Source organism: Oncorhynchus mykiss, chromosome 10 (assembly GCF_013265735.2).
Source record: "Oncorhynchus mykiss isolate Arlee chromosome 10, USDA_OmykA_1.1, whole genome shotgun sequence".
In the NCBI taxonomy this organism is placed as follows: domain Eukaryota; kingdom Metazoa; phylum Chordata; class Actinopteri; order Salmoniformes; family Salmonidae; genus Oncorhynchus; species Oncorhynchus mykiss.
The window spans coordinates 50380721-50524899 of record NC_048574.1 but is presented as its reverse complement, the minus strand read 5'-3'; the positions used below and the strand labels follow the sequence as shown (position 1 = coordinate 50524899).

Sequence of the window (144179 nt, the reverse complement as noted above, 5' to 3'; positions counted from 1 at the left end):
ACCCCAGTCTGAGCTCCCGGGCGCTCTGGAGCAGGTTTTTATCAAGGATCTCTCTGTACTTTGCGTCATTGATCTTTGCCTCGATCTTGACTAGTCTCCTAGTCCCTGCCACTGACAAAACATCCCCACAGCATGATGCTGCCACCACCATGCTTCACCTTAGGGATGGTACCAGGTTTCCTCCAGATGTGATGTTTGGAGTTCAGGCCAAAGAGTTCAATTTTGGTTACATCAGACTAGAAAATCTTGTTTCTGGTGGTCTGAGAGTCTTTAGTTGCCTTTTGGCAAATTCCAAGCGGGCTGACATGTGCCTTATACTGAGGAGTAGCTTCCGTCTGGCCACTACCATAAATGCCTGATTGGTGGAGTGCTGCAGAGATGGTTGTCCTTCTGGAAGGTTCTCCCATCTCTATAAATCAAATCAAATGTTTTTGTCACATGGCCAAATACAACAGGTTTAGACCTTATCCCGAAATACTTACTTTACAAGCCCTTAACCAACAGTGCAGTTAAGAAAATAGAGATAAGAAAATATTTGCTAAATAAACTCAATATATATTTTTTTAAGCAGCACAATAAAATAACAATAATGAGGCTATATACAGGGGATACCGGTTCTGAGTCAATGTGCGGGTGTACAGGTTAGTCGCGAAAATATGTACATGTACAGTGGGGCAAAAGAGTATTTAGTCAGCCACCAATTGTGCAAGTTCTCCCACTTAAAAAGATGAGAGAGGCCTGTAATTTTCATCATAGGTACACTTCAACTATAACAGACAAAATGAGAAAACAAATCCAGAAAATCACATTGTAGGATTTTTAATGAATTTATTTGCAAATTATGGTGGAAAATAAGTATTTGGTCACCTACAAACAAGCAAGATTTCTGGCTCTCACAGACCTGTAACTTCTTTTTTAAGAGGCTCCTCTGTCCTCCACTCATTACCTGTATTAATGGCACCTGTTTGAACTTGTTATCAGTATAAAAGACACCTGTCCACAACCTCAAACAGTCACACTCCAAACTCCACTATGGCCAAGACCAAAAAGCTGTCAAAGGACACCAGAAACAAAATGATATACCTGCACCAGGCTGGGAAGACTGAATCTGCAATAGGTAAGCAGCTTGGTTTGAAGAAATCAACTGTGGGAGCAATTATTAGGAAATGGAAGACATACAAGACCACTGATAATCTCCCTTGATCTGGGGCTCCATGCAAGATCTCACCCCGTGGGGTCAAATTGATCACAAGAACGGTGAGCAAAAATCAGGGACTCCAGGGACTCAAATCCTGCGGTGCCAGACGTGTCCCCCTGCTTAAGCCAGTACATGTCCAGGCCCGTCTGAAGTTTGCTAGAGAGCATTTGGATGATCCAGAAGAAGATTGGGAGAATGTCATATGGTCAGATGAAACCAAAATATAACTTTTTGGTAAAAACTGCAACTCATCGTTGCATCCAAAGAACACCATACCTACTGTGAAGCATGGGGGTGGAAACATCATGCTTTGGGGCTGTTTTTCTGCAAAGGGACCAGGACGACTGATCCGTGTAATGGAAAGAATGAATGGGGCCATGTATCGTGAGATTTTGAGTTAAAACCTCCTTCCATCAGCAAGGGCATTGAAGATGAAACGTGGCTGGGTCTTTCAGCATGACAATGATCCCAAACACACCGCCCGGGCAACGAAGGAGTGGCTTCGTAAGAAGCATTTCAAGGTCCTGGAGTGGCCTAAGCCAGTCTCCAGATCTCAACCCCATAGAAAATCTTTGGAGGGATGTTAAGGGAATTTTTTTATCAATGATGACTAATTATGTATACATTTCAATCAGGACTGACTAATCAGAATACTATTATGTTACTGTATATGTACTAATCAGAATACTATTGTTACTGTATATGTATGAATTTTCTTTTTAATCCTAGTACTGAATATAATGTGTGTAAATATAATCAAGAATTAGAACAATGACTGTCTGTACCATGGTAGAAATGAATGAACTTATAGCCAGTCTGTCTAGAAGGCTTATCTACACAAGCATGACCTTGGCTCTGTCATATATTATCTTAATAGTGAGAGACATGTGAGAACCATACAGCCATTGTACTAGAGCGGAGATGACACAGGCTGGTACTGAAACTAATGACGTCATTTTAAGTTTATAACCTGTGGTAAAATGTGTAAGGAGCAGTACTCTCGTGAATAAAAGCTGCTGGTTGACTTTAAGACTGGGCTCTATCAATTTTATACAAATAAGGGTCATACAAATCCTTATGAATTGACAGAGTGTTTGATTTTAATTGGGTATTAAAACAGAGAAATGTAATTCCTGCAACAAGGGAGTTGAAAGTCCGTGTTGCCCAGCAACAGCCCCAAAACATCACTGCTCTAGAGGAGATCTGCATGGAGGAATGGGCCAAAATACCAGCAACAGTGTGTGAAAGCCTTGTGAAGACTTACAGAAAATGTTTGACCTCTGTCATTGCCAACAAAGGGTATATAACAAAGTATTGAGATAAACTTTTGTTATTGACCAAATACTTATTTTCCACCATAATTTGCAAATAAATTCATTAAAAATCCTACAATGTGATTTTCTGGATTTTTTCTCTCTCATTTTGTCTGTCATAGTTGAAGTGTACCTATGAGGAAAATTACAGGCCTCTCTCATCTTTTTAAGTGGGAGAACTTGCACAATTGGTGGCTGACTAAATACTTTTGCCCCACTGTAGGTATGGGTAAAGTGACTATGCATAGGTAATAAGTAGTAACTAGTAGCAGCAGTGAAGAATAGTCCGGGTGGCCATTTGATACATTTTTCAGCAGTCTTATGGTTTGGGGCAGAAGGAGGATCAGACCCTTTTTTTCAATTTTCGCCTAAAATGACATACCCATATCTAACTGCCTGTAGCTCAGGACCTGAAACACAGATATGCATATGAAAGTAAACACTTTGACGTTTGTGGAAATGTGAAATGAATGTATTAGAATACAACACATTAGATCTGGTAAAAGATAATACAACAAAAAAAAGGAGTTTTTTTTTTCAACATTGAAATGCAAGAGAAAGGCCAATATATGATTTAGGAATCTAGACGTAATTTAGATTATCGTGTCTGAGCAAAGTTTTAGACTTATCGAATTGCATTTCTGTTCAAAATGTTGTATCAAAGACTGCCCAAATGTGCCTAATTGGTTTATTCATACATTTTCAAGTTCATAACTATGCACTCTTTAAACAATAGCATGGTATTATTTCACTGTAATAGCTACTGTAAATTGGACAGTGCAGTTAGATTAACAAGAATTTAAACTTTCTGCCCATATCAGATATGTCCTTGTTACTTAAAACGTTATGCTAATCACATTAGCGCACATTAGTTCAACCATCCTGTGGGGGGACACCGATCCCGTAGAGGTTAATGATGGTGTTGGAGATGTGCTTGGCCATACAGTCGTGGGTGAACAGGGAGTACAGGATAGGACTAAGCACGCACCCCTGAGGTGCACCCTTGTTGAGGAGCAGCCTCGCAGATGTGTTGTTGCCTACCCTTGCCACCTGGGGGTGACCCGTCAGGAAGTCGAGGATCCAGTTGCAGAGGGAGGTGTTTAGTCCCAGGGTCCTTAGCTTAGTGATGAGCTTTGTGGCCACTATAGTGTTGAACGCTGAGCTGTAGTCAACGAACAGCATTCTCACATAGGTGTTCCTTTTGTCCAGGTGGGAAAGGGCAGTGTGGAGTGCAATTGAGATTGCATCATCTGTGGAGCTGTTGGGACGGTGTGCGAATGGGACTGGGTTTAGGGTTTCCGGGATGATGGTGTTGATGTGAGCCAGACTAGGGTGGTCTGATTGAAACATATAGGTATTACAGACTCGGTCAGGGAGAGGTTGAAAATGTCAGAAGACACTTGCCAGTTGGTCCGCTGTCAGTGTGACCATCGGGTTCTTGGTCACCTCCCTGACCAAGGCCCTTCTTCCCCGATTGCTCAGTTTGGCCGGGCGGGCCAGCTCTAGGAAGAGCCTTGGTAGTTCCAAACTTCTTCCATTTTAGAATGATGGAGGCCACTGTGTTTTTGGGACCTTCAATGCTGCAGACATTTTTTGGTACCCTTCCCCAGATCTGTGCCTCAACACAATCCTGTCTCGGAGCTCTACGGACAATTCCTTCGACCTCATGATTTTTGCTCTGACATGCACTGTCAACTGTGGGACCTTATATAGACAGGTGTGTGCCTTTCCAAATAATGTCCAATCAATTGAATTTACCTCAAGTGGACTCCAATCAAGTTGTAGAAACCTGAACCAGGTTTTCCACTAGGATTTTTCCTGTGCTTAGCTCCATTCTGTTTATTTTTTATCCTGGAAAACTCCCCAGTCCTTAATGATTACAAGCATACCCATAACATGATGCAGCCACCACTATGCTTGAACATATGGAGAGGGGTACTCAGTAATATGTTGTATTGGATTTTCCCCAAACCTAACACGTTGTATTCATGGAAATAAGTTAATTGCTTTGCCACATTTTTTGCAGTATTACTTTCGTGCCTTGTTGCAAACAGGAGGCATGTTTTGTAATATTTTTATTCTGTACAGGCTTACTTATTTTCACGCTGTCAATTAGGTTAGTGTTATGGAATAACTATAACTATACATGTTGATCCATCATCCTCAGTTTTTTCCTTTCACAGCCAGTCAACTTTGTAACTGTTTTAAAGCCACCATTGGACTCATTGTGAAATCCCTGAGCAGTTTCCTTCCTCTCCGACAACTGAGTTAGGAAGGACGCCTGTGTCTTTGTAGTGAATGGGTGTAATTCATAATTTCACCATGCTCAAAGGGATATTCTATGTCTGTTTTGTTTTACCCATCTACCAATAGGTTCTCTTCTTTGCGAGGCATTGGAAAACTTCTCTTTGTGGTTGAATCTGTTCAACGGAGGCATTTTACAGATACTTGTTTGTGTGGGGTACAGAGATGAGGTAGTCATTGAAAAATCACGTTAAACACTGTTATTGCACACAGAGTGAGTCCATGCACATTATTATGGGACTTGTTAAGCAAATGTTTACTCCTAAACTTATTTAGGCTTGCCATAACAAAAGCGGTGAATACTTATTGACTCAAGGCATTTTTTATTAATTTGTAAAAATGTACAAAAACATAATTCCACTTGACATTATGGGGTAGTGTGTTGGCCAGCGACACATCTCAATTTAATCTATTTTAAATTCAGGCTGTAACGCAACAAAATGTGGGAAAAGTCAAGGGGTGTGAATACTTTCTCAAGGCATTGTAAGTTAACTAGATCTTTTGGCTGGCTGATGGTGCTTATTGACTGAGTAATATTGAACTGCAGTTACTGTAAATTCTTAACTATCTGGCTATTGCTTACACATACAACAATATCCAATGAAGCTATAGTCAGTGCTGATGTGTGTGTGTGTGTGTGTGTGTGTGTGTGTGTGTGTGTGTGTGTGTGTTTATTTTCAAACAGTTTGACATGAGGTGTTTTCCACCTCCTCATGAATTCACATAGAAGTAGCACATTTCACTGTGGCGAACAATTTACATTTGAGGCATGCTATGCTAATGTAAGGCGAGGACTAGATAGATGAGCCAGACGAGTTTGCAGACATTTGCGCATCTCCAGTCAGAACAGAACCTGCACTAACTTTTTCCCCTGGCTCATTTTCCGTCTGGCGCCCGAATTGCCTTCATTGTTGTTTTCCTTACTTATAATACATTTACACATGTGTGGGTTCCTATCAAAGTATGTGCCTTATTACATTATAATAATAGTTTCTGTATAACTTATGTTGTTTCTACTGTAGCACACCGCATAAACAGTTGAAGTCGAAGTTTACATACACCTTAGCCAAATACATTTAAACTCAGTTTTTCACAATTCCTGATATTTAATCCTATAAAGAATTCCCTGTCTTAGGTCAGTTAGGATTGCCATTTTATTTTAAGAATGTGAAATGTCAGAATAATAGTAGAGAGAATGACTTATTTCAGCTTTTATTTCTTTCACCACAAACCCAGTGGGTCAGAAGTTTACATACACTCAATTAGTATTTGGTAGCATTGCCTTTAAATTGTTTAACTTGGGTCAAATGTTTCACGTAGCTTTCCACAAGCTTTCCACAATAAGTTGGGTGAATTTTGGCCCATTCCTTCTGACAGAGCTGGTGTAACTGAGGCAGGTTTGTAGGTCTCCTTGTTCACAAGCTTTTTCAATTCTGCCCACATATTTTCTATAGGATTGAGGTCAGGGCTTTGTGATGGCCACTCCAATACATTGACTTTGTTGTCCTTAAGCCATTTTGCCACAACTTTGGAAGTATGCTCGGGCTAATGTCAATTTGGAAGACCCATTTGCGACCAACCAACTGATGTCTTGAGATGTTGCTTCAATATATCCACATAATTTTCCTACCTCATGATGCCATCTATTTTGTGAAGTGCACCAGTCCCTCCTGCAGCAAAGCACACACACAACATGATGCTGCCACCCCTGTGTTTCACGGTTGGGATGGTGTTCTTCGGCTTGCAAGCCTCCCCCTTTTTCCTACGAACATAATGATGGTTATTCTGGCCAAACAGTTCTATTTTTGTTTCATCAGACCAGAGGATATTTCTCCAAAAAGTACCATCTTTGTCCCCATGTGCAGTTGCAAACCGTAGTCTGGCTTTTTTATGGAGGTTTTGGAGCAGTGGCTTCTTCCTTGCTGAGCGGCCTTTCAAGTTATGTCGATATAGGACTCGTTTTACTGTGGATATAGATGCTTTTGTACCTGTTTCCTCCATCTTCACAAGGTCCTTTGCTGTTGTTCTGGGATTGATTTGCACTTTTCGCACCAAAGTACGTTCATCTTTAGGAAACAGAATGCGTCTCCTTCCTGAGCGGTATGACGGCTGCATGGTCCCAAGGTACCTTCAGTCATTTGGAAATTGCTCCCAAGGATGAACCAGACTTGTGGAGGTAACCAATTTTTTTCTGAGGTCTTGGCTGATTTCTTTAGATTTCCCATGATGTCAAGCAAATAGGAACTGAGTTTGAAGGGAGGCTTTGAAATACATCCACAGGTACACCTCCAATTGACTCAAATGATGTCTATAAGCCTATTAGAAGCTTCTAAAGCCATGACATCATTTTCTGGAATTTTCCAAGCTGTTTAAAGGCACAGTCAATTTAGTGTATGTAAACTTCTGATCCACTGGAATTGTGATACAGTGAATTATAAATGAAATAATCTGCCTGTAAACAATTGTTGGAAAAATTACTTGTGTCATGCACAAAGTAGATGTCCTAACCAACTTGCCAAAACTATAGTTTGTTAACAAGAAATGTGTGGCGTGGTTGAAAAGCGAGTTTTAATGACTCCAACCTAAGTGTATGTAAACTTCCGACTTCAACTGTACACTTGACATTATGGTGTATTGTGTTGGCCAGCGACACAACATCTCAATTTAATCTATTTTAAATTCAGGCTGTAACACAAGTTGCGTCGTACTGCAGCACAGCTTGCGGGCTGCTGCAAAATTATAAAGTGTCAGCCATTGTTGCCATTAATGCTAGTAAGTGCTAGTTTGCCCACCAGAGGGCATCTTTGAGAAGCTAAATTATAAAAATGACATGGAGCTGTAGGCCTAAAATGCTGACCAAACCCGCTTTCGCGTTAGCGCCAACGCGCGCATGTTGATTTTGTACCCCCACACCAGACACGATCAGGACACGCAGATGGAAATATCAAAAGAAACTCTGAACCAATTATATTAATTTGGGAACAGGTCGAAAGCATTAAACATTTATGGCAATTTAGCTAGCTAGCTTTCTGTTGCTAGCTAATTTGTCCTGGGATATAAACATTGGGTTGTTATTTTACCTGAAATGCTTTTTTATTTTATTTTTGCAAACCACGTTTCCGGTCTGGTCAGCATGTAAGAGTCAAAGGGAGCCTTGAATAGAACAGACTATATGGGATTGTTTTTTTTTTTTTTAGAAATGTAGCTTAATGAATTAAATTGATGAATGTTATTCTATCCCAAGAAAAACGAAAATGCTTTCCTTATTGCAGGTGTTTTAGCGTAACTTACTTATTGGCATAAAGGCCTACTTCAATATACAGTAAATCAATCAATGACTCATTAATTTGTGCATGTCAAACAGCATACAAGTCATCCATGTCTTTAAATACAGTCAAGTATTTTAGTTCTAAAAATAAATAACAAAGGGAGCCTTGATTCATTTTACAATCACGGCTAAAGCGATTTAATTAAGGGTTTCAGTTAGGAAAATAAGGCACTGTACAAGGTGACCGGTAGGGAGTAGGCCTAGGCTACTAAGTGACTGCGAGTGAAGAGCAAAATAATCCTTACATTTCCACATAAAAATCTGATTGATTTATAAAGACCAGTCCCCATGCTCTGTCATTCAGTTCTGTTTATTCCCATGGTAAATCGTTATGGATCCATCCAGATGTGATTAGAAAACAGTGCATTTGGTGGGCTATGTAAAAGAGATCGGAGAAGTGAACAGCCTCTCAAACACCCATTAATACTCTCCATTTAAAATCCCTAAACTTGGCAAGAGTCTATTGTCCTGCTGATAGCCCATCAAGGGTGATTGGCTTCTAGCCCATCAAGGACACGTTGTTTGCAGAGTTCACAAACAGGAGGTGGCGTTCCAGAGCTCACAGGTGTGCCTGGCATGGGTTGCGACTCGATCTCGTTCCTCGCCCTCTTCAACATGTCATTCCCCGCCTGACTCTCCGACAGTGCCGCCTGACTCTCCGCCAATAACGCCTGGCTCTGGACCAATGCATCAGCTGTCGCTTGTATCTCTGCCCTCAGAGAATGTTTCTCTTTCTGCTGGTCTGCCTTCAATGACTCGATCTCAGTCTTCAAAGTTTGAATCTGATACAAGACTTCCGGCGCCGACAGAGATGGCCGCCTCCCTTCGCGTTCCTAGGAAACTATGCAGTTTTTTGTTTTTTTACGTGTTATTTCTTACATTAGTACCCCAGGTCATCTTAGGTTTCATTACATACAGTCGAGAAGAACTACTGAATATAAGATCAGCGTCAACTCACCATCAGTACGACCAAGAATATGTTTTTCGCGACGCGGATCCTGTGTTCTGCCTTACAAACAGGACAACGGAGTGGATCCTATGCAGCGACCCAAAAAAACGACTCCGAAAGAGAGGGAAACGAGGCGGTCTTCTGGTCAGACTCCGGAGACGGGCACACCGTGCACCACTCCCTAGCATTCTTCTTGCCAATGTCCAGTCTCTTGACAACAAGGTTGATGAAATCCGAGCAAGGGTAGCATTCCAGAGGGACATCAGAGACTGTAACGTCCTTTGCTTCACTGAAACATGGCTCACTGGAGAGACTCTATCCGAAGCGGTGCAGCCAACGGGTTTCTCCACGCATCGCGCTGACAGAAACAAACATCTTTCTGGTAAGAAGAGGGGCGGGGGCGTATGCCTCATGGCCAACGTGACATGGTGTGATGAAAGAAACATACAGGAACTCAAATCCTTCTGTTCACCTGATTTAGAATTCCTCACAATCAAATGTAGACCGCATTATCTACCAAGAGAATTCTCTTCGATTATAATCACAGCCGTATATATCCCCCCCCAAGCAGACACATCGATGGCTCTGAACGAACTTTATTTAACTCTCTGCAAACTGGAAACGATTTATCCGGAGGCTGCATTCATTGTAGCTGGGGATTTTAACAAGGCTAATCTGAAAACAAGACTCCCTAAATTTTATCAGCATATCGATTGCGCAACCAGGGGTGGAAAGACCTTGGATCATTGTTACTCTAACTTCCGCGACGCATATAAGGCCCTGCCCCGCCCCCCTTTCGGAAAAGCTGACCACGACTCCATTTTGTTGATCCCTGCCTACAGACAGAAACTAAAACAAGAGGCTCCCACGCTGAGGTCTGTCCAACGCTGGTCCGACCAAGCTGACTCCACACTCCAAGACTGCTTCCATCACGTGGACTGGGAGATGTTTCGTATTGCGTCAGATAACAACATTGACGAATACGCTGATTCGGTGTGCGAGTTCATTAGAACGTGCGTTGAAGATGTCGTTCCCATAGCAACGATTAAAACATTCCCTAACCAGAAACCGTGGATTGATGGCAGCATTCGTGTGAAACTGAAAGCGCAAACCACTGCTTTTAATCAGGGCAAGGTGTCTGGTAACATGACCGAATACAAACAGTGCAGCTATTCCCTCCGCAAGGCTATCAAACAAGCTAAGCGCCAGTACAGAGACAAAGTAGAATCTCAATTCAATGGCTCAGACACAAGAGGCATGTGGCAGGGTCTACAGTCAATCACGGACTACAGGAAGAAATCCAGCCCAGTCACAGACCAGGATGTCTTGCTCCCAGGCAGACTAAATAACTTTTTTGCCCGCTTTGAGGACAATACAGTGCCACTGACACGGCCTGCAACGAAAACATGCGGTCTCTCCTTCACTGCAGCCGAGGTGAGTAAGACATTTAAACGTGTTAACCCTCGCAAGGCTGCAGGCCCAGACGGCATCCCCAGCCGCGCCCTCAGAGCATGCGCAGACCAGCTGGCCGGTGTGTTTACGGACATATTCAATCAATCCCTATACCAGTCTGCTGTTCCCACATGCTTCAAGAGGGCCACCATTGTTCCTGTTCCCAAGAAAGCTAAGGTAACTGAGCTAAACGACTACCGCCCCGTAGCACTCACATCTGTCATCATGAAGTGCTTTGAGAGACTAGTCAAGGACCATATCACCTCCACCCTACCTGACACCCTAGACCCACTCCAATTTGCTTACCGCCCAAATAGGTCCACAGACGATGCAATCTCAACCACACTGCACACTGCCCTAACCCATCTGGACAAGAGGAATACCTATGTGAGAATGCTGTTCATCGACTACAGCTCGGCATTCAACACCATAGTACCCTCCAAGCTCGTCATCAAGCTCGAGACCCTGGGTCTCGACCCCGCCCTGTGCAACTGGGTACTGGACTTCCTGACGGGCCGCCCCCAGGTGGTGAGGGTAGGCAACAACATCTCCTCCCCGCTGATCCTCAACACTGGGGCCCCACAAGGGTGCGTTCTGAGCCCTCTCCTGTACTCCCTGTTCACCCACGACTGCGTGGCCACGCACGCCTCCAACTCAATCATCAAGTTTGCGGACGACACAACAGTGGTAGGCTTGATTACCAACAACGACGAGACGGCCTACAGGGAGGAGGTGAGGGCCCTCGGAGTGTGGTGTCAGGAAAATAACCTCACACTCAACGTCAACAAAACTAAGGAGATGATTGTGGACTTCAGGAAACAGCAGAGGGAACACCCCCCTATCCACATCGATGGAACAGTAGTGGAGAGGGTAGCAAGTTTTAAGTTCCTCGGCATACACATCACAGACAAACTGAATTGGTCCACTCACACAGACAGCATCGTGAAGAAGGCGCAGCAGCGCCTCTTCAACCTCAGGAGGCTGAAGAAATTCGGCTTGTCACCAAAAGCACTCACAAACTTCTACAGATGCACAATCGAGAGCATCCTGGCGGGCTGGTATGGCAACTGCACCGCCCTCAACCGTAAGGCTCTCCAGAGGGTAGTGAGGTCTGCACAACGCATCACCGGGGGCAAACTACCTGCCCTCCAGGACACCTACACCACCCGATGTCACAGGAAGGCCATAAAGATCATCAAGGACATCAACCACCCGAGCCACTGCCTGTTCACCCCGCTATCATCCAGAAGGCGAGGTCAGTACAGGTGCATCAAAGCTGGGACCGAGAGACTGAAAAACAGCTTCTATCTCAAGGCCATCAGACTGTTAAACAGCCACCACTAACACTGAGTGGCTGCTGCCAACACACTGACACTGACTCAACTCCAGCCACTTTAATAATGGGAATTGATGGGAAATGATGTAAATATATCACTAGCCACTTTAAACAATGCTACCTTATATAATGTTACTTACCCTACATTATTCATCTCATATGCATACGTATATACTGTACTCTATATCATCGACTGTATCCTTATGTAATACATGTATCACTAGCCACTTTAAACTATGCCACTTTGTTTACATACTCATCTTATTTGTACATACTGTACTCGATACCATCTACTGTATCTTGCCTATGCTGCTCTGTACCATCACTCATTCATATATCCTTATGTACATATTCTTTATCCCCTTACACTGTGTACAAGACAGTAGTTTTGGAATTGTTAGTTAGATTACTTGTTATTACTGCATTGTCGGAACTAGAAGCACAAGCATTTCGCTACACTCGCATTAACATCTGCTAACCATGTGTATGTGACAAATAAAATTTGATTTGATTTGATGTGCACCTTCATCAGATGAGCCACAACTTGTCGGCTAAAGCAATTTAATTCATCAATAATGCATTTTAACGTTTTTAATATTGAAGAGCAAAATAATTCTAACATTTCTAAATAAAAATCTGATTGATTTATCGAGACCGGTCCACATGCTCTGTCATTCAGGGATATTTATTCCCATGGTAATTCGTTATGGAGCCATCCAGATGTGGTTAGAAAACAGCGCATTTGGTGGGCTATGCAAAAGAGATGGGAGAAGTGACATGCCTCACAAACATCCATGAATACATTTAAAGTCCCTAAACAAGTCCCTTTACACTTGTGTGTGTATACGGTATTTGTTGTGATACGTGTTAGATATTACTGCATGGTCGGAACTAGAAGCACAAGCATTTCGCTACACTCGCATTAACATCTGCTAACCACATGTATGTGACAAATAAAATTTGATTTGACTCGGCAAGAGTCTATTATCCTGCTGATAGTTGAAATAAACATCTGCATTTTGAGAATATTTGTGTCATTATTTGATTAATGAAAGCATGAAGATGTTGATGAACAAATACTGTACAGTACTATATATGCTTCATCCGACATTTTGTGGTTGCATGAGATGGTGTGGATGGTGTGTTCAGCTGTGTTGCTTTTACGCCAAACATAACGTTTTGCATTGTTGCCAAAAAGTTCAATTTTAGTTTCATCTGACCAGAGCACCTTCTTCCACATGTTTGGTGTGTCTCCCAGGTGGCTTGTGGCAAACTTTAAACAACACTTTTTATGGATATCTTTAAGAAATGGCTTTCTTGCCACTCTTCCATAAAGGCCAGATTTGTGCAATATACGACTGATTGTTGTCCTATGGACAGAGTCTCCCACCTCAGCTGTAGATCTCTGCAGTTCATCCAGAGTGATCATGGGCCTCTTGGCTGCATCTCTGATCAGTCTTCTCCTTGTATGAGCTGAAAGTTTAGAGGGACGGCCAGGTCTTGGTAGATTGGCAGTGGTCTGGTACTCCTTCCATTTCAATATTATCGCTTGCACAGTGCTCCTTGGGATGTTTAAAGCTTGGGAAATCTTTTTGTATCCAAATCCGGCTTTAAACTTCTTCACAACAGTATCTCGGACCTGCCTGGTGTGTTCCTTGTTCTTCATGATGCTCTCTGCGCTTTTAACGGACCTCTGAGACTATCACAGTGCAGGTGCATTTATACAGAGACTTGATTACACACAGGTGGATTGTATTTATCATCATTAGTCATTTAGGTCAACATTGGATCATTCAGAGATCCTCACTGAACTTCTGGAGAGAGTCTGCTGCACTGAAAGTAAAGGGGCTGAATAATTTTGCACGCCCAATTTTTCAGTTTTTGATTTGTTAAAAAAGTTTGAAATATCCAATAAATGTCGTTCCACTTCATGATTGTGTCCCACTTGTTGTTGATTCTTCACAAAAAAATACAGTTTTATATCTTTATGTTTGAAGCCTGAAATGTGGCAAAAGGTCGCAAAGTTCAAGGGGGCCGAATACTTTCGCAAGGCACTGTATATCCTACCAATGGGACTTTAAAAACTGTAATATCTTATGTTTCATAGAGTCGTGGCTGAACGATGACATGAATAACATACAGCTGACAGGTTTTAAGCTTTTTTGGCAGGATAGAACAGGGGCCTCTGGTAAGACAGTGGCGGTCTATGTATATTTGTAAACAATAGCTGGTGGACGAAATCTAAAGAAGTCTCAAGGTTTTGCTCGCCTGAGGTAGTGTATCTCATGGTAAGCTGAAGACCACATTATTTACCTAGAGTTTTCATCTGTATTTTTCGCAGCTGTCCACCTACCACCACAAACCGATGCTGGCACTAAGACCACACTCAATGAGCTTTATACATCCATAAGCATAAGATTTGATTTGATTTGAAGCAAACAGGCTCCGAAACACCGGCTCCGACGCTCGTTGGATGTGGCAGGGCTTGCAAACTATTACAGACAACAAAGGGAAGCACAGCACAGCCTACCAGACAAGTTAAATGACTTCTATGCTCGCTTTTGAGGCAAGTAACACTGAAGCATGTATGAGAGCATCAGCTGTTCTGGATGACTGTGTGATCACGCTCTCCGTAGCGCGTCTGATTAAGACCTTCAAACAGGTCAACATTCACAAGGCCGCAGGGCCAGACGGATTACCAGGACGTGTATGCCGAGCATGCGCTGACCAACTGGCAAGTGTCTTCACTGACATTTTCAACCTGTCCCTGCCTGAGTCTGTAAACCAACATGTTTCAAACAGACCACCATCGGCCCTGTGCCCTGTGCCCGTACCACTCACATCTGTTGTCATGAAGTGCTTTGAAAGGCTGGTTATGGCTCACATCAACACCATTATTCCAGAAACCCTAGACCCACTGTCTGCAGCAGGATGGCCCTACGTGGATGGACTTCGAGGGGTGTGGTGCTCCTCCAGCAGCTCTCTCATGAGGTTCTCTCTGTACTTTTGGTAGGTAATCACCTCACTTGTGGGGGAGAGGGGGTGGAAAGGATAAGTGAGTGGGCAGGTGGGTGAGATATTGTCAATATAATTGTATAATAGAACTGTATGGTATTTGTATATCCAATTACAAAAAATACCTTGTTCAGTAATCATCTCACCTGTTAGCTGACTGTAAATTATGTGGCCACTGAAGACAGCAGTGTCGATCAGATGGAAAAATATATTCTTACACCACCTGGCATTTTCCCAATGGCATTCCACAAAGCTGTTTATCATGTCTGACATGGTTGCTGTATGGACAGTGGAAAGGACATGGGCTCGTTTGTCATGCCACTTTACTGCCAGCTGTCAACCTTCGTCCTTGAACTGGAAGATGCTGGAAGAGTGTGGGTCTGCTGTACCAATTGTCGTACGAGGCTTAGCTACAATGCTACAGTTGTCAACAACTGTTGTCCCTGACGCATCCACTAGATAGAGCCATTTTAGGCCTAGCTACTCCATCTAGCCACAATGGTAGAAAAGTAAACCAACCATCTGTTGCGTCAAATCATCAGTAGAATAATAGCAATACGCACCACTTGTATCAATAAATTACTATCAAAATAGTTTGTGTGGTAATCATTACTTTATTACTGTTTTTTATTCACATTTTCAAGTAGTGGTGATAAATGATGCATTCCGATTCTTGCATAGATTGTAATGGACACGTGTAAAATACTTAAAAGGTTGTATTGACTACGCTAAGATATTTGCCAGATATGTGTGGAGCCATGTTGGTTGACATAAAGCATTCTGGGTATCACCAGAGAGGAAGAGGCAAAGCAGAAGGTTTTACTATCCATCTCCAAAACTGTCCAAAATAAGCCCAATGTGTTTCTATTGGCTTATTTTGTACCTAAGGCTATTGCCTGCCTTCCCGCCTTTGGGACAACGTTAGGGCAGAGACATGAGCACCTCGTCGTTATAGAGTGTATTCGGAAAGTATTCAGACCTTGACTTTTTCCACATTTTCTTATGTTACAGCCTTATTCTAAAATTAGTTCAATTGTTTTTTCCTCATCAATCTATACACATTACCACATAATCACAAAACAAAAACAGGTTTTTAGATATTTTTGCAAATGTATAAACAAATTCTAAACTGAAATATTACATTTACATAAGTATTCAGACCCTTTACTCAGTACTTTGTTGAAGCAATGATTACAGCCTTGAGTCTTCTTCGGTATGACGCTACAAGCTTGGCACACCTGTATTTGGGGATATTCTCCCATTCTTCTTTGCAGATCCTCTCAAGCTCTGTCGGGTTGGATGGGGAGCGTCGTTAGAAATCTATTTTCAGGGCTCTCCAGAGATGGTCGATTGGGTTCAAGTCCGGGCTCTGGCTGGGCCACACAAGGAAATTCAGAAACTTGTCCTGAAGCCACTCCTGCACTGTCTAGGCTGTGTGCTTAGGGTTGATGTCCTGTTGGAAGGTTAACATTTGCCCCAATCTGAGGTCCTGAGCGCTCTGGAGCAGATTTTCATCAAGGATCTCTCCGTACTTTGCTCGAAAAACCTGTTTTCACATTGTCATTATGGGGTATTATGTGTGTAGATTGATAAGGGGGGGGAAATTATGTTATCAATTTTAGAATAAGGTTGTAAGTTAACAAAATGAGGAGAAAGTCAAGGTGTCAGGATACTTTCAAAATTCATTGTATATAAACTCAGCAAAAAAAGAAACGTCCCTTCTTCAGGAACCTGTCTTTCAAAGATAATTCGTAAAAATCCAAACAACTTCACAGATCTTCATTCTAAAAGGGTTTAAACACTGTTTCCCATGCTTGTTTAATGAACCATAAACAATTAATGAACATGCACCTGTGGAACGGTCGTTAAGACACTAACAGCTTACAGATGGCAGGCAATTAGTCTTCGTTATGAAATCCTAGGACACTAAAGAGGCCTTTCTACTGACTGAAAAACAGCAAAAGAAAGAGCCCAGGGTCCCTGCTCATCTGCGTGAACGTGCCTTAGGCATGCTGCAAGGAAGCATGAGGACTGCAGATGTGGCCAGGGCAATAAATTGCAATGTCCCAAGACAGGGAGACATGACGGACAACCTGATCGTCCTCGCAGTGGAAGACCACGTGTGACAACACGTGCACAGGATCGGTACATCAGAACATCAGACCTGCGGGGATAGGTACAGGATGGCAACAACAACTGCCTGAGTTACACCAGGAACACACCATCCCTCCATCAGTGTTCAGACTGTCCACAATAGGCTGAGAGAGGCTGGACTGAGGGCTTGTAGGCCTGTTGTAAAGGCAGGTCCTCACCAGACATCACTGGCAACAACGTCGCCTATGGGCACAAACCCACCGACACTGGACCAGACTGGACTGGCAAAAAGTGCTCTTCACTGACGAGTCGCGGTTTTGTCTCACCAGGGGTGATGGTCGGATTCGCGTTTATCGTTGAAGGAATGAACATTACACCAAGATCTGTACTCTGGAGCGGGATCGAATTGGAGGTGGAGGGTCCGTCATGGTCTGGGGCGGTGTGTCACAGCATCATCTGAACTTGTCAATGCAAGCAAATCTCAACATCTCAATGTGCATTACAGGGAAGACATCCTCCTCCCTCATGTGGTACACTTCCTGCAGGCTAATCCTGACATGACCCTCCAGCATGACAATGCCACCAGCCATACTGCTCGTTCTGTGCGTGATTTCCTGCAAGACAGGAATGTCAGTGTTCTGCTATAGCCAGCGAAGAGCCCGGATCTCAATCCCGTTGAGCATGTCTGAGACCTGTTGGATTGGAGGGTGAGGGCTAGGGCCATTCCCCCCAGAATTGTCCGGGAACTTGCAGGTGCCTTGTTGGAAGAGTGGGGTAACATCTCACAGGAAGAACTGGCATATCTGGTGCATTCCATGAGGAGGAGATGCACTGCAGTACTTAATGCAGCTGGTGGCCACACCAGATACTGACTGTTACTTTTGATTTTGACTCCCCTTTTGTTCAGGGACACATTATTCAATTTCTGTTAATCACATGCCTGTGGAACTTGTTCAGTTTATGTCTCATTTGTGGAATCTTGTTATGTTCATACAAATATTTACACATGTTAAGTTTGCTGTAAATAAAACGCAGGTGACAGTGAGAGGACATTTCTTTTTTTTGCTGAGTTTAAATCTCTGGTGTCACGTAAACGACTGTCAGACCAAAGATGTCGAGTAAACTTCCAGAAGTGAATGATGTAGACTTCACACCCCTTCGCCTCAACATGCATACTGCAAACAGACCCATCTCATCTTGTCACCTATTCTTTTCTTTGGTTGACGCAGAAACACAAACATGGCGGCATGCACAAGCTCTACCCACCGTCTGATTAATTTCGACCTGTTTTACTCAATTATTTTGATCACTGGTGAGCTCACCCATCATATAACTTGATAATTTGTAAATAGTCATTGCTATTAGCTAATACATACTATGACTTCTGTCAGCCAAGAGTTACCTAAATATTACAGCAGCTTTCCTCAGAATAATGTAGCCTACATTTTCCGATTTGGATGAGAACTGCTACTTCTGAGCATCTGCATCCAAAAATAAACAACTCACATTAAGGACATAAAGTTGTAAAGACTGTGTTACTGCAAAATGTTTGTGAAAAAACTGTGTGGTCAGCTCAAATGCTGACTGATGTGTCAACTGTAACGAGAAGTTTCTAATGTTCTAATCACACCGGTTGAGCGTACGCTGCATGGATCACGGTAGAATCATCACACCCGTGTGTTTGTACATGTCATTAAGCTACTGTAGCAGTCAGTGTTTGTGTTAGTGTGTGTGTGTGTGTGTGTGTGTAATCATTATTTTTGGACCAATATAATGTATGAATTAATTTAATGAAACGCACTAGAAAATGAATACAGTTGCTTGAAACAACATTTCATTAACAGCCTCAGGAGGCTGAAAAAATTTGGCTTGTCAACTAAAACCCTCAAGCTTTTACAGATGCACAATTGAGAGCTTACTGTCGGGCTGTATCACCGCCTGGTACGGCAAACGGTAGCAAAGAGGTAATAACAAATCGTTAGCGAATATATTAATGCAGCAACCATACATACTGTGGCCACGTAATGCATTTTATAAAGGACAGCTACTGTGAGTTGCCATGTATAACACCGCACTGCGTGCATAACCATTCTAGCACTGCTGAGATGAGAAGGTCTCTACTTGGATCCAGGAAATGGGCTATCAGGAAGAACTTCAATTCCTGGTAGCTGAACCGGTTTACTCTCAAGCATCGCATTATAGATTGTGACATAAAACTAACACAGTAATGCTAACGTCGTGGTTTAGCGGTAATGTGCCAGACATCAAGGCATATGCTATTAGTGCCACCCAAAGACCTGGGTTCGCCACCCTGTCTCCCTGTCACTCGTTTTCCTCCTGTCTTGGTAATTGTAAAATACCCCAATAAAAAATAATCTTAAAAATGTAAGAAAACATGCACAGCCACATATCATACTGTAGTTTGTTATAGTGGTTGCATGTAAAATTTACATAAACCATCAACACATTTCACTGCCTTCAGAAAGTATTCACACCCCTTGACTTGTTCCACATTTTGTTGTTACAGCCTGAATTTAAAATGGATTAAATTGATATTGTGTGTCACTGATCTACACACAATACCCCATAATGTCAAAGTGGAATATTTTTAGAAATTAATTGATAAAAAAAATGAAAAGTTGTCTTGAGTCAACACATATTCAACCCTTTTGTTATGGCAAGCCTTAATATATTCAGGATTTCACCATGAGGCCAATGGTGATTTTAAAACGGTGACAGAGTTGAATGGCTGTGATAGGAGATAACTGAGGATGGATCAACATTTTAGTTACTCCACAATACTAACATAAATTAAGGTGAAAAGAAGGAAGCCTGTACAGAATAAAAAATATTCCAAAACATGCATTCTGTTTGCAATAAGGCACTAAAGTAAAAACGTGGCAAAGAAATTAACTTTTTGTCCAGAATACAAACTGTTATGTTTGGGGCAAATCCACCACAACGTCACTGAGTACTACTCTTACATTTAAATGGCAAGCATTGTGGTGGCTGCTAGGGCTGTTGCAGTGGGGTAAAGTACTTAAGTAAAACTACTTTAAAGATCTACTTAAGTAGTTTTTTTGGGTATCTGTACTTTACTATTTATATTTAACCATTTTTACCTCACTACATTGCTAAAGAAATGTATGCACTTTTTACTCCTTACATTTTCCCTGACACCCAAAAGTACTCATTACATTTTGAATGATTAGCGGGACAGAAATGGTCCAATTCACACTTATCAATAGAACATCCCTGGCCTCTGCCTTTTAAATGATGTCTGAGTGTTGGAGTGTGACCCTGGCTATCCGTAAATAAATAAAAAACAAGAAAATTGTGCTGTCTGGTTTGCTTAATAAGTAATAAGGAATTTTTAATTATTTTACTTTTGATACTGAAGTATATTTTAGCAACTACATTTACTTTTGATACATGAGTATATTTAAAACCAAATATTTATACTAATTCAAGTAGTATTTTACTGGGTGACTTTCACTTTAGCAATGTTTTTATTAAGGTATTTTTACTTTTACTCAAGTAGATATATATTGTAAACCATATCCTAATAGCATTGACAACTTGGTTGTCGAACTGTGAGGCACTTTTCCCCAGAACTATCACTGAAGGTGACGCGGTCCAGGAGACCCGGCGGGTGTGGTAGGAGGGCCATGTGGATGGTGTGACGAAAATTGCGTCCATATTGCATCCATATCACCGTAAATGCTGCACGGCCAATGCAGATGTTGGATTGACCATGCAGCGCCTTAAAGTTAAATAAAAGGTTTAAAAAAAGATGTACATTTTTAAAAAGCAAATTTATGCTTACAATATGGACGGGGTGACGCAATTGCAGAGCCTCTGGAGGCATACAGATACCAAATTGAGCTCCGTACCGCATCGCTGTGCGCCTCTCAATTTTTGTAACAATGCGGAGGGCTCCGTGTATCTCCGCATTGACATGGTTGGTTGATGATAGGTGAGAGCAGGAGGTCCTGTATAAACACAAACTCACTTCCTTGACAACTTCCTTCACAAAAGCTCTGCTATGCTCCGCGAAGTGCAAGAAGTATGATTGCCCTGACTTCTGCAGAGACCATATCACCTTAAATGCTGCACAGCCAGTGCAGACATCAGATTGACAATGCAGCGCCTTTTAAAAACGCTTGGTGGCGCATCGGAGTTTCAAAAGACACGTCATAGGCTCATTGGTCCGTGGACAGAGCTCAGTTTTTATATCATACCTAATTATTGATGTATACTGAATGAAAATATAAACGCAACATGTAAAGTGTTAGTCCCATGTTTCATGAGCTGAAATACAAGATACCAGAAAGTTCCATATGCACAAAAAGCTTACTTAACTAAAATTGTGCACAAATGTGTTACCATCCATGTTAGTGAGCATTTCTCCTTTGCCAAAATAATACGTCAACCTGACAGGTGTGGCATATCAAGAAGCTAATTAAACAGCATGATCATTACACAGGTGCACCTTGTGCTGGGGACAATAAAAGGCCACTCTAAAATGTGCAGTTTTGTCACACAACACAATGGCATAGATGTCTCAGGTTGAGGGAGCGTGAAATTAGCATGCTGACTGCAGGAATGTCCACCAGAGCTGTTGCCAGAGAATGTAATGTTCATTTCTCAACCATACGCCGCCTCCAACATAATTTGTGAGAATTTGGCAGTACGTCCAACTGGCCTCACAACCACAGACCATGCTTAACCACGCCAGCCCAGGACCTCCATATTTCTGTCTGTTATAAAGCACTTTTGTGGGGGAAAACTCATTCTGAGTGGGTGGGCAGGGGCCCACCAATGGCTGTGCCCCTGCCCAGTCATGTGAAATCCATAGATTAGGCCCTAATGCATTTATTTTAATTGACTGATTTCCTTAAATGAACTGTATATAACTCAGTAAAATTGTTGAAATTGTTTGATGTTGCGTTTATATTTTTGTTCAGTAAAGTTTATAGGCTCATGAGAAATGTCCAGATCCTGAAATGGGCAAAACTAGAAACTGTTCCCCATGGGTCATGACCATAGTGTAGATCATGAACTCACAAATTTCACCAGACCGCGGCTGCCTTCCCACAATTAAATGTCTCTGTAACGGAATATTGAATGACATTTGTGCTTTCCTGTAAAATCGAGCGGTTATGTTTTCTAAGCTCATAGGCACTGAAGCTTGTGGTGATCAGCTGCATGTTATTGAGCCTATCCACAATTATATTGACTACAAGTTGAAGTGCTTAGGGTTGTAAAAGTGGCTTTCTCACTGACCTAGGCCAATTTGGACTGGGCACATGACCCACTATAGTGACTGTCAATCATCAAATCAATGGAATGAAAATAATATATTTACAAAATAAATAACGTTTATCCATTTATTCGATTACATATGTCAAATCAAAAACATGAAGAACGACCCATTTATAATTTGTGTTGTCAGCAAGCCACGACTATTCTATTGGCCAAAACGTACTGGTGCACAGGCTGAACCAGAACCGATAAGTAAAAACACAACATTTGAATAATCAAATCATTAATTCTCGTTAATTAATATTTCCTTTAGACAAAACAAAACCGTTTGTGTTGAATGATTTCAGATTCAAATAAAAATAAATCAATTATCTTGTCATCTAATAGGAAATATTAATTCGCCAAAAACTAAATGGACCACAAACCATGTTCCCTAAAAATGAATACAAATCAACTGAAAATAAGGTTGTGATCCATCAACACTTCATCAAGACTTAACTTTCATTTATTTTATTTTCAACACTATACCCCTGGCTATCCCCCAACAACATCAAGGACCAAAAAATAATCTTGCGTGGCCTCCCAAGTGGCGCAGCGGTCTAAGGCACTGCATCGCAGTGCTTGAGGCGTCACTACAGAGCAGTGTTCTATCCCACGCTGTGTCACAACCGGCCGTGACTGGGAGTCCCATTGGGATAGCACAATTGGCCCAGGGTCGTTCATATTAGTGGAGAGTTTCACCAGGGGGCTTTATTGGCTCATCGCACTTTAGCGACACCTTGTGGTGGGCCGGTCGCCTGCAGGCTGACTTTAATCATCAGTTGAATGGTGTTTCCTCTGACACATTGGTGAGGCTGACTTCCGGGTTAAGCGGGCGGGTGTTAAGAAGAGCAGTTTGGCGGGTCATGTTTCGGTGGACGCATGACCCGACCTTCACCTCCCCGAGCCCGTTAGGGAGTTGCAGTGATGAGACAAGAGCGCAATTGGATATCACGAAATCAGAAAAAGTAAAATATGGTAAAATATATTTTTAAAAATATTATAATAATCTCCCACATCACACCCTAAGTGCAACAACCGTTCTTTTGTTTAGTGTCCTCATAGGAGTACAGTTTACTTGTATCAAAAAGGAAAATAAACAGATATAAAGAGTGAGTGGGTGTGAGCAAGAAAATAAAAATGCAACAATGTCCATCTTGTAAAAAACATATCTGCCAAGAGAGCTGGGGGAAGGGAAGGGTGAATAGTCTACGTCTTTTCGTTCTACGATAGTTCTTTCATTCAAACTCACAGTGAGAGCTTGCAATGACACAACTCTTTGTACATGAGTCTCCTTAGCTTTGGCATATCCAGCTGGCCAAAACGGAAAGGCTGCTCTAAGGCTAGGCACTTACAGTACTGTAGAGAAAAAACAGACAAATTAAGCAAAGTTAATGTCAATATCAATGGCAAATGTAATGATATTATCTCAGCAAAAAAAGAAACGTCCCTTCTTAAGGACCCTGTCTTTCAAAGATAATTAGTAAAAATCCAAATAACTTCACAGATCTTCATTGTAAAGGGTTTAAATACTGTTTCCCATGCTTGTTTAATGAACATGCACTTGTGGAACGGTCGTTAAGACACTAACAGCTTACATACGGTAGACAATTAAGGTCACAGTTATGGTCACATAGGACACTAAAGTGGCCTTTCTACTGATTCTAAAAAACACCAAAAGAAAGAGCCCAGGGACCCTGCTCATCTGCGTGAACGTGCCTTAGGCATGCTGCAAGGAGGCATGAGGACTGCAGATGTGGCCAGGGCAATAAATTGCAATGTCCGTACTGTGAGACGCCTAAAACAGCGCTACATGGAGACAGGACGGACAGCTGATCATCGTCGCAGTGGCAGAACAGGTGTAACAACACCTGCACAGGATCGGTACATCCAAACATCACAACTGCGGGATAGGTACAGGATGGCAACAACAACTGCCTGAGTTACACCAGGAAAGCACCATCCCTCCATCAGTGCGCAGACTGTCCGCAATAGGCTGAGAGAGGCTGGACTGAGGGATTGTAGGCCTCACTAGACATCACTGGCAACAACGTCACCTATGGGCACAAACCCACGGTCATTGGACCAGACAGGACTGGCAAAAAGTGCTCTTCACTGACGAGTCGCGGTTTTGTCTCACCAGGGATGATGGTCGGATTCGCGTTTATCTTCAAAGGAATGAGCGTTACACCGAGGCCTGTACTTTGAAGCAGGATCGATTTTGAGGTGGAGGGTCCGTTATGGTCGGAGGCGGTGTGTCACAGCATCATCGAACTGAGCTCGTTGTCATTGCAGGCAATCTCAACGCTGTGCGTTACAGAGAAGACATCCTGCTCATGTGGTACCCTTCCTACAGGCTAATCCTGACATGACCCTCCAGCATGACAATGCCACCAGCCATACTGCTCGTTCTGTGCATGATTTCCTGCAAGACAGGAATGTCAGTGTTCTGCCATGGCCAGAGAAGAGCCCGGGTCTCAATCCCATTGAGCACGCCTGGGACCTGTTGGATCGGAGGGTGAGGGCTAGGGCCACTCCCCCCAGAATTGTCCGGGAACTTGCAGGTGCCTTGGTGGAAGAGTGGGGTAACATCTCACAGCAAGAACTGGCAAATCTAGTGCAGTCCATGAGGAGGAGATGCACTGCAGTACTTAATGCAGCTGGTGGCCACACCAGATACTGGCTGTTACATGGAAGGACGTTTCTTTTTTTTTTGCTGAGTTCAGTAGAGTACTGCATTTATGATAGATATCAAAGCAAATTACTTTTCTACCAGTTTGTGTGTAGCATACAATGAAGTATGAAAACTGTTACCAACACACAACATGATTAGATAGACAGATTGCACTTTAGGTTCTGTTATTGAAATATGAATAATGATATTTAAGTTAACCCACCTGGAGGACAAATGCTCCACAGTCGCTGTCATTGTTCTGCCTGCCCACATTCTGGGAAACACATGAGACCAGAACAATCACATAAACATGGTATCAACTGACAAGTAAACATTACCCACCAAAAATCCAAAAGCCCTCTTACCATTTTGAAGAAACCCTTCCACCCTGTGATAAAATCCTTCTGCTCTTTCTTGATTGCCTCAGCTTGTAAGTATTTTGCAATGTGCTAAAAAACCAAGAGAAATACATGGGTGAATATGAATCCACTGAGGGATAACAAAAATTCAAGTATATCCACAGAGGAGCAGATGTGTAATCCTATAGATCAGTGGTATTCAAAGTCGGGGTCGCGGGGGAACAAAACATTTTATGAACAAAAAAAATCAAGAGTACAGATTATTGTATGGGACAGTATACACAAGTTTGAGACCGATCATGTGAAACATTTACTCAAAAGTGTATTTACCGGCTTCTTTTAATTTTGATAAGAGATAAAAATGCAATGAATTGAAGGCTATTTGTAAAAAAAATCTGCTAAAATCTTAATGTACAGATTTTAAGGTTGTATCATTAGATTTGGGTTGGGGTCGTTATTTTTGGGAAAAAAAATAGGGTCCCCCGAAATTCTGGCGGGAAAAAAAAATGGAGTTCCCCCAGAAAAAGTTTGAATACCACTTCTATAGATCGAAATTACAGACTGACCAAATGTATTGTTTGGACTGGCATAAAAGGCAGATTTATACTTTCCACATTCGTATAACTGCACGGGTCTGACTGCACAGATAGGCTTTAAGCCCAGGGAATTACACTACACAGACCTTTGGGCAGCGGCGGTTGAGGGTGCGCTGGGAGTCAAAGTATGTGATGGCGCGCTGTGGGACGTCCACACACACCAGAGACCAGTGCACTTCCAGATGGATAGGGATCAACAGTAGCCTCTTCTGGAAAATGTTCACCTGGAAAAAAAAGATATGGACGGAATTGTAATTTTATTTTTTTACATATTTTTTCCCTCTACTTTTCTTTACTCTCCAGGGACTACAGTGATACATGTACAGAAATGCTGATCAGTGTGCATTGTTCACGTAAAATAAATTAGAATAACACTTCTGGCATGTTGATTCAAAAACAAAAAAACGTATACAAACAAACCAACAAACACACTTGACAACATAAGTCAACCATGGAACTCCTGCTAAATAAAATTCCGCCAGGGATAACTCACATTTTTTGTCCACCGTTTGACCCCGTCATAGCCCTTTGTCCTCAACTTGTCGTAAAAAAAGCTGTTGAAAAAATGAACCTGAAAGAAAGAGGAGAGTAGCCACGGTGTGAATGGGAACACATAATACACAAGTTGAGTTTGTGCGCACACACACAATAGTGGGGCTTTCCTGTGTTGGCGGGAAAAATGCAGGCAAATGTCAAATGAGGAATGGGGCATAACATGACCGATGAGGTAAGAGGATGCCAGCACCTAAATGTCATCAGAATTTCTCTCTCCTAAACATATATTTTACATTCATATTACTAGGCATGATAATTTTCTCACCTCTTCTGGGACTGTGTCCATAACCATATCCCCATACATGTTCATGATCTGTGGTTCAAGACAAGATATTATTAAAGACAAAACTTTAATATAATTTCTTAAAAACACAAATATTTATATTATTTAGTCACAATGTTTACATAAATCACACACTGAAAAATAAATGAAAATCTCACACTCTGTTCTCTATATATAGAATTGGAAAATCATTAGTACATTTGAAATATTTCATAAACTGCTAATGTAAAAAAGAAAAACTCACAAAATGTTAAAAAAAAGTGAGTTGATTTGGCCTGACCAAGACAGACCAACTGAGATGTGCTATCGTGGCTCAGAGAATACAGTGTTCTTTTCAAAATGTTAAAGAGTAGAAGTACCTGGTCGTTAAGCCAGTTCTGTCCATACAATGTGCTGAGGTCATCCATTGTGAGGGTGTGGCGCTTGTAGTTGACACGGAACCCCCTCACCATGGCAGTCCCAGACAAACGCTGGTAAGACTGGATGAGGTGCTGCACAACAACTTTCCTTTGGAAGGGACACAACAACACTTAATGAGACACTTTTCAACATGAAAATACAAAAACACATGTTCATTAGACAGAGACCAAATGTTTCGAACAGCAGTGTGACGGGGAGGGACTACTTGGACTTGTACAATAAGAAACGCTTGTTTTAATTTCCCACTGCAAAACACTGAAATGTAATTCCCATCGTGTGCCTAATGAAAATGACCCAGGATGCTGAAATGCGAATGAGCATGATGAGGTTGAAGGCCAATTATCATGACAAACCTGTGGGGCTCGGAGAAGCTCTTGCTGGGGAAGATTTCCTGTAGCTTGTCCACCACCTCATCCACATGGATAGGGATCATGCTCCCATACTGGTGCAGGAATTCATTCAACATACCTGGGAGAGATGGGAGACGGTCACAAAGCCACACAAATTAAATAACACCTTTATTATATAAATCACCAAATTACATGTTTTAATGACTTTGTAATATGGTGTCTATGGCTTCAGTCTGGAGATTGAGCTCAATCAATGCACAATTTGCCCAGTCAACATTGACCCTAACCCATTAACGGACCATTTAGGAATCTTTCTTCATTAGCCTACCACATCTGGAGTGAATTAATTAAGGGCTGTACCTAACTAAAATACATCTTGGTCGACCGAGAGACGTCCAGTTCTTTCGACCAATCAAAATGGTTCAACTTATTTTTTCCATATAGACAGACACCCTATGAGTTTGAATAAAATCAACTACATAAGCAGAGCTTGTCTGATGCTTTAAGCACACTGTTTGATTAAATAATGAAGACATGCAAATGACTCACACGGTGTTAATTTTGTTTTACAGCGAGTGCATGTGTGACTGGCGCTGTTGTCTTACTCTCCTAATTACTGCAGCGAAAAGGCACCACGGCACAACAAGTGTTCATTGCTCTGTCCGTGCTGAAGCTGCAACATCATTACAGCCATTTCTGACAGAAATGCTCTGCTACCGAAATCCCTAATTTAGGAAAAACATTTCCTATTCCCCTCAACCCTTGCTCTCTTTAAGTGAAACATGTAAGCATCGCATGCATGTGACCAATATGACCTATAGCCTATCATAATCACGTCAATAAATTTGGTAATACAAAAAAAAAACTCAGAACACAGTAACAACAAGGAGGACGTCAAAAATAAACTTGAAATGGGCAAATGTTAGTTTACTGGTTGCTGAGGTGGGAAATGGGAATTCAGGTCTGTGGAAGACATTTGACTTAGTTGAGGAAACTACTGGAGATCCAGAAAAAAGGAGGGTATAGGAGCAAAAAGCAAAATTTAAAGCCTTTATTAAAGCAGACTAAAAACAGTTGCATGCATTCGTGAATTGCGGTTTATTTATTGTTTAGGCTAATTATTAAAAAGCTCCATTTGTTATTTAATTTTTAAACTAAAATGTTGGATTACATTTCACAGCATTCAATGTCTTGTATGCTGTGTGATAGCATGAACAGAATTCATGACTGATTGATACACTTAGGCCTATATTTCAATATTTAGGCTAAGTAAGTTACAGTATTAAGACTAAACAGGATGTGCTCTTAGGCCTACAGCTTGATGGTGGTTATGCAAGGATACTATACAAAGCCTACTAATGATAACAACATTACTTATTATTATTATTATTATTATTATAATGATCATATAATAATTTAAACAACAACAACAATAACGGAGATCAATAAAAAGGAGGGTAAAGGAGCGAGAGCTGTGTGCATAGTGTGTGACAAACAGGTGCTGTTAGATTACAATATAATTTTAGGCCTGTTTGGAACAGTGTAAATAAGTAATACCAGTCTGTTCTAACAGGAAGACATTGTAAAGCTTTTATTACAGCATAGCAAAGATTAAAAATAGACAAATCTGTGAAATTGCTTTAGCCGCCATTTTGCCGATGCAAGAGGCTTGGTGCTCACAGAATCAGAAGGCTATTAAACAAACACCTTGACTTTTTCCACATTTTATTATGTTACAGCCTTTTTCTAAAATGAATTAAATAGTTTTATATTCCTCATCAATCTACACACAATACCCCATAATGACAATTTTACGTAATTATGACATAACATTGAAGGTTGTGCAATGTAACAGGAATATTTAGACTGATGGAAGCCACCCGTTAGATAAAATATGGAACGGCTCCGTATTTCACTGAAAGAATAAACGTCTTGATTCTGAGATGATAGTTTCCGGATTACTGCGTTTGCCAGCAGCTCTTAGCAATGCTTGACCACAGGCTTGAAGTCAAACAGAGCTATCAATTCCTGAGATTAGGCTGGCAACACTAAAGTGCCTATTAGAACATCCAATAGTCAAAGATATATGAATAGTATAGAGAAAAATAGTCGACGCATCATAATTCCTATAATAACTGCAACCTAATATTTCTTTACTGGGAATATTGTACCACCAGCTTGCATATGTTCTGAGCCAGGAACTTAAACGTGAGCTTTTTTACATGGCACATATTGCACATTTACTTTCTTCTCCAACATTGTGTTTTTGCATTTTTTAAACCAAATTGAGCATGTTTCATTATTTATTTGAGACTAAATAGATTTTATTTATGTATTATATTAAGTTAAAATAAAAGTGTTCATTGTTCATTCAGTATTGTTGTAATTGTAATAATTTCAAATAAATTATATATAATAGGTTTTATATATATATATATATATATATATATATATATATATATATATATATATATATATATATATATATATATATATATATATATATATATATATAATAGGTTTTATATATATATATATATATATATACACACACAGTGCCTTGCGAAAGTATTCGGCCCCCTTGAACTTTGCGACCTTTTGCCACATTTCAGGCTTCAAACATAAAGATATAAAACTGTATTTTTTTGTGAAGAATCAACAACAAGTGGGACACAATCATGAAGTGGAATGACATTTATTGGATATTTCAAACTAACAAATCAAAAACTGAAAAATTGGGCGTGCTAAATTATTCAGCCCCTTTACTTTCAGTGCAGCAAACTCTCTCCAGAAGTTCAGTGAGGATCTCTGAATGATCCAATGTTGACCTAAATGACTAATGATGATAAATACAATCCACCTGTGTGTAATCAAGTCTCCGTATGAATGCACCTGCACTGTGATAGTCTCAGAGGTCCGTCAAAAGCGCAGAGAGCTTCATGAAGAACAAGGAACACACCAGGCAGGTCCGAGATACTGTTGTGAAGAAGTTTAAAGCCGGATTTGGATACAAAAAGATTTCCCAAGCTTTAAACATCCCAAGGAGCACTGTGCAAGCGATAATATTGAAATGGAAGGAGTATCAGACCACTGCAAATCTACCAAGACCTGGCCGTCCCTCTAAACTTTCAGCTCATACAAGGAGAAGACTGATCAAAGATGCAGCCAAGAGGCCCATGATCACTCTGGATGAACTGCAGAGATCTACAGCTGAGGTGGGAGACTCTGTCCATAGGACAACAATCCGTCGTATATTGCACAAATCTGGCCTTTATGGAAGAGTGGCAAGAAGAAAGCCATTTCTTAAAGATATCCATAAAAAGTGTTGTTTAAAGTTTGCCACAAGCCACCTGGGAGACACACCAAACATGTGGAAGAAGGTGCTCTGGTCAGATGAAACCAAAATTGAACTTTTTGGCAACAATGCAAAACGTTATGTTTGGCGTAAAAGCAACACAGCTGAACACACCATCCCCACTGTCAAACATGGTGGTGGCAGCATCATGGTTTGGGCCTGCTTTTCTTCAGCAGGGACAGGGAAGATGGTTAAAATTGATGGGAAGATGGATGGAGCCAAATACAGGACCATTCTGGAAGAAAACCTAATGGAGTGCAAAAGACCTGAGACTGGGACGGAGATTTGTCTTCCAACAAGACAATGATCCAAAACATAAAGCAAAATCTACAATGGAATGGTTCAAAAATAAACATATCCAGGTGTTAGAATGGCCAAGTCAAAGTCCAGACCTGAATCCAATCGAGAATCTGTGGAAAGAACTGAAAACTGCTGTTCACAAATGCTCTCCATCCAACCTCACTGAGCTCGAGCTGTTTTGCAAGGAGGAATGGGAAAAAATGTCAGTCTCTCGATGAGCAAAACTGATAGAGACATACCCCAAGCGACTTACAGCTGTAATCGCAGCAAAAGGTGGCGCTACAAAGTATTAACTTAAGGGGGCTGAATAATTTTGCACGCCCAATTTTTCAGTTTTTGATTTGTTAAAAAAGTTTGAAATATCCAATAAATGTCGTTCCACTTCATGATTGTGTCCCACTTGTTGTTGATTCTTCACAAAAAAATACAGTTTTATATCTTTATGTTTGAAGCCTGAAATGTGGCAAAAGGTCGCAAAGTTCAAGGGGGCCGAATACTTTCGCAAGGCACTGTATATATATATAAAAAACGGCCGATTAATCGGTATCAGCTTTTTTTGGTCCTCCAATAAATCGGTATCGGCGTTGAAAAAAAATCATAAAATCGGTCGACCTCTAATATTTAACCGTTACTCCTAGACTGAGGCTCCTCCTACACATCTGAAGAGTCAATGCATTTCTGTTGCTAGACAGAACCTTAGTGATATCGGTTCTTCCTCACGTCATCTGACCTCTACCCCAGTGCTCACTCCTCCCCAACTCACGGCTGTCATGGTGCCTGGTACCAGGCCGTGTCTCTTCTCTTCCCAGAAGATCCCTGATGGCTAACAATAACATATCCTGACATAATGTAAACGTTATACATTACCCTCTCTCCCTCAGTAACATGAATAAGTATATTTCATATTCTTGGAACCAAACAAAAGGATTCCTAAATCATTGCTAAGAATAATGACAATAACTGCAGTTTCTACTGGTCATTGTTTTCAGGCTGGTTGTATTGGTGCTAGCTAGGTCCAGAAGTTGCGGTCAAACAAATAATGCTTTATTACCAACGTGGTATTGTAAACACATCGTTCGTGGCCAGTGTTTGCAGACTTTTTTGTACAGCTTTGACAGTGCTACTGATTGTAGTAGTGGCGCTTGGCTTGCACGTGCAAATTCAGAACACACAACATTCTATAATAGAACTGTGTTATTTGACATGGATCTTTTTTGACACGCAAAGACCCAAACAGCGTTCCATAGTATGTCGTGAAGCTAATAGCAGTGACGCTATTACTCCGCTAGGGCAACATCTGAAAAATAGTGCACTTGGTAGTGTGTACCGGTGCTTGACCAGTCGGCGAAAGCCAACATCACCCACGACAGAGAACAGTTGATTGTCAAGGGCAATGAATTCCATTATCCTGGCGTTAATGGAGTCGCCTTTGAGTTGTCTCGCTGAAATTGTTACTCTTTCAAATGACTGCTCGACTTGTTGACTGCTCGATCCACACTGCAGACATTGCGGACTAGGTTAGGAATGCTGTGTTGCAAGTGTAGCGCATAATTTTACGTGGCGTCATTACGTCATTTACCTACCGGTTTTGCACACCGGCGTTAAACTGGACATCCCAAGTTGTAACGTGCATCCCTAGTTGTAATGTAACAAAATGTGGAAAAAGTGAAGGTGTCTGAATACTTTCCGAATATACTGTATATGGATGATTTATAAAGCCAGGCACATTTAACAGTTAAGCTATTGATTATAGACATAATTAAGTTTGGGTTTCCTATCTCCTCAATTTTCTTAGGCAAGGGCTGTTTTCTTGTCTCTGCTGCTGCTGCCTCCGCCGCATTGTTCTCAATCCAAATACGCTGGTTAACTTTGCTTTTATGCACATAGCAACATAGGGAAAGGTGCCAATTCTACGACGCACCTAAGATTATGATTCAGAACCGCAGACAGCGATCGTATACAACGCGGGAGAAAGCAAATGTTATAAAATAATATTCAATTTCTTAGTGTTGCACCATTATTTTTACATAATATAACCACATACAACTTCAGTATTACATGTCTTACGAGTGATGGACTGTGCAATCCCCGTGGGCCCCCACAATGGATTAGTCTACTGAGACAGGAGCGAATCAGACAGGTGTCTTGCGCACCATGAATTTGCTCAACTAAAGAAATCTCAGTCCAAAGAATCGACCAGTCGACTAAATGGGTTCAGCCCTACCTAGTGTGGTTTTCCATTTGTTTTTAACAGAAAAGTAGACTAGTATTCAAAGCTGTTTTACCTTGTACACAGGAGATGTGTTCACTGCTGAGTTGCTGCTGAGGTGGTGGTTTATCCCTGTGGATGGTTGGCAGGCTTACAGGAGATTCCCGGAAGCCCAGCCCATCCCTGTCCCCAACCTTGGCTGCATTACTCGCCACCTCATTCCCTATGTGTCCATTTGTCCCACACACCCAAGGGTCTGAGGAAAAAATAGGAGATGGGTGCAGATCATGTAAAAATATTAACATTTATTAACCATTTCAGCTCTACAGAACAGTCTGTGATCATTCTCTTTCATGAAATGCTACTGCTCATTTTTGAAAACAAAAATTAAGTAAAGGGGGTGGAGGGAAACAAGTCATTCTGATGCAACTTCCAGTTTACATGTTGGCATATATTAATATATATTCATGTTTCATGACACATGCAACATTAAATTTGGTCCAAAAACAACAATATTATACATACCATCTCCAGCCTCTATATCTTCCCTTCCCTTAAAGCAGCCCTGAGTTCCCCCATGCAGATAGGATCTTCCTGGCTTCCGTCTGTTGTGGAGATGTTTGTTCCTGCTCCCGAGGTGCCACCTCCTAGGCCTAGCTCGCCTGTACCCCAGGCCCAAAGACCCAGCCCATTTAGCCAGCTGGCACCATGTCCTCCAATGCAGGGCCAAGCGAGTGTGGCGGTTCACAGTCCTACTGAGTCTATACCAGCGCAGCAGCCTCCGCATCCTGAACCCATTGGGCTGTGTTTTTATTTGTGAGGGGCTACCAGAGTCACTGGCTGTGGATCTACTCTGATGAAGTGATGGCGATAGAAGTGGTGCAGTCCAATCATCCTCTCCTGGTTCTTCCCAACTGAAATCCTCCTCAGGGTCCATATCCATACGTTCTTCCATGCCCCACATGCTAGCTTCCTCCTCAGGCCGCCCTAGCTTGAAATGCATGGAACTTCTATGGACATGGTGAGGCGTTCTGGAGTCCACCAGATATCCTGGTCCAGTGGCCTCCTGTCTGACTGTCTCAGGTTCCCCTGCCAGTGTCAGCTCATTGGTCCAGTGGTTCTGTGCCAAGCTGTCTCCACTGTCTCGCATCACTCTCTCCACGGGCACCCCACCAACAACACCTGCTTATAGCCTCTGCCTGGAATACAAAACAAGTGGTGGAAATTGTAGTTAAGGAACAGGTGATAGTAACTACTGTAACAATAGTATTAGACCAGGTAATACTTAAACCATTCATTCCCACATTTTTCCCAGACAAGTCACTATGCAAATCGTATGCGATTAGTAACCCTAACATGTAATCCATATTGCTTTTTAGAGAGAGAGGAGAGTAGAGAGTGAAACATAGTGCTCTGCCTATAATAAAATTAACTGCCATTTTCCCCTAATCCTTAGCCCCAATACAGTACATTCGTAAAGTATTCAGACCCCTTTGACTTTTTTCACATTGTTACGTAACATCCTTATTCGAAAAAGGATTAAATAAAACATTTTCCTCATCAAAGTGAAAACTGGTTTTAAAAAACTGGTTTGCAAGATCGAATCCCTGAGCTGAAAAGGTAAAAATCTCTGTCAAAATCCTAGGCCGTCATTGAAAATGAGAATTTGTTCTTAACTGACTTGCCTAGCTATAAAAAAAGCTACATTTTTTTTTTTTTTAAACAGGTCTACTGCTACATCAGCCCCAATTGTAAAAATAGGTGTACTCCAGCATTTCAGCCCTAATATTCATACAAAACAGGTCCACACCTGTACTTCAGCTCCAATTTACATTCCTACAAAGTCTGCACCTGTGCATAAACCCAATTAGTCAATTAGTCCCATGTGCATCAGTTGGTAGAGCATGGCGCTAGCAAAGGCAGGATTGTGGGTTCAATTCCCCTTTGGGGACCAGTTAGAAAATATAGGCACTCACGACTTTGAGTAGCTCTGGATAAGAGCATCTGCTAAATGACTAAAATGTAAAACTAAGCCAGGTCTAAATGTCCTCCAAGCCTGAATACTCAAACTGTAAACCACCCCTGCACCTCAGCTCCAGAACTTTTACAAACCAGGTCCCAATGCTAATATAAAGAGCTACACCTGCATATTCCAGATCAAATACCCCTACGAACCAGGTTTACACCTGTAGCTATGTCCCAACACTGATAAACCAGGTCTACCCTTATGATTATTCAGCAAACCTCACATAAACCAGGTCTACCATTGATCGAGAGAAACCTAGACATTAAGTACTTGTTAAGTTATTAAACTAATTCAGTTTATGATGTATCTATTCATGGCCAATTCCCCAAAATATGAAGTTTTTCTAAGAATCACTGATTTAACACATATGTAAAGGCTAATGGAGAATGGAAAAATAATCTGTAAGATCATATTGGTCAAGTATATCCATAAACCAACTCAAATCTACTGAAAAAATAAATACATCTGCTATTATTAAATATGTATAATAAATTGGAGCAAATGTGACCGCTATACACTATATATACAATAATACGTGGATTAGAGGTCGACCGATTAATCGGAATGGCCGATTAATTGGGGCCGATTTCAAGTTTTCATAACAATCGGAAATCGGTATTTTTGGAGGCCGATTTGGCGGATTTTTTATTTTTTTACACCTTTATTTAATCTTTATTTAACTAGGCAAGTCAGTTAAGAACACATTCTTATTTTCAATGACGGTCTAGGAACGGTGGGTTAACTGCCTCATTCAGGGGCAGAAAGACAGATTTTCTCCTTGTCAGCCCGGGGGATCCAATCTTGCAACCTTACAGTTAACTAGTTCAACGCAATAACGACCTGCCTCTCTCTCGTTGCACTCCACAAGGAGACTGCCTGTTACGCAAATGCAGTAAGCCAAGGTAAGTTGCTAGCTAGCATTAAACTTATCTTATAAAAAACAGTCAATCATAATCACTAGTTAACTACACATGGTTCATGATATTACTAGATATTATCTAGCGTGTCCTGTGTTGCCTATAATCTGACTGAGTATACAAGTATCTAAGTATCTGACTGAGCGGTGGTAGGCAGAAGCAGGCATGTAGGCAGAAGCAGGCGTGTAAACATTCATTCAAACAGCACTTTCGTGCGTTTTGCTAGCAGCTCTTCGTTGTGCGTCAAGCATTGCGCTGTTTATGACTTCAAACCTATCAACTCCCGAGATGAGGCTGAGATGAGGCTGGTGTGACCGAAGTGAAATGGCTGGCTAGTTAGCGCGCGCTAATAGCGGTTCAAACTTCCTTCGCTTTGGGGTGGTTGTTTCCCTTGCTCTGCTGCTTCAATGTGGTGGCTGTTGTCGTTGTGTTGCTGGTTCGAGCCCAGGGAGGAGCGAGGAGAGGGACGGAAGCTATACTGTTACACTGGAAATACTAAAGTGCCTATAAGAACATCCAATAGTCAAAGGTTAATGAAATACAAATGGTATAGAGGGAAATAGTCCTATAATAACTACAACCTAAAACTTGTTACCTGGGAATATTGAAGACTCATGTTAAAAGGAACCACCAACTTTCATATGTTCTCATGTTCTGAGCATGGAACTGAAACGTAAGCTTTCTTACATAGCACATATTGCACTTTTACGTTCTTCTCCAACACTTTGTTTTTGCATTATTTAAACCAAATTGAACATGTTTCATTATCTACTTGAGGCTAAATTTATTTTATTGATGTATTATATTAAGTTCAAATAAGTGTTAATTCAGTATGGTTGTAATTGTCATTATTACAAATAAATAAAAAAAAATACTTTTTTAAAATCGGCATCAGCTTTTTTGGTCCCCCAATAATCGGTATCGGTGTTGAAAAATCATAATCGGTAGACCTCTAATGTGGATGCCCCTTCAAATGAGTGGATTTGGCTATTTCAGCCACACCCGTTGCTGACAGGTGTATAGAATCGAGCACACAGCCATACAATCTTCATAGACAAACATTGGCAACAGAATGGCCTGTACTGAAAAACTCAGTGACTTTCAACTTGGCACCATCATAGGATGCCACCTTTCCAACAAGTCATTGTCAAATTTCTGCCCTGCTAGAGCTGCCCCGGTCAACTCTAAGGGCTGTAATTGTGAAGTGGAAGCATCTAGGCGCAACAACGGTTCAGCCACGAAGTGGTAGGCCACACAAGCTCACGGAACAGTACCGGCAAGTTCCAAACTGCCTCTGGAAGCAACGTCAGCACAAGAACTGTTCTTCGGGAGTGTCAAGAACTGGGTTTCCATGGCAGAGCAGCCGCACACATGTCTAAGATCACCATGCGCAATGCCAAGCATCGGTTGGAGTGGTGTAAAGCTTGCCGCCATTGAATCTGGAGAAGTGGGAACGCATTCTCTAGAGTGATGAATCACGCTTCACCATCTGGCAGTCCGACGGACAAATATGGGTTTGGCGGATGCCAGGACAACGCTACCTACCCCAATACATAGTGCCAACTGTAAAGGTTAGTGAAGGAGGAGTAATGTGGTCAGGGCTGTTTTTCATGGTTCGGGCTAGGCCCTTTTGTTCCAGTGAAGGGAAATCTGACCGCTACAGCATACAATGACATTCTAGACAATTCTGTGCTTCCAATTTTGTGGCAACCGTTTGAGGAAGACCCTTACCTGTTTCAGCATGACAATGCCCCTGTGAACAAAGCGGGTCCATACAGAAATGGTTTGTCAAGATCGGTGTGGAAGAACTTGACTGGCCTGCACAGAGCCCTGAACTTAATGAATTGGTATGCCGACTGCTAGCCAGGCCTAACATCAGTGCCCGACCTCACGAATGCTCTTGTGGCTGAATGGAAGCAAGTTCCCGCAGCAATATTCCAACATCTAGCGGGAAAGCCTTAACAAAATTAGGTTGTTATAGCAACAAGCAGGCGTCTACATACTCTTGGTCATAGATTCAATGTATTGAAAATGATGGCAGATATGTAAACTAGACACTTTAAAAATTATATTTACAAATTCAACATAAGTCAACAATGTATTTATTTTTAAATCTGTTTGGTACCAAATTCGTCAAAAAATGTACACGTATGAGATTTATACTTAGGGGTCTTTTGACCATTTTGAGAAATCATGAAACTTCCCTGAATCCTACTTGACACCTTAATAATGCATAATATATAACTTATTTGTTAATAAGTACAACTTTAACTTGTCTTGACTCTGTAAAGTACAAATGTAAATGTTTCAACTATTGTGACCGATGAGATTAAATGGGTTAAGTGTTTATTTATCACGGGAGGCCATAGCACGGATTACTGAAATATTAGTGCTTAGTTTTGTTTCGGCAAATGTTTATAGCAAACTGGGATTCGCTAAATGTATGTCGTGAATAAGAACCTTCGTTGTGATAAGTGAAAATAAAATGAAACACACGATACTTCATCCAACCGGATAGGAGGTCAGAGGAGAAGTATCTTGCTGGCCAAATTGTCTTTCATATGAAGCGCGCGCAGAGCACATAAAATTGGATACTCAAGCGAGGTGTCGGTTGGATGAGTGAGGGAGAAAACAACTACTTACCTTTTAGATCTAGTGTTTCTCCGAAAGCGATTACTGTCAATGGTCCATTTTGTGCGTATTTCCGTTATTTGAATTGAATAAACGATAAACGCTTTCCCATTCAATGAAAACTGTCGCTTGCTTATGCCACTGTGAAGCAGACAACAATAACTAAGTACTTCCGGGTCACGGATTTTTGGAATCCTCCAGAATAAGTGTCCCATGAGGTATACTTTGTGAATTAATAATTAGGACAAAAATGTACACAATTGTCGATATTTTATACTAGTTATAACACAAATAATAATTTAAAGTATTTCTAAAAGATATGTATCACACAACACAATTCCAACGTTTTGAGGGAGTGTGCAATTGACATGCTGACTATTTAATGTTCATTTCTCTACCATAAGAATTTGGCAGTATATCAAACCGGAGAACCACGTGTATGGTGTCCTGTGGTCGAGCGGTTTTCTGATGTCAATGTTGTGAGCAGAGGTCCCCATGGTGGGATTATGGTATGGCAGTAGCGGTAGGTGTGTAAAATCACTGAGGAAGACAGGCCAGTAAAAAATACATATTACAACCTATGGTGTGATAATTGCATTGTTTGCTCTATAACCCATTTGTTCATACAACACCTTGATATAAAATAAGGCTGTGCTAACAAAAAGACAACAGTCACACAGTGATGGAATAAATTCAACTACACATTAATTTGTTTAATCACAAAACCGAAAAGCAACATCAGTCCGGTGAAGTCCACAAAGCAAATATTGCATAGAAACAGTTATATCACCTGTAGCATGGTCAAGCAAGTTAATGTTTTCAAAAGTTTACTAAACAACTACTGATTTAGAACCACGTAGTTACCGCAAGTCAGCACAAAGTCAATAGGAGCACCGCCTCCGCTATTCCAGTACTATTTCAACTTAAACATTTAAACATCAAATAAAAAAGTCTATATTTGCTTAGTTTAATATGCCGAAAACCAACTTAAAGATACCAAAAACAATTTAGTCCAATCAACGTTGCTAAATATCATATGGCTGTCCATGGTACTGATTTCTGTGTGTGTGTGTGTGTGTGTGTGTGTGTGTGTGTGTGTGTGTGTGTGTGTGTGTGTGTGTGTGTGTGTTTGTTGGCGTGCGCAAGTAAAACTAAAATGTCGACTCACCTTACTGGTTGACAAGTTGAACAGTAACACCTCTCTTCAATGTTGGCAAAACGGTCTATGACACTGTCAGACAGTAAGTACAATGAACCAGCAAAGTTAGCTAGCTAGCTAGTTAATGTGAGCTTACTATCTACAGTGCATTCTGAAAATATTCAGACCCTTTGACTTTTTCCACATTTTGTTACATTACAGCCTTATATATATAAAAAAAATGTCTCATCAATCTACACTCATTACCCCATAATGACAAAGCAAAAATGGGTTTTTCGAAATTGTTAAACATTTATTCAAAATAAAAAACAGAAATACCTTATTTACATAAGTATTCAGACCGTTTGTTATGAGACTCGAAATTGAGCTCAGGTGCATCCTGTTTCCATTGATCCTCCTTGAGATGTTTGTACAAATTGATTGGACATGATTTGGAAAGGAGAATCTACCTATCTACTAACAGCCTCACAGCCAAATTAAGCAATCGGGGGAGAAGAGCCTTGGTCAGTGACGTGAACCAAAACCCTTCTGGAACCCGATGGTCACTCTGACAGAGCTCCAGAGTTCCACGGTGGAGATGGGAGAACCTTCCAGAAGGACAACCATCTCTGCAGCACTCCACCAATCAGGCCTTTATGGTAGAGTGGCCAGATGGTAGCCAATTCTCGGTAAAAGGCACATGACAGCCCACTTGGAGTTTGCCAAAAGGCACCTAAAGGACTCTCAGACCATGAGAAACAATATTCTCTGGTCTGATGAAACCAAGATTGAACTCTTTGGGCTGAATGATAAGCGTTACAGAGAGATCCTTGATGAAAACCTGCTCCGGATATTGAACTATTTGGCCTGAATGCCAAGCGTCATGTCTGGAGGAAACCTGGCACCATCCCTACGGTGAAGCATGGTGGTGGCAGCATCATGCTGTGGGGATGTTTTTCAGTGGCAGGGGCTAGGAGACTAGTCAGGATCGAGGCAAAGATGAACAGAGCAAAGTATAGAGAGATCATTTTAGGCGAAAATGTAAAAAAAGGTGCGGATCCTTATTAAACAGCATGATCATTACACAGGTGCACCTTGTGATGGGGACATTAAAATTCCACTTTAAAATGTGTTTTGCGTATAGAATTGGCATGCTGACTGCAGGACTGTCCACCAGAGCTGATGCCAGAGAATTGAATGTTAATTTCTCTACCATAAGCCACCTACAACGTCATTTTAGGGAATTTGGCTGTATGTCCAACCGTTCTTACAACCGCAGACCACATCGGACTTCTTCACCTTTTTTGATCCACTCGTACAGCTGATGAAACAGACGTATGTAGGTCTGTAATATAGCATTTTTTTGTGGGTGAAAACTCATTCTGATTGGCTGGGCCTGGCTCACCCAGTGGGAGGGCCTATGCCCTTCCAAGCCCACCCATCGCTGCACCCCCGCCCATTGGGGCCAAGCTTCCTGCCATCCAGAATTTCTATTCCATGCAGTGTCAGAGGAAGGCCTTAAAACTTGTCAAAGACTCCAGCCACCCCAGTCATAGACTGTTCTCTCTGCTACCGCACAGCAAGCGGTAACGGAGCGCCAAGTCTAGGTCCAAAGGCTTCTTAACAGCTTCTACCACCAAGCCATAAGACTCCTGAACAGCTAATCAAATGGCTGCCCAGAGTATTTGCATATATGCAAACAGACCATAAATGTCTCAGATTTTGTTTTCTTGGAAAGCTGTTAGTGCTATTATATAATAACATATGAGTACTTGTTGCATTTACAACTTGTCTAAGTTTTATCATCAGTGAATTCGGTGTAGGAAATGTGGGGACCTGGTGTCCAATGTGGCTATATGTGTGTGGAAAATATTTCATCACGGGTAAGACCAACTCCCTGGCCAACGTGGCTGACATTTCGACAATCTTAGTAAGGTTCATGACCATTCTAGTATTCTAATTCCTAATTTTATGGTCCCAATTTACACTGCAGACGTTTGTCTGGACTGGAGCCGTTTTAGAACAGCACAGCAGCCTAGCGGTTGTCTGGACTGGGTGTAACAAAATAGTTCTGTCTGGCATTATTTTATCCACCACGGTCATTGATTGCGCTTCATAATAGATTACAGTATATTACAATGCAGTAGTGTATTTCTAATGACCTGCCTGTTGGTCAATGCTGGTCTTAACCATACTGAGGTCAATGCCTGAGGCCTGGATGTGACTATTTCGCGGGAGGAAAGTATTTGAAAGGAGCGCATGTTTTTCTCTACGGAAGTGACAGTGAGACAGTTATGGCGGCACTCTGTCCAATTCCTGATTTCTTTGAAAGTTGCGTTGACGGCGTCTAGTTGGGACTTTTGCCATATTTCGTAAAATAACTTATTTATCAACGAAACTAAGCAAGGTTAGAAGGGCATTGTTTGCATTTCATAAAGACGTCTTTTCACACTTTAATGAAAGTCTAGCTTGCTAGGGCTAGGTAGTGACCGAGAACCAGTGAATGTAATTCGTCTGGATTCCTCGCTTTCGTATTTAATGACGGTTTTGCGTTGTAGGCTACTTTTTACGTTTTATTTTTTCATTTTCAGTGGAGTGTGGCGAAAGTGAGATTTGAACTGAGCCCACGATTGCCATTGGCCAGTGTCTACTCGACCTGCAGTTTCGGGAGGGAAGAGGCTGGGGTCCCGACTCAACTGGAGTCGCTCGGGTTGTACCATGCTGAAGACACGTCACCGCTTACTTGGCATTCACACTTTCGTCGGAGTTACATCTAGAATATGGGGGTTTATTCTGTACATACTCAGGAAGCATTTACGGACGGTGAGTTTTCTAGAACTAAAAGTGTAATAATATTGGCCCCTGCTAAGGTATTTCCCCTAATTAATATCACTTGGATAAGTGATATTGGAAGCTGGATTAACTAATATTCACACGGCCCATTTGGATTTGCCAATGATCTTGACAGACGGTTAATATGAAACACACACACACACGCCAATCTATCTATTAAAAGGTCTGAATGGTACTTAACTGTGCTATTTGATTCCAAATGAAATGTTGGTAACATTTCAAAGACCTCGAGGAAAACTGTCAAACAGGTGTAATCAAAACGGGTTGTCTTAACATGTGCTGCTACACGTAACAAAACGCAACATTTAAATTGTTTCAATATCTTAAATACAATGTCTCTGAAATTTTCCATACACACAAAAAGCTTATTTCTCTCAATTTGTGCCCAAATGTGTATACAACCCTGTTAGTGAGCATTTCTCCCATGCCAAGATAATCCACCCACCTAACAAGTGTGGGATATTAAGAAGTTGATTAAACTGCATTATCATTACACAGGTGCACCTTGTGCTGGGGACAAATGGCCACTCCAAAATATGCAGTTTTTCACACCACACAATTCCAGATGTCCCAAGTTGAGGGAATGTGCAGTTGACAAATGTTATGTTACATGCACTCAATACAACAGTGAAATGTTTACTTATAAGCCCTTAACCAACAGTGCTTTAAGAAGTTAAGTAAAAAAAAAAACCAGATGAGTAGAAAATAACACAATTGTTGCAACCCCTATTACTAGCCTGTTCAACCTCTTTCGTATCGTCTGAGACTCTCAAAGATTGGAAATTTGCCACGGTCATCCCCCTCTTCAAAGGGGGAGACACTCTAGACCCAAACTGCTACAGACCTATATCTATCCTACCCTGCCTTTCTAAGGTCTTCAAAAGCCAAGTTAACAAACAGATTACCGACCATTTCGAATCCCACCGTACCTTTTCCGCTATTCAATCTGGTTTCAGCTGGTCATGGGTGCACCTCAGCCACGCTCAAGGTCCTAAACGATATCATAACCGCCATCGATAAAAGACAGTACTGTGCAGCCGTCTTAGTCAACCTGGCCAAGGCTTTCAACTCTTGTAAATCACTGCATTCTTATCGGCAGACTCAATAGCCTTGGTTTCTCAAATGACTGCCTCGCCTGGTCCACCAACTACTTCTCTGATAGAGTTCAGTGTGTCAAATCGGAGGGCCTGTTGTCCGGACCCCTAGGCAGTCTCTGGGGGTGCCACAGGGTTCAATTCTCGGGTTGACTCTCTTCTCTGTATACATCAATGATGTCGCTCTTGCTGCTGGTGATTCTCTAATCCACCTCTACGCAGACGACACCATTCTGTGTACATCTGGCCCTTCTTTGGACACTGTGTTAACAAACCTCCAAATGAGCTTCAATGCCATACAACTCTCCTTCCGTGGCCTCATTGCTCTTAAATGCAAGTAAAACTAAGTGCATGCTCTTCAACCGATCACTGCCCGCCCGTACAGCATCACTACACTGGACGGTTCTGACTTAGAATATGTGGACAACTACAAATACCTAGGTGTCTGGTTACTGTAAACCAGACTCTCCTTCCAGACTCCAATCCAAAATTAAATCTAGAATCGGCTTCCTATTTCACAACAAAGCATCCTTCACTCATGCTGCCAAACACACCCTCGTAAAACTGACCATCCTACCGATCCTCGATTTCGGCAATGTCATTTACAAAATAGCCTCCAACACTCTACTCAAAATCAGATCAAATGTATTTATATAGCCCTTCGTACATCAGCTGATATCTCAAAGTGCTGTACAGAAACCCAGCCTAAAACCCCAAACAGCAAGCAATGCAGGTGTAGAAGCACAGTGGCTAGGAAAAACTCCATAGAAAGGCCAAAACCTAGGAAGAAACCTAGAGAGGAACCAGGCTATGTGGGGTGGCCAGTCCTCTTCTGGCTGTGCCGGGTGGAGATTGTAACAGAACATGGCCAAGATGTTCAAATGTTCATAAATGACCAGCATGGTCCAATAATAATAAGGCAGAACAGTTGAAACTGGAGCAGCAGCACGGCCAGGTGGACTGGGGACAGCAAGGAGTCATCATGTCAGGTAGTCCTGAGGCATGGTCCTAGGGCTCAGGTCCTCCGAGAGAGAGAAAGAAAAAGAGAGAGAGAATTAGAGAGAGCACACTTAAATTCACACAGGACACTGGTCACCATAGCAGCACGCGCTCCAGCAGGTATATCTCATTGGTCACCCCCAAAGCCAATTCTTCCTTTGGCTGCCTTTCCTTCCAGTTCTCTGCTGCCAATGACTGGAACGAACTGCAAAAATCACTGAAGCTGGAGATATCTCCCTCACTAGTTTTAAGCACCAGCTGTCAGAGCAGCTCACAGATCACTGCACCTGTACATAGCTCATCTGTAAATAGCCTGTCCAACTACCTCATCCACATACTGTTATTTATTTATCTTAGCATGTTTTTGGATGCGCTTATGGTAGAGAAATTAACATAAAATTATTGGCAACAGCTCTGGTGGACATTCCTGCAGTCAGTATGCCAATTGCACGCTCCCTCAACTTGAGACATCTGTGGCATTGTGTTGTGACACAACTGCACATTTTAATGGCCGTTTGTCCCCAGCACAAGTTGCACCTATGTAATGATCATGCTGTTTAATCAGCTTCTTGATTTTCCACACCTGCCAGGTGGATGGATTATCTTGGCAAAGGGGAAATACTCAACAGGGATGTAAGACATTTTTGCACATGATTAGAGAAGCCTTTTGTGCTTATGGAACATTTCTGGGATCTTTTATTTGACCTCTTGAAACGTGGGGAACACATTTTACATGTGTTTTTATATTTTTGTTAAGTGTAGTTGAAGTTGGTAGGCATACATTTCTTTAATTTCTGCTTCTCCCATTCAGTAAAGATGTTTATGGACCAAGGAGAAATGCAATAACTCTAAATTAATTAATTTCCCATCCCAAATTTCCGTTTGAATGGTTTTAAGGCAACTGAAAGCGGTTAAAACGACCAAACATGTTTTTCATAAGATTTAAGTTCAGCTTGGATGCATATCTTATGTGGTTGAAATACTATCAGCTTTTATGATGCTGACAAAGATAGCACCTTTACAGATGATCCCTAACCGTATAGTCATTCTCTCAAGATGCTGAAAGAATGAAATAATATTTTATATTGTTTCCCAGTCAACTTACATTTGGTGTATAATTTTACTGTAAGAAATCCTTAATTCTGCCAGAGCTCATATTATGGTAGGCTATATGAGAGGTTATAAACCTACAGTCAGTGTCCAGATTTCAGTTAGGCTACTATTCCATTTTACCCATCTGAACAGTCAACCTGAACTGAGGTAATATAAATCCGGGACACTCAAATTTGTATAATATGTTACATTTCGTATGGTATTTATTCATTTGTGGATGTCCATCATCCATTTTGTATGATACTTTTGGTCACCTAGTGTATGTGGACACCTGCTTGTCGAACAGCCAATTCCCAAAATCAAGGGCATTAATATGGCGTTTGCTGCTATAACAGCCCCAACTCTTCTGGGAAGGCTTTTCACTTGATATTGGAGCTTTGCTGCAGGGACTTGCTTCCATTCAGCCACAAGAGCATTAGTGAGGTCGGGCAGAGATGTTGGGCGATTAGGCCTGGCTCGCAGTCGGCGTTCCAATTCATCCCCAAGGTATTCAACGGGGTTAAGGTCCGGGCTCTGTGCAGGCCAGTCAAGTTCTTCCAAACCCATCTCGACAAACCATTTCTGTATGGACCTCATTTGTGCACGGGGGGCATTGTCATGCTGAAACAGGAACGGGCCTTCCCCAAATTGTTGTCACAAAGTTGGAAGCACAGAATTGTCTAGAATGTCATTGTATTATTTAACATTAAGATTTCCCTTCACTGGAACTAAGGGGCCTAACCCCAACCATGGAAAAACAGCCCCAGACCATTATTCCCTTTCCACCAATCTTTACAGTTGAAACTATGTATTGGGGCAGGTAGCGTTCTCCTGGCATCCGCCAAACCCAGATTAGTCCGTCGGACTGCCAGATGAGGAGCGTGATTCATCACTCCAGAGAACGCGTTTCCACTGCTCCAGAGTCCAATGGCGGTAAGCTGACATTGCTTTCAGAGGCGGTTTGGAACTTGGTAATGAGTGTTGCAACCGAGGACAGACAATTTTTATGCACTACACGATTCAGCAGTTGGAAGTCCTGTTCTGTTAGCTTGTGTGGCCTACCACTTCACGGTTGAGCCGTTGTTGCTCTTAGACGTTTCCACTTCACAACAACAGCACATAAAGTTGACCGGGGCAGCTCTAGCAGGGCAGAAATGTGACGAACTGACTTGGAAAGGTTGAAAGTCACTGAGCTCTTCAGTAAGGCTATTCTACTGCCAATGGTTGTCTTTGGAGATTGCATGGCTGTGTGCTCAATTTTATACACCTGTCAGCAATGTGTGTGGCTGAAATGGCAGAATCTACTAATTTGGAGTGTCCACATACTTTTGTGTATGTTACCAATTGTAATTCGTACAATATGTTACGAATTCCAGTTTGTTTTTGCTAACGTTAGTTAGGTGGCTAATGTTAGTGACATAGCTAATGCTAGCTAGGCTAGGGGTTAAGGTTAGGAGTTAGGTTGAAGGTTTAGCAAACATGCTAAGTAGTTGCAAAGTTCTTAATGAGCTAAAGTTGTCCATGATGAGATTTGAACACAACTTTTGGGTTTCTAGACGTTCAAGTTATACGTCCACCCATCCACCTTGACAATCACCCTACTTTTGTTTTTGCCTTAAGTAACCTGTCTTATGTAACCATACCAAATGTAACAAACACATTGTACTAATTTGAGTCCTGGATTTACATTTACTATGATATGTCTAGTTTATGAGACTAGGCTGGAACAGTTCAGTTCCCTTGATGTGCCATTTTGAAGTCCCCATTTTGTGACAACATTTTTTTTAGCACCTCAAGATCATAACACGATTCATCCTCTTTTACCACTTCACCAAATCTTTCCCAAACTGACTACTTTTCTGGGTCTCACTTCTATTTATTTTTAACTTCTCTTATTGAATGAACGGAGATGTTGTTTTTGCCTAACTTTATCGACGTAAACTTTTTCTGCCCAAGTTCCCCCAAAAGCATTTGGCGATTGGCGTGTATTTGGCGTGCTAGTTAGGCCCTAAAGCTTCGGCTAAGGCTATGCACTAACGCCAGATAAAAAAATGAGAGAAACTTCCATGTCGTCTATAGATACAACTGGTACAAGAATTATACATGTAGGCATTTTGTATGCATTATTTTCTCTTTATTCAATCCGCCTGCCACCCACCCGCCCTTCATCCACACATTATTTCTTGACCCTAAACCTGCCCCCCCCCCCCCCCCCCCCCCCCCCCCCCCCCCCTGTGGGGACTGCGGGTTGAGTCAACCTGCGCATCACTAGTACTGTACCCACAACTATCTGACTGTCAGTATACACTGACACCTACAGAAATAACTTCTTTATAGACATCTGTCTGGAACCGATCAGAGGGTTGTTCAGTTCACACAACTGATCTAGGCTTAGTTCCAAGTGAATATTGAGCAAAACAATGTGTGTAATCGACAAATATATTTTAAAATACTCCAGCACCCTGGTATTTTGCCACAATGTATTTAACAAGGCCTATTGTGTTTATCGCAAAACATTTTGAGATAAGTTTTGGTAATTTGACATTTCAGTTGATCAATTGTGACAGTTGCTCATCTCTACCTCTGCAGATAATCCAGTACCAAACGGTGCGTTATGACACACTACCTCTGTTGCCTGTGTCCAGAAACAGACTCAGTAAGTATCCTGTCACTATAGTGTCTAAAAGGTCAAAGGGTCTTAATCTTGTCCCAGATCTGTTACTGCTGCCTTTGCTTCTTTTTTTTTACAGTACAAAACATACAAAAGACAACATACAGACACACAAACATCACACCTGCCCAGACCAACTTGTTCTCACCCCTATCTCCAGTGCCTGCACTACTCTCTGCCACGTCCTCAAATTGCACCATTTTGTTCCTCTGTCGCCCACATCTGACAATATTTAGATAATGAAGCATATTATTTTTCCCTTGTCCCTTTTCCAGTTATCTAAAAAAAAATGTTTTATACCAAAGTAAATGATGAGTATCGTCCAACCCATCTTCAATATGTAACCATTGTTCCTTTTTAGTGCATTACAATTGTTTTGATAAAAATATATATTTACCCCGTTTTCTCCCCAATTTCGTGATATCCAATTGGTAGTTAGTCTTGTCCCATCGCTGCAACTCCCCTATGGACTCGGGAGAGGCGAATGTCGAGAACCATGCATCCTCCAGAACAGGACCCTGCCAAGCTGCACTGCTCGCTTAACCCGGAAGCCAGCTACACCAATGTGTCAGACGAAACACCTGCCACAAGGATTCCTTAGAGCGCGATGGGACAAGGAAATCCCGGCCAGCCAAAGCCTCCCCTAACCCGGACGACACTGAGACAATTGCACACAGCCTCATGGATCTCTTGGTCACGGCTGGCTGTGACATAACCTGTAATCGAACCCGGGGCTGTAGTGATGCAGTATCTTAGACCGCTCCGCCTCTCGGGAGGCCTGTAGTGCATTCAAACATATGTCTCAAGTAAAAGCCTTGGGTGGCGAGTTGATACAATTCCAAGTCAGAGGTTAAAACCATATAAAGACTTATGGCAGAGTATACTTTTTAAAGGAATGTCTTCGGTGGGGTAATTGGGATTTCCGAGAATAAAAAAATAGATACATTTTGGGAGCCATGCCATTCTGAAGAGGTTTATTTTACCTATAAGATTCTTGGGAAGATTGTCTAACCAGGGGGGCATTGAGTTTTCAATATTGGTCAGGTATATCAGGAGAACGGCAAATAAGTTTAGATTATATTCATGTTTACCAATACTGATAGCTGTTACGTTTTGGGTCCTGTCTAATTCTTTCTGCAATTGCCAGTGCAAACAGGAGGGGAGAGAATACGTCACTTTCTTGTTCCCCTTAAGCAACTTCAGATAATGTATTATTTGTATATTTTTGCTTTAGGATAGCTTTTTCGGCATCAACAGCCATTATTGATAAATGTATCTTGTTTTTGTTTTTTTTGCGTATTGTATCGTACTGAAACATGTTCTTGTAAATGTCTATTAATATGTCCAAACTATTATTGTCGTTGTCATGACATTGAATGTAACGGTTGCCGCGACAGAACAAACAGATCTTGGACCAGGCTATGACGGTAGGAGTTATTGGTATGACTTAACAAACAGATCTGGGACCAGGCTAGAGACCAGAGATTTATGGCTTTGAAATTGAAAAATTAGAGGTTACTTGTTTAGTTTTTCACATGGTATTGACTGTGATTGGACTTGGGCTCCTGCTCATCAGATGCAGTCAAGAGGAAGATTCTGGTGCTGGACCTTGACGAGACCCTAATCCACTCCCACCCTGATAGGTTGGTGAGACCCAAAGGGAGACCCAAAGTGAGACCAGGCACTCCACCTGACTTCATCCTAAAGGTATTGGCCTATATGTTCACTGTGTGATTAATTTGCGTCATGCTGTCACCTTGTCAACACACGCCAGACTGACTCGCACGCTTAACCTTACCTGTTCCCTTTTATTCATATTCTCTCTCTACCATGAAGGTGGTGATCAACAGACATCCTGTCAGGTTTTTAGTCCATAAAAGACCGCATGTGGACTTCTTCTTAGAAGTGGTAAGTGATGGGCCTTTTGTGTCAACATCCAAATAAGTACAATATAGTAGCAAGTATGAACATTATTCAACTAAGCTTTGGATATACGATTTCAAGCAGCTTAATACTTTGTGTTCGCATCTTGTTTATGCTCTCTGCGGTGCTTCTTGGTGTCAAAAAAATGGGTTAGAGTTGTGGTTTGAATAAAGGACTGTATCTTGACGTTTGAGTTGGGGCTATTGTCGTGGTGTCCATTTAAAATACAGAGAGGAGGATGGCAGTTTTATTATTGCAGTTTAGATCATGAAATTATATTGAAGGATGAATGGATATTAGGACAATTACGGGGTGAAAGGATGGTTAACTGGAAGTGGAGTCACTGGAGTGATTTGATATATGGTAAAACAAATGCATATAAATGTACTCATAAACCTCATAACATTTCAAAGGAATATCACTGTAGTGAAAGTTAAGCAATGGGTAAAACATGAGTAAAATAAAGTTATGGTAAACATATCAATTAGTAACAGTAAATGTTCTCAATAAAATTCTAATACAAATCAATAAATAAGAACTTATGTGATCAATAAACGCATCCAAAACGCAAACGAAAGGTTATAAGAGAAGGTGTGTTGTAACAAACACTTGCAAATTGGTAAGGTCTGGCGCTGATGCTTCTTTTTCTTTGGTATCATGGCGGTCGCACATTTTGTTTATGCTGCCACCTACTGTGCGGGAGTGTGGTCGAACACGTTACATTTTGTGATACAAAAATAAAAAGGACTAACTAACTAACCCTACACTGAGTGTACCAAACATTAGGAACACCTTCCTAATATATTGAGTTGCATCCCTTTTGCCCTCAGAACAGCCTTAATTTGTCAGAGCATTGACTCTACAAGGTGTTAAAAGCATTCCACAGGGATGCTGGCCCATGTTGATGTCCAATGCTTCCTTCCCTCAGTTGTCAAGTTGGCTGGGTGTCCTTTGGGCGGTGAACCATTCTTGATACACATGGGAAACTGTTGAGTGTGAAACCCAGCAACGTTGCAGTTCTTGACGCACTCAAACTGGTGTGCTTGGCACCTACTACCATACCCCGCACTTAAATATTTTGTGTTGCCCAGTCGCCCTCTGAATGGCACACGGTAACAATCCATGTCTCAAGGCTTAAAAATCTGTCTACCTGTCTGCTACGCTAATTTGAAGTGGATTTAATAAGTGACATCAATAAGGGATCATAGCTTTCACCTGGTCTGTCTTGGAAAGAGCAGTTGTTTTGTACACTGTCTAACACTATTTCCTAAAAATGGTAACACTACCCCATTCATTACACTACTTTGACTGTAACTGATCTTACACCAGGCCAGTGGCCTGGGAGGACAGTACTCTTTCGTTCCACACACCTTGTAACTCTTCTGCAGTAAAACCTCATACACCCAAGTACTTCTCTGCAGCTCCCACCACAACCATCTGTTTTCTGTGATTTCCGTTCTATTTCTACAGTTAATAACCATGGCAATGAATGTGACGAATCCAACCTTACCGAAGCAGAAATTCATATCACTTTGTGTTGCCCAAGGCCTGGTATTCACCCTTGACCCATCATCCTTTACTCCAGTGTTTCCCAAACTCGGTCCTGGGACCCCAAGGGGTGCATGTTTTGGTATTTGCCCTAACGCCTGCACAGCTGATTTCAAATCATCAAAGCATGATGATTATTTGAATCTGCTGTGTAGTGCTAGAGCAAAAACCAAAACGTGCACACCTTGGGGCCCCGAGGACTGACTTTGGGGAAACCCTGCTCTACTCTCTTTACTGCCTCTGCCCCTTTACTGCTCTACTCTCTTTACTGCCCCCAGCAACATGGGCACCGCCACAATTGTTTTTTCAACGATACTACACATTCCTTTGTCCCATGCCCTCCTGCACACTTCTCACATCTCGGAATCTCCCTTCTACACACTGCTACAACATGACCATAAGCTTGGCATTTGAAACACTAATGGGTTCACCACCAAAGCTCTTACAGGATAACTGAAATATTCAGGTAGAATGCTTCAAAACTCAATGACAGACCATGTCTTCTCAGTTGTACCACGCTCGCCACAATGATTAGGGAAAGGTGTGTGTGTGTATTTAAAGCCTCTGCTGGAGGGTGATTGGACAGGGTAGGGTGCTTGGTGATGGTATGAGGGGGGACTGTCAGTCAGGGTAGGGGCAATTGGACAACAGTGATGATGACAAATGTATTTGAAAAGTATTTTGAGCTAGCAATCAATACATTTTCATTTTGAGGTTGTGTACTATACAGTTAATCTATTTGATTTATAATTTTGTGCATTTTTGGTGGATCTCTTGGCTGTTTGTGAGATGTAACTCGATTTTTTTTTAGGTGAGTCAGTGGTATGAGCTGGTGGTTTTCACGGCCAGTATGGAAATATATGGCTCAGCCGTGTCTGACAAGCTAGACAGAGACATCCTTAAACGAAGATACTACAGACAGGTAAACAAACCCACTGACAGGTTCACTTCAGCTGTGTACAGTTATGCACTCTGCTCAGTCTTACACTCTGAGGGCTGGTTTCCCGGATAAAGATTTATGCCTCGTCTTACCCTAAAAAGCACTTTCAATAAAAATTCTGTGTCCAGGAAACCGGCCCTGATTGTCTCTGTCATTATTTAAAGGTTCTCTCTATGTAAAGTTAGACTTATCACTCTTTTGCAACACATAAAACTCACTTTTCCTCATTTTCATTTCTCTATTTAGCACTGTACATTGGATCTGGGTAGCTATTTTAAAGATCTTTCTGTGGTGCACAATGATCTATCTAGCATAGTCATCCTGGACAACTCGCCTGGAGCCTACCGCATCCACCCTGGTAAGCAGCTGTTACCATGTTATAACGACTACATATTAGGCTTGGGCGATATACTGTATACCATTTAAGAAAGATAAGTCGCTCGGGGGCTGTGTGCGCCGCCCCTGCATATAATGATTTATGTCAAATTATATCCAGCTCAGGGCTCCAGCTTTGCATTTTGTTTGCTAAGTGGGTAGTAGTCAAATCAAGCTTTTTGGTTACAGCAGTCATTCTAGTCTGAGTACTAGTCTCTTTAGCTAACATTCCAGTCCTGCCACACCTTATCATTGCTAAAGAGACTGGCCTTTCGGCCATCTTCAAATATGAACATTCAGGCGGGCCTCCCGGGTGGCGCAGTGGTTAAGGGCGCTGTACTGCAGCGCCAGCTGTGCCATCAGAGTTCCTGGGTTCGCGCCCAGGCTCTGTCGTAACCGGCCGCGACCGGGAGGTCCGTGGGGCGACGCACAATTGGCCTAGCGTCGCCCGGGTTAGGGAGGGCTTGGTCGGTAGGGGTGTCCTTGTCTCATCGCGCACCAGCGACTCCTGTGGCGGGCTGGGCGCAGTGTGCGCTAACCAAGGTGGCCAGGTGCACGGTGTTTCCTCCGGCGCATTGGTGCGGCTGGCTTCCGGGTTGGATGCGTGCTGTGTTAAGAAGCAGTGCGGTTGGGTTGTGTATCGGAGGACGCATGACTTTCAACCTTCGTCTCTCCCGAGCCCGTACGGGAGTTGTAGCGATGAGACAAGATAGTAGCTACTACAACAATTGGATACCACGAAATTGGGGAGAAAAAGATAAAAAAATAAAATAAAATATGAACATTCATCGTAAATGAGCTCAAGAAGAACAGAGGAGTTAATCATGTTTCGATAACCATCACAGCTATAATCCAATTACGATTATCCAAATATTGGAACTATATCCCTTTTTTTCTTCCACAGAACACGTTGGTATCCATTTGTTAAGCAACCATTTTTTGTTTGTCCGGACGAAACCAGTCTAGCTGCATATTGAATGTTGAGATTGCCGAAACGTTTGTCTCTTTGACAATGACATGGAGTGGAATGTTAGCTAAAAAAGACTGGTACCCAGACTAGACGTTCAATCCCTTTCTCGATCAAGATCCCTGTTGCCTAAATTGTTTAATTTATTTTTCTCAAAAAATTAAAAAAAATAAAAATAATGGCGCCTCTTGTGTGCACTTCCGGTAATACCATAAACCCCGGTATGGTACAGAAACGGTATGATAATCTGGATACTGCCCAACCCTACTACATGTACAGGTAACTGCCAAAATAAAGGAAACACTTAAGTAAATGAGGGATATAAAGTATATTGAAAGAAGGCGCGGCCCCTGAGTTAAAGGAACGATTTTCCCATTTTGAATGTTATACTGTTTTTGTGCATCGCTGAGTGATGTTCCATTGATTTCCAGGGCCATTTCATGTGTATCTGAGCTATTGCCATTCAAGCAGGCAGAAATTCAGCCGGTATCACGTAGCATTGCAATAAAGCCACTCACTACACTGGAAGTTAATAGGAATACGACTTTTAGGTCATTGGCCTTTGCGAATGTCAGACTCCACTCTGCGAGACACATCAATCTGCACGTTGAACATGGTAAGATTGTAGACGGCTATATTGATAGTGCATTTTGTTTAGGCGATTTTTACAGCTAATTAGCTACTTCACATGCTGTGGCCTCGCCAGCCCATAGAGAGAGCATTGCATTGTGGGTTTTGTAATTGACTTAAGCTGCAACAAATTTTCACATTGCTATCAACCTTATTATAACAAAATGTGTTCACCTCAAATATTGTTATAACATATTAGTGTTATTTAACAATGTAAATTAGTGGTTTTGGGTGTTTCCCCCCCATTAATTAAGCAATTAACATCCCATCATGCTTAGGGTGTAGAGTCCTGCATCGGATCGGATACTTACTGTTCCCCGCGGACGACCCGCAACACACAAAAAAAATCAGTTGGCATCTGGAATGAGAACATTTTAACCCGAGGGTCGGCACACTGTTCAGAACAATTATATTGTGGGTAGGAAATTTTTTAAATCAAGAAACGTTTTACAAATCCAGTAGCTTGTGTTGCATTGTTCTGAATTCCATTCTGTAATAGTGAGGCAGACATCGTAGCCTACGCCTAGATGGATACACAGCCTGCAAAAAGTGCAAGCAGGTATTTGTTTACGATAATTCAGTTAATTATTACATTCATTCTGGCTTTCGTTCAGACCATTTTCAGGGCATATTATGTTCCAACCTGTGCGGCTGGAAAAAGTTTGAGGATAGCCTACTAAATAAATGTAGGTTGTTTTTGCAACCCATTGCCTATTCGATTCTCAGAATTGTTTAAATTTCAATTAAAATATTGATTTGAACTAAACAATATTGAATGTAAAGGTTTTGTTATGTCGGCTACAGGCTTTCATTAGGTAAGAAAGCTAATTAGAAAGCTTTTTTTTCCCAAAAGTTATTTGAGTTCATGTGCTGCATCGTATTGGGTAAAATAATATATTGTTGTTAATTCATGGCATGGTTTCCTTTTGTCCAAATGTTGGATAGACATGCAGACAAATTCATGTAGTGAAGGGGATTAGCCTGGAGTCATAACAATTTAAATCAATTTGGTGGGTCACGGATTGGCTCTCGGGAACAATTCAATGCGGGTGGGTCAGGTTACAGAGAGATCTTCCCTGATGTCGGGTGGGGCTCGGAATTGATGTGGCCGGGCGGGTGCGGCTCCAAAATACTGACCCATGCAGGACTCTAGCTTAAGGTCATGTATAACAATGCCCAGTTGCTCATCATTTTGAATACCATGGCTAGAAGAGATCTGTGACTTTGAGTGGTCTCAAAGGAGCATAGGGTATTTAAACAGTGTGTATGTACCTCAGTCAACCGATATGAGCAGTATGGGAGATTCTGGAGCAGCCATGGAGCGATTTCAGTGCCAACAGAGATTGTTTTTGAATTTCATCATTTTGAATTTGTATTAGGATTTTGAATTCAATGCACACATGTAATAATTTAATTCATAAATTGAACTTGTATTTCATGATTTGAAACTGAATTGAATGAATATTGCTTTCAGTTGTAAAATTTCATTGAATATTCAAACTGATAAGTTTCAATATGGTATTGCATTCATTGTCTGTCAAGTTTACAAACTATAATTTCAGGTGTATCAAAGTTTCATATGTTCAACCTCGGATTCAGTTTTCAAATTCATTTCTCTAAATTCCTATTTAAAACTAAACCAACATCGTGGTACATTGCCAGCCAGGAAAGGTAGAGGAGAACGGATAGAATCGAACGCTCTCTGTGGGAAACAATAGAAGTTTCTGGCGGTTTCTGAAGCCAATATGGCATGTTAAATGTATTTTCTTAAGATTAACTTGGCTCTAGCGTTTGTACCGTTTTGGCAACAAGCTATTATTTGAGATCACGGCATCATAACTGCCTGTGTTCAAAATCAGGCCTAATGCACAACAACAATTTCAGTGGCAAGGATCTGCGCACTCCATTTAATGAATGCAACAAAGGTGGTTTGGTGATCCATGCATGGTGATGCGCAACCTTGCCTGAGACCTGAAGAGATGTTAGTTTGACTAATGAGGTTCTAACCCAGGTCTCCTGTGCAACAGACAATGCAACTTTTCGGGATCTGACAAGTTACTCATCACGCAAGCGTGGTCACCAAACCACCTGTTACATTTCACCCCCCTTTGACCACCTCCTTGAATAGACCTATCCAAGTCACAGGACCAATGGCTAGGCTTTGTCTCGGCAAGCCAACGGTCACGTTACCGGAGACTTGAAACTAACACATCTAACAGGTCTTCAGGTTGCTCATATTAGCATGTATCACCAAACCACACTGTTTTGATGAGTAACCTTGCTGGACCTTGAAGACTTCTATTAGTGTAGCAGATGGGGATTTGTGGAACTCAATTCTCAGCATGAAGGGTCGCCCCTTGCACATTTGAAGGCCTTTTTTAATAGCACAATTGGTGGGAATGCTTCAGGAGGGCGGTCGTGTGTTTTGAGGCAAAAGTCCTGAGTTTGATCTCGGTACTGTATGAGCTGAGTCCGGGGGAAGCAGTACTCGTTAAGCAAGAAGCAGGTTGTCCTTTACATTAACTTCCTGAACGTGTCCCTATAGACTTTAGCTAAGTGGACTAACATAGTCTTGTGACATGTAGAAGACCTAGTTTGAACCCAGTCAGTCACAAGAGCAAGCTTTTAAATAGGGAGTGAAAAGGCTATCCTTAGAAGGGCTACGACAGGCCCATTCAACTATATTCTTAATGGGGGCCAAATTGCGCATTATTGTGACACTCTTCTAATGTGTTCTGTGCAGCCTGTGATCATCGTAAAGGGGAACGTCCATGTTCCACAGAGTCTTTGCTTTCAGGAATGGGGTCATAATAGTTTATAGCCAAAACGGTTCAAATGCTAGAGCCAAATTCATAGGAAGATTAAACATACCACATTGGCTTCAAAAACTGTCAGAAGCTTCAGTTTACCACAGAGTGCATTTGATTCTGTTCTGTTCACATCTACTTTTCTTGGCTGGCAAAGTACCAGGATGTTATCTGGTTTAATATGAAAACTGAATCTGAGAAGTTGAATATGCTATTTGAAACTTAAACTTGATACATAGACAATGAATGCAATATCTACAATATTGAAACTGTATATGTAAATATTGGATTAGAATATTCAAACTGCATTTTAAAACAATACAATATTCCTTAAATTCAGTTTCAAATCCTACGTCGCATACTTCGTAAACAGGTGTGGACTAAGTGAAATGTTTATTTACGGGCCCTTCCAACAATGCAGAGAGAAAGAAAATAGAGAAATAATAGAAAAGTAAAACATGTAATTAAAGTAATAATTGATTCACAATGAGTAACGATAGCTTTGGTGTATATACAAAGGGTACCAGAACTGAGTTGTGCAGGGATACGAGGTAATTGAGTAAGATACTCAATATCCTAAAGCAAATTCAAAATGGGATTCATAGAATTTCTGAGGGCACTGAAATCGCTCCATAAGCAGCACCTGAGACGGCGTTTTCCACCACCATAAACGAAACACCAAATTATGGAATTTCTCATGGAAGAATGGCATCACATCCATCCAATAGAGTTCCAGACTCTTGTAGAATCTATCCTAAGGCATATTGATGCTGTTCTGGCGGCTCGCGCCCTATTAAGACACTTTATGTTGGTGTTTCCTTTTACTTTGTCAGTTACCTGTACAACTCACACTGTACAACTCACATATGTCAAGTACATTTGGCTATTTATTATTTCAAACTAAGTTTAGGTAGATGCCAAGTGCCATTTTTCATTGGATTGCTATTGGCTATTGGCTTGTAACAGTTCTGTCATGGATCTGGCCTGTCTCCGTACCCTCTTGTCAAACATTTGCCTCACAGACAATGCAATACCCATCAAATCGTGGTTCAGTGACCCAAGCGACACAGCTCTACTTAACCTGCTTCCCATGCTAGATGCACTTAGGTATGTCTCAAAGATGTTACACCTGTGATGTGCTGCCAAGAGTAGTGATACCGCTCATCATAACTTATTAGTATGTTGATTTTCCATAGTAATGTTTCTTTATCTTGCCCTCTTCCTCTCAATCTCAGGTTCACCTCAGATGTCCGATCCGTCCTCAGTCGAAAACTCCATCAGGATCGGCTATGGGGATTCGTCCATCGGGACTAGTATCAGCACCTCCACTTCCTCTCCTTTTTAGAATGCCCTTTCTCCTGGTTTGCACGACCCCTTCCTCTGCTCTGCCCACATCTCTCAATCTCCATGGTGTGACCCTTTTTAAGAAGAGGGAGGACAAAGACTGGGGGCCACAAATAAAGAGGGGGGGGGGCTACGTATTATAAAAACAAAGTGGAGAGGGCAAGGTTTTTTTTTTTTCCTGAATGGAAACTCTTGCCTTTACAGTCCTTGGATTCTGGGAGTTCGAGTGTTTGTATAAATTTGTGAGTCGACTTCTTTTAAAAAAAATTTTTTTTAGATAAATTATGTAATCTTTTTAACTATTGACTGGAGATATTGATGATATGAGACTAAAGAAACCAGTCATTTCTTATTTCCCATCCCATCTTTTAGTTTATGCCCCTAGAACTCAACTCTCTCTCCACTACTATACCCAGTCTATCATTCTCTCTCAACATGTCTGTTAATCTTTTCTGTTTATCATCTACCTTCTCAGGTAAGGGTGCTTTTAATAGTTTTGGTTCTGGAGTTAAAGTTAAGATTAAGGAACAACTAATAGATAACTGATCAACAAGCCTAAATATAACTATATTTACTCAGTGGTTAGGGATGGACTGGGTCGGGCCAGTTTGGCAATATCTTTCAATTATTGGGATATGTGGATTTTTACTGAGGGGTCAACAGGGTGGTTAAGTAATGAGTTATTTTCTCCCTTTGTTGAGAATATTTTTTTACTCTTAAATAATTTGTATTCTATTCAGAGATTTACAGAAATAACTGAATTACTTGAACGTTTAGTTGATAGAGAAGACTTACCGTACTTCTCCATCCACAGAGCAAAGATGGGTTTTCTGATTGATTATTCAACAAGCATTCTATTCATGAGCACGTTTTCTTCCTTATACTTTTTAAAGCCTGATTTACACCCATTCACTTTCCACCATGTACACATTATCACATTTCCTTCAATGTAACCCCAACATCCCAGCCCATTGAACAATGTACGCTAAGGCCTTGGTTGGGTTTCTGTGTCGCTCAAAATCACATCTAGCAGTGTTTCCAATAAAATGCTAGGCATCACACTTTTTTATTATTTTTTTTATTTAAAAAAAAAAACATTTTACTGACTTTTAGATCATGATCGTCTTATGTAGATTATTCTATTACTATTTTATTTTGTGAGCTTAACTTGCTGCATTCCATGGTGAATGTCAAACTAAATTCAGAGCAATCTTTTTAATGGAGAGTTTCGAGTAAGTGACTATAATACAGGTCCCTGGACCAAAGCTTCTCTGGTCTAACAGGGACGGTTGTCACTAGTTAACAGTCAGAATTATGGTTTAACCCTTCAATTTATCTTAACATTTTATTTTAAAACGAACCTTAACCACACTGCAAACCTTATACGTAACCTTTAAATTAACACCAAAAAGCTAATTTGTTAGCCAATTTTTTTACTTTGCTGGTTGAATCTGACTTATCTAGTGGAAACTCTGGAGCATGAAATATGAAATAACTGGATGGAAATCGGAAATATGCTCTTCTGACTATGCTCTTCAAGGGGTGATTGGTATTCTAAACAAACATTTATTGAACAATCCCTTAAACGGCATGTAGGTTTTAACGGAGCTGGGGTTCTTCTTGCCCCTCAGCAGTCAAATTGAATGCTCTTGTGACGTTTTATTGATATCAATAAGCTGATATCAATAAAACATAGCGGTCAAACAGGAAAATGGTATTTTTTGTGCACATTTAAAACTTACACAAGACCGTTCATAGAATGGTACATTTTTTAGACATTTAGACAATTTATTCATTACTAAATTTAGCTAACGTAGTTAATCCAGAGATTCTTACTTTTGCCTCGATTCGACAGTCTCGTTCAGATCATGGCACTTTTTGCAAGATGTCGTCGACAGATAGGGCAGCTCTGCTTCTAGCTCTTTAGCAACTTTTCAGTATTTTTGTTTTTGTGTGTGATTTCTTACATTAGCAGCCCAGGACATTTGTGTTACTACATACAGCCGTGAATAACTTTTTGATATCAGAGTGGCAGTAACTCGCCAGCATTATGACCGGGAATACAACTTTTGAATTGGATCCTTTGTTCGTACCCCCCAGGGCAATTGAACTGATTCCAGAGGCTAATCCAAAACACTGCCGGCAGAGAAGCGCTATTAGGAGTCGACTTCTAGTCCGACTCAGGAGGCGCGCACACCATCCACCGCTTCCGAGTATATTACTCACTAATGTTCAGTCTCTGGATAATAAAGTAGACGAGCTCAGGGCGAGAATCTCCTTCCAGAGAGACATCAGGGATTGTAACATAGCCATGTTTCCGTGAAAGAGTTTCTCGGGATATACTGTCTTTGTCCATTAGGAAGTGTAAGGGATGTTGTACCCATTGTGACTTAAAACCTATCCTGACCAGAAACTGTGGATAGATGTCAGCATTTGTGCAAAACTGAAAGTGCGAACCACTGCATTTAACCATGGCAAGATGACTGGGAATATGGCTGATGACAAACAGTGTAGTTATTCCCTCCGTAAGGCAATCGAACAGGCAAAACGTCAGTACAGACACAGTGGAGTCGCAATTCAACGGCTCAGACACGAGACGTATGTGGCAGACAATCACGGACTACACAGGGAAAACCAGCCAAGTTGCAGACACCGTCTTGCTTCTAAACAAGCTAAACTCCTTCGCCGCTTTGAGGATAACACAGTGCCACCGATGCGGCCCGCTACCTAGGACTGTGGGCTCGCCTTCTCCGTGGCAGACATGAGTTAGACATTTAAGCGTGTTAACCCTTGCAAGGCTGACGGCATCCCTAGCCGCATCCTCAGAGCATACGCAGACCAGTTGGCTGAAGTGTGTACGGACATATTCAATCTCTCCCTATCCCAGTCTGCTGTCCTCACTTGCTTCAGGATGTCCACCATTGTTCCTGTTCCTAAGAAAGCTCAGGTAACTGAAATAAATTACTATCTCCCCGTAGCACTCACTTCTGTCATCATGAAGTGCTTTGACAGGCTACTTCAGGATCATATCACCTCTACCTTACCTGACACCCTAGACCCACTTCAACTTGCTTACCGCCCCAATAGATCCACAGACGGTGCCATCGCACTGCCCTATCCCATCTGGACAAGATGAATACCTACAGTGGGGCAAAAAAGTATTTAGTCAGCCACCAATTGTGCAAGTTCTCCCACTTAAAAATATGAGAGAGGCCTGTAATTTATCACAGGTACACTTCAACTATGACAGACAATGAGGGGAAGAAAATCCAGAAAATCACATTGTAGGATTTGTAATGAATTTATTTGCAAATTATGGTGGAAAATAAGTATTTGGTCAATAACAAAAGTTTCTCAATACTTTGTTATATACCCTTTGTTGGCAATGACAGAGGTCAAACGTTTTCTGTAAGTCTTCACAAGGTTTTCACACACTTGCTGGTATTTTGGCCCATTCCTCTATGCAGATCTCTAGAGCAGTGATGTTATGGGGCTGTTGCTGGGCAACACGGACTTCCAACTCCCTCCAAAAATGTTCTATGGGGTTGAGATCTGGAGACTGGCTAGGCCACTCCAGGACCTTGAAATGCTTCTTACGAAGCCACTCCTTCATTGCCCGGGCAGTGTGTTTGGGTTCATTGTCATGCTGAAAGACCCAGCCATGTTTCATCTTCAATGCCCTTGTTGATAGGAGGTTTTCACTCAATCTCACGATACATGGCCCCATTCATTCTTTCCTTTACACGGATCAGTCGTCCCGGTCCCTTTGCAGAAAAACAGCCCCAAAGCATGATGTTTCCACCCCCATGCTTCACAGTAGGTATGGTGTTCTTTGGATGCAACTCAGTATTCTTTGTCCTCCAAACACGACGAGTTGAGTTTTTACCAAAAAGTTATATTTTGGTTTCATCTGACCATATGACATTCTCCCAATCTTCTTCTGGATCATCCAAATGCTCTCTAGCAAACTTCAGACGGGCCTGGACATGTACTGGCTTAAGCAGGGGGACACGTCTGGCACTGCAGGATTTGAGTCCCTGGCGGCGTAGTGTGTTACTGATGGTAGGCTTTGTTACTTTGGTCCCAGCTCTCTGCAGGTTATTCACTAGATCCCCCCGTGTGGTTCTGGGATTTTTGCTCACCGTTCTTGTGATCATTTTGACCCCACGGGGTGAGATCTTGCGTGGAGCCCCAGATCGAGGAAGATTATCGTGGTTTTGTATGTCTTCCATTTCCTAATAATTGCTCCCACAGTTGATTTCTTCAAACCAAGCTGCTTACCTATTGCAGATTCAGTCTTCCCAGCCTGGTGCAGGTCTACAATTTTGTTTCTGGTGTCCTTTGACAGCTCATTGGTCTTGGCCATAGTGGAGTTTGGAGTGTGACTGTTTGAGGTTGTGGACAGGTGTCTTTTATACTGATAACAAGTTCAAACAGGTGCCATTAATACAGGTAACGAGTGGAGGACAGAGGAGCCTCTTAAAGAAGAAGTTACAGGTCTGTGAGAGCCAGAAATCTTGCTTGTTTGTAGGTGACCAAATACTTATTTTCCACCATAATTTGCAAATAAATTCATTAAAAATCCTACAATGTGATTTTCTGGATTTTTTTTCTCATTTTGTATGTCATAGTTGAAGTGTACCTATGATGAAAATTACAGGCCTCATCTTTTTAAGTGGGTTTACTTTCACAATTGGTGGCCACATTTTGGGGCCCTGGGTCTGAACACCGCCCTGTGCAACTGGGGCCTGGACTTCCTGACGGGCCGCCCCCAGAAAGTGAAGGTAGGAAACAACACCTTCACTTCTCTAATCCTCAACACTGGCCCCACAAGGGTGGGTACTCAGCCCCCTCCTGTACTCCCTGTTCAGCCATGCACGCCTCCAACTCAATCATCAAGTTTACACTACAGTGGTAGTTTTGATGACCAACAATGACGAAAATGCCTACAGGGAGGAGGTGAGGTCCCTCTGAGTGTGGTGTCAGGAAAATAACCTCTCATTCAATGTCTACAAAACAAAGGAGATGATCGTGGACTTTAGGAAACAGCCGAGGGAGCACACACCTATCCACATCGACGGGACAGTAGTGGAGAATGTGGAAAGTTAAGTTCCTCTGCGTACACGTCACTGACAAACTGAAATGGTCCACCCACACAAACAGTGTGGTGAAGGAGCAACAGCGCCTTGGGTGGAAATTTGGCTTGTCACCAAAAACAAGCTTCTACAGATGCACAATCGAGAGCATCCTGTCGGGCTTTATCACCGCCTGGTACGGAAACTGCTCCGCCCACAACCCTAAGGCTCTCCAGAAGGTAGTGAGGTCTGCACAACTAATCACCGGGGGCAAACGAACCTACCCTCCAGGACACCTACACCACCCGATGTCACAGGAAGGCCAAAAAGATCAAGGACAACAACCACCCAAGCCACTGCCTGTTCACCCCGCTATCATCCAGAAGGCGAGGTCAGTACAGGTGCATCAAAGCTGGGACCGAGAGACTGAAAAACAGCTTCTATCTCAAGGCCATCAGACTGTTAAACAGCCATCACTAACATTGAGTAGCTGCTGCCAACATACTGACTCAAATCTCTAGCCACTTTAATAATTAAAAATTGGATGTAATAAATGTATCACTAGTCACTTTAAACAATACCACTTTATAATGTTTACATACCCTACATTACCATATCTTATGTATATTCTGTACTTATCTACTGCATCTTGCCTATGCCGTTCGGCCATCACTCATCCATATATTTATATGTACATATTCTTATTCATTCCTTTACACTTGTGTGTAAAAGGTAGTTGTGAAATTGTTAGATATTACTACATGGTCGGAACTAGAAGCACAAGCATTTGGCTACACTCGCATTAACATCTGCTAACCATGTGTACAGTGCCTTGCGAAAGTATTCGGCCCCCTTGAACTTTGACCTTTTGCCACATTTCAGGCTTCTGTATTTTTCTGTGAAGAATCAACAACAAGTGGGACACAATCATGAAGTGGAACGACATTTATTGGATATTTCAAACTTTTTTTAATAAATCAAAAACTGAAAAATTGGGTGTGCAAAATTATTCAGCCCCCTTAAGTTAATACTTTGTAGCGCCACCTTTTGCTGCGATTACAGCTGTAAGTCGCTTGGGGTATGTCTCTATCAGTTTTGCACATCGAGAGACTGACATTTTTTCCCATTCCTCCTTGCAAAACAGCTCGAGCTCAGTGAGGTTGGATGGAGAGCATTTGTGAACAGCAGTTTTCAGTTCTTTCCACAGATTCTCGATTGGTTTCAGGTCTGGACTTTGACTTGGCCATTCTAACACCTGGATATGTTTATTTTTGAACCATTCCATTGTAGATTTTGCTTTATGTTTTGGATCATTGTCTTGTTGGAAGACAAATCTCCGTCCCAGTCTCAGGTCTTTTGCAGACTCCATCAGGTTTTCTTCCAGAATGGTCCTGTATTTGGCTCCATCCATATCTTCCCATCAATTTTAACCATCTTCCCTGTCCCTGCTGAAGAAAAGCAGGCCCAAACCATGATGCTGCCACCACCATGTTTGACAGTGGGGATGGTGTGTTCAGCTGTGTTGCTTTTACGCCAAACATAACGTTTTGCATTGTTGCCAAAAAGTTCAATTTTGGTTTCATCTGACCAGAGCACCTTCTTCCACATGTTTGGTGTGTCTCCCAGGTGGCTTGTGGCAAACTTTAAACAACACTTTTTATGGATATCTTTAAGAAATGGCTTTCTTCTTGCCACTCTTCCATAAAGGCCAGATTTGTGCAATATACGACTGACTGATTGTTGTCCTATGGACAGAGTCTCCCACCTCAGCTGTAGATCTCTGCAGTTCATCCAGAGTGATCATGGGCCTCTTGGCTGCATCTCTGATCAGTCTTCTCCTTGTATGAGCTGAAAGTTTAGAGGGACGGCCAGGTCTTGGTAGATTTGCAGTGGTCTGATACTCCTTCCATTTCAATATTATCACTTGCACAGTGCTCCTTTGGATGTTTAAAGCTTGGGAAATCTTTTTGTATCCAAATCCGGCTTTAAACTTCTTCACAACAGTATCTCGGACCTGCCTGGTGTGTTCCTTGTTCTTCATGATGCTCTCTGCGCTTTTAACGGACCTCTGAGACTATCACAGTGCAGGTGCATTTATACGGAGACTTGATTACACACAGGTGGATTGTATTTATCATCATTAGTCATTTAGGTCAACATTAGATCATTCAGAGATCCTCACTGAACTTCTGGAGAGAGTTTGCTGCACTGAAAGTAAAGGGGCTGAATAATTTTGCACGCCCAATTTTTCAGTTTTTGATTTGTTAAAAAAGTTTGAAATATCCAATAAATGTCGTTCCACTTCATGATTGTGTCCCACTTGTTGTTGATTCTTCACAAAAAAATACAGTTTTATATCTTTATGTTTGAAGCCTGAAATGTGGCAAAAGTTCGCAAAGTTCAAGGGGGCCGAATACTTTCGTATGTGACCAATAAAATTTTATTTGATTTGAAAGATTCAAGTTCCTTGGCGTACACACTGACTGAAATGGTCCACCCACACAGATGGTGGGGTGAAGAAGGCAGAACAGTGCCTCTTCAACCTCAGGAGGCTGAAGAAATTTGGCTTGTCACCTAAAGCACTCAAACTTTCATAGATGCACAATTGAGAGCATCCTGTCGGGCTGTATCACCGCCCACATCCGCAGGTCTCTCCAGAGGGTTGTGCGGTCTGCCCAACACATCACCGGGGGCAAACTCCCTGCCCTCCAGGATACCTACAGCACCCGATGGGCACCTACAGCACTCGATGTCACAGGAAGGCCAAAAAGATCAAAGACATCATCCACCCGAGCCATGATCTGTTCACCCCGCTATCATCCAGAAGGCGAGGTCAGTACAGGTGCAGCTGTGCCCGAGAGACTGAAAAACAGCTTCTAACTGAAGGCCATCAAACTGTTAAATAGCCATCACTAGGCTGATTCCACCCGGTTACGTAACCCTGCACCTTAGAGGCTGCTGCCCCATATACATAGACTTGAAATCAGTGGCCACTTTAAAAATGGAACACTTGTCACTAATGTTTACATATTTTTGCTTTACTTATCTCGTGTATATACTGTATTCTATTCTACCATATTTTAGTCTATGCCACTCTGACCATGCTCATCCTAATATTTATATGTTCCTTAACTCCATTTTACTCTTAGATTTTGAATTGTTAGATATTACTGCACTGTTGGAGCTAGAGAAACAAGCATTTCTCACCCGCAATAACATTTGTTAAGCATGTGTGACAAATAAAAATGTATTTGTAATTCTTTGATAGCCACATCAGCAGCTAATTAGCGGTTCATTTTGGGGGAGTAAATACAGTCAAATATATTGATAAGTCACATTGTCCTAGAGAGATTGACACATATGTCATGCCAGGGTAAGACTACATTGGAAACAGCCCTTATATTAAGTGTTTCTAAAATCCCCAATGGGAAGAATGTATGGTAAAAAAAACTATTGGAACCATTACGTTGTTTGACTGCCAGGTTTGATGGGTATTATGACTCACACAGTGGTACTCTTGCCGAGTTCAAAACAACTACTGTAGGAACAAAAAAAAGTCAAATCATGACGTCTGATCTTCATGTCAGAAATTTGGTGCTCAAGAAAGATGCCGGATTACCGACTTGGAATTCCAAATTGGATGACCTTTCATAAGATTTTTTCCAGTTGGACTGGGAATGGGTGCACCTCAGCCACGCTCAATGTCATAAATGATATCATAACCGCCATCGATAAGACAGTACTGTGCAGCTGTCTTCGTCAACCTGGCCAAGGCTTTCAACTCTGTCAATCACTGCATTCTTATCGGCAGACTCAATAGCCTTGGTTTCTCAAATGACTGCCTCACCTGGTTCACCAACTACTTCTCTGATAGAGTTCAGTGTGTCAACTCGGAGGGCCTGTTGTCCGGACCTCTGGCAGTCTGAAGGTGCCACAGGGTTCAATTCTCAGGCTGACTCTTTTCTCTGTATACATCAATGATGTCGCTCTTGCTGCTGGTGATTCTCTAATCCACCTCTACGCAGACGACACCATTCTGTGTACATCTGGCCCTTCTTTGGACACTTAACAAACCTCCAAACGAGCTTCAATGCCATACAACATTCCTTCAGTGGCCTCCAACTGCTTTTAAATGCTAGTAAAACTAAATGCCTGCTCTTCAACCGATTGCTGCCTGCCCGCCCGACTAGCATCACTACTCTGGACGGTTCTGACTTATGTAACCGATGTGAAATGGCTAGCTAGTTAGCGGTGGTGCTTGCTAATAGTGTTTCAATCGGTGACGTCACGCGCTCTGAGGCCTTGAAGTAGTTGTTCCCCTTGCTCTGCAAGGCCCGCGGCTTTTGTGGCACGATGGGTAACAATGCTTCAAGGGTGACTGTTGTTGATGTGTGCAGAGGGTCCCTGGTTTGAGCCTGGGGCGAGGGGACAGAAGTTAAACTGTTACACTTAGAATATGTGGAGAACTACAAATACCTAGGGGTGTGGTTAGACTGTAAACTCTCCTTCCAGACTTACATTGGAGATGCTTAATCAAAAATGACATACATTTGTAAAGCCCCGCCTTACCTCAGCTCACTGGTCACCACAGCAGCACATACCCGTAGCACACGCTCCAGTAGGTATATTTCACTGGTCATCCCCAAAGCCAACACTTCCTTGGGCCGCCTTTCCTTCCAGTTCTCTGCTGCCAATGACTGGAACAATTGCAAAAATCACTGAAGCTGGAGACATATCTCCCTCTATCTTGAAGCATCAGCTGTCAGAGCAGCTTACCGATCACTGTACCTGGATTTGTAAATAGCACACCCAACTACCTCATATTGTTATTTGTCTTCTTGCTCTTTTTCACCCCAGTATCTCTACTTGCACATCATCTGCACATCTATCACTCCAGTGTTAATGCTACATTGTAATTATTTCGCCTATTTATTGCCTTACCTCCCTACTCTTCTAGATTTTCACACACTGTACATATTTTTTATATTGTGTTATATTGACTACGTTCGTTTATATGTAACTCTGTGGTTTTGTCGCACTGTTTTGCTTTATCTTGGCCAGGTCGCAGTTGTAAATGAGAACTTGTTCTCAACTGGCCTACCTGGTTAAATAAAGGTTATTTTATTAAACTTCACTCCTCTATATACAGAAATGTTACAAAATAATTGAAAATTGGCTACTACACCAGAAAGCATTATTTGGCCACAGAGGATCATTGGCTGCTTACTCACCTTTTCACTGACAGTCGCAATTTAACAATCATATATTTGGTATTTGCAGCGCGCACTGCCCAAATTGCGAGCCATTCCGAATGTAGGCTATACGATTTGGTGAGTGTGCATGTTCACTGTCTTATCATTGGGTCAGTACCACTTGTTTGTTTTTGGACAATCATTTTCTCCAGGTTAGATGAACGTCATATTGTATTTATAACTCCCCTTTTCGTAGGTCTATTATATGGATCAGACAAAAGTTTGTATTGATCTGTTTGTCAGTGTCAGCAGAGTAGTATACCCTGTACGTTTTGTGGGCACACTTGGGTGTCCCGTACCGGTAAATCATTCAATCTACTTTCGCCCCAGGATAACGTTGAGTTTTAATTGCATGGATCCGTCGTTTTTAAACCACGGGTTTGCAGATTGATTCACTTTTTGGCTTGGCTAGCTAGCTTTTGTTTAAAAAAAATGGATCTCGACACAGTACCATCTTTTTTTGTTTTACCTGGCTGACAATTCCTGATATTTTGAGAATATATTTTGAGGAATCGCCTGAAGCGTGAGATGAATGGGAGACAGAGGAATGCAACAGTGCTGAGGCAGAGCGCTCGTAGGGAGGACGACGCTACTATTCTGAATTTTGTGTGATACGTTTTCTGGCGCCCAGAGCTGCTGATACAGAATGGAAGAGAAGTCCAGTTGCTATAAAACTCGGGCTGGTTCCCAGATTTGCCCTCTACAAGATCACCTGCAGACCCCATCACCATAATCTACCATCCTCGGAAAATACAGTTTTCAAATATTTTGCCTTTTTGCTGCTTTCATGTGCTATTCGGAACACGGAACCTAGGACATTTCCGACTTGCTAACTGGCTTGTAGTTCTACCACGAAGAGGACTTCAACGAATCAGCATGTCGGACATTTCCTAGTTCCGACTAGCATGTGAACTTGGCATCTATTGGTTGACCCTTCGTGATATATTGTTTGTTTTGCGTTTGAAGTGCTTCTAGATTATGAAAAGCGCTATATAAATGTAATACATTATTTTTCCGAGTTCCCAGTTTTTTGGAACGCGGCATCAATCCCATGTTTAACCTAGGTTTAGTAACGTCATTGTTCTATTCCTCCTCGTCATAACGTTCAACGTCACGAAATTAGCATTAGCAACAAGGCGAACAGATTTGATAGAATTGCATAGTTTTGCTGCCATACAAAGGGCAGGCATAGGCTAGCTTGAACTGTCATCCAAATTTAGAGTTTGGAGGAATCTTAAACCGTGACAATGAAATTCCTGTATAAAGAGGAGCACCCATTTGAGAAGAGAAGATCGGAGGGGGAAAAGATCAGGAAGAAGTACCCTGATAGAGTGCCAGTGAGTTGCTGCTAACTAGCTAGCCAATGCTTGCGAAATGCTAACCGCATCGCTTGTCACCCACACACAACACAATAACAAAGAGAGGAACTTCAGGACATCGACAGTGTTGGTACTAGCTACAACCTTAACATATATGGTTACATTTTTGGAAAAAGTTTTACAATTAATTGGTCACAGATTGTTTTGATTTAACGTTTTACACTGTCATTCTAGCCAGCTAGCTAACGTCATCTATTTTGCTAAATTGACACCTTTTTGACACTATATAGATATATATATATATATATATATATATATATATATATATATATATATATATATATATATATATATTTTAACGTGTTGCTTTGAGAATCGGTAAGCATTTCATAAATAGATTTTTAGTCATCTGACTGCCTGGGACATTTATTTAATTTGCAGGTGATAGTGGAGAAAGCCCCCAAAGCCAGAATTGGTGATTTGGACAAGAAGAAATATCTTGTACCCTCTGATCTTACAGGTGAGATACAGGACATGTATCGAATTGTGTTGGGTCAATTTCCACATTTTGATCTGAATTAAAGTATTTTCTTATTTCTTAAGTGGGACAGTTCTACTTCCTAATACGGAAGAGGATTCACCTGCGGGCAGAGGACGCCCTTTTCTTCTTTGTCAACAATGTCATTCCTCCCACCTCAGCCACCATGGGACTACTTTACCAGGTACTGAGCCTATTTATCTAGGCAGGGCTTCATTTTTTAAAAATTCCCTCTTATACATTATGCATGCTGCTGTGGTATTTCCTCCTGATTAATCAGGAATTCCTGCCTTTGACGTCCTACATCTGGTCTATCCTACTTATCCTGAAATGTTCCTTGATTTTCTGTTGTCTCAAACACATTCCTGATTAACCGAATGTTGAATCTCTCTGTAATAGGAACACCACGAAGAGGACTTCTTTCTTTACATTGCCTACAGTGACGAGAGTGTCTACGGAAACAGCCAAACGAAAGTCTAGCTAACCACCTTTCAGCACATCTGCAGTCTGACTCTGCATCGTCACAAAGATAAATAAAAGCAATTTAGTTGCCACCAGATTAATCTTTTAATGCACTTTCAAACCCCCTTTCCCCTTTTAAAGCTAAAATCCTTAATTGAAACGATAAAACGACCATCCCGCCTCTGTTTTGGTAAAAAGCGACGGGATGGACCTGTGGAAATGTAACCACTCTCAAATTCATAGACCGAGCTATTGATGCAAGGACTGACCATGCATGATGTCAAAATTATAGTTAACAATATTTTGAGGCTATACAGTAGTTTTTTTAAACGTTGTTTACCAACATTGGAGTAAAACTAGCTTCTATTTTGGGTTCAACAGTTGAACTAAGCTCATGAGGCATTTATAAGTTATATTTTTCAAGAATCAATGGGTATATATAATTTATTATTCCCAAAACTGATGTGACAACTACGGATTCTAGCTTTAACATTCAGACTACCAAATCTACATCTGTGTTCTCCTGTCATAGTTGTTATCCACAGCACATTTGTTTGTTTCGTTTCTCCTCCCAAATGGCTTAGGGATAGTTTCCTGGACACAATTCAATCCTTGTCCAGAATTAAAAACGATATATATTCTCCATTGAACATGTGTTTTAGTCTAGGAATATGCTTAGTCTATGTCTGAGAAACAGGCCCTTAATCTACCCGATTACTCTGTTGCTAGCAATCATCTTTTTTAGTTTACTTGAAAGATTAGCTTTTAGACCTACAGTATATCACACCCCTCACATTTTTGTAAATATTTGAGTATATCTTTTTGTGACGACACTGCTACAATGTAAAGTAGTGAGTGTACAGCTTGTATAACAGTGTACATTTTCTGGCCCCTCTAACTCAACACACAGCCATTAATGTCTAAACCGCTGGCAACAAAAGTGAGTACACCCCTAAGTGAAAATGGCCAAATTGGGTCCAAAGTGTCAATATTTTGTGGCCACCATCATTTTCCAGCACTGCCTTTGGGCATGGAGTTCACCAGAGCTTCACAAGTTGCTACTGGAGTCCTCTTCCACTCCTCCATGACGACATCACGGAGCTGGTGGATGTTAGAGACCTTGCACTCCTCCACCTTCCGTTTGAGGATGCCCCACAAATGCTCAATAGGGTTAAGGTCTGGAGACATGCTTGGCCAGTCCATCACTTTTACCCCCAGCTTCTTTAGCAAGGCAGTGGTCGTCTGGGAGGTGTGTTTGGGGTCGTTATGTTGGAATACTGCCCTGCGGCTCAGTCTCCGAAGGGAGGGGATCATGCTCTGCTTCAGTATGTCACAGTACATGTTGGCATTCATGGTTCCCTCAATGAACTGTACCTCCCCAGTGCAGCCCCAGACCATGACACTCCCACCACCATGCTTGACTGTAGGCAAGACACACTTGTCTTTGTACTCCTCACCTGGTTGCCGCCACACACACTTGATACCATCTGAACCAAATAAGCTTCTTGGTCTCATCAGACCACAGGATATGGTTTCCGTAATCCATGTCCTTAGTCTGCTTGTCTTCAGCAAACTGTTTGCGGGCTTTCTTGTGCATCATCTTTAGAAGAGGCTTCCTTTTGGGACAACAGCCATGCAGACCAATTTGATGCAGTGTATGGCGTATGGTCTGAGCACTGACAGGCTGACCCCCCCCACCCCTTCAACCTCTGCAGCAATGCTGGCAGCACTCATACATCTATTTCCCAAAGACAAGCTCTGGATATGACGCTGAGCACGTGCACTCAACTTCTTTGGTCGACCATGGCGAGGCCTGTTCTGAGTGGAACCTGTCCAGTTAAACCGCTGTATGGTCTTGGCCACTGTGCTGCAGCTCAGTTTCAGGGTCTTGGCAATCTTCTTATAGCCCAGGCCATCTTTTTGTAGAGCAACAATTATTTTTTTCAGATCCTCAGAGTTCTTTGCCATGAGGTGCCATGTTGAACTTCCAGTGACCAGTCAGTATGAGGGAGTGTGAGAGCGATGACACCAAATTGAACACACCTGCTCCCCATTCACACCTGAGACCTTGTAACACTAACGAGTCACATAACACTGGGGAGGGAAAATGGCTAATTGGGCCCAATTTGGACATTTTCACTTAGGGGTGTTCTCACTTTTGTTGCCAGCGGTTTAGACATTAATGGCTGTGTGAGTTATTTTGAGGGTTATTTTGAGAGTTATTTACACTTATACAAGCTGTACACACTACTTTACATTGTAGCAAAGTGTCATTTCTTCAGTGTTGTCACATGAAAGATATACTCAAATAGTTACTAAAATGTGAGGGGTGTACTCACTTTTGTGATATACTGTTTACGCATTTATGTATACAGTATGCATTGACATTGCATCCAAACATTTCAGTGGACAGTTTTGGTGATTCATCTTACTGTAGCTTCATAGACCAATGAAGGTTATTTCCGTGATATGAAGGATATGTTAGCCTGAAAGCCAGGCCAGATGACCACTCAAGCCATTCACTTTCTAATGATTGTCCATCTTATGATGTTGTGATGATTTTTCTAAATTGCATGCATTTTTGTTTAGCTTTAAAGCCCATTGAGATTCTTTGTAATGAACAGTGCTATAAAAGTTGAATAAATTATTATTATTTATCTGTCCAGGAAACTGGCCGTATATGTGTGTTTGCTCAATCTTTGGTCTAGTTTTAATTTTTAAAAATTAAGCCGTTAACAGTAAACAATGAAGCAAGTTAAATAGTCACGTGCAAATAGTTGATTGCCTACAATATATCTTTAGTTTTTAAAAAAAATGATGAGTTAAGACAGTTGTAGCCTATCAAAGGGTAGCAGGCAATGATGTATATAAACCCTGGATTGCTGATGCTATGTATTGGCACACCCCAGTGGGAGCATGTATGAATTAAGTTAAGAATGTTTTCCCATCAGCCTAATTTGAATAAACATTGTGATTGGCTGATAGCCGTGAGGGTTATCGAATCAGGATCAAATGTTTTGATCTCTTCAAGCTCATTAATGATAGAATGTTCCTATTTCAAGATTGCCAAAAGGCCAGTCTCTTTGGCAAATGGCAGGAATAGAATGGGCTCTGGAGAGCTCTAACCCTGGCAATTAGACTGGTAAAGTCACGAGTACACTCGCAATGGCTGCCTGCCTGTCTTTCAACTAATTCTCTGTGATTATTTAGGTATTTAATAAATAAATAAATAAGCCAATTATTGTATTGCTGATTCAACTTGTTAGCCAGGGTTCGTGAAGATAACCAAGAATTTTACGACGTTCAGATGAGACTGAATAAGGTGACGATTAATAATTGACTGCTATTGATATAAAAGATCTTCAGAGAAAGCCTTGTGAGGTATTGGTCAGTCACATGTGCGAGCCACCGGTAATGATTAATGAAGTATGCTAAATCATGCAAATATAACTTGCCATACATAAGACAACTGCTGGGACTGCCCCAGAGGAGCTTCTGATAGAACTGTGTGGTGTGCAGAGTTTGTTGTAAAATCTCCAGCTTGCTAATAATAAACAGCTGCGGCTCCTGTCCGTACAGCAGGCGATAGGGTGAGTACTCTGGAGGCCTGGATGCTGCTTTTGTGTGCAAAGATAATTACTTTCAGATTATCCTCCCACCATTCCTGGTACCAGTCAAGGGACTTGCCCATGGATATCCCACTGGTCCGTTCATCCAAACCTGGAGTCACCATACATCTACACATTCACATTATATATAACTCACTGTACTATATCAGTGTCTATTTCGAAAAAAGTTGATATTACTGGAGGCCTATGCAAAACAATGCTACAACCATTGCATTATTAACCACTAACATGTAAGCTAACATTGACTGAAACCAACTAGCCTAGAGCTAACCAGCGCTGAGCCAAACTAAATTTGGTTAGCATCAAGCTAGCGAACTGTTAATTAAAAGCTATTTTCGTACAAATATTAACACTAACACATTTTATTGGGAAATCACATATTTACATATATTACCTAAAGTAAACTGAGCATTTGTTCATAGAAAATAAAACAAATTGTATCTAAAACGTTGTTGAAAAAAATTACAGAAAGTTTGGACGCCATCTTAATCCCTTCTCTTACATGTAAACCATTAGCAACCTTGCCAAACTCCATTAGTTACAATGGGGAAAATACCAACCAGTTTTTCACTCATTAAAACTAGAGGCCGACCGATTAATTAGGGCCGATTTCAAGTTTTCATAACAATCGGTAATCAGCATTTTTGGACGCTGATTATGGCCGATTATATTGCAATCCATGAGGAGACTGCGTGGCAGGCTGACCACCTGTTACCCGTGTTCAACAAGGAGCCAAGGTAAGTTGCTAGCTAGCATTAAGCTCATCTTATAAAAAAACAATACATCTTAACATAATCACTAGTTAACTACACATGGTTGATGATATTACTAGTTTAACTAGCTTGTCCTGTGTTGCATATAATCAATGTGGTGCCTGTTAATCTATCATCGAATCACAGCTTACTTCGCCAAACGGGTGATGATTTAACGAAAGTGCATTTGCGAAAAAAGCACCATCGTTGCACCAATGTATCTAACTATAGTCAGGGTATATGCAGCAGTTTGGACCGTCTGGCTCGTTGCGAACTGTGTTAAGACCATTTCTTCCTAACAAAGACCGTAATTAACTTTCCAGAATTTTACATAATTATGACATAACATTGAAGATTGTGCAATGTAACAGCAATATTTAGACTTAAAATACATAACATATTTCACGGAAAGGAGAAACGTTTAGTTTTTGAAATGATTGTTTCTGGATTTGACCATATTAATGATCTAAGGCTCGTATTTCTGTGTGTTTATTATATTAGAATTAAGTCTATGATTTTATATTTGATAGAACAGTCTGACTGAGCGGTGCTAGGCAGCAGCAGGCTCGTAAGCATTTATTCAAACAGCACTTTCTAGCGTTTGCCAGCAGCTCTTCGCAATGCTTGAAGCACAGTGCTGTTTATGACTTCAAGCCTATCAACTCCCGAGATTAGGCTGGCAATACTATAGTGCCTATAAGAACATCCAATAGTCAAAGGTACATGAAATACAAATGGTATAGAGAGAAATAGTCCTATAATAATAATAATAATAACAACCTTTAATAATAACCTATAATAATAACTACAATCTAAAACTTCTTAAAACTTATTCGGTGTAGGAGGCAGTATTCGGAAGTTTGGATGACTGAGGTGTCCAAAGTAAACTACCTGTTACTCAGGCCCAGAAGCTAGGATATGCATATAATTGGTAGCATTGGATAGCCAACACTCTGAAACTGTTAAAATATTGTCTGTGGGTATAACATAACCGATTTGGCAGGCAAAACCCTAGGGCAATCCATCCAGGAATTTTTTTTTGAGGTCATTGGACTTTTCAATGCTTTTCTATGGGAAAGCCAAATAATTAGGACCCAGATTGCAGTTCCTATGCATCCGTCGCTACCGTCCCACCTGCCCCAAAAGAGGAATATTGAAGGCTCATGTTAAAAGGAACCACCAGCTTTCATATGTTCTCATGTTCTGAGCAAAGAACTTTAAACGTTTGCTTTTTTACATGGCACATATTGCACTTTTTACCTTCTTCTCCAAAACTGTGTTTTTGCATTATTTAAAACAAATTGAGCATGTTCATTTATTTGAGACTAAATTGATTTTATTTATGTATTATATTAAGTTAAAATAAGTGTTAATTCAGTATTGTTGTAATTGTCATTATTACAAATATATATTTATATAAGAATCGGCAGATTTATTGGTATCTGCTTTTTTTGGTACTCCAATAATCGGTATCGGCATCTGCTTTGAAAAATCATATTCGGTCAACCGATAATTAAACTCCCTTGAATTGCCTTCAAACATCTCCTAACTTTTGGACTATGCAATTAACCAGGTTACCTCAACATTTTGAGTCATATTTAACTTTTGCACATGATATACCTGAATTAATAGGGTAAAATGATGAGACGGAGAAACGTTTGTTTTCATTAGTCTTCTCCAAGATGGAAGAAGAAATCAACAAGACCCTCACGATCTCAATAACACACTCCTTTGATGCCACAGCTCCCCCTAGCGGCAATAATCATAAGTCGGTTAGGACATCTACTTTGTGCATGACACAAGTCATTTTTCCAACAATTATTTACAGACAGATTATTTCACTGTATCACAATAGCAGTGGGTCAGAAGTTGACTGTGCCTTTAAACGGCTTAGAAAATTCCAGAAAATTAAAAATTATGTTATTATCCGGCTACCCGGATAAAGCACTAAATAAACTTCAGTTAGTGCTAAATACGGCTGCTAGAATCCTGACTAGAACCAAAATATTTGATCATATTACTCCAGTGCTAGCCTCTCTACACTGGCTTCCTGTCAAAGCAAGGGCTGATTTCAAGGTTTTACTGCTAACCTACAAAGCATTACATGGGCTTGCTCCTACCTATCTCTCTGATTTGGTCCTGCCGTACATACCTACACGTACGCTACGGTCACAAGACGCAGGCCTCCTCATTGTCCTTAGAATTTCTAAGCAAACAGCTGGAGGCAGGGCTTTCTCCTATAGAGCTCAATTTTTATGGAACGGTCTGCCTACCCATGTCAGAGACGCAAACTCGGTCTCAACCTTTAAGTCTCTACTGAAGACTCATCTCTTCAGTGGGTCATATGATTTAGTGTAGTCTGGCCCAGGAGTGGGAGGGTGAACGGAAAGGCTCTGGAGCAACGAACCGCCCTTGCTGTCTCTGCCTGGCCGGTTCCCCTCTTTCCACTGGGATTCTCTGCCTCTAACCCTATTACAGGGGCTGAGTCACTGGCTTACTGGGGCTCTCTCATGCCGTCCCTGGAGGGGGTGCGTCACCTGAGTGGGTTGATTCACTGATGTGGTCATCCTGTCTGGGTTGGCGCCCCCCCCCCCCCCCCCCCCCCCCACTGTGGTTGAAGATATCCCTCTAGTGGTGTGGGGGCTGTGCTTTGGCAAAGTGGGTGGGGTTATATCCTTCCTGTTTGGCCCTGTCCGGGGGTGTCCTCGGATGGGGCCACAGTGTCTCCTGACCCCTCCTGTCTCAGCCTCCAGTATTTATGCTGCAGTAGTTTATGTGTCGGGGGGCTAGGGTCAGTTTGTTATATCTGGAGTACTTCTCCTGTCCTATTCGGTGTCCTGTGTGAATCTAAGTGTGCGTTCTCTAATTCTCTCCTCCTCTCTTTCTTTCTCTCTCTCGGAGGACCTGAGCCCTAGGACCATGCCCCAGGAATACCTGACATGATGACTCCTTGCTGTCCCCAGTCCACCTGACCGTGCTGCTGCTCCAGTTTAAACTGTTCTGCCTTATTATTATTCGACCATGCTGGTCATTTATGAACATTTGAACATCTTGGCCATGTTCTGTTATAATCTCCACCCGGCACAGCCAGAAGAGGACTGGCCACCCCACATAGCCTGGTTCCTCTCTAGGTTTCTTCCTAGGTTTTGGCCTTTCTAGGGAGTTTTTCCTAGCCACCGTGCTTCTACACCTGCATTGCTTGCTGTTTGGGGTTTTAGGCTGGGTTTCTGTACAGCACTTTGAGATATCAGCTGATGTACGAAGGGCTATATAAATAAATTTGATTTTGATTTCTGATAGGCTAACTGACATCATTTGAGTCAATTGGATGTGTACCTGTGAATGTATTTCAAGGCCTACCTTCAAACTCAGTGCCTCTGCTTGACATCATGGGAAAAATCAAAAGAATCTGCCAAGACCTACGCATGTCTGGTTCATCCTTGGGAGCAATTTTCAAATGCCTGAAGGTACCACGTTCATCTGTACAAACAATAGTACGCAAGTATAAACACCATGGGACCATGCAGCCGTCATACCGCTCAGGAAGGTGATGCGTTCTGTCTCTTAGAGATGAACGTACTTTGGTGCGAAAAGTGCAGATCATAAATCACCCAGAACAACAGGAAAGGACCTTCTGAAGATGCTGGAGGAAACAGGTACAAAAGTATCTATATCCACAGTAAAACGAGTCCTGTATCGACATAACCTGAAATGCCGCTCAGCAAGGAATAAGCCACTGCTCCAAAACGGCCATAAAAAAGCCAGACTACAGTTTTCAACTGCACATGGGGACAAAGATCATACTTTTTGGAGAAATGTCCTCTGCTCTGATGAAACAGAAATAGAACTGTTTGGCCATATTGACAATTGTTATGTTTGGAGGAAAAAGGGGGAGGCTTGCAAGCCGAAGAACACCATCCCAACCGTGAAGCACGGGGGTGGCAGCATCTTGTTGTGGGGGTGCTTTGCTGCAGGAGGGACTGGTGCACTTCACAAAATAGATGGCATCATGAGGCTGGAAAATTATGTGGATATATTGAAGCAACATCTCAAGACATCAGTCAGGAAGTTAAAGATTGGTCGCAAATGGGTCTTCCAAATTGACAATGACCCCAAGCATACCTCCAAAGTTGTGGCAAAATGGCTTAAGGACAACAAAGTCAAGGTATTGGAGTGGCCATCAAAGTCCTGACCTCAATCCTTTTGAAGATTTGTGGGCAGAACTGAAAAAGCGTGTGCGAGCAAGGATGCCTACAAACCTGACTCAGTTACACCAGCTCTGTCAGGAGGAATGGGCCATAATTCACCCAACTTATTGTGGGAAGCTTGTGGAAGGCTACCCAAAACGTTTGACCCAAGATAAACAATTTAAAGGTATTAAAGGAGCCTCTTGAAGAAGAAGTTACAGGTCTGTGAGAGCCAGAAATCTTGCTTGTTTGAAGGTGACCAAATACTTATTTTCCACCATAATTTGCAAATAAATTCATTAAAAATCCTACAATGTGATTTCCTGATTTTTTTCTCTCATTTTGTCTGTCATAGTTGAAGTGTACCTATGATGAAAATTACAGGCCTCTCATATTTTTAAGTGGGAGAACTTGCACAATTGGTGGCTGACTAAATACTTTTTTGCCCCACTGTATATACTGTATTCTATTCTACTGTGTCTTAATCTATGGCGCTCTGACATTGCTCGTCCAAATATTTATATATTCTTAATTACTTTACTTTAGATTTGTGTGTATTATGTGTATTGTTGTGATATTGTTAGATATTACTGCACTGTTGGAGCTAGAAACACAAGCATTTTGCTACACCCGCAATAACATCTTCTAAACAAGTGTATGTGACCAATACAATTTATTTTAATGTAGGCCTACACTCAGATAAAAAGGTGCTATCTACAAACTAAAAGGATTTTTCCGCTGCCCTAATAGGATAACCCTTTATGGTTCCAGGTAGAACCCCTTCTGTGTCTAGGTAGAACCCTTTTGGGCTCTATTCCACAGAGGGTTCTACATGGAACCAAAAATACTTCTACCTGGAAGAACCAAAAAGTGTTCTCCTTTGATGACAGCCAAAGAACCCTGTTGGAACCCCTTTCTCAAAAGAGTGTACTCAACAAGTTTAGCCTATTAAGTTTACACCATTTCATTCTATACTCACACACCTGCCTGGTATTCAAGATAACCCGCAACATAGCACCACCACCATCGAAGGTTTTTGTCAACCTCTGCTCAGACTTAAATAGCAGTGTTCCAAGAAGCACCACCAAGGGTGACTGTAGTATCACCAAACAGACACAAAGGAGACACAAGAGGGCATCCCACACTCATTTTAGATCCAAAGGGGTCTTTATTTTCATACTGTATGCTCTCACTCTCATCGCTATCTCTTTTGCCATCTCATGTATTTTCTTGGAACTCCATCCACACACACACACACACACACACACACACACACACACACACACACACACACACACACACACACACACACACACACAAACTACAGTCGCATCTTGTTTAAATTTTTCACGTTTTAGGCGTCCAGCTTTGGCCTTGGATGGATCATGCTACAATGAGATGGGCACAGAGGTACTATGTACAGTCCTTTTCAGTGTGGCGGCAAATTAATTGAACAGGAGAATAGGATGTGGTTGCTTGTGGTGGGAGAGCAGTGTGGGTGGTGGGGGAGAACATCCACAGTGATGCTGATTGGTTGCTCTGGCTCATCACTTCTTGACTAAAATAAAAATAGATTTAGAAATGATTTTGACCTTGCCTTAGCTCAACAGCTGAAAAGCTTTCATTAACATACTTCCAGAGATAGCAAGACATTCAGTAGTCACTGAATGAGGTAGCCTACCCATCCCCATTTACAAGTGAATTCATCAATTAAATAAATTATAATATAGCACATTCAATGACATTATTACTGTAGACTATAGGCTACTCCTGTATCTACCTTGTCCAATACCGTAATCATTGAATGAAGTGCGTACCATCCACATTAACTATTTTATTTATCAATTAGATAAATAATACAAGCACATGCCGTTACATTATTGTAGAATATGCTACTCCCGTATTCACACTATATTAGGATACCGTTATGATTTCCTTGGTCTTGTCAGGCATGATTTGAAGGTCTTCGATCGAAGTTGAACGTCGTACCTCGTTCCCTTCTTCAGTGAAAAGTAGTTATGCATCCCCTATTCAATTCAGTTCGAGTGTGAAGGCCTAGTGACAGTGGAAAAATAAACCCATAGCTCCAGCACACAAGGGCATCGTCTTACAATGTAAAATATGTATATATCCTATAGCACCACGTGTGTATATTTTCATTTACAATTTAATTCAAACATGTTTGCCTAGGCTTAATTCTGGCACATATCATCACTCCCCACCCCCCATATGCTTAGGTACCATTGAAGGGAGTGGAGTGTGGAGGTGGGGCAATTTACGATTCCTGGTGTCTGTGACGCTCGCCGTTTGGCGCGACGCAGATCCAGTGTGGTGAAACAGAGGTGACACAGTCTGTTCTTTTGAGCTTTGATTCAGTCTTTACCTGACAATGTAATGTTAGGATATATGAGTTATGCTGTTACAGGAGATTTTAAGGTGTGGGACAGAGGAATGTGTAGTTTCGTCGGGAAAAGTTGTGTCAACTGTAGGGGTGTACATGTTGCTGGGGATCAGAGGTGTCCAGTGCGAGAGAGGCAGGTTGAGGTGGCCAGGGTCAGAGTAGTGCAGAAAATGTTGTATTCTGACGCAGTGAAGAAGGTAGAGGAAGGTGGATCAAGGGTGAGGGATTCTGAGAGGATTCGTGTGAATAGTAGATCTGCGCCAGAATAGATGGATAGGCCAATGAGTTTAGAAAGGCTGGCTTCTTAGCGTTCATAGCAATGGTTGTCAACTGTACTGCTGTGATTTAACGTAAATCACAGAAAATTGATGTTGTGGTGCCATCTGCAGATAAATACTTGAGGATACGAGATTTGACTAAAGAAGTTACACTGACCAAAGAAGAGTTGAGTGGTAGTGTCCCGACCTCTCAGGTCATTGGCCTGGGGTAGGATCAGATGGGGTTAAAGTAGTAAAATAACGTGGTGGGTTTTACTGAGTGTAGGGTTAGTAAGATAATGAAAAAACATTTTGTGTTGAATTTTACCCATTTTGTGTCACAAAGTGTAACGGATTTATACTATAGCTCATTTGGGGGCGGTAACGCAACACATTGGATGCCAACCCCCGTTAAACTCCACCGAAGAAGACGACGACAAAGAAGAAGAAGAATGATTATTTCTGGCTGTAGTTGACGCATGAAGTGTCACATTTCCTCTGCTTTTTTGTTGTTGATTTTGGCAACATTCAGAAACTCGGTAACGTCACACCCAACAGTATCAGCTGAAGTGTTAACGTTGGGCTTTTATATTTTATCTGCAAACCAGACTAACAAAGACATATTTTCTGGCACGGATAAAAGTGCGTTTTGAAAGGATTCCACGCAATATTATTGCAAGACTATTCGCTAGCTAGATATGCGAGGATGTGTCGTTTAACTAGACACAATAAACTGTACATTCTTGATGTTTTTAGATAGCGTTGCTATCTAGCTAACGTTAGCTCGCTATAGAGTCAGACTTCCCGTGTGTGATTTCAAAGTAGTCAGATTGATTTCAAAAAGTCACCAAGTTAACGTTAGCAAGTTAATGCTAAACTGCTAGTGTGAGATTACCATTGTGCAATTCGTCAACAAGCAAGTCGGCGTTAAAAGCTAGCTAGCTAACTTGGCTAGCTATATTAACGATTTATTAGCCAGTTAGTAATACAATTTAGCCTGTAGTTTATTCTTGATTATACTGTTAGTTTGTCGTTATCATTCTTAAATATGGTAGCCTATGTCGAGGATGTGATCATGATTTTGTAATATTACGTACTTATATTGTATAACGTTGCCACAAAACTGTCGAATCACAAAATCATGATCACATTCTCGACATTGGCTACCATATTTAAGTACAGTAGCTAGAATCTGCTGCTGACATTTCAGCTAGTCAGTCATATTGTAGCTGGCCTCAGACATAGCTCGCTTGCTAATTTAATAGATTATTATAGTTTAGATTTACATTTATGGTGTGGTGATTTACTTAGGGAATTTATAACAGCCTGATTGAGTCATGTATTGTGGTTTGATTAATGAAGGACTGTGGTAGGCAATTAGATGTAAACATATGTTAGCAATGTCAGTGATGATTTGTGGGCTCACTTTCTTCCTGTGTCTATCTGTCTGTTCTTAGCTGGCCCCACCAATCCCTACCATTATGCCTGCTCTATTAGAGAGGCCCAAACTGTCCAATGCCATGGCACGCGCCCTGCACAAGCACATCATGCGGGAGCGAGACCGCAAGAGACAAGGTAAGAAAGAACACTCTACCCAATGACACTGGGAGTTTGCAAACTCAAAAAAGTTACTGCCTATGTTTACATGCACACAGTTTTCCGGATAGTGGCTCATATCCCACTTAAGGTCTTAATCGGGATAAGCTGTTTACATTTGATATCCTGAGTATCCCTATTCTCATGAATAAACAGGATATTCCTAACTTAAGTTAATATGGGTTAAATTGAATAGTAACTGTGATATGGACACTGACTGTAGTCCCATAACCTCTCACATGTAACATAGTATAATGTGGCGGGCCGAGCGCAGTGCGCGCTAGCCAAGGTTGCCAGGTGCACGGTGTAGCCTCCGACACATTGGTGCGGCTGGCTTCCGGGTTGGATGCGCGCTGTGTTAAGAAGCAGTACGGCTGGTTGGGTTGTGACATTCAGCCTTCGTCTCTCCCGAGCCCGTACGGGAGTTGTAGCAATGAGACAAGATAGTAGCTACTACAACAATTGGATACCACGAAATTGGGGAGAAAAAGGGGTAAAAAACTGATGCGTTTTGGCTGCATCGGGGAGTACATACATGTCCTCTTTTGAACATCTTTTTCAATCAACCCTAATTTGAAGAGGGAGTAAATCATAAATCATTGGACAACATGATATGCAATACTATACACATAAAAAAGTGAAATACTGTAGATGTGTTATCAAAAATGCATATCAAGGCTAGAAGCATCAGAACCCCTAGAAAGGTAGTTCTAACCTTGAATATGACTGGGCAAAGTGGAATAGGAGAGCCATCTATTTTATAGTACACTAGATAACAGCAACATGGACCACAACAGTTTAAACATAGCTGAGGGCAATATAGCAATGTGAATCTTGTCTGAGGACAAGGAGTGGAGAAATTTGATTTCTTTCTTTCTGCGTCTCTTGATAAAATGTGAATACATGTATAATGTGTTATCTTTGACACTGTTATGCAAGCACACAGTATTTCAACCACATAAAATATGCACCCAAGAGGAGCTGAAGTCTTATCAGAAAAATGTCATTTTCTCAGCTTTTAATTTCCTTAAAACCGGTCAAACTGAGGACACTAGACATTTGGTAAGATGACGCGCAAGAAGAAGGCAGATGTTTTATGTGCCCCCCAGCCGATTGTTTAAAAAAAAAACGTATTTTGTACATAATGTTGCCGCTACAGTCTTGTCTTTTATGACCGAAAATAACTTCTGGACATCAGGACAGCAATTACTCACAACGGACTGGTAGAATCCATTTTTTCCCTTTAACGAGTCTGATGAGGCCGACGCTAAAGGTGTACTTTCTCGGGAACAGACCCAGATCCCCGTAATTTGCGTGAAGAGGAGGCTAAGAAAATTTGTCTGAAGGGCGAGCTGCCTTCTGAGAATTTGTAGATGATTGAAATAAACCCCCACTTCTTTCCATTCTGTTAGCTAACATGCAATCTTTGGACAATAAAATATATGACCTACGCGAAAGATTAAACTACCAATGGGACATTCAAAACTGTAATATCTTATCGATACCAACATACAGCTGTCTGGTTCTACGCTGCACCGGCAGGATAGAACAGCTGTGTCTGGTAAGACAAGGGGCGGAAGACTATGTATTTTTGCAAATAACAGCTGGTGCACGATATCTAAGGAAGTTTTGTGCTATTGCTCGCCTGAGGTAGAGTATCTCATGATAAACTGTAGACCACACGACATACCTAGAGTTTTCATCTGTATTTTTCATAGCTGTTTACATACTACCACAGTCAGAAGCTGGCACTAAGACAGCATTGAATGAGCTGTATTACGCAATAAGCAAACAAGAAAATGCTCAACCAGAGGTGGCGCTTCTAGTAGCTGGGGACTTTCATGCAGGGAAACTTAAATCAGTTTTACCAAATTTCTATCAGAATGTTAAATGTACAACCAGAGGGGAAAAAACCTCTGGACTACCTTTACTCCACACACAAAGACACGTACAAAGCTCTCCCTCGCCTTCCATTTGGCAAATCTGACAATAATTCTATCCTTCTGATTCCTGCTTCCAAGCAAAAATTATAGCAGGAAGCACCGGTGACTAGATCAATAAAAAAGTGGTCAGATTAAGCAGATGCTAAGCTACAGGACTGTTTTGCTAGCACAGACTGGAATATGTTCCGGGATTCCTCTGATGTCATTGAGGAGTACACCATATCAGTCACTGGCTTCATCAATAAGTGCATTGATGACGTCGTCCCCACATTGACCGTACCCCAACAAGAAGCCATGGATTACAGGCAACATCCTCACTGAGCTAAAGGCTAGAGCTGCCGCTTTCAAGGATTGGGACTCTAATCCGCAAGCTTATTAGACATCCCGCTATGCCCTCCAACGAATCATCAAACAGGCAAAGTGTCAATACAGGACTAAGATCGAATCATACTACACTACACTAACTACACTAATCATCTGACACTCGTCGGATGTGACAGGGCTTGCAAACCATTAGACTATAAAGGGAAGTACCACCGAGAGCTGCCCAGTGACACGAGCCTACCAGACGAGCTAAACTACTTCTATGCTCACTTTGAGGCAAATAACACTGAAACGTGCATGAGAGCACCAACTGTTCTGGAAGACTGATCACGCTCACGGCAGCCAATTAGAGAAAGACCTTTTAACAGGTCAACATTCACAAGGCTTTGAAAGGCTGGTCATGGCTCACGTCAACACCATTATCCCAGAAACCCTAGACCCACTCCAATTTGCATACCGCCCCAACAGATCCACAGATGATGCTGTCTCTATTGCGCTCCACACTGCCCTTTCCCACCTGGACAAAAGGAACACTTATGTGAGGATGTTATTAATTGACAATAGCTCAGCGTTCAACAACGTAGTGCCCTCAAAGCTCATCAATATGCTAAGGACCCTGGGACTAAACACCTCCCTCTGCAACTAGATCCTGGACTTCCTGACGGGCCACCCCCAGGTGGTAAGGGTAGGTAACAACACAGGGGCTACTCAGGGGTGCGTGCTCAGTCCTCTCCTGTACTCCCCATTCACTCATGACTACATGGCCAAGCACAACTCCAACACCATCATCAAGTTTGCCGATGACACAACAGTGGTAGGCCTGATCAACGACGATACCGCCTATAGGGAGGAGGTCAGAGACCTGGCCATTTGGTGCAAGAACAACAACCTCTCCCTCAATGTGATCAAGACAAAGGAGATGATTGTGGACTACAGGAAAAATAGGACTGAGCACTCCCCCGTTCTCATCGACGGTGCTGCAGTGGAGCAAGTTGAGAGCTTCAAGTTCCTTGGTGTCCATATCACCAACAAACTAACATGGTCCAAGCACACCAAGACAGTCGTGAAGAGGGCATGACAAAACCTATTCCCCCTCAGAAGACTGAAAAGATTTGGCGTGGGTCCTCAGATCCTCAAAATGTTCCACAACTGCAACATCGAGAGCATTCTGACTGGTTGCACCACTGCCTGGTATGGCAACTGCTCGGCCTCTGACCGCAAGACATGACAGAGAGTAGTGCGATCGGCCCAGTACATCACTGGGGCCAAGCTTCCTGCCATCCAGGACTTCTATACCAGGCGGTGTCAGAGGAAGGCCCTAAAAATTGTCAATGACTCCAGCCACCATAGTCATAGACTATCTGAGCGCCAAGTCTGGGCCCGAGAGGCTTCTAAACCGCCTCTACCCCCAAGCCTTAAGATTCCTGAACACCTAATCAAATGCCCACTCAGACTATTTGATTGCCCTTTTTTTTGCCCTCTTTTACGTCACTGCTGCTCTTTGTTATCATCTTTGCATAGTCACTTTAATAACTCTACCTACATTTACATATTACCTCAACTAACTAACTAACTAGTTGACATTGACTCTGTACCGGTACCCCCTTGTATATAGTCTCGTTATTGTTATTTTACTGCTGCTCTTTAATCACTTGTTACTTTTATTTCTTTATTCTATCCATATTTTTTTTAAACTGCATTGTTGTTCAGGGGCTCGTAAGTAAGCATTTCACTGTAAGGCTTCACCCGTTGTATTCTGCGCATGTGACTAAAATTTGATTCGATTTCACACAGGACAAGTCTTTCAACTGTTTTGGAGTTATTGCGTTTTCTCCCAGGTCCCTAAACAAAACAAACAACTTTACTGGTGTTAACCTTACTAGGGCAGGCGGAACCCCTTGACAACATTCCGCTGAAAAGGCAGCGTGCGAAATTCAATTTTTTGTTGTTGTTGAAATATGTAACTTTCACACATTAACAAGTCCAATACAGCAAATGAAAGAAACATCTTGTTAGTCTACCCATCGTGTCCGATTTCAGAAATGCTTTACAGCGAAAGCACAACATATGATTATGTTAGGTCATAGCCAAGTCAAAAAAACACAGCCATTTTCCAGTCAAAGATAGGAGTCACAAAAGGCAGAAATATAGATCAAATGAATCACTAACCTTTGATGATCTTCATCAGATGACACTCATAGGACATCATGTTACACAAAACATGTATGTTTTGTTCGATAATGTGAATATTTATATCCAAAAATCTGTTTACATTGGCGCGTTACGTGCAGTAACGTTTTGATTCCAAAACATCCGGTGATTTTGCAGAAATACTCATAATAAACATTGATTGAAGATACAAGTGTTATTCACAGAATTAAAGACTTCTCCTTAATGCAACCACTGTGTCAGATTTCAAAAAAACTTTACGGAAAAAGCATCATCTGAGAACGGTGCTCGGAGCCCAATCCAGCCAGAGAAATATCCTCCATTTTGGAGTCAACAGAAGTTAGAAATAACATTTGATGATCTTCATCAGAAGGCACTCCCATGAATCCCAGTTTGACAATAAATTACTGATTTGTTCCATAAAGTCCATAATTTATGGCCAAATAGCCACTTGTTGTTAGCGTGTTCAGCCCAGTAATCCATCTTCATGAGGCGTGAGCACTTCGTCCAGACAAAAACTCGAAAAGTTCTGTTACAGGTCGTAGAAACAAGTCAAACGATGTATGGAATCAATCTTTAGGATGTTTTTAACATAAAACAATAATAATGTTCCAACCGGAGAATTCCTATGTCTGAAGAAAAGCAATGGAACGAGAGCTAACTCTGTCGGGTGCGCGCGTCACGAGCCTGAGACACTCTGCCAGACCACTGACTCAAACAGGTCTCCTGAGCCCCTCTTTTTATAGTAGAATCCTCATTCAAGTTTCTAAAGACGGTTGACATCTAGTGGAAGCCGTAGGAAGTGCAACTCGACTCCATAGACACTGTGTATTCGGTAGGCCAAGCTTTGAAAAACTACAAACCTCAGTGTCCCACTTCCTGGTTGGATTTTTCTCAGGTTTTCGCCTGCCATAAGAGTTCTGTTATACTCAGACATCATTCAAACAGTTTTAGAAACTTCAGAGTGTTTTCTATCCAATATTAATAATACTATGCATACAGTGCCTTGCGAAAGTTTTCGGCCCCCTTGAACTTTGCAAACTTTTGCCACATTTCAGGCTTCAAACATAAAGATATAAAACTGTATTTTTTTGTGAAGAATCAACAACAAGTGGGACACAATCATGAAGTGGAACAACATTTATTGGATATTTCAAAAAATTTTAACAAATCAAAAACTGAAAAATTGGCCGTGCAAAATTATTCAGCCCCTTTAATTTCAGTGCAGCAAACTCTCTCCTGAAGTTCAGTGAGGATCTCTGAATGATCCAATGTTGACCTAAATGACTAATGATGATAAATACAATCCACCTGTGTGTAATCAAGTCTCCGTATAAATGCACCTGCACTGTGATAGTCTCAGAGGTCCGTTAAAAGCGCAGAGAGCATCATGAAGAACAAGGAACACACCAGGCAGGTCCGAGATACTGTTGTGAAGAAGTTTAAAGCCGGATTTGGATACAAAAAGATTTCCCAAGCTTTAAACATCCCAAGGAGCACTGTGCAAGCGATAATATTGAAATGGAAGGAGTATCAGACCACTGCAAATCTACCAAGACCTGGCCGTCCCTCTAAACTTTCAGCTCATACAAGGAGAAGACTGATCAGAGATGCAGCCAAGAGGCCCATGATCACTCAGGATGAACTGCAGAGATCTACAGCTGAGGTGGGAGACTGTCCATAGGACAACAATCAGTCGTATATTGCACAAATCTGGCCTTTATGGAAGAGTGGCAAGAAGAAAGCCATTTCTTAAAGATATCCATAAAAAGTGTTGTTTAAAGTTTGCCACAAGCCACCTGGGAGACACACCAAACATGTGGAAGAAGGTGCTCTGGTCAGATGAAACCAAAATTGAACTATTTGGCAACGATGCAAAACGTTATGTTTGGCGTAAAAGCAACACAGCTCATCACCCTGAGCACACCATCCCCACTGTCAAACATGGTGGTGGCAGCATCATGGTTTGGGCCTGCTTTTCTTCAGCAGGGACAGGGAAGATGGTTAAAATTGATGGGAAGATGGATGGAGCCAAATACAGGACCATTCTGGAAGAAAACCTGATGGAGTCTGCAAAAGACCTGAGACTGGGATGGAGATTTGTCTTCCAACAAGACAATGATCCAAAACATAAAGCAAAATCTACAATGGAATGGTTCAAAAATAAACATATCCAGGTGTTAGAATGGCCAAGTCAAAGTCCAGACCTGAATCCAATCGAGAATCTGTGGAAAGAACTGAAAACTGCTGTTCACAAATGCTCTCCATCCAACCTCACTGAGCTCGAGCTGTTTTGCAAGGAGGAATGGGAAAAAAATTTCAGTCTCTCGATGTGCAAAACTGATAGAGACATACCCCAAGCGACTTACAGCTGTAATCACAGCAAAAGGTGGCGCTACAAAGTATTAACTTAAAGGGGCTGAATAATTTTGCACGCCCAATTTTTCAGTTTTTGATTTGTTAAAAAAGTTTGAAATATCCAATAAATGTCGTTCCACTTCATGATTGTGTCCCACTTGTTGTTGATTCTTCACAAAAAAATAGTTTTATATCTTTATGTTTGAAGCCTGAAATGTGGCAAAAGGTCACAAAGTTCAAGGGGGCCGAATACTTTCGCAAGGCACTGTATATTAGCATCTGGGACAGAGTAGAAGGCAGTTTACTCTGGGCACACTATTCATCCAAAAGTGAAAATGCTGCCCCCTATCCCAAAAGAGTTAACTAGATTACTAATTAATTCTGTCAATGTAAGACATTCTGGTGAGCACTACTTTCAGTTAACTTTTTGCCCCAGAAGGCTATGACAAATGGCCTACCAAATTTCTGAAATTATAATATGGCCTACCAGATTTTGGGAATTATAATCAGAATTGTCTAAATTAGGGGTTAAAGTAGCCAGTAGTAAATTCATTATAATAGGCTAAGTTATTATGGTTGATTGAACTGCTCAGGTATGCTACTTTTTGAAGTGAATTGTTTGGCAATCCGATGAAAACATCACACAACACCCATGATATGCAAAACTAAGTCTGCACAGACAGCAAAAACAACAGTAAACAGGGTTAGATGTTTACATTCTACAGTATCCCGTCTTAGATTAGCATATACCTGGCATCTTATCTGGGTTTCTCATAACTGGGTTACAAGCTTTTGTAAATGGGATATGATGTTTGTGCGCCAACTCAAAAGCAAAATTCTTGAGTATCCCGAATAATAACAGGATATTGGTGTGCATGTGAACGTGGTCATTGATACCAACTCCTGTCCTGTAAACCCCCTCATCCAACCTTGTGTCACAGAGGAAGAAGAAGTAGACAAAATGATGGAGCAGAAGCAGAAGGAGGAGGAAGAAAGAAAGAGGAAGAAAGAGGTGGAGGAGAGAATGTCTTTAGATGAGACAAAAGAGCAGGTGCGTTATTGAGATTTTTACATTGGCCAGTGCCTGCTTCTTTCTATTTATTTTATTCAACTCCTCTTTGTTTGTCCCTCCCGCTCTGCCTTAGATCATGAAGATGGGGGAGAAGCTACAAGGGCTACAAGAGGAGAAACACCAGCTCTTTCTCCAGTTGAAGAAAGTGCTCCATGAGGAGGAGAAGAGACGGAGGAAAGAACAGAGGTAAAGGCTCTACCGGCTCTTGAATGAACTTTCTGGAGGTCTTACAAACATCACTTATCCTTAGCCTTGTGGTCCCAGATCTGTATGTGCTGTCTTGACCACATCTATGGTGTGACAGCGCATACATATCTGGGACCACCAGGCTAACACATCCCCACATTCCCCAGCAACCTACTTAGGTTATTGGCTTTTGATGTGAGATTCAGTCCTATTTGCTGATAGATTAGCGTTAACATTGTTACCATACACATACACACATTGTTACTACTGACTGCTAGTGTGTGACTATGGACATGATTGTTTTCTTGTAGTGATATGACAACCCTGACATCATCTACGTACCAGCCCAGCATGGCTATCCACTCCCACTCAGGACAACACCTGCTCAGCATGCAAGGTAATTCACATAGATTTTATGTATCACACGGTTGATTGTTAATACACACAAACTGTGTATTATCTTTCTCTCTGTCTCCTTCCTCTCTATATCAATGATCAGCGGGTCAAGTGAGTCACGGCCGCTCTGCTGCCCTGCTAGGAGAACGGAGTAAACAGCTCTTCCAGTCCCCTGTCCTTCCGGTGAGTGAGCAGACTTCTTAATATAAATGCATGTAAAGTGTTGGTCCCATGTTTCATGACCTGAAATAAAAGATCCCAGAAATGTTCCATACGCACAAAAAGCATATTTCTCTCTATTTCGTGCACAAATTTGTTTACATCCCTGTTAGTGAGTGTTTCTCCTTTGCCAAAATAATCCATCCACCTGACAGGTGTGGCATATTAAGAAGCTGATTGAAAAGGATGATCATTACACAGGTGCACCTTGGGCTGGGTACAATAAGGTTTTGTTACAAAACACAATGTCACAGATGTCTCAAGTTGAGGGAGTGTGCAATTGGCATGCTGACTGCAGGAATGTTCACCAGAGCTGTTGCCAGAGAATTTAATATTAAGTTCTCTTCCATAAGCTGCCTCCAACATCGTTTTTGAGAATTTGGCAGACCACGTGTAACCACGCCAGCCCAGGACCTCCACATCTGCCGCCTTCACCTGCGGGATCATCTGGGACCAGCCACCCAGACAGCTGATGAAACTGGGTTTGCACAGCCAAAGAATTTCTGCACAAACTGTCATAAACTGTCTCAGGGAAGCTCAATTGCGAGCTCGTCATCCTTACCAGGGTCTTCACCTGACTGCAGTTCGGTGTTGTAACCGAGTTCAGTGGGCATATGCTCACGTTCGATATCCACTGGCATGCTGGGGAAGTGGATGAATCCCGCATTTAACTGTACTGGGCAGATAGCAGACAATGTGTATGGTGTCGTGTGGGCGAGCGGTTTCCTGATGTCAACATTGTAAACCGAGTGCCCCATGGTGGAGGTGGTGTTATGGAATGGGCAGGCATGAACTTCTAACAACGAACACAATTGCATTTTATCGATGTCAATTTGAATGCAGAGATACCGTGACAAGATCCTGAGGCCCATTGTCGTGCCGTTCATGCCCTGCTATCACCTGAAGTTTTAGAATGAAAATGCATAGCCCCATGTCGCAAGGATCTGTACACACTCCTGGAATCTGAAGCTGAATATGTCCCAGTTGTTCAGTGGCCTGCACAGACATGTCACACATTGAGCATGTTTGGGATGCTCTGTATCAGTGTATGACAGTGGGTTCCAGTTCCCGCCAATACCCAGTAACTTCGCACAGCCATTGAAGAAGAGCGGGACAACATTCCACAGGCCACAATCAACAGCCTGATCAACTCTATGCAAAGGAGATGTGTTGCGCCACATGAGACATAGTGGTCACACTAGATACTGACTGGTTTTCTGATCCACGCCCCAACACATCTGTAAACAGTGTGTACATTCTTGAAGCCCACAGGCGTTGTGACATTACTCCATTCATGGCAGACTTATCACCGCGATGTGTATGTGTGCATGAGCGTTTGAGTGAAGGAGTGTGTATGTTTTGAAAAGGAAATAAGAGGAGGTTTTATTTTATCGTTTGTTGTATATACCAGTACTCCATGTTTTTGATAGCCACAAGGACAGTGTGGCTGTATTCCCAGTCCATGTGAAATCCATAGATTTGGGTCTAATGAATTTATTTCAATTGACTGATTTCCTTATGACCTGTAACTCAGTGAAATCTTTGAAACTGTTAAATGTTGCGTTTTATCTTTTGGTTCAGTGTAGAAATGGGGTTCTTAGGGTTTGGTCTCAAGCACCTTAGTTAGTGTATGCAGCAGTCACTTGTTCCTGTTGATTATAATTAGGACTTCAGTGACTTGAGGAATGACTGGGGACACAAGATGCCCTAGTTGTTGTACTTAATTGTTCTATAATTCATTTAGTTCAGGCTTGAATGGAATGTAATGACTATATAATATTTGCAATTCCAGTACAGTGAATGCCTGAAAACGTGTCCTGTATGTTGTTTGACAGGGGCGTCACTACCAGAGCCAGCCAGGGATGAGCTCCGGAGGCTTGGAGCATGGGCAGTATGCATCCAGCCAGGCAGCCCATGGCCCCTACGGCCAGCTCACCCAGGCACAGCACGGCACTCCCTTCGCCCCCAGCCAGTCTGTCCCTGTCAGTTACGCCAGCAGCTCACAGCTCAGAGGTAACCGGTTAGAATTTTTTATGTAATTGATATTTCAGAGACGTGTTGTCTATGTGAGATGTTAAAGCAAATCATTTTGTCTGGTAGCCTGCTCCCAGATCTGTTGTCTTGCCCGCTCCTATTGTCATTGTAATGCCAAGCATGTTTGACAACGATCAATGGAGTTGTCAAGATGGCACAAACGGATCTGGGAACAGGCGTTGAATCTTTAGGTCTTATGTTTTTTCAAGGTGACTATGTTGCGGTTATTATGAGAATGAGAAACCTAATGTGTGTGCTGTTTGTGCGTGCTTCATTCATAAACCCCATCGCTAATGTCCCCTCTTGTGTCCAGGTGCCTCAGCCTTCCAGGCCATGCAGTACCTGCCTCAACAGCAGCAGGGCTACGCTGTACACAGCCACTTTACCTCTCAGCCAGGTACCTTTTCACCTGTGTGTCTGTCTACTAAAATCTATATGTTGTCGTAGGCCCTGTTGCGATTGTGGCACAGTGTGTTTAAGAAGGTTTATGCGTAAAGGCGCTGGGATGGCTTGGTGTACTGACTGCACCTAGGACTCTGTCGGTAATTGAATAACCATAACTGATGTTTATGGATGATGTCCGCCATGAAAATTAAACAACGCCAAAAAAACGTTTAAATAGAAATTTATTTTGTATTTAACTTTTTATACATTTTTTGATGTAGGTGAACTTGACCTAATAGCGGGAGTGTTTACTAATGATCATAAGCATTTGATTTGCTAACTTAGTCTACATCTCCTCCTTTTCCCAACTGTCGTTGGATGCTCGAGCAGCTAATCCGCTAGATGCATGGGGGTGGAGAAGTGCTAGCCTATATGCTAGGGCACTTCAGTTAAAAAAATAAAAAATAGTTTGTGTGGATAAGTAAATAAATCTGTCTTTAAAAACAGGTTGGTTGTGTCTGACTATTAGTTACTCAACAGCAGTTGACAAGTTTGTTCTGGCTCTGAGGCCTATAATGTGCTAATGTGTCAAATGGACAATGTGCAAATCCTATCCAACCTGGCATAGTATCATTTGATACGTAGTCTTCTCTTAATTTGTAGACTAATCTACGCTGATAAATAGGCTGTGTTGCGTGTATTTGTTTCTAGGTTAACGATGGTCAGTTTCGCCTAGTTGTCTTCCCTTCATACGTTCCTTGTCAATTCATGATCTTATAGCCTACTTTCGGAAAGAATAAGGTAGTCCTAGGTTTTTTCATACGTTTGTGTCTGACATAAGCTGGTGGCTTTGATTGACAGGTCCTTTTAAGGGGTGGTGCGCGTGTGAGTTCGCTGATTTTCTCTCTATAGGCCTATATGTCCATTCAGAAGTTTTCTTAAAGTAGCCTGTCCAGTCTTCTATCTGTAATGAAAATTGAATGCTCCGGTCATAATTGAATCTTGTTAAAGGCCATTTCTCACCAAGTCTGTTATTGTCGTCCGAATAATTAGGAAGAAAAAAAGAAATACGTGCACGTCTTGTTTATGATGGCGTTCACACCAATTGCGAAATATCGTCCTGCCACAATCCGTCAATTATTTATCCGGAACGATAAATGCGAAAATAATCTGTTGACCCAATAGAACTTGTTATCAGGGACACTGCCGCTGACAGGTCTTTTGGGTTCATTGTGTGAATTCATGAACAAATGAATTTCTCAGACTTTTTAACGTTTGCAATGCATCAGTTAAGCTATGTATCAATTCAATGGGATCACGTCACACCAGATCTAGGCTACATACACTTTGTTCTCACCAGTTCATTGCTAACGCTGCAGCCTATTTTATAGCCATTCAGCAAGCAAGACGATTGATCAATGCTTCTCTTCTCGAATAGGCCTATTAGTTTTAGAAATTGCTCGAAATAAGTTACAAATTATATTGCTCGTTCAAGAGCTAGAGAGAGGGGGATGAGATGGGCCAGTGTAGTTACCAGCAGAGATGTGTGAATTGCCCAAGAAGGGAACAGTGAAGGAGACAGATGTGTAAGTTAGAAGTGGATTGATTTATTAATGCATTTTTTGTATAGCCTCTATACAGTATTGGGCTATACGTTATAGGCCTGCTAAAGTAAATCTAGGCAACCCTAAAAGACAAAGAGAAAAAAATACCTTTTATCAATAAGTGGTTGCGCAGATTTAAATAAAGCACTCAAATTAAAATGTAGTGTCAACATAACCACCCATTGCTTCAATAAAATTGATCAAGGGCTGATCATTAGGCTATGGACAGGTTGTATACATGTTTTACATTTTCTTATGGTTATCAATTTCATCTTTATGCCTATCACAGCTGTCTCTATATTCCCCTTTTAAAACATTCCTCGTCAATTTATGATGGGCTACGTTTGTTTTAGCATTGTCCTATAATGTAGACAATTTTTTGGGGATATCCCACAGAAAGGATTTGAAGTTAAGGCAAGGTTTTTAGTATGTCTTTGGGAAGGGACAAATGTGATTTGCTTATGCGTCTGAAGGAGATGCGCTGCAGACAGCTCGATTGATGGGTCCTTTTAGGTGGGTGGTGTGCATGTATGAGTTCACCAATCCCTTATGTCCATTCATACAGTTTACTATTTGGCAATTATGTCTGGCCAAGCCTTTGGCCAAGCCTGTCTGGACTTCATCTCTTTTAATCAGATAGAAAACAACAACCTATGTCTTGTTGCAGGGTCAGCATATGTGCAGGGAATGACGACAGGTGCCAGTTTTGCGTTTCCTCTCTTATTACATGTGGTGCAACTGAATGAAACGTAGCCCAGCTCTCTTCATGATTCATCCTACAGGATGCATAGCCTCTATCATAATATTTTCAGCAGCGTATTACTTTTCCAGTAGTATATGATTGTTCTCTAGTTACTGTGTCCTCTTGCTACTTTGAACAAAATATTGCCACATAGAATGACCGCAGAAGCATTGGTGACGTTATGCGAATTGTTTGGGAAAAGTGGAGGGAAAAACGCGATGGGCTTGATGTGAGTGGTTTAGTGCGACAAAATTGGACTCTATATTTTTTGTGGAATTCCTCTCCAATCGGACATTTCTTAATTTGTATACTAGATTAATATTTTGAGGTAATAACTTGAATAATAATAACGAAGTGTAATGATAATAGTAAAGTTGCAGAGAAAAGCCTCCTCTCTTTTGAGTCTGATATGCCTAATCCTCCCCCCCAACGGTTATGTTGGTGACATGTACATTGGCCTGGCCAATTACCTTGACCTCAAATTCCAAGACTGTAACAGCCCTAGACCCTAGACGATAAATATGTCTGGGACGGTTCAAAACAGACATTCGGACAGTTGTGGGACTATGGGCCAGAAAAAAAATTCAACACAAAGATGAGGCCGACGAAACGGCTCACAATATTGCTATAATAATAAAGCTTAAAAGTTGATAAACCATGAATAATTCACATAAGCGCAGCCGAATGCACACTGGAAAATGTGCAATGTATTTCTGCCTTGCTCGACAACGCTGCCTGACTGGGGGCTGTGCATGCACACGGGAAGAGCCGACTGACCGATTTCATTTTTTAGAAGCGCAGCGCACAGGCATAAAGGTTTTGTTTTAATTTAATTGAAACGGAAGTCTACTGAAGTGAGACTTTGTCCTTGTGTTCCTTGGCTAATTATATAGTTTTGTTCACCAGCTAGGTTGTTTTTCAATGTTTTGAGTTTCAACTGCTAGGGAGAAGCAATGTGGATACTAGTCAGACTCAATCTCACAGGCGAAAACATGCATTACCACAGTAAAATGTAAGTCTCTGTTTAAAAGACTTAAGTCACAAAATGTTTTATGAAATTAAACAATATAACACACTACTTCTTGCTACTAATACATGTATTGTTTTAGAAACATTACGAAGCGTGCTCATCTGTATTTTTTTTGTATGTTTTGTTGGTGTAATTTTAGAGATTTAATTTGATCTGGGCTGGTAAAAATCTGAATACCTTTCACAGTGGCTGGTGTACCAAAAAGTACATTTTAGTCCCTGGCTGTTAGCAGGTGGTGGCGCTCAATCAGGTCAAGGTGACCATTCTTCACTGACTGAAGAGGGAGGGTGAAGCACGCGCTCACACACGCCGTTCTTTATTGTATGTTGTTGTTTAAGGGGGCAGCTGCTGGTGGAATGTAATGTCTTAAGTTTATTCCGTAACCAGTTCACAATAACATTGTTTGTTCTCTCTTAGATATATTGTATACATGTGGTTAGCATGTTCAGTTAATCAATTGTAATTTATTAATAATGTAATGGATGTTTGCCTGTGTTCATTTAAAAAAAGAAAAAAACAATTCTTAACAAATTAACTTGATGTAGTGTAGACTCTCTGTATTTGTCTCAGAAATACACCAATTAATTTAAAAGCACTGCAAAAGACCCATGTTGGCATATCCCAAATTTTTTTTTGAACTATTTTAATTTTGGGACGGTTCAAGATCAGTTTGGGTGCAGTTGAAATTGCACTTCCAGACGGTACCAGGGTGGTGAGGAAATAAAGTTAGTCGCATGCTCTGCCTAAACTACTACTCACTTCTCTTGCTTCCCTCCATTTTTCTCTTTTAAACATATTCTGTATTTTGTCACCAGGATTTATCCCTAGTGCTGGGATCCCTCTACAGAAGCAACTGGAACATGCCAATCAACAGTCTGGCTTCACTGACTCTGTGAGTTTGTTGGGCCCCTTAATAGAGTACCATTGCACACAATTAAATAATATGGTGTTAAGTGTTATAAACCATACAGTGTTCAAACAAACCTTTTTAGAGGTTGATCACAAGCAGTGTACTGTATCTGTTTGTGGACGGGCTGTCTGTGGTTAACTCACACGTAACTGTCCGTTAATCTTTGTCTGCTGTGTTTTTGTGGTGGTTTCAGAGTGCTCTACGGTCCGTGCACCCTCAGGCTCTTCATGCCAGTGCTGCAGGCCTGCTGCCTACCCCCTCCCTCACAGTGCAGATCCCTCCTGCCAAGGTAAGGCCAACCCTCTTTACCCACCTGCCCTGGGTTGTCTTCATTAGGACAAAAGTAGCAAAATGTTTTGCAATGAAAAACTAAACAAGTGTTTCTTATTGGACCGGTGTAGTTAGTCGCTCTCCATTTCACTCAGTTTTCTTCCATTTTGTGCCTAATAAACACAACCCCTGCTGTATGTACTACCCTCTTCCCTCTGGCATGACACACACCACAAAGCCACTTAGTCAGTTATCCTTATCAATTCATAACGTCATGTCTTCCTTTCTTGCTCCTCCTGTTCTGTGTGAATAGTCTGGCTTGCCATACACCCATCCCCCCCGTCCGGCTTCTCCAGGAAGCTTCACTCATGGAACTCCTCCACAGCAGGCTCACCCAGTGAGTATCCTATCACTAGGGCCTGGAGTTTTGGTTGATGATATGTAGTGATGATAAGATATGTGCTTTTACCGGTATTTCCAGCCTTATTCTGCTAGTGACGCAGCTGTCAGAAAATTGTAGGAAATTATATTTGACACGAGCTGTTTCCAATCAATCAATGGCTGGTTGTACGCGCGTGTTTTGCGGGGGTTCGCCTGATCCAGGGGAGGCGTAGTTCTGCAAATATTTTTTTTTTTGGGGCAAGGAACTCTTTTTGTAGATCAGTGATTCTGCACCTTACTTTGCTCAAACTGATCCTCTCCAACTGACTCAATTTCTGGTCATCGGCGGGTATAGAAATGGGGCAGTTAAAATGGAGAGTCAATGAAACCAACCATGGAAGGAGAAAGAAAAGTTCCAAAATAAGAATATAGCTTTAAGAAAAAAGTACGCGCCAATACTCCACAGGGATGCTCTTTGCAGATGACGACAATATATTCAGCAAAACATGCAACTTAGCATTAGCTCATAAACACAAAGACAGGATAGACGGACATCTGAAATAACATTACGCTGTCTCATAAGAGTTCTAGGACTACTGGCCAAGATCGTTTAGTCAGGTGGGAGGTCCTGGAGGATATGGTGGAGGGTTTCGCAAGTGCCAACATCCCTCTAGAAAAAGTTGATAACCCTGAAATGCGCGCCTTCATTAAATAAACATGTGAAAAACAGAGGCACAGTCCCTAGGTGGAGCCAACTCAGGAGTCGACATCTACCAAAGGTAGCCACAAAACACGAAGAGGAACTAAAACTGACACACTGGACGAATCAACTGACACACTGGATCACTATGTTCATATTTTGATTGTCTTGCAAGGAGAGCTGGGTGAAGATTGAAAAGTTGTTCTGGCTGATAGTGTATTTATAGGGAGTGCACTATTCAACACTGTCTGAAAGTATTAAAACATGTCTACAATATTATGAGGTTGATTTTAAAAAGATTTGATTGTGTCAGACAATTCAAGGTGCATGGTGAATTCATGCAATTACATTCTGTGGGGGTTGTTATCAAATTGTTGCGTTTGACTGGCAATACCCGTGTTGTGGCTCTTGCAAGCAATATCTGGCAAACTCATTTCCCAGAGGTTGACAAACTTGCTGCAGTCATCAATAAAATCTTCAAACATTGTCCAAGCAGAAAACTTCGATAGAAAGAGCATCTCAGAGATCCATTACAGAAACAAGTTCCCCTCTGCTGACACAGCTTCCTCCCGAGCCATGTAAAACCCGATGGGGTACCTGGTACAAAGCTGTCGGATATCATTCAGAGAGTACCTGCACTTTTACTCATGCTTTGTGGAGGCGGAGAAGCAGATCTCTTAAGAGTGGATAAGTTGTTGGTTAACTCTGAGGGTTTGCAGAAGCAACTTTCTCTAATTGCTTAACATGCAAAGAGCCTAATAGACCTCATCCAGTGGTTTGAGAGACACAAATCCAGAATTCACCTCACCTACAATAAAGTCAATACAGAAATAGCAGTCGACCAGACAGTTAACCGTAAATGTGTGGATACATTTTAATGAGGTCAAAGAAACTCAACTCCATATTATAACCCGGGTTACTCTGAAAATAGTTTAGATCAACCAGCTCATACATTTCTCAAGGCAAAACAGAATTAAAAAAAATCCCCAACAAGTGTTCAGTTGGAAGGTAAGCAGTCTGCGGTTATCTTCTTGTTTCAAATTTCACCAAAGATTGTTAGAACTGGACCAATACACACACCATGCGAAACCAAACCGCAGCGAAATGAATCCGTTCTGGAAAAGCTCTGCAAATGTACAATTACAAATATCTCTCTGTTTCAAACAATTCCGTTGATGTTGAAAGAACTGCGTCATCGTATGGTCAAGTATTTATTCACCAGTGCCAATCGGTCTATTATTATCACAATAGACAATTAGCGTAACCATACTAAAACTCTATTCACATGTGCTAGCCTAGGTTACGTTATTCTTTCTTGATGTTTTTTTTTTATGCATTAGAATGTTATGTAGGCTAAGGTTGAGACTGTGTCGTCTGTTATCGCAATTTCCTCTCCATTTAAGTTTTTACATGAATTTCTATAGTGAATGAAAAATGTATATAGATTTCTTTTAATCAAATGTGTATTTACGTTGCATTCGGAAAGTATTCAGACCCCTTCACTTTTCCCACGTTTTGTTAGCTTACAGCCTTATTCTAAAATGGATTAAATGAAAAATCCTCAATCTACACACACTACCACATAATGACAAAGCGAAAACAGGTTTATACATTTTTGCAAATGTATAAAAAAAAACAGAAATACCGTATTTTCATAAGTATTCAGACCCTTTGCTATGAGCCTCACCTGAGCTCAGGTGTATCCTGTTTCTATTGATCACCCTTGAGATGTTTCTACAACTTGATTGGACTCCACCTGTGGTAAATTTGATTGATTGGTCATGATTTGGAAAGGTGTGTGTGTGTACAGTGCACGTCAGAGCAAAAACCAAGCCATGATGTCAAAGGAATTGTCCATAGAGCTCCAAGACAGGATTCTGTCGAGGCACAGATCTGGGGAAGGGTACCAAAACATTTATGCAGCATTGAAGGTCCCCAAGAACACAGTGGCCTCCATAATTCTTAAAAAGTTTGGAACCACCAAGAGTCTTCCTAGAGCTGGCCACCCGGCCAAACTGAGCAATTGGGAGAGAAGGGCCTTGGTCAGGGAGGTGACCAAGAACTCGATGGTCATTCTGACAGATCTCCAGAGTTTATGGTAGAGTGGCCAATTTGAAGCCAGCCACTACTCAATAAAAGGCACATGACAGCCCACTTGGAGTTTTCCAAAAGGCATCTAAAGGACTCTCAGATCTTGAAACAGGATTCTCTGGTCTGATGAAACCCAGATCAAAGTTTTTGGCCCGAATGCCAAGCGTCACGTCTGGAGGAAACCAGGCACCGCTCAACACCTGGACAATACTATCCCTACGGAGAAGCATGGTGGTGGCTGCATCATGCTGTGGGGATGTTTTTCAGCAGCAGGGACTGGGAGACAGTCAGTGTCGAGGAAAAGATGAACGGAGCAAAGTACAGAGAGATCTTGCTGCTCCAGAGCGCTCAGGACCTCAGACTGGGACAAAGGTTCACCTTCCAACAAGCTAGCAACACTAAGCACACAGCCAAGATGATGCAGGAGTGATAAGTCTCTGAATGTCATTGAGTGGCCTGGACTTGAACCCGGTAGAACATCTCTGGAGATAGTTGAAAATAGCTGTGCAGCGACGCTCCCCATCCAGCCTGACAAAGCTTGAGAGGATCTGCAGAGTAGAATGGGAGAAACTCCCCAAATACTGGTGTGCCAAGCTTGTAGCAGCATACCCAAGAAGACTTGAGGCTGTAAAAGCTGCCAAATATGCTTAAACAAAGTACTGAGTAAATGTTCTGAATGCTTATGTAATTTTTAATACATTTGCAAAAAGAGAAATTGTAACAAAACGTGGAAAAAGTGAAGGGTCTGAACTTCCCGAATGCACTGTAATTCAGCTTCATCTCAAGTTATAAAATTAATCTATGATATTCAATGTGTTCGAGGGTGATTAAAAGATTGTCTAGGTATAGTAAAATGTTGTCTGCATATAATGAAATTAAGTCCTCAGTAGATTTGAGGGAAATTGGTGTTACTTTCGATTTGACGAATTGTCTGGGCCAGGGGTTCCATGGATAGTAATAATAGCAGCTCTCTCACCTTGTCTGCTGCTTCTTGTGATTCTAAAAGGAGCAGTGCAGATATTACCTGTTATAACTATGGCTGAGGGATTGGCATATAGTATTTTAATCATATTAATGAAATTGGAGCCAATTCACAAAGTACCAGTCAAAATTTTGGAAACCTACTCATTCAAGGGTTTTTATGAATTTTTTACTTTTCTACAACGTAGAATAATAGTGACGACATCAACACTATGAAATAACACATATGGAATCATGAAGTAACCAAAAAACTGTAGACAAATCAAAATGTATTTTAGATTCTTCAAAGTAGCCACCCTTGACAGCTTTGCTCAGTTTTGGCATTCTCTCAACCAGCTTCATGAGGAATGCTTTTCCAACAGTCTTGAAGGAATTTCCACATATACTGAGCAATTGTTGGCTGCTTTTCCTTCACTCTGCAGTCCAACTCATCCCAAACCATCTCAATTGGGTTGAGGTTGGGTGATTGTGGAGGCCAGGTCATCTGATGCAGAACTTCATCACTCTCCTCCTTCTTGGTTAAATATCCCTTACACAGCCTGGAGGTGGGTCATTGTCCTGTTGAAAAACAAATGATAGTCCCACTAAGCGCAAATCAGATTGGGTATCACTGCAGAATGCTGTGGCAGCCATGCTAGTTCAAAGTGCCTTGAATTCTAAATAAATCACTGTCTCCAGCAAAGCACCCCCACAGCATAACACCTCCTCAATGCTTTACAGTGGGAACCACACATGGAAGATCATCCGTTCACCTACTCCGTATCTCACAAAGACACAGCAGTTGTAACCAAAAATCTCCAATTTGGACTCATCAGACCACAGGACATGTCCATTGCTCGTGTTTCTTGGCCCAAGCAGGTCTCTTCTTTTTATTGGTGTCCTCTAGTAGTGGTTTTGCAACAATTCGACCATGAATGCCTGATTTCATAGTTTCCACTTAAGTTGATGTTGAGATGTGTCTGTTACTTGAACTCTGAAGCATTTATTTGGGCTGCAATCTGAGCTGCAGTTAACTCTAATGAATTTATTCTCTGCAGCAGAAGTAACTCTGGGTCTATCTTTGCTGTGGCGGTCCTCATGAGAGCCAGTTTCATCATAGCGATTGATGGTTTTTGTGACTGCACATGAAGAAACGTTGAAAGTTCTTGAAATGTTCCGCATTGACTGACCTTCATGTCTTAAAGTAATGATGGACTGTCGTTTCTCTTTGCTTATTTGAACTGTTCTTGTCATAATATGGACTTGGTCTTTTGCCAAATAAGGCTCTTCTGTATACCACCCATACCTTGTCACAACACAACTGATTGGCTCAAACGCATTAATATCTCTAGGGTATGTGGGACGCTAGCGTCCCACCTGGCCAACATCCAGTGAGATTGCAGAGCGCCAAATTCAAATACAGAAATGCTCATTATAAAAATTCAGAAAATATAAAACTATTTTACATAGGTTTAAAGATTAACTTCTTGTGAATCCAACCACGGTGTCAGATGTAAAAAATGCTTTACGCCGAAAGCATACCTTAGAATTATTTGAGCAGACAAATCATTGCAAACAGTAACCAGCCAAGTAGAAGAGTTACACAAGTCAGAAATAGAGATACAATTAATCACTTACCTTTGATGATCTTCACATGTTTGCACTCAGAAGACATTAATTTATTCAATAAATGTTCCTTTTGTTCGATAAAGTCTCTCTTTTTATCCGAAAACCATTTTCTTCAGTAATCCACAGGCTCAAACGCAGTCACAACAGGCAGACAAACAATTTGGATTTTATCCGTAAAGTTCATAGAAACATGTCAAACGATGTTTATATTCAATCCTCAGGTTGTTTTTAGCCTAAATAATCAATAATATTTCATCCGGATAATAACGTTGTCAATATAAAAGGTAAACAAGAAAGGCACTCTCGGTCGTGCGCATGAAATAGCCATGTGATACGGCAGGGTCCACTCATTCAGACTGCTCTTACTCCCTCATTCTTTAGAGTTCAAGCCTGAAACCATTTCTAAAGACTTGACATCTAGTGGAAGGCATAGGAACTGCAATTTGAGCCCTAAGTCAATGGATTCTGTAAAATGGCATTGAATAGAGCACTACAAACACAACAAAAAATCCTACTTCCTGAATGTATTTTTCTCAGGTTTTCACCTGCCAAATCAGTTCTGTTATACACAGACATTATTTTAACAGTTTTGGAAACTTTAGAGTTTTCAATCCAAATCTACTAATTATATGCATATCCTATCTTCTGGGCCTGAGTAGAAGGCAGTTTAATTTGGGCATGCTTTTCATCCAAAATTTCAAATGCTGCCCCCTACCCTAGAGAAGTTAAGAAGGAAAGAATTTCCACAAATTAACGTTTAACAAGGCACAACTGTTAATTGAAATGCATTCCAGGTGACTACCTCATGAAGCTGGTTGAGAGAATGCCAAGAGTCTGCAAAGCTGGCTTCAAGGCAAGGGTGGCTACTTTAAAGAATCTCAAATATAAGATATATTTGGATTTGTATAACACTTGTTTTGGTTACTACATTATTCCATATGTTATTTCATAGTTTTGATGTCTTCGCTATTATTCTACAATGTGTAAAATAGTAAAAATAAAAACCCTTGAATGAGTAGTTGTGTCCAAACTTTTGACTGGCACTGTATGTTCCAAGACACACCAAAGATATGACTAATCTAGTCTATCAAAATATTTTTCTGCATTGAAAGATAAAACAACCCAAGGAGCTGTTTCATATGAAGCATTTAAGATGTGTAATAGTCGGAGGTTGCAGAGGATAAATGTTTAACAAACCTGCTTTCGTCCTTGTAGACCAATTTGGGTAGTAAGCCTCGAAATGGGACAATAACATTTTGAAAACCTCTTTAATATCTGTGTTTATCAAAGATAGGGGGTGATAGTGAGAACTGAGTGGCATCCTTTAAAAAAAAAAAGCGAAGTTAGTGCTGTATTCACATCTCTTCCAAATTAACGGCTGTGTTAATAATTCCGAGCAGTAGTAGACCTAATTGATTCCAAAATTTTAAATAGACCTCGGGGAATACCATCTCATCCAGGTGATTCACCTTTATTCATGCTATCCAATGCTCTTTTGAGTTCTTTGAAAGAGATTTGGGCTCCCAGCAAGGTGGCTTCCTCTGTTGAGAAGAGTAGTTCTTCATTATTTTAGAAAGGGCTTAGTCTGGCTTGATGTGGATTAACAATCAGTGATGTAAGGTTCTTTAATTCATTTGGGTTCTGATAATTCCACTGTTTCAGATTCAGTAGTAGCTATATCAGCTAATTGATCATTATGCATAGCTTGTTGGCCAGTAAAAGACTGGGATGATTACCATGGGTAATGGTTGAGTCTAACTCGATGGACGGGAAATTCTTCTCTCTGCCTTATCAATAAATTAAGTTCTGTCTTGACTACCTGGTCTGAGAAGTGTTTGTTGAGAATGCTCTACAGCAGTTAACATTTCCAGTTCTGATTATCTTCTTTAATTGTGTAACGGAATGCTTGTGTTCCAACAGTGCAGTAATATCTAACAATACACACACATCTAAAAGTAAAATAATGGAATTAAGAAATATATCAATATTAGGACGAGCAATGTCGGAGTGGCATTGACTAAAATACAGCAGAACGGAATACAGTATATACATATGAAATGAGTAAAGCCGTATGTAAATATTAAAGTGACTAGTGTTCCATTATTAGTGACCGGTGATTCCATGGCTATGTACAGTGGGGCAAAAAAGTATTTAGTCAGCCACCAATTGTGCAAGTTCTCCCACTTAAAAAGATGAGAGAGGCCTGTAATTTTCATCATAGGTACACTTCAACTATGACAGACAAAATGAGAAAAAAAATCCAGAAAATCATATTGTAGGATTTTTAATTTATTTGCAAATTATGGTGGAAAATTGAAGTATTTGGTCACCTACAAACAAGCAAGATGTCTGGCTCTCACAGACCTGTAACTTCTTCTTTAAGAGGCTCCTCTGTCCTCCACTCGTTACCTGTATTAATGGCACCTGTTTGAACTTGTTATCAGTATAAATGACACCTGTCCACAACCTCAAACAGTCACACTCCAAACTCCACTATGGCCAAGACCAAAGAGCTGTCAAATGACACCAGAAACACAATTGTAGTCCTACACCAGGCTGGGAAGACTGAATCTGCAATAGGTAAGCAGCTTGGTTTGAAGAAATCAACTGTGGGAGCAATTATTAGGAAATGGATAATCTCCCTCGATCTGGGGCTCCACGCAAGATCTCACCCCGTGGGGTCAAAATGATCACAAGAACGGTGAGCAAAAATCCCAGAACCACACGGGAGGACCTAGTGAATGACGTGCAGAGAGCTGGGACCAAAGTAACAAAGCCTACCATCAGTAACACACTACGCCGCCAGGGACTCAAATCCTGCAGTGCCAGACGTGTCCCCCTGCTTAAGCCAGTACATGTCCAGGCCCGTCTGAAGTTTGCTAGAGAGCATTTGGATGATCTAGAAGAAGATTGGGAGAATGTCAGATGAAACCAAAATATAACTTTTTGGTAAAAACTCAACTCGTTGTGTTTGGAGGACAAAGAATGCTGAGTTGCATCCAAAGAACACCATACCTACTGTGAAGCATGGGGGTGGAAATATCATGCTTTGGGGCTGTTTTTCTGCAAAGGGACTAGGACGACTGATCCGTGTAAAGGAAAGAATGAATGGGTCCATGTATCGTGAGATTTTGAGTGAAAACCTCCTTCCATCAGCAAGGGCATTGAAGATGAAACGTGGCTGGGTCTTTCAGCATCACAATGATCCCAAACACACCGCCCGGGCAATGAAGGAGTGGCATTGTGAGAAGCATTTCAAGGTCCTGGGGTGGCCTAGCCAGTCTCCAGATCTCAACTCCATAGAACATCTTTGGAGGGAGTTGAAAGTCAGTGTTGGCCAGCAACAGCCCCAAAACATCACTGCTCTAGAGGAGATCTGCATGGAGGAATGGGCCAAAATACCAGCAACAGTGTGTGAAAACCTTGTGAAGACTTACAGAAAACGTTTGACCTCTGTCATTGCCAACAAAGGGTATATAACAAAGTATTGAGTGGAGTTTGGTGTGTGACTGTTTGAGGTTATGGACAGGTGTCTTTTGTACTGATAACAAGTTCAAACAGGTGCCATTAATACAGGTAACGAGTGGAGGACAGAGGAGCGTCTTAAAGAAGAAGTTACACGTCTGTGAGAGCCAGAAATCTTGCTTGTTTGTAGGTGACCAAATACTTATTTTCCACCATAATTTGCAAATAAATTCATAAAAGATCCTACAATGTGATTTTCTGGATTTTTTCTCTCTCATTTTGTCTGTCATAGTTGAAGTGTACCTATGATGAAAATTACAGGCCTCTCTCATCTTTCATCTTCCCCACTGTATATAGGGCACCAGCCTCTAAGGTGCAGGGATGAGGAACCGGGCGGTAGCCGGCTAGTGATAGCAATTTAACAGTCTGACGGCCTTGAGATAAAGTTGTATTTCAGTCTCTCGTTCCCAGCTTTGATGCACCTGTACTGACCTCGCCTTCTGGATGATAGTGGGGTGAACAGGTCATGGCTTGGGTGGTTGATGTCCTTGATAATTGTTTTGGCCTTCCTGTGACATTGGGTGTTGTAGGTGATGCGTTGGGCAACTCAACACCACCCTCTAGAGAGCCATGCGGTTGTGGGCGGTGCAGTTGCCATACCATGCGGTTATACAGCCCATCCTTTTGTGATCTCTAAAAGTTTGTGGGAGTCTTAGGGGCCAAGCCAAATTTATTCAGCCTCCTGAGGTTGAAGAGGTGCTATTGCGCCTTCTTCACCACACTGTCTGTGTGGGTGTACCATTTTAGATCATCAATGATGTTTATGCTGAGGAACTTTAAGCTTTCCACCTTCTCCACTGCGGTCCCGTCAATGTGCATAGGGGCGTTCTCCCTCTGCTTTTTCCTGAAGCCCACTATCAGCTCCTTTGTTTTGTATTCCCAGTCACCTTGCAATGGTTAAATGCGGTGGTTCTAGCTTTCAGTTTAGCTTGAATTCTGCCATCTATCCACAGTATCTGGTTTGGGTAGGTTTTAATAGTCAGTGGGAACAACATCCCCTATACGCTTTCTGAGGAACTCTGTCACCGTGTCCGTGTATACATCAATGTTATTCTATGAGGCTACCCGGTACATATCCCAGTCCGCGTGATCAGAACAATCTTCAAGCATGGATTCCGATTGGTCAGACCAGCGTTGCATAGACCTTAGCACGGACTTACTGTTTTGAGTTTCTGCCTATAGGAAGGGAGGAGAAAAATGGAGTCGTGATCAGATTTGCCAAAGGGAGGGCGGGGGAGGGCCTTGTAGGCATCCCGGAAGAGTGTAGCAGTGGTCGTGTGTTTTCCCAGCGTGAGTACTACAGTGAATGTGTTGATAGAACTTCGATACCGTTTTCTTCAAATTTGCTTTGTTAAAATCCCCAGATAGAAGAAATGCAGCCTCAGGATATGTTGTTTGCATAAAGTCCAGTGTAATTCCTTGAGGGGGAATATACACAGCTGTGACTAACCAAAGAGAATTCTCTTGGGAGGTAATACGGTCGCCATTTTTAGCTGATAAATAAATTACATAGATCATTAACAGCTGGTTTCTAAACAACTATGGACTGCAGGATACCATTATTACAATATTCATTTGTATTTCTTTATTTAACCAAAAAGTAATTTCTGACCTACTGACTTATGGAGCAAAATACATGTAACGTTAGCTAGCTAGCTAACAGTACATTTTCACTTCAACTGAAATTGACTTTCTGACCAAATTAGAAGCGTGTAATATCTAAAAATGTAGCTAGCTAGACTCTCTTACGTGGATGGACGCTTCTCCCTCTGTCACGGATAACATGGTTGCCCTTAGTTTGAAGATGTGATCCGGAGCCTTCTGTGTGTTCTCTTTTCGACTCCCTCTGCATAGTTGCAATCAAAAGCCAGAATTATGTCCATCTCCTTAGCTATCGTACTGTAATTCCACTGCTTTCAAAACTCTGTCCTCCAGAAAGTGGAGAGCAACACTTATGCAGTTCTACTACGTGATATCTTTTTTTTATTTTTTAAAGCTGCGTTAAAAAGGATTACCTACACATACTGACCAGCTCATATCATAGACAAGTGTGCTACATTGCAGACAAATCCAAACTCAGCTCTCAGCATTTCCTGACCACTCATTATCTCATCTAATCACTGCTACCGGGAAGATTGCGGTCTTTTTCTGTGGCTAAACCAACTAGGCTTGTAATTTAATAATTGTATTCATATTTACAGATGGCATACAAGTGTGTTATTAAGGCACATGAAAATGCATGCATTTCTTGCCTAAAACTCATTTTGATTAAATGTTTTATTTGTAAAAAATATTTTAAATGGTGCTCCTGTGAAGTAGTGACACGCGACATAGCGTAGTTTCCTGAAACAAGTCACATTTGTGTAAATATTGTTAATGTCTTGACAAGCAAGCGGAAAGGCCGGTGTAGGACTTTTGAATGCACTTTTATTGATGGGCTTCCTGCCTCTGCTGAGATGGGTCTGGCTCGAGTATCCAGGACGTAGGCTACTGGCGGGGCTCACTCTAGACGTAGAGGGAATTCTCTGACATTCTTGTTTGTGTTGTGGAAATACTTCTTACAACATATTTTAGACACCCGAGCTTGTGTATTTCATATAGACTTTATTACAAAGTAACACGCTCCATGGAGCAACTGCCGGTCTCAGACTGAGATCCCTTTTTATATACAGTTTCAGTTTGACACAACATACATATTCACTCCTCTTTATGTATGTGATCCACATCTTTTGGTTTTCTGCCTCTTGTGTCCTAATCTTACTTCTAGTCTATCTACGGCCATCTTTACTTGGTTTCTCCTCCCCTTCTTGGCACATACTTCAGGGCATAGATTATATTGGTGGTGTAACCACCCACAGGACTAGGCAACGGCTTCTCTCATTGCCCAGTCACACACACATTCACAATTGCCTCCCTCCAAGCCCGCATTGATTGTACTCACCGCTCCAAGACGCACACCACATGCATCGGAAAATCCCCCATACTTGGAAACCGAATGTTGGTTGATAACAAGTGTGAATCAGTACCTTGGCGCCGACAGAGATGGCCGCCTCGCTTCGTGTTCCTAGGAAACTATGCAGTTTTTTGTTTTTTTTTACGTGTTATTTCTTACATTAGTACCCCAGGTCATCTTAGGTTTCATTACATACAGTCGAGAAGAACTACTGAATATAAGATCAGCGTCAACTCACCATCAGTACAACCAAGAATATGATTTTCGTGAAGCGGATTCTGTGTTCTGCCTTTCAACCAGGACAACGGAATGGATCCCAGCCGGCGACCCAAAAAAACGACTCCGTAAAAGAGGGAAACGAGGCGGTCTTCTGGTCAGACTCCGGAGACGGGCACATCGTGCACCACTCCCTAGCATTCTTCTCGCCAATGTCCAGTCTCTTGACAACAAGGTTGATGAAATCCGAGCAAGGGTAGCATTCCAGAGGGACATCAGAGACTGTAACGTTCTTTGCTTCACGGAAACATGGCTCACTGGAGAGACGCTATCGGAGGCGGTGCAGCCAGCGGGTTTCTCCACGCATCGCGCCGACAGAAACAAACATCTTTCTGGTAAGAAGAGGGCCGGGGGCGTATGCCTTATGGCTAACGAGACGTGGTGTGATTACAGGAACTCAAATCCTTCTGTTCACCTGATTTTAGAATTCCTCACAATTAAATGTCGACCGCATTATCTACCAAGAGAATTCTCTTCGATTATAATCACAGCCGTATATATTCCCCCCCAAGCAGACACATCGATGGCTCTGAACAAACTTTATTTGACTCTTTGCAAACTGGAATCCATACATCCTGAGGCTGCATTCATTATAGCTGGGGATTTTAACAAGGCTAGTCTGAAAACAAGACTCCCTAAATTGTATCAGCATATCGATAGCGCAACCAGGGCTGGAAAAACCTTGGATCACTGCTATTCTAACTTCCGCGACGCATATAAGGCCCTGCCCAGCCCTCCTTTCGGAAAAGCTGACCATGACTCCATTTTGCTGATCCCTGCCTACAGACAGAAACTAAAACAAGAAGCTCCCACGCTGAGGTCTGTCCAACGCTGGTCTGACCAAGCTGATTCCACACTCCAAGACTGCTCCACCACATGGACTGGGATATGTTTCGTATTGCGTCAGATAACAACATTGACGAATACGCTGATTCGGTGTGCGAGTTCATTAGAACGTGCGTTGAAGATGTCGTTCCCATAGCAATGATTAAAACATTCCCTAACCAGAAACCGTGGATTGATGGCAGCATTCGTGTGAAACTGAAAGCGTGAACCACTGCTTTTAATCAGGGCAAGGTGGCTGGTAACATGACCGAATACAAACAGTGCAGCTATTCCCTCCGCAAGGCTATCAAACAAGCTAAGCGTCAGTATAGAGACAAAGTAGAATCTCAATTCAACGGCGCAGACACAAGAGGTATGTGGCAGGGTCTACAGTCAATCATGGACTACAAGAAGAAAACCAGCCCAGTCACGGACCAGGATGTCTTGCTCCCAGGCAGACTAAATAACTTTTTTGCCCGCTTTGAGGACAATACAGTGCCACTGACACGGCCTGCAACGAAAACATGCGGACTCTCCTTCACTGCAGCCGAGGTGAGTAAAACATTTAAACGTGTTAACCCTCGCAAGGCTGCAGGCCCAGACGGCATCCCCAGCCGCGCCCTCAGAGCATGCGCAGACCAGCTGGCCGGTGTGTTTACGGACATATTCAATCAATCCCTATACCAGTCTGCTGTTCCCACATGCTTCAAGAGGGCCACCATTGTTCCTGTTCCCAAGAAAGCTAAGGTAACTGAGCTAAACGACTACCGCCCCGTAGCACTCACTTCCGTCATCATGTGCTTTGAGAGACTAGTCAAGGACCATATCACCTCCACCCTACCTGACACCCTAGACCCACTCCAATTTGCTTACCGCCCAAATAGGTCCACAGACGATGCAATCTCAACCACACTGCACACTGCCCTAACCCATCTGGACAAGAGGAATACCTATGTGAGAATGCTGTTCATCGACTACAGCTCGGCATTCAACACCATAGTACCCTCCAAGCTCGTCATCAAGCTCGAGACCCTGGGTCTCGACCCCGCCCTGTGCAACTGGGTACTGGACTTCCTGACGGGCCGTCCCCAGGTGGTGAGGGTAGGCAACAACATCTCCACCCCGCTGATCCTCAACACTGGGGCCCCACAAGGGTGCGTTCTGAGCCCTCTCCTGTACTCCCTGTTCACCCACGACTGCGTGGCCACGCACGCCTCCAACTCAATCATCAAGTTTGCGGACGACACAACAGTGGTAGGCTTGATTACCAACAACGACGAGACGGCCTACAGGGAGGAGGTGAGGGCCCTCGGAGTGTGGTGTCAGGAAAATAACCTCACACTCAACGTCAACAAAACTAAGGAGATGATTGTGGACTTCAAGAAACAGCAGAGGGAACACCCCCCTATCCACATCGATGGAACAGTAGTGGAGAGGGTAGTAAGTTTTAAGTTCCTCGGCATACACATCACAGACAAACTGAATTGGTCCACTCACACAGACCGCATCGTGAAGAAGGCGCAGCAGCGCCTCTTCAACCTCAGGAGGCTGAAGAAATTCGGCACTCACAAACTTCTACAGATGCACAATCGAGAGCATCCTGGCGGGCTGTATCACCGCCTGGTACGGCAACTGCTCCGCCCACAACCGTAAGGCTCTCAAGAGGGTAGTGAGGTCTGCACAACGCATCACCGGGGGCAAACGACCTGCCCTCTAGGTCACCTACACCAGCCGATGTTACAGGAAGGCCATAAAGATCATCAAGGACAACAACCACCCGAGCCACTGCCTGTTCACCCCGCTATCATCCAGAAGGCGAGGTCAGTACAGGTGCATCAAAGCTGGGACCGAGAGACTGAAAAACAGCTTCTATCTCAAGGCCATCAGACTGTTAAACAGCCATCACTAACATTGAGTGGCTGCTGCCAACACACTGACTCAACTCCAGCCACTTTAATAATGTGAATTGATGGGAAATGATGTAAAATATATCACTAGCCACTTTAAACAATGCTACCTAATATAATGTTTACATACCCTACATTATTCATCTCATATGTATATGTATATACTGTACCCTATATCATCTACTGCATCCTTATGTAATACATGTATCACTGGCCACTTTAACTATGCCACTTTGTTTACATACTCATCTCATATGTATATACTGTACTCGTTACCATCTATTGTATCTTGCCTATGCTGCTCTGTACCATCACTCATCCATATATCTTTATGTACATATTCTTTATCCCCTTACACTGTGTATAAGACAGTAGTTTTGGAATTGTTAGTTAGATTACTTGTTGGTTATTACTGCATTGTCGGAACTAGAAGCACAAGCATTTCGCTACACTCGCATTAACATCTGCTAACCATGTGTATGTGACAAATAAAATTTGATTTGATTTGAAGCGTCAGACGTCAGGGAGATTGAATATGTATTTATTGAATTTTTGTGGGAGTTTGAAAACGTACTGGCCCAAGTGGGCGATATGAAAGAGTTTGCAGGGCCAGCGGGCTGCCCTGAATGTCGAGAGCTGCTTATGGAGCAGGTGTGTTTCTTGGAGCATTGCTGTATCAATATGGTTTCTTGGAAGGATATCAAGACCGCTGACACGTTTGATAGGACATATAAGGTATTTCAAATTCCAAGAGAGAGTTGCTATTTTTGCCATTGTTTTTCAGAAAAGAGTGTTATATTAACTGTATAATTGTTGTCTTTAGTGTTGATAAGCCCAAGGATGTGTAACAAAAAGCAGGACCCACTGGGAAATTCACCCATTGATTGTTCCCCACCCAGAACACCCTCCCTGTAAACCATTTCCCCCTTCTCTGACCCCCCTTTGCCTAACAGATTTAGCTTGCATAGCTGCAGATTTCACCTCATTGTATGTTGCCCTCTGTTTTAGCAGTTTGGCTCTCAGGTCTGGTTAGATGTTGATCCTCTTCTACAGTGCCTTGCGAAAGTATTCGGCCCCCTTGAACTTTGCAACCTTTTGCCACATTTCAGGCTTCAAACATAAAGATATAAAACTGTATTTTTTTGTGAAGAATCAACAACAAGTGGGACACAATCATGAAGTGGAACGACATTTATTGGATATTTCAAACTTTTTTTAACAAATCAAAAACAAAAAAATTGGGCGTGCAAAATTATTCAGCCCCCTTAAGTTAATACTTTGTAGCGCCACCTTTTGCTGCGATTACAGCTGTAAGTCGCTTGGGGTATGTCTATCAGTTTTGCACATCGAGAGACTGAAATGTTTTCCCATTCCTCCTTGCAAAACAGCTCGAGCTCAGTGAGGTTGGATGGAGAGCATTTGTGAACAGCAGTTTTCAGTTCTTTCCACAGATTCCCGATTGGATTCAGGTCTGGACTTTGACTTGGCCATTCTAACACCTGGATATGTTTATTTTTTAACCATTCCATTGTAGAGTTTGCTTTATGTTTTGGATCATTGTCTTGTTGGAAGACAAATCTCCGTCCCAGTCTCAGGTCTTTTGCAGACTCCATCAGGTTTTCTTCCAGAATGGTCCTATATTTGGCTCCATCCATCTTCCCATCAATTTTAACCATCTTCCCTGTCCCTGCTGAAGAAAAGCAGGCCCAAACCATGATGTTGCCACCACCATGTTTGACAGTGGGGATGGTGTGTTCAGCTGTGTTGCTTTTACGCCAAACATAACATTTTGCATTGTTGCCAAAAAGTTCAATTTTGGTTTCATCTGACCAGAGCACCTTCTTCCACATGTTTGGTGTGTCTCCCAGGTGGCTTGTGGTAAACTTTAAACAACACTTTTTATGGATATCTTTAAGAAATGGCTTTCTTCTTGCCACTCTTCCATAAAGGCCAGATTTGTGCAATATACGACTGATTGTTGTCCTATGGACAGAGTCTCCCACCTCAGCTGTAGATCTCTGCAGTTCATCCAGAGTGATCATGGGCCTCTTGGCTGCATCTCTGATCAGTCTTCTCCTTGTATGAGCTGAAAGTTTAGAGGGACGGCCAGGTCTTGGTAGATTTGCAGTGGTCTGATACTCCTTCCATTTCAATATTATCGCTTGCACAGTGCTCCTTGGGATGTTTAAAGCTTGGGAAATCTTTTTGTATCCAAATTCGGCTGTAAACTTCTTCACAACAGTATCTCGGACCTGCCTGGTGTGTTCCTTGTTCTCCATGATGCTCTCTGCGCTTTTAACGGACCTCTGAGACTATCACAGTGCAGGTGCATTTATACGGAGACTTGATTACACACAGGTGGATTGTATTTATCATCATTAGTCATTTAGGTCAACATTGGATCATTCAGAGATCCTCACTGAACTTCTGGAGAGAGTTTGCTGCACTGAAAGTAAAGGGGCTGAATAATTTTGCACGCCCAATTTTTCAGTTTTTGATTTGTTAAAAAAGTTTGAAATATCCAATAAATGTCGTTCCACTTCATGATTGTGTCCCACTTGTTGTTGATTCTTCACAAAAAAATAGTGTTATATCTTTATGTTTGAAGCCTGAAATGTGGCAAAAGGTCGCAAAGTTCAAGGGGGGGCGAATACTTTCGCAAAGGCACTGTACATAGGTCAGAGCCCCCAATTTTGCTACAAGGTGAACAATTTGCTTTTTGACTTCAAAACTGTGGATTTGTACAATCATACAATGAGCCAATCTGGCGAGGATCCGTCCAGTGTGCAATGTTAATTCGCGGCATGGGATCCAGCTTCTCCTGCCCTAACAGTTCATAGAAAACATTGCTCATGATAGAAGTTTGGTTGCCCCATTTCCAAGTCCAAATACCTGCACATTAAATTTACAGGAGTGATTTTCAAGTGATTGTTTTCCCTTTTAGAAGATTGATTGCTCCTTCTAACTTAGCATGCGCTGTTTCCAGGTCATTCTCCAGACTAGACTTTACACTTTAGTTGAATAGGCATCCACTTTAGAAGTGAGCAATGCAAGATCTATATCTATCCTACCCTGCCTTTCTAAGGTCTTCGAAAGCCAAGTCAACAAACAGATTACCGACCATTTTGAATCCCACCATACCGTCGCCGCTATGGAATCTGGTTTCAGAGCTGGTCATGGGTGCACCTCAGCCACGCTCAAGGTCCTAAACGATATCTTAACCGCCATCGATAAGAAACAATACTGTTCAGCCGTATTCATTGACCTGGCCCAGGATTTCGACTCTGTCAATCACCACATCCTCATCGGCAGACTTGAAAGCCTTGGTTTCTCAAGTGATTGCCTCGTCTGGTTCACCAACTACTTCTCTGATAGAGTTCAGTGTGTCAAATCGGAAGGCCTATTGTCCCTGCCTCTGGCAGTCTCTGGGGGTCCACAGGGTTAAATTCTTGGACCGACTCTCTTCTCTGTATACATCAATGATGTCGCTCTTGTTGCTGGTGATTCTCTGATCCACCTCTATGAAGACGATACCATTCTGTATACTTCTGGCCCTTCTTTGGACACTGTGTTAACAACCCTCCAGGTGAGCTTCAATGCCATACAGCTCTCCTTCTGTGGCCTCCAATTGCTCTTAAATGCAAGTAAAAGTAAATGCATGCTCTTCAACCGATCGCTGCCTGCACCTGCCCGCCCGTCCTACATCACTGCTCTGATCGGTTCTGACTTAGAATATGTGGACAACTACAAATACCTAGGTGTCTGGTTAAACTGAACTCTCCTTCCAGACTCACATCAAACATTTCCAATCCAAAGTTAAATATAGAATTTACTTCCTATTTCGCAACAAAGCATCCTTCATTCAATGCTTCCAAACATACCCTTGTAAAACTGACCATCTTACCGATCCTCGACTTCGGCGACGTCATCTACAAAATAGCCTCCAATACCCTACTCAATAAATTGGATGCAGTCTATCACAGTGCCATCCGTTTCGTCACCAAAGCCCCATATACTACCCACCCCTGCGACCTGTATACTCTCGTTGGCTGGCCCTCGCTTCATACTCGTCGCCAGACCCACTGGCTCCAGGTCATCTACAAGACCCTGCTAGGTAAAGTTCCCCCTTATCTCAGCTCGCTGGTCACCATAGCAGCACCCACCTCTACCATTCCAGTGTATATTGTATTTACTTCGCCACCATGGCCTCTTTTTTTGCCTTTCTCTCCCTTCTCTCACCTCATTTGCTCACATTGTATATAGACTTATTTTTCTACTGTATTATTGACTGTATGTTTGTTTTACTCCATGTGTAACTCTGTTGTATGTGTCGAACCGCTTTGCTTTATCTTGGCCAGGTCGCAATTGTAAATGAGAACTTGTTCTCAACTTGCCTACCTGGTTAAATAAAGGTGAAAAAAATCAAATAAAAATTTCTTTACTGTTTTAATTGCAAGTCGAGGGCAGAGGTCATCTCTGGGATAGTAGTGGCCAGCTCTTTCTGTTGTCTGGTGTTATGCCACCATCTTGCCACAGGTCATTTGTGGATGGACAGAGAATGCTATCTACTGGAATGAAATAGACCTGCTAATTTTTTGTCATGCAATGAACCTTAATATGGTGTTTACAATTGACCATTTTAGAAATACATACTTTTATACAAGATGTTTGACTGACCCCTCAAACCAGGGTTCTCCAACCCTGTTCCTGGAGAGCTACTTTCCTTTAGGTTTTCAATCCAACCCCAGTTGTAACTAACCTGATTCATTTTGTCAACCAGCTAATTATTAGAATCAGGTGCGCTAGATTAGGGTTGGAGTGAAATCGTACAGGACGGTATCTCTCCGGGAACAGGGCTCAAACAATAGAAATGCACGTCCGCAAAGGCGAAAGGCAGGCAGAAGGAGGCGAGATCAAGTGGGAACATTCTAGCTAGACAATGATCTTTTTGTAGAAAATATTTAATACAATGCTAACAACCTAAGCATTATGGAACTTCTATTCGATCCAATAAGCCTTAAACTACTGTATCAAAATAGCAAATCACTTACCTTTACCAAATTCGACACTAATTAATTCACACGTGGTGTGAGAAGATGCACTATCAGCCTCTTGAGGTCAGTTAATAACTCCTTAAATGCAGAGCCCTACCTAAATGCAGAGCCCTACCTATCACACAGCACCGAAACCTGGGCAGCACAACCCATTACATACAGCCTTGGTGTTGCCAGGTAGATCAAATGGCCAATGGTAATGGCTTCGACGAAATACTAGGAATATATCATGAAAATCAACATTAGTCACAATATGGATTAGAGTATTCATCACTTTTAGGCTAGATGCACCCTAGCTTTGATTTGACTGACTCAGTCATTCTCATGCTTAGTTAGACGTGATGCTTACAAATGAAATAACTAAATTATACTTCTATGGTATGATGTTTCTAAAGGATCTATTCATGCTTTCTTGTTTGTCTTTTACAGGCAACGTTTCAGAGCTCTCCTCGGCATGCCTACCTTTCCCACAGCCAATCAGGACAGAGGTTCTACCACCACACCAAGTAAACTGGCAACAACCACCACCAGCAATTAGGGATTGGCATTATTCTCCACACAGATGTAGGCTTCAACTTTAACTGCTGAAATAGTACATCAATGTAGCATTTCTTCTGCCAAAATGTTGCATTATATCCCATAATGTGTATATTGACTACTTTCAGTATGCATTAGCATGTTTTTAAAATTTTATATAACAAAATCTGAATTTCAATAGATAAGCTTTGTTTCATAAAGGGTGTCTCAATCATGACATACTATGATAGAGAATTGGTAGATTCAGAATTATAATATTTGCATTCCAAACAATGGTGCTGTTTTCATTGTTGATGTGTTAGCAAATGAACCCAAGCTTCAGTACTCTGTGCTATTCACTTTTTACTGATAATGAAGGCCTCTTAAAATACTCTTAATATTTGTGTTCTTAATCTTATTTAAAACATTTTAAATGATTAAATGTAAACCCTTCTCAGGGCACATGGAGGAAATGATCATTTGCAAGGAAGAACTCTTCAATTCACTTAAACATGCTGCATTTGTGGAAGCCATATTTTCCTAAACTTTTTAAATGAAAATCTACTAATTTTATTAAATTGCACTTGAAAAGTAAACATGCAATGGCTTTTATTTAATGCAGAGGCGTATGGTGATGTGTAAGAAGAGAACATGTGACAAGATATGTGGGAGGGAAGTGAAGGTGTTATTCTTTGTAAAAACGAAAGAAAGAACTTTGAGATGATGGCTTGGAATAGAAACATTTATTCATACAGCGATGAATCTAAGGAGAGGTCATTCACAAGAAATAAAGCATAAAAAAAAGTGTTAAAGGATCACATGCAGAAGAGTCTTGAATATATGCCAGTCTGTGGGAGAGAAGAAGGGCGGAAGTTGATTATGCATTTTTTAGTGGTTAGGAAGAGAGGGAGAGCGCGAAAAATGACGAAAAAATGGCCTGCTCTCCAGTGACTCGTCATGTTTCAGATTTCAACTTAAGAGAAAATAAGTAGGTCGAGATAGATATCAAAATATAGCCTACTGTTTTTGGATTCGACCTGTTCCCTTCTGGATTTTACTCTTCACATTGCTATGGGACTGATGAAACTGAAACCAGTGTGTTATTTGAATGAATCACTGAGTCTGTTTTCTTGTAGTTGAAAGCACTGGGATGACTTGACTTTTTATGTGGGTGATGTATCTTTGTGAATTTTGTACAGTTGCTTTTGGAGTGAGTGTTTATATTTATATTAGTTTTCCTTTTTTTCTCTCTCGTGTATATAGCTTTTTCCTTTTCCATTTCACGTCAACTACTCAATTTTTTTTTCTTCCTATATTTGTCATTCAATCATGGTGGCTATCGGCTAATATCCTTCAAGTTTATACATTTTCCTCACAGATAACGGGGTCTTCGTGAGGGTGTTCCTTTACTTTTTTTAAAAACGGTTGATTTCTACTTCCGAAACGGTTCAAGCAATACAATTGGTTACCAATGATGCTCTTTTCCTGATGTTTTGACCTTCTATTTGACTATACCCAGACCAAACCTCCATTTCCGGGCTTTTAGTCAGTTAGAATTATAGGAGCAATTTTACGTCTTTTGTTCACTATTGTTTATCATGGATCTCTATGCAACCTCTCAATCTTTCCATCTCCCCAGAGTTTCAAACCCACTCACGGAGACCTCTTTCTCTACTACTTTTCCAGGCATCACCGATGACAGGTGGGTGATTCAATTGCAGGAGTAGGTTTGTCATTGATATATTCGATAAACACGCTACGCAGTCGAGCAATTTTAATTGTGTTAATTTATACATATTTCAATTAAACGTATGGTTTCGAAGGTTTTTGATGTAATTAGTCCCATTTTCTATCTGAGAAATATATTTTACACTGATACATTAGTGTTTAGGCTTTTAAAGTATTTTATGAATTATTTGAATTTACTTTAAGGTAAAGGTCGACTGACCGAAAGCTCAGCTACTATTAAAATTAATTTGCATCTGTCTTGAAGTGTGTGGATAGTTTTTCCTGTTTCTCCAGTTTAGCGATTTGCCTCCAGCGCCTTCACTAATCTGACTTAAGTGTGTGGTAGATTCTGCCTATTATCTACAATAATTATTTGAATTAATTATGTATGTATTATTTACTTGCATTTATTGGTTTTGTACGTTATGTATTGTTTGTCAGTCTTGTTCACCATGTCCGGAATGTGCCTGTGACAGAGAGCCATTGTATGTGCCCATGTGGTAGAGAAGCAGAAAGGGATGTGCAGAGAATCTCTGTTTTCCCTGTAAAGTATTTGTCTACATATTTATCTGATTTATATCAAAAGTTTGTTTGAAAAGTTGGATTTTATAACTATGTAGCCTGTATTGACTTTGAGATGGTCAAGAAAATGATGAAATATCCACTTAAACGTCTATCTACTTTTTCAGTAAATGTAATGAAATGGAGGCTCTGAAATCGTCACACCACTCTTTCTGGTGTTTTTAAGTTTGCAATCCAGCATGTATACTCACCTGTGTTTTGAAAGTGAAGCTAAAATGGCTCTTTACTCCAGCATATTGAAATCAAAATGTTTCATAGGAGGCAACCGTACAGAATGTCACCTTTTTATTTGAGGGTATTTTCAAACATATCTGATTTACCGTTTTAGAAATGAAGGCACTCGGATGGGACTATATACATAAAGTGCTAAAACAGATATTTATGAAAATCCAACATGCTGGAGTATAGAGCCAAATGTTAAAAAATGTAGCTTCACTGTCCAAGTTCATATGAAGGTGAGTGTATATCGTGAAGTGGACATGTAAATGGTTTGTATTCTGTTAATTTGAATCTATAAAAGCATCTTCTCTTAATTTTATGTCACTTTTGTAATAATCAGCTCTGGACAGGCCATTTGGGTGCGTTCCAGATTATTCATGACTTTGCAGGTTTCATTGTAGATGGAGAGAGAGCTGACAGATTGCTAAATGTTATGATCCTGTGGTGCAAAGGTGAGGATCTGCACCCTGTACCATAAAAACTTGGGCCTTATGTAGACACCAGCCCGTGTTACACTATTCCTTGGGGGCAAAGCCCCCACTATTAGTGGGCAGTGGTGGAAAAAGTACCCAATTTTCATACTTGAGTCATTTTCTATTAAGGTATCTTTACTTTTACTCAAGTGAAAGTCACCCAGTAAAATACAACTTGAGAAATTATTTGGTTTAAATATACTTAAGTATCAAAAGTAAATGTAATTGGTAAAATGTACTTAGGTATCAAAAGTACAGGTATAAATATTGTCAAATTCCTTCTATTAAGCAAAGCACACATTTTCTAGTTTTTTTTTTTTTTTTTCATTTACGAATATCAAGGGGCACACTCCAACTCTCAGATATAATTTAAAAACTAAGCATGCGTGTAGCTGAGTCCGCCAGATCAGAGGCAGTAGGGGTGACCAGGGATGTTCTCTTGATAAGCTTATGAATTAGACCATTTTCCTGTCCTGCTAAGCATTCAAAATGTAGCGAGTACTTTTGGGTGTCAGGGAAAATGTATGGAGTAAAAAGTACATCATTTTCTTTAGGAATGTAGTGAAGTAAAAGTTGTCAAACATATTCATAGTAAAGTACAGCTACCCCAAAAAACGACCTAAGCAGGACTTTAAAGTATTTTTTTACACCACTTCTAGCGGGACAACTCCAATGTATCTGGAATGTCAAAACTTGTCCTTTTTCCTTGGGAGACTATTTCTGGAACGCACCCATCAACACTTGGTCATACAACATGAAAATATTCCTTTGGTATTTTATTTGAAGTGTACTATAATTTACATCACTAAAATTATGTTATAAATATTTCGATCCCCTCGGAGCAGTCTTGATTTGAATTAATTTACTTTTCGTTGGTTGGATTTGACTGGATGACCCATTTGACTCCGCCCATATTACAGGTCAAATTTAGGGGATTCCCCAACGCGTGGAAGAAAAGTCTAAACATATTGTGCTGGCAAATTTAACACCCCCGGCAATAACAAATGTGAATTTTCATACCGAGTTAGCTAGCAACACTTCACCGGCAACACTGCAATCAGGAGTGTCGGGGTAATCAGATCGGAGAAGGTAAGTTTAGTCCACCACCACCAAATGATCAGAGCAATCTAGTTTCTAGAGAACATTGCTTGGTTTGTGGCTTATGCGTTTTGTTATACATCATTCAGGTAGCCACTGACTGTACTTACTTATTTGATCTATGAGACTGACTTGAAAGGGGGTTATCTAGCAAGGGAGATTGTACGTCGGCATTGTTTTATACCTAGTTAACGTTAGATTGTATTGAAATTATGTACGTTTGTTAGCTATTGCATAGTCATCGTGGCAATAACACGGAAGTGAGCCTGTTATGTATGAAAGACAACGTTTTGAACCACACTTAGCATGTTGAGCCCTACCATTCTAATTACTACGAGCTAAGCATGTTGATATGTCTTTGCAATTTGTATTTTATCCTGTTTAACGTTAGATAGTAAATACTGTAACGCTTATTTAATCTCATTCTTATCATATTGCATGTTTCTAATTGCTTGTCTCCTTTCAGCCCCGATTGGCTTTTCTTCCCTGCGTGCTGCTTTGAGGTACTAGAGAACAACATCATGGCTGATCTGGCGGAGAACGTGTCTCTTCCCCTCAGCCAGGAGTCTTTCGAGGACCTGTGGAAAATGAATTTGAACCTGGTGTAAGAAAAAACGTGCAGTATTACAATTGAATGAATCGGATACTGAAATATGTTTTGTTTCTACCTCCAAGTGTTTCTGCCTCAGTTTTGTCTCTCCATCCTCAGAGTTATGACCATTTGTGAGTGTAGACATAAGCAAAGCAGCTGTTGCTATCACCATCAGCTCCAAAGTTTGGACAATCTGAACTGTTGAATTGTGGCATGATCAATGTCTGCATTTGGTTGTTTTAAAGTCTCTCTCTCTCGCTCATCAGGGCAGTTCAACCACCTGAAACCGAGTCTTGGGTGGGATACGATAATGTACGTTTCACTGCAGCAAGTAATTTTTCCTGTTGCATGTTATTTCTATGTACTATTTAGCCAGTTATTTTAATGTTGTCTCAAGTTACAATTTCGTTGGTGCTGGAAACAAATGTTGGTCTCCATTGCAGAGCACTATTTACCTAACATTCTTTTTAAATATTGCTCTGATACTATTCATTGTATTAAGAAAAACATACTTCTCTTACATGCAGTTCATGATGGAGGCCCCCCTCCAGGTGGAATTTGATCCGAGTCTGTTTGAGGTGTCTGCAACGGAGCCTGCACCCCAGCCCTCCATTTCTACCCTGGACACTGGCTCGCCACCTACCTCCACCGTACCAACCACCTCTGACTACCCCGGGGCCCTGGGGTTCCAGCTACGTTTCCTCCAGTCCAGCACAGCCAAGTCCGTCACTTGCACAGTAAGTCAAAGGGATTTGACACCCTCACCTATGTATCTAGGGCCTTTAAAGTATTTTATTTTTAATTTAATTTTTTTCACATCATTAATAGGACTTTTTTCAGTTTTTTCAAGTTTTCACAAAAAAATCACACTTTTTCATAGGAACAACATTGGTCCACGACAATGCTTAAACCACATCAGGAGACAACTTTTGATGTCTGGGAAAAAAATATTCTGTAATGCATGTATGTGGCAAAACAAATGCCCACCTAATTGATAGGCAATTCATCAAGATGTTCTTCTGCCAAGTAGGCCTACTTTGCAATCAACAGTTCATTTAAATGTTTTTTTTTGGGGGGGGGGGCTTTAGTTTTGTCATTCTAACCAGTTACACAACACAAACAAGCGCATTCCCTAGGGTTTGTCTTTCTGTTACCAATTTGCTAACAGAATGATGCATTTTAATCACTTAATAAATCATAAACTAAATTGTTATTAGTGGAAACGGTAACTAATTATTTGGTTTTACTTTACGTGTTACTTCTGTGAACTTTCATTGTCCCTCATGAGAGAGAGATTTGAAAATATCTTCAAAATATGGGAGTTTTTGGTAACAGAATGACAAGACACTAGGCAATATTTCTTAAACCTACAGAAGGCAAAACATTTCAGCAAAACTAAATATAAACGTTGATATTAGTTGTCAGGGGTCTTTTCACTTCAACGTTGTGTTTATGTATTTCTAAGATCCCTTTTCCATCTGTTTTTACCAGAAATCAAAGCCTTCACAGGCTTGTTCTGAATTTTTCAGACGGGAAATGTTAGAGAAATGTACATATGCCTTCATTTCTAACAAACAGACTCTTAGCATTCATTGGACACAATTCGATGTGCTCCTATGGACTTCACGTTAGTGCTCATGGGGCTTTTTTACATGGAAATGCACCGGTATAGCACTGTAGTTTTTGTCATTTGAGTTGATCATTTTGAATAGAACTAACATTCCATTCAACATTGGTCAACAAGGTAGTCCTTTTTTTTTTTTGTGTGACACCTAATCGTCCTAGATTCTATTCATACATTTGCAGACGAGTATATAGTCAAACGCATCCAGTTAAGCATCCGTTGAATGGACATAGTAAATTACCTGGGCCACTGCGGAAAGCTAAATAAGGTCCAGTCCTCCTTTGTCTGTGCGGTGTAGCAGAAGGTCTCAAAGAGGAAGAGGGAGCCTTGTCACACAAGAACATGGCAGGATCATCCTTTTCAGTTGTCATTGTAAAATCAATTGCTAGATTTAACCTAAATCTTTGAACAACTTGGCCCATCAACATGTTAAGACAAGTCTCATGGTGGCCCTTCTCTATCTGGTCGACTTTTAAGACTGATTCACAAGGCATTGTCCTAAGACACGACGGGTTTGTTTATGATTTCAACAACCCCATCCTTGCTATAAGAGATTTAACTAACACGGCACCTCCCCGCCCTGCGCTCAGTTTGACTGCCGGTCAGTAAAATGTTCTCTTTTTACACTCTTATTCTTAATTATTAGCACCTAGACACCCAGTGTTTTATTCATGTTTTTGGGGATGTGATCATGGTGTTCACAAATGTTAATGTGGCGGTATACACAAGGTGTGGGCTTGATATTACAATATCTCATAATGATCTTAATGTGTCTTTTTATAATAGTAACTTACCTACTGGTGTTGGAAGTATCTCATACATAGCATGTCGATTATATACTGAACAAAAATATAAACGCAACCGTTTCAAAGATTTTCTTGAGTTACAGTTCATAAGGAAATCAGTAAATTTAAATAAATTCATTAGGCCATAATCTATGGAATTCACATGACTGGAAATACAGATTTGTATCTGGTCACAGATGCATGTAAAAAAATAAATAATTAAGTAGTGGTGTGGATCAGAAAACCAGTCAGTATCTGGTGTGACCACCATTTGCCTTATGCAGCGCGACATATCTCCTTCATAGTTGCTCAGGTTATTGATTGTGGCTTGTGGAATCTTGTCACGGTATCTCTGGGCATTCAAATTGGCATCGATAAAATGAAATTGTGGTCGTTGTCCGTAGTTTATGCCTGCCTGCCTGCCCATACCATAACCCCACTGCCACCATTGCACACTGTTCACATCGTTAAACTGCTTGCCCACACAGCGCCGTAAACGTGGTCTGCGTTTGTGATGACTGTTGGATGTACTGACAAACTCAATTAAAACAATGTTGGAGGTGGCTTATGGTAGAGAAATATATTTATATTTATATTTTATTCTCTGGCAACCGCTCTAGTGGACATACCTGCCGCCAGCATGCCAATTGTACGCTTCCTCAACTTGGGACATCTATGTGACAACTGCACATTGTTTTGTGGCATTTTTGTTCCCAGCACAAGGTGCACCTGCGTAATTGTTATGCTGTTTAATTAGCTTCTTAATGTGCCACACCTGTCATGTGGATGGATTATCTTGACAAAGAAGAAATTACTGATTTATGCACAACATTTGAGAGAACCTTTTTGTGCATTCGGAAAACATTTTGTTTTTATTTCAGTTCATGGAACCAACACTTTACATGTTGCATTTAGATTTTTGTTCAGTGTTTAAGAGATTATGGGTTTTTGTGAAATAAAATCTGAAAAAGACTTAAAATGAAATTAAGTTTAATTTGAAATGGTTACATTAGCATAAACGTCTTCTACTTGCAACAATGTTACTGATGTTGGTATCAAACTTGTACAATGTAACTCATTGTATTCAGGAATTGTACATGTGATGGGAGCTATATAATTTACTTTATAATGGTACATTTGCAATGTGGCTGCTAAAAAAACGTAATTAATAACGCCTAACATTGTACTGTTGTAAACATAATACTTTCACTGGAATGCTTTAATAAAGCATAGTAAGCATAAGGTTTAAATTGCAATGGTAAAGTTTGCCTGTGAGGACATGTCTTGACTTGCCTCAAAGCAGGGCTGGGGGAGGGGTTTCAGTCCTGGCCATATGAACTGGGGGAGCAGCTTGATCGCTCTACAGAATATTTAAACCTGGACTCATTCATAATCTGAAGAGTATATCAGGAGAGGAGTGATGTTTATTTGGAGGATGCTGGGCTGTCACAGCAGCCTTGAGTTTTAATACAGTTGATAAGAATCAAGAGGACTTTATACAGAAGGTAAAGAGATTCCTCTTTTGTCCAAACTACTTGTAATGGTCAAATTTCCTTCACTAATTAGATCTAAACTAATCAAGTGCTCAGAAATAACTACATTTTCTACTGTCTGACGCTTCAAAGGGGACTTGGAAATGTTCAGGGCAGAGTCAGACAAGAACAATGGGGAATTAGATTTACTTTGTGAATTTTGGACATGTTTACATTATAATTTTGTGAGTTCAATCAAACTATCAGAAAAATAGAAGTTCGTTAGGCCTACTCATCTTGTTGGCTGACAAAGTAAATGTGGACAGTTCTTCCAATATCTTCAATATGCACCTCGGAATCTGAGAATATGCACCTCGGAATTGGATGAGGACGCACACAGTTTGGATCCAGTGACCAAATTTTGTACGGTGAAGTTTGTATGTCGTTGCCATAATATCTATCACACTGGGATTAGAACAATGCTGACAGGTTAAACTAAGACCTAAGTATTGTTTTTGATTTAACAAACTCTTTCTCTCTCCAGTACTCGCCAGACCTGAACAAGTTGTTCTGCCAGTTGGCGAAGACTTGTCCAGTTCAGATCGTGGTGGACCACCCTCCTCCTCCTGGGGCAGTGGTACGAGCCCTGGCCATCTATAAGAAGCTGAGTGACGTGGCTGACGTGGTGAGACGCTGCCCTCACCACCAGAGCACCAGCGAGAACAATGAAGGTACACAACACAGCGGGAAAGGCTACTCTTACCCATACTAAAACATGTTAGATTGATCTAGAATGTGCTTTGATGCAGTATAGAGGGTCCACACTATAAAAGGAGTTTAAACGTCATTTTATACTTACACTTGTTGCCTATTGAATGAGTAACGCAAATGTTTTGACTGATAGGATATCCTCAGTGTGTCGCTTAATACTCGTGTTTTCTGTGCCTTAGGTCCTGCCCCGCGAGGTCACCTTGTCAGAGTTGAGGGGAACCAGCGATCAGAGTATATGGAGGATGGTAACACTCTGAGACACAGCGTGCTCGTCCCCTATGAGCCTCCTCAGGTAGGTCCCATACACTACTGTTTGTGTCTGTGTGAGTTAGGGCTGACCTCATTTAGTTGATTGAACGATTGTTTGGTCTGTTGGTCGACCGAGATTTCTTTAGTCAAGCAGTTGCAAATGTCATTACATTTTTTCGTGGTGTACAAGACACCCGTCTGATTTGCACCTGCCTCTGGACTAATCCCATTGCGGAGGCCACAGGGATGGCACAGTCACTCTTAAGACAGGTGTGTCAAACGCATTCAATGGAAGGCCTAGGTTCTAGAACTTAATCATCCGTGAGCCGTTTCTTATATGTTGCTATGTGCAAAATAGTTAAGTAAACCAGCATATTGGTGTTGAGAACAATGCGTTGGAGGCAGCAGCGGAGTGAGGAGACGAGAAAATGCCCCTCGCCTTAATTGTCTAAGATAATTTAGGAGCGTGTGAACCCCAACTTAATTAAGTCTATAATCAATAGCCTAAATGTTAAATGTGCCTGGCTTTATAAATCATCCAAACAGAAATAAGACAGATCCTGCTTCTGTTTCCAGTTTGAGTGTTTTTTTAATAGATCACAGATTCCATGAGCACCAAGCCTCACGCAACCACAAAATGTTGGATAAAGCATTTTCACAAATTCGCCTTTTTTTTAATTTTTTAATTTTTATTTTTTTTTAGCTTTAAAAAGTCTAAATCTATGTAATATAGCCTACACCTTCACAATAAATCCATGATTTATTTTAGATGGGTCTAAAGAAACATGATATGAGGAAAATGTAGTCTATTTCAGAAGAACAGAATAGCATACTCTGAGTTGTCCTGGTCTGGCTATGCCATATGGCTGTAATACACTAGTTCATTTAACAGACAATATTTGCTTAGAATTCCATGACATTGTTTTGTTGTATGAAGAATACAATTGAACAAAGATTAATAAAATATGAATAATATTTTCTCCAAACGATTTGAGGAAGTGCACATTCATTGAGCGGTTAACAAAGAAATATGTATTCCTATATGCTTAATTTAGTTATTAATTTAACTTTAGTTCTACAAACGTTGGGCTATATGTTTTGATTTTAATGCATTGTAAGGCTGCATGAAAAAAAAAAAGTCACTTGAAAGGCATCAGCTCTGCTTTGTTTTTTTTGCGCAGGCTGTATACACTTTGTCTCTCTCATTCACAATTTGAGAAGCAGATTTCCCTGGCAGCATCCCCTTTGTGTGGCCATAATGCACCCTAAAAAAAATCCATGCCTTTTGTGGCCCTTCTCCCTGAGTGCTGCCTGCAATGAAGCACCTCACTCACACGTCTCTCTATCACATGATCGGGTCTTTTTCACAGGCTACAAGTGAAGACAGACACATCAGGGACTTAACTGCGCACGTCCTTATCCAATTCTGAGGTGCATATTAAAGATATTGGAAGAACCGTCCACATTTATTTTTCGTCAGCCAACAAGATGAGTAGGCCTAACGAACAGCAAAAGCACTAGCCTATGCCAATCTACTATCCCCCATAGTACAGAAGTTGACATTCAATTCTGTGCAAAATAAATATTCTAAACATCGTCTGGGACAGTTAATAGAACCACTAGCATCAAACAACTTTTTTACTCAGTGAGGCTGACGCAACAGATCAACAGACTATTAGGCTACTTCATATTATAAGCGCAGCTATGCGCACACGGCAGTAGGCCATAAGCACGAATGTTCCATATATAATTCAAAAGTGATAGGCTAGTATTGTCACCCATCAGACTATTATTGATTTAATCTTTACATATATTATTTAGTTTATGTGAAATTCGTTTTGATTTAGAATGGACCTTTATCATGCACCTGTCTCGAAGCAGGCGAAAAATACATGTAATTTATGCACTAAAATAGTGAATGGAGGACGCTTTTACTGTTGTTGATTTTCATGCTAGCCAGGTAGGCTACCCTCCTGTTGTAAATATAAGCAATGTGCTTAATATTAGGAAAGTTAAGAAATAAATATAGTAGGCCTAGCCTATAGAAAGCTGATGAAATCCTCCTCTATTTAGTAGAGGCCATCACCCTGTTTTCTCGCTCAATTGCATAGCCTATAGAAATGTTGCGCAACATGAGCTCATGGGCTCTCATGAAGAGTTTGATTTAGGTTTTTGATCACATTTGCATTGATGTCAGAGTGATTAGAAGGACAATAGAGTGCTGATTACCAGGTAGTTAGCGAGTTTGGTAGGCTACTAATGACAATCCGCAGCATCAGAGCTTGGAGAAGCCTAATTACTGCGACTAATCGGTCATGTGAAATTTGACAGCCTTCATGACTCGTGACTGCCAGTGTGGCGGTAATACGGTCACCGCGACAGCCCTAGTTGACACTCAACTAAAACCTAATATTGTGCAAGCCATTTTTGCATGCATTCGAGTTCTGGAGGGGCCGTGCAGATGTGCAAGATCAGGAATAGGCCACCTACCTCTCATTGGTCACTCCAGTAAGCAGCTCGCAGTTTGGCTAGGCTACAGATATTGCCTGGGGTTGTTCGGCATGCAAAATGACTTGTAGATCAATGAATGTCAACGTAGTTACATCCATAGGGGAGGCGTCAGTTGTTACGAAGGATGAGAGGTATTTTTGGAAGGTAGATAAAAGGTTATGAGCATATACATTTTGTGAACCGATGATTGATAACGTTTTAATTGATTTTCTGACCGATGCATGCTACATTTGGATCGGTTGCACTTTGTGTATTTAACATTTGAACTGGTGACTGATGCGTATCGGTGAAACGTTACATCCTGTGTGTGTGTGTGCAAACGTATGTGGCCACCCCTTCAAATGAGTGGATTCTGTTATTTCAGCCACACCCGTTGCTGATAGGTGTATAAAATCGAGCACACCACCATGCAATCGCTAGACAAACATTGGCAGTAGAATTGCCAGTACTGAACAGCTTAGTGACTTTCAACATGGCATTCATCCTTAAAAGTGACTGAAGTTTGCCAAAAAGCACCTGGATGATCATCAAGACTCTGGGAAGGATGTTCGATGGACAGATAAGTCAAAAGTGTAACTTTTTGGACGAGACGTGTCCCATTATGCCTGCCAAAAACCAAACACTGCATTACACAGTAAGAACCTTACACCAAAGGTCAACAACTTGCCATAATAGAATGAACCATTAATTCTGCTCTGTATCAGAGAATTCTACAGGAGAATGTCAGTCCATCCGTCTGTGAGCTGAAGAGCAGCTGGGTCATGCATGATCCAAAACGCACAATCAAGTCGACATGAAAATGGCTAAAAAGCAACACATTTAAAGTTTTGGAATGGCCTAGTCAAAGTCTCCAGTCCTAATCCCAATTCAGATGTCGTGGTAGGACTTGAAACCAGCAGTTCATGCTTGCAAACCCACATGTCGTTGAGTTAAAGCAGTTCTGCATGGAAGAGTGGGCCAATATTCCTCCACAGTGACGTGAGCGACTGGTTAACATCGAAAGGAAGTGTATGGTTGGAGTCATTGTAGCTAAAGGTGGCACAACCAGTTGCGTGTAAGGGGGCAATTACTTTTTCACACACGGGTATTGGGTGTTGCATAAATTTGTTTATGTAAGTGTTATTCATTCGGGCCCTTTATCTAATATTAGGTTTTGGTTGAAGATCTGCTTAACATTCCGCTTCAAAAATATGCAGAAGTAGAGAGGATCAGAGAGGGGGCAAATACTTTTTCACAGCACTGTATATGTTTACACTGTATGTGTTTTGTGTTGTATGGGGGAGTGTGTGTTTGGGGGTGTCCATCAGTCACAGCTGTCTCTCTATCTGGTTTCCCAGGTGGGATCAGAGTGTACCACTGTGCTCTACAACTTCATGTGCAACAGCTCCTGTATGGGAGGGATGAACCGCAGACCCATCCTCACCATCATCACCCTGGAGACACAAGAGTGAGTCATCTAATTATCCATTTTAGACTGTTGCTCCATTGATTGTCTTTGATTTGTCTTCTCTAGCTGCCTGTCTCTCCTCTGCAGGGTTTTGTCTCAGTTCCATTTACATTCAGTCATTGTTGCTTTTCTAATTAGTAAAATGTATCATTTGACTGAATTAAAATAGAATTGACCCCAACCCAGGTCCTGGGTTGACCCCCAACTAATGTCTTGTCATAGTATGACAGTGATGGGAACTTCCTCTCCCGTTCTGCAGGGGGCAGCTCCTGGGTCGGCGCTCCTTTGAGGTGCGTGTGTGTGCCTGTCCTGGTCGAGACAGGAAGACAGAGGAGATCAACCTGAAGAAGCAGCAGGAGACAACCCTGGAGACCAAGACCAAGCCTGCCCAGGGAATCAAACGTGGTAATTGATCCTGACAATCTTAAAGCGGTGGTCTTGGGGTTGGGATTAACATAAAATGGCAAAAAGAAAGATGCCAGATCTTTGGACATTGGACTTTAAAGTTGTATGATGGCTGATAAAGGTTGACATTGACCTATGACTCTGAGTGTGAGTAGTTCCTCATCGTGTGTGTCATGTTTGTGTTTTTCTAAGCTATGAAGGAGGCCTCCCTGCCTGCCCCTCAGCCTGGGGCCAGTAAGAAGACCAAGTCCTCCCCTGCTGTGAGTGACGATGAGATCTACACTCTTCAGGTAACTGCTCAGAGAACAGACCAATGGAAGTTTGTCCCGTCCCCTTCAGAGATGCCTAGTCACTAGTCTGCTGTTGGCTGTTTGTGTATACTGTGTGTAACTGGGCTCATCTGCCCATCCAGATTCGAGGGAAGGAAAAATATGAGATGCTGAAGAAGTTCAATGACAGTCTTGAACTGAGTGAGTTGGTGCCTGTTGCCGACGCTGACAAATACCGTCAGAAACGGTGAGTTCACTCACTTCTCTGACACACATCCTCGCTTTCTCCTGCTCTCTTTCCCTTATGCAACATTACAATTCTCCCTTTTGTGCATTTGGCTCTCTCGTGTGTGTGTGTGTGTGTGTGTTGTTTCCTTTCCGAGTCTTATTCAAATGAAACATTAAATCCCCTACAGCCTCACCAAGAGAGTTGCCAAACGGGACTTCGGAGTGGGGCCAAAGAAAGGGAAGAAACTACTGGTGAAGGAGGAGAAGAGCGACTCTGACTGAGAAGGAGAGCGAGTCGTTCCATGTCATTTCAGCAAGCCATGACACCCACCATCTGATTGTTCTGACATTGTTTCTATAATTAGAAACAGGTAAGATTGGCATTCCTAAAACATTTTGTTGATATGTACATTTTATCTTGGAGAAATTAAGCTTATTGATTGCACCCAAGCTGGCCATTTTTTAATTGATAGGATTCAGATAATATTTAAGAAATATAGTACCCAACATCTGATTTGGCTAAAACTTCTTCCTACCAATGAGTAAGACATGATGAATCCCAAAATAAATGTCAAACACCCACCCCCAACATCCAGTATACAGTTTCAGTTCTGTTTGACAAGTAGTATGGAGCTCTATATTGTGTTATCTGAATCCTATTAAAATTGCCAATTTGGGTGCAATCAATTAACTTAATTTCTCAGATTAAATTATTTCAACAAAATGTTTCAGGAATGCTAATCATATCTGTTACCAACTACAGAATTGATTTTAGAACAATCTGAGATGGTGAGTGTTAATTCTCTTTCTTGTGCTTTTTGAGGTGGAACAACCAGAGAGAGAGAGAATTAACCCGTTATGCTTAGTTTCTGTTCTGCCAAGTAAACCTTCCTTTCAATTGATTGAGGGAATGCAAGTACGGTAAACTGTTGATGCTTGCAGCTTACTAGCCTTATGTTAGCAAGCTGTTGTAGGTCTCTTAAGTGCAGGTGGAGTTTGTAAGACACAGCAGAAATATAGTAAAAAGAAAAGTGTTAATTACAGCCTTAGGTGGGTATTTAAGGTCCAATTATTGATTATTTTTTGTAATTTTGTACCCTTTAAAATGTTTGTTAAGAGGAAGAGTATACACACCAGAATTTCTACCAAACAAACACTTTATTACACTGCAACAGAAATACATGGACTTTTTCATAAAATTATAAAAATAAAAATAAACTTTTCATTGTTTGGCTTTGTATGATTTATTGTATAAACCGATTCTATTAGTAAGTGTGACAGCATGCATGGAATGTTAAAGCATCGGCAATACATCTCACGTTACATTATTATGATGAAAATATTTCATACAAAAGTTATTGGTCCAAGCTTGATCAATTTTAGTTCATGTTGATGGCTATTAAACCAACTGAAATTCTGTTCATTTCTCATACAGTGCCTTGCGAAAGTATTCGGCCCCCTTGAACTTTGCGACCTTTTGCCACATTTCAGGCTTCAAACATAAAGATATAAAACTGTAATTTTTTGTTGAAGAATCAACAACAAGTGGGACACAATCATGAAGTGGAATGACATTTATTGGATATTTCAAACTTTTTTAACAAATCAAAAACTGAAAAATTGGGCGTGCAAAATTATTCAGCCCCCTTAAGTTAATACTTTGTAGCGCCACCTTTTGCTGCGATTACAGCTGTAAGTCGCTTGGGGTATGTCTCTATCAGTTTTGCACATCGAGAGAGTGAAATTTTTTCCCATTCCTCCTTGCAAAACAGCTCAAGCTCAGTGAGGTTGGATGGAGAGCATTTGTGAAAAGCAGTTTTCAGTTCTTTCCACAGATTCTCGATTGGATTCAGGTCTGGACTTTGACTTGGCCATTCTAACACCTGGATATGTTTATTTTTGAACCATTCCATTGTAGATTTTGCTTTATGTTTTGGATCATTGTCTTGTTGGAAGACAAATCTCCATCCCAGTCTCAGGTCTTTTGCAGACTCCATCAGAATGGTCCTGTATTTGGCTCCATCCATCTTCCCATCAATTTTAACCATCTTCCCTGTCCCTGCTGAAGAAAAGCAGGCCCAAACCATGATGCTGCCACCACCATGTTTGACAGTGGGGATGGTGTGTTCAGGGTGATGAGCTGTGTTGCTTTTACGCCAAACATAACGTTTTGCATTGTTGCCAAAAAGTTCAATTTTGGTTTCATCTGACCAGAGCACCTTCTTCCACATGTTTGGTGTGTCTCCCAGGTGGCTTGTGGCAAACTTTAAACAACACTTTTTATGGATATCTTTAAGAAATGGCTTTCTTCTTGCCACTCTTCCATAAAGGCCAGATTTGTGCAATATACAACTGATTGTTGTCCTATGGACAGAGTCTCCCACCTCAGCTGTAGATCTTTGCAGTTCATCCAGAGTGATCATGGGCCTCTTGGCTGCATCTCTGATCAGTCTTCTCCTTGTATGAGCTGAAAGTTTAGAGGGACGGCCAGGTCTTGGTAGATTTGCAGTGGTCTGATACTCCTGCCATTTCAATATTATCGCTTGCACAGTGCTCCTTGGGATGTTTAAAGCTTGGGAAATCTTTTTGTATCCAAATCCGGCTTTAAACTTCTTCACAACAGTATCTCGGACCTGCCTGGTGTGTTCCTTGTTCTTCATGATGCTCTCTGCGCTTTTAACGGACCTCTGAGACTATCACAGTGCAGGTGCATTTATACGGAGACTTGATTACACACAGGTGGATTGTATTTATCATCATTAGTCATTTAGGTCAACATTGGATCATTTAGAGATCCTCACTGAACTTCTGGAGAGAGTTTGCTGCACTGAAAGTAAAGGGGCTGAATAATTTTGCACGCCCAATTTTTCAGTTTTTGATTGTGTCCCACTTGTTGTGGATTCTTCACAAAAAAATACAGTTTTATATCTTTATTTTTGAAGCCTGAAATGTGGCAAAAGGTCACAAAGTTCAAGGGGGCCGAATACTTTTGCAAGGCACTGTATATATTGTGTGTACAAAAATTAACAAGTGTTGGTCCCATGTTTCATGAGCTGAAATACAAGATCCCAGAAATGTTCCATATGCACAAAAAGCTTATTTTGTGCAAGAACTTGGTAACATCCCTGTTAGTGAGCATTTTATCATTTGTCAACATAATCCAACCACCTGACAGGTGTGGCATATCAAGAAGCTGATTTAAACAGCATGATCATCGCTGCAACTCCCGTACGAACTCGAGAGAGGGAGGCAAAGGTCGAGAGCCATGTGTCCTCCGTAACACGAACTGGCAAGCCGCACTGCTTCTTGACAAAGAAGCCAATGTGTCAGAGGAAACACCGTACACCTAGTGACTGTCAGCGTGCATGCGCCCGCCCTGCCCCTGGAGTCGCTAGAGCGCGATGGAGACCAGGACATCCCTGCTGGCCAAACCCTCCCCTAACCCGGACGATGCTGGGCCAATTGTGCGCTGCGTCTTGGGACTCACGGGCCGGCTGCGGCACAGCCCGATATTGAACCCGGATCTGTAGTGACGACGCTAGCACTGCGATGCAGTGCCTTAGACTGCTGCGCCATTTGGGAGGCTCGGAAAATCTCATTCTGATTGGCTGGGCCTAGCTCCCCCATGGCTGCGCCCCTGCATCCATAGATTAGGGCCTAATGAATTTATTTAAATGGATTGATTTCCATATGTGAACTGTAACTCAGCAAAATCTTTGAAATAGTTGCATGTTGTGTTTATTTTTGTTCAGTAGAGATACTAAATATATACTTCAGAGATACTTCATAGATACTAGACACTAAATAGATACTAGATGTATCATCCATGGAGGCAATAGGAGGGCTCTTAACAGATATTTTGAGGTCACGGTTCCAGGATCAATGATGCTGTACACCATAGGGTTGTTTCCCTCACACTGATTAAGCCTAAACCTGAGAATCTTCATTGAGTTAGTTTTTTAGTCCAGTGCGAGCAGGAACTGCCCCTATGATGGGTAGAGGGTAGGCTCTTCTGACACACATGAGTTTGAGGTTCTAAGATTAGATAGGGGGGGTCTAGTCGACATCTGTGACATACTTCGGCGATGAGATGGTGATGAGGGTGCGTCCATCCAGTGGAGCAAACAGAGGATACAGCTTCTCCTTGAAGTTATCCGTGAATGTATAGATGTGTGCCCGGGTCTCCGCATTGTAGAAGGAGATTTGACCCTCCTCGTAGTCAAGGAAGATGCCCACCTTGCGGGGCAGCATCTCCATGGGCAAGGAGGTCTCGGTCTTGGTGCAGGCGTAGAACTGCCTCGTGCTGCGCCACAGGGCCCAGTAGCCTTCTGCGGGGGTCATAGGGAAGCGACCGTGGCGTTTGGATGTGGCGGTGGTCAGACCGACCCTCCAGTATCCGTTGTTGGCCAGGGTAACCTCCCAGTAGTGACGTCCAGAGGACAGGCCCTCCCAGCCCAGGACGCAGGGCCAGCAGTCATAGCGCTGTGTGCTGAAGGCTGCCTCTGTCGTGCAGTGAGCCTCCTGGACCTTCTTATGGTCGTCTGAGAGCAGCAGCCATGGGTGGTTGGTCATAGGGTCCAAGTTAATGTCAACTATGTAGGAGGACAACATGAGATGAGAGGTTTTAGTGTAGTTTCAGGGCAATAGAAGACCCACAATTGAAATGATTTGTGCAAACCTTTTTTTCTATTATCCTCTGTTATTTTGAAAGCACTGTGTCCACCTGTGTGGCTGTAATCGCGTTAAAAGAAAAAAAATCAAATCAAATCAGTCCATCTAAATACATTTTCATGTCACTCTACTGCAGGGTTTCCCAACTCCGTTCCTCGAGGAACCCCAACAGCACACATTTTTGTTGTAGCCACAGACAAAAACACCTGATTCAACTTGTCAAGGGCTTGATTATTAGTTGACAAGTAGAATCAGATGTGCTTTTCCGGGCCCGCATTGTTGGGAGTACCTGAGTTGGTAAAACACTGTACTGAATTATGAAATGCAGCAAATGAAGCATAATTACCCGAAGCACTGCAGATCCAGTTCCACACTGAGTTTGGGATGTACTTAGGTGTTTCTGTCAATTCAGAAGAAGAAGACGATAAGATACCTCAATAACATTCAAATATAAAAAATACATTTTCAAACATTCACAGCCAGAAAACAGAGATGTGGATGTTAGGGGGGGGGGCATACCTGTTTTCCAGGTGCGTTGTTTCGTAGCCAGCCATAGCTGGGGAATAATACCCTATAGGAGAAGCAAAGAGAAGGGTTGCGTCAGAATTAGGGACAATGCCAGTGGATGTGGATGATTGAGAAAGAGAGCAGCGGCTAGAGGGCATGAACAGGAGTAATAAAGGAGGGCACTTTGATACCAATGGGCAGTTCTAGAGGGTAGTATTTCATTCCAAAACTGTTGACTCAACTGTCGGTAATAGAAAGGTCAGCATGAAGTATTGCTGATGATTTGTCTGATCTGATAACGATTTATATTGGCTGGCCTATAGCCCCTTTGATTAGGCGGCTTGCCTTATCACTGCTTGCGTATATGAACTTTATCTGGAGCTGTCCTCCCCTTTTGATTGACAAAATGTTATCCGAGGACAATATTCTAGGTGAATCGAAACCTAACTCAAATGGTGTGTTTTGCATCTGAAAAAGGTAAATAGTACCAATCATAGCTTGAAATAGTAAAGATATTTAATAAGACTGGATCCTACAAAGTTTGAGAGAAATGTGTGGGTGGCAGGGTTATGGATAGGGTTGAACTAGCATGTGGACATTAAACCAGGGTTTTGTTTCGGGTCAGGATTGAACATAGGGTTAGGGCTGTGTGCCTCACCGTGCTGCTGTCCTGTTCCTTCAGTAGAGACCAGGTGATGAACTCCAGGAAGGGGAGGAGAGTCACCAGCTTCTTCTTATTCAACTCCAGCCGTCTCAGCATCTGGGTCAGCTCATCCCTCATCAGACCACATCTCTGAATGGACACAAACAGTGCAAGGTTCATTAATTAATTTGTTCTTACTGAGACTGACTCTGACCCTAGATTAGGCAGCCTCTACCTATACTAATGATATGTGTCAATCAGAAATGTTGTCTATGGCTGGCAAAAACACACACACCTCTGTGACACTCTGCAGCTCCGTAGCCCATTCCATGATCCTCTGCTCTGCCTGTGTGGAGGGTTCAGGATCCTCCCTGTTCTTCTCCAGGTCAATGAGGTCACCTCTCTCCTGTATCCAGGGACTCTGTGGGACAGAGTAAAACATATGAAGTATAGCCAATTATTGTGTTTGTGTCAGTGTCTCATATAAATGAAAAAAAATCATTGTTATGAGTAAGATTAATGGATGCTCAATTGATCATCCTGGTTTGATTTATTCACATCGTAGTAAAGTATAGGAGATCACCCCCCCCCCCCCCCCCCCCCCCCCACACACACACTCTTTTTCTGTCATGTCCAAGTCAACCCCATACATATTTTACAGTATGAATATGCAAGTAGCTCGAGATGAGATTTGTGAGAATATTGTTAGTAACCCACTCACTGTGTCCACTCTCTTCAACTCCTCTGCCCATTGGAGGATGAGTTTACGACACTGTTCCAGACTCTGTTCGCTCTGCTGGTCCACTCTGACATTCTTACTGCGCTGCAGAACAACACACAACAACAAGTTGACTTACACAGCACCAAACTGTAATTTACACTCAAATACTATTTGAGTGTTTCCTCTAGCCTGCCTAGAGTCTAGATGGGTGGTGTTTACAGTTGTGTGACTGTTCTATTGGTCCATTAAGTCAGGCACGCTCAATCAAGCACAGATAAAGTATTTTAAATGATTTCAAATAGTATTTGAAGCAAGGTTTGCAAGACATTCTGTAATTTGCCCCAAAGCTTCTTCCCATTCATATGTCAGCCCACCATACCCACTCCTGTCCCAAATGAGCTGATGTAGCATCTCCCCCACCAAATTTAGATCCAGTATCTGGTAAGTTCTTTCATAAGAATTATACTGTTTTTTTTTAGCAACCACAGTGATCCATGCATTTATGGCATACAGTCTCCCTGAGCAACGTTTATGAAAGTCCCATAAAACAACCACAGTGAAGGCTCTATTTCCTTGTCAAGGGCCATTCTGGATTACGACTCAGGATAAAGGTTAAGATAAAGGGCGATCCATTTAATCAGTTAGTTTTGGGGGATTTTGTACTTCGACATCTCCTTGTCCCAGATTCAAATCTCGTCGTAGTTTTTCATTAAGGTGACATATGACCTTCTATAATCTACATGCCGTACTGACATACAGTGCATACACTGTAGATAGAATATGATGCATAATATTTAGCTCAAATGATCAAATCCAAAACAAAGCATGGTTTCCTTTAGTGATTTCATTTAGTGATTTCATTTTGTTTCTTCAAATGATGTGAAGTGATTTACTATCCATAAGCAGACAAAGAAAGAACTCAACCAGGAAACCATGATGACAAATCCATAACCAGGAAATTAATTTTCTAACAGCATGAAATAAACTCCATTATTAAGCCATAAAAAACTAAGACATCAAGCTGAGTTGTCTCATTTTAGTCAGAACGGGACTCAATAGAATTACATTTAAAACAGAGATTAATTGACACTCTTTTTGAGTCATTTACTCAGTATATTTAAGCAATAAGGCCTGAGGAGGTGTGGTATATGGCCAATATATCACGGCTAAGGGCTGTTCTTATGCACAACCCAACGCGGAGTGCCTGGATACAGCCCTTAGCTGTGGTATATTGGCCATATATCACAAACCCCAGAGGTACCTTATTGATCTTATGAACTGGTTACCAACGTAATTAGAGCAGTAAAAATAAATGTTTTGTCATACCCATGGTATACGGTCTGATATACCACGGATGTCAGCCAATCAACATTCATGGCTCGAACCATCCAGTTTATAAAAGGTGTTATACATACCAGTATACCGTGTGTATACCTAGGGGTAACTGATGATTTCAACTGTCAATCTACATTACCCTACAACAGAATGCCGGCTCCCATACAGTGTTTCAGTACTCCTACACATACGAATTAAGACCGATCAAGAAATATACAAATATACATACAACAAAGGATTTGGGCCCAACTTGGGACCCAGTCCCTAAGTCTCAGGCCTACCTAACCAAACCTTATACATTAAGGCCCAGCCCAGACAGATCTTCTGTCTCAAGCCTATCTTGCAGACCTTATATATTTAGTCTCAGGCCTACCTTGTAGACCCTAAATATTTAGTCTCAGGCCTACCTTGCAGACGACCTCCACCTGTTGTTTCCACTGTGTGATGAATCTAACACAGTCCTGCAGGCTACGCAGGTCCTTTAGGCCCTATAAGGAAAGAGATTGGAAAAAGAAAATCAAGCTGTCAATTCACTGTCTCTCACTTTCACTGCCATTATCCATATCATTTATTC

At 41.6% G+C, this 144179-nt stretch overlaps 6 protein-coding genes across 12 annotated transcripts in view; 4 read left to right on the top strand and 2 right to left on the bottom strand.

Moving 5' to 3' along the window:
- Positions 1-22365: 22365 nt before the first annotated feature.
- On the bottom strand, positions 22366-43273 carry senp3a (SUMO specific peptidase 3a). 2 transcript variants are annotated; one of them, XM_036933324.1, is made up of 11 exons: positions 43141-43273; positions 33920-34593; positions 33471-33650; positions 27534-27648; positions 27120-27267; positions 26743-26790; positions 26416-26493; positions 26009-26146; positions 25333-25416; positions 25191-25241; positions 22366-23652 (listed from the first exon to the last, which is right to left on the bottom strand). In XM_036933324.1, the coding sequence occupies exons 2-11, from the start codon at positions 34542-34544 to the stop codon at positions 23542-23544; spliced, it is 1578 nt and encodes a 525-aa protein (XP_036789219.1). In that variant the 5' UTR covers positions 34545-34593; positions 43141-43273; the 3' UTR covers positions 22366-23541. The 2 variants fall into 2 exon arrangements, with proteins under 2 accessions (XP_036789219.1, XP_021474620.2); XM_021618945.2 differs by lacking the exon at positions 43141-43273 and adding an exon at positions 38981-39168.
- Positions 42366-60950, top strand: LOC110534220 (CTD nuclear envelope phosphatase 1A). 3 transcript variants are annotated; one of them, XM_021618942.2, is made up of 9 exons: positions 42366-42513; positions 42698-42929; positions 48734-48800; positions 50392-50522; positions 50652-50723; positions 53098-53208; positions 53473-53584; positions 59028-59112; positions 59241-60950. In XM_021618942.2, the coding sequence occupies exons 2-9, from the start codon at positions 42825-42827 to the stop codon at positions 59317-59319; spliced, it is 762 nt and encodes a 253-aa protein (XP_021474617.2). In that variant the 5' UTR covers positions 42366-42513; positions 42698-42824; the 3' UTR covers positions 59320-60950. The 3 variants fall into 3 exon arrangements, with proteins under 3 accessions (XP_021474617.2, XP_036789220.1, XP_021474616.2); XM_036933325.1 differs by lacking the exon at positions 59028-59112; XM_021618941.2 differs by having other exon boundaries at positions 42369-42929.
- Positions 60951-70614: 9664 nt separating this feature from the next.
- Positions 70615-72447, top strand: LOC110534218 (gamma-aminobutyric acid receptor-associated protein). 2 transcript variants are annotated; one of them, XM_021618940.2, is made up of 4 exons: positions 70615-71125; positions 71437-71515; positions 71599-71717; positions 71933-72447. In XM_021618940.2, exons 1-4 carry the CDS (start codon positions 71051-71053, stop codon positions 72011-72013), a joined length of 354 nt encoding a protein of 117 aa, XP_021474615.1. In that variant the 5' UTR covers positions 70615-71050; the 3' UTR covers positions 72014-72447. The 2 variants fall into 2 exon arrangements, with proteins under 2 accessions (XP_021474615.1, XP_021474614.1); XM_021618939.2 differs by having other exon boundaries at positions 70720-71013.
- A 10373-nt stretch (positions 72448-82820) lies between these two features.
- LOC110534217 (G protein pathway suppressor 2) lies at positions 82821-124114 on the top strand. 3 transcript variants are annotated; one of them, XM_036933323.1, is made up of 12 exons: positions 82821-82905; positions 84679-84796; positions 92553-92662; positions 92757-92869; positions 93181-93266; positions 93369-93448; positions 95320-95497; positions 95832-95915; positions 100094-100170; positions 100382-100477; positions 100772-100855; positions 121189-124114. In XM_036933323.1, exons 2-12 carry the CDS (start codon positions 84703-84705, stop codon positions 121267-121269), a joined length of 1083 nt encoding a protein of 360 aa, XP_036789218.1. In that variant the 5' UTR covers positions 82821-82905; positions 84679-84702; the 3' UTR covers positions 121270-124114. The 3 variants fall into 3 exon arrangements, with proteins under 3 accessions (XP_036789218.1, XP_021474612.1, XP_021474613.1); XM_021618937.2 differs by lacking the exon at positions 82821-82905 and adding an exon at positions 82964-83760; XM_021618938.2 differs by lacking the exon at positions 82821-82905 and adding an exon at positions 83733-83863.
- Positions 124115-125211: 1097 nt separating this feature from the next.
- Positions 125212-136952, top strand: tp53 (tumor protein p53). The gene is given in 11 exon segments (NM_001124692.1): positions 125212-125366; positions 125842-125979; positions 126234-126279; positions 126495-126704; positions 130393-130579; positions 130799-130911; positions 134717-134826; positions 135086-135231; positions 135424-135521; positions 135644-135747; positions 135917-136952. Coding segments are annotated over 10 exon segments (1191 nt in total). The 5' UTR covers positions 125212-125366; positions 125842-125896; the 3' UTR covers positions 136011-136952.
- Positions 136953-139385: 2433 nt separating this feature from the next.
- The window catches only part of si:ch211-114c12.5 (E3 ubiquitin-protein ligase TRIM39), a 5880-nt gene continuing 1086 nt past the window's right edge, over positions 139386-144179 (bottom strand). Inside the window, exons 4-10 of the mRNA XM_021618936.1 lie at positions 144013-144093; positions 142271-142372; positions 141845-141970; positions 141565-141699; positions 140919-140970; positions 140746-140799; positions 139386-140320 (exon numbers count right to left, since the gene is read on the bottom strand). Of these exons, the coding sequence (XP_021474611.1) occupies positions 139785-140320; positions 140746-140799; positions 140919-140970; positions 141565-141699; positions 141845-141970; positions 142271-142372; positions 144013-144093 (1086 nt within the window). The 3' untranslated portion in view covers positions 139386-139784. The remainder of the gene's footprint in view (positions 140321-140745; positions 140800-140918; positions 140971-141564; positions 141700-141844; positions 141971-142270; positions 142373-144012; positions 144094-144179) is intronic.

What these genes read in the sequence shown, in the direction of transcription:
- LOC110534218 (XM_021618939.2), top strand. Translation starts at nt 70,924, where the DNA reads ATGAAATTCCTGTATAAAGAGGAGCACCCATTTGAGAAGAGAAGATCG. An exon ending in TGTACCCTCTGATCTTACAG is followed by an intron (nt 71,516 to 71,598) that starts GTGAGATACAGG and finishes TTATTTCTTAAG; the next exon opens with TGGGACAGTTCTACTTCCTA. An exon ending in CCATGGGACTACTTTACCAG is followed by an intron (nt 71,718 to 71,932) that starts GTACTGAGCCTA and finishes TCTCTGTAATAG; the next exon opens with GAACACCACGAAGAGGACTT.
- LOC110534217 (XM_021618937.2), top strand. Translation starts at nt 83,701, where the DNA reads ATGAAGTGTCACATTTCCTCTGCTTTTTTGTTGTTGATTTTGGCAACA. An exon ending in AGACGGAGGAAAGAACAGAG is followed by an intron (nt 92,870 to 93,180) that starts GTAAAGGCTCTA and finishes GTTTTCTTGTAG; the next exon opens with TGATATGACAACCCTGACAT. An exon ending in CAGCAGCTCACAGCTCAGAG is followed by an intron (nt 95,498 to 95,831) that starts GTAACCGGTTAG and finishes TCTTGTGTCCAG; the next exon opens with GTGCCTCAGCCTTCCAGGCC.
- senp3a (XM_036933324.1), bottom strand. Translation starts at nt 34,544, where the DNA reads ATGCGAGACAGTGGAGACAGCTTGGCACAGAACCACTGGACCAATGAG. An exon ending in AGAACTGGCTTAACGACCAG is followed by an intron (nt 26,791 to 27,119) that starts GTACTTCTACTC and finishes CTTGAACCACAG; the next exon opens with ATCATGAACATGTATGGGGA. An exon ending in GTGGAGCATTTGTCCTCCAG is followed by an intron (nt 23,653 to 25,190) that starts GTGGGTTAACTT and finishes TTTTCTCTACAG; the next exon opens with TACTGTAAGTGCCTAGCCTT.
- LOC110534220 (XM_021618942.2), top strand. Translation starts at nt 42,825, where the DNA reads ATGCTGAAGACACGTCACCGCTTACTTGGCATTCACACTTTCGTCGGA. An exon ending in TCAGGAAGCATTTACGGACG is followed by an intron (nt 42,930 to 48,733) that starts GTGAGTTTTCTA and finishes CTACCTCTGCAG; the next exon opens with ATAATCCAGTACCAAACGGT. An exon ending in AACGAAGATACTACAGACAG is followed by an intron (nt 53,209 to 53,472) that starts GTAAACAAACCC and finishes TTCTCTATTTAG; the next exon opens with CACTGTACATTGGATCTGGG.